Genomic DNA, 140,940 nt, shown 5'->3' on the forward strand with positions numbered 1-140,940 from the left:
GGGGGAAATCTATTTGGCCTACTTCCTGTGTGTAAAGGCCATTGCAGGTACTGGTTGATCTGAGGGGTGCATGGTGAGTACATTCTTTCTTATTAATTTTCTTAAAGTTAGCTAAATTCCTGACAATTTCATGTGTCGCACTTTATTAGTGTCTGTGGTGTTATGTTGATAACTTGCAGATTTTACAAATTTTAATCAAAATTTTGATAATTGCATGTTTATTCATATCTCCAAAATATGCTCTGATCTTTCAATCATCATGATGGCAGCCTCCATTTTAGAAAAGTCTGGATTTAGGCTAATTTGTCTGTGGTGTTACTGTCTGTGGTGTTATCCTATCCTGGTAACACCACAGACACCACAGACTCTGTAGTAACTCCACAGACAATATACAACCAGCAATGTTGTATTTTTAATAAAACACATAGAACAGCCATAATCACATAATTGTATCTCTCTTGTCAGGTATGTGGATACATGATTTATTCACTGAAGATGTTCTGCATTTTTTGTGTTTTGTGTTAAATGAGTTTGTGGATACATGATTTATTCACTGAAGATGTTCAGATTTTTTTTATTATTATTTTTTTTTTTTTGAATGTTTTGTGTCAAGTCTGTGGACAGTTTTTTTGTATTCTCTATTGAAACATATCACGCATTGTGATTGCAGCACAATCCATTGTGCAGACAATTTTTTGAGAGAGTGAGAAACACTCACTGTGAGAAACAGTGTTTATGTAGTGTTTTAATAATTTTTTTATTCAGTTTTTCTCTAAATGTTCTTTTATCAGAGAAGATAGTTCTTGTAATCTTACTCATGAATTTCAGTATTTTGCTCAATAAACTTTAAATTGTTAAACCTTTTATGCAATATTATGTCTGTGGTGTTACTTCAAAAAGTATCTGAAATTTCTTTCCTTCAGAGCCATTTGATCATATAATTTAATGTTTTTAGACTGTAAAGTGGTTTTAATATTTTAGAATAAAGACTATAAAAGTAGCACAGACCATTTTTCCTGCCTTTTTTTATGTATATACACATTTAAAAAAAACTAAATTCTTCTTTGGCAAAAATAGGGGCCAAGATGAACAATTAAACATTTCTTTTGAAAAATTAAATTTAAATATCAATGCAACCGAGTCCTTACAGTAATTTATGTATTTATTAATTATTACCTAAAGTTGCATATCCCTGCTCATTTTAGAACAAACCAAAACTTTACTTCAAATATTGGTAACACCATAGACATAAGTGGTTGTTTCACCAGTGTTTGATTCAAATTATTTAAAAATCTAAATTTTATTAAGCTTCAATTTTAATGGATATATAATATTAAACTAATTTTAAATGCATAGCAATACATTTTATTAAAAGAAAACAAACAAGCATTTTTAAAATTTCTGCCTCTCATTTGCCACCCCAATTGAAGAATGACCCAGACAGCGTACCATAGAGCCATGATAAATATGACTTTAAAAAAGGAGTTACATAAGAAATACATTAATAGTTTCTTAATAAAGTTATTAACATATTATATCCTATAATGGACTACAGAAACAAAGGCATTGTTATACATTCCAATGATTAAGGACGCAGGGGAAAATATATGCAACTTCCTCCTTCTGGTATCCACAAACATGAGGACATTTACCAAACTGAGAGATTGATATCTTACTATTTTGTTGAAAAAATCATTGTTTTCTTTTAATGTTTATTTTTTTTCTTTCTCGTTAAATATTTTAAAGGAGACGAGTGGCTTCAAAGACCAAGGTCCTTCCTTGACCAAGATCATCTAAAATAGGGATAGGTATAAATTACATATTCAGTTCAGTTACATATTCAAAATAAGTTTAAAATATATTTTTGGACCTGGATAACTTGCTTTGACAAAATACATTTTTACTCGTCATGTAGAAAATTGTCAAAGAACAAATAGCATTAAAACAGTTTGGTCTAAAACATCTTCTATGCTTATCAGATTATATAAATATATACAGGCTCGGATGGAAAATTTTGGGGTGATTTATCCCTTTAACATGACAATTTAACTCTCATCAAGGTTTTAGCTCTCCGTTTTGTGTACAGAAATACAGCTTTCCCATGATCAGTCACGACTATAACCACATTCACTTTGTCATAGTACTCAGTTACAACCTTTCACAATATACAGAATAGAAACACAGGCTTGTTTTCTGCCTCACAACCTCAAGAGGTTTATTAAAAGGTTTCACTCTGAAGTACTGAGATATCACTTCCCTCACACTATCATGCAATTAACTAATTAACACTAATTAACACTATAAGCTAATCAGGGTTACAGCAAAAGGTTTATTTTGCGATTCTGCAGTTCATTGTCAAACACAGCATGAACAGGTTAGGTCATCCATTTCGAGCAAACGTAGCGGTCATAGGGTGGATGTCACCACTGTGATGCCTTTGCTTTTATATGGCTACAATATTCAAGAGTTTATAACAGTTGTGGAAACTAAACCATGTGGGTCTGCATTACCACTAAGCTATTTGTTATGCAGCGTTTTATTACATTGTCATTTAGCTGACGCTTTTATCCAAAGCAACTTATAAATGACGACAACAAAAGAGCAATAATATGCAAGTGCTATGACAAGTCTCGATTCAATCAATTAAATGATTTCATGTATTAGTTGCATTACAGTTGTTAATCTTGTTCACAGATATTTTACGTGATGCAACACTCTAAATGATGACAATGTGAACAGTTACTTCAAACAAGACAGAAGACCCTGATGACAATAATGAGAAATTATAAACACAAAGCAATATATGCAATACATTGAAAGACTAATATCATGAGTAATACAAGATAAGAATCTAAAACCAACAGAAATAAGGCAAGGACCACTTTGTGAGATTTTTACAGATTTATTTGTGAAACCAATGGAAACTTAGAATCGGAGCTTCTGGAAGAACCATTTGTTCTTGCCTGTCTTGTATCTGTAGAAGAGAACATTCACTATTATCAACGCATGCCCACATGCAGGACAATACATGCTTATCATTCTGAGAGTATCAAAGCAAATAGAATGTCCAGTGCCCAAGAAGATCAAACTGTTCCTACAGTCATCTCTCTGAACACAAGCAAAGTCTGTGGGTTATGTTATTATGTGGGTTTCAACTAGGGGTGCAACTGATCATAGATGACTCGTACGGTTCGGCACGCTTGCCATTTGTGGAATAACGGTTACATTTAACCATCATATAAAGTTTTTCATTTGCATGTGTTTTTTTTTTCTTGCCAATTTACCAATTCAAACAATTTTAAACCATTAAAGCAAAAGAGTATGCACACTGTTTTCTTCCACAGCCGCACACATCCGAATCAAGCACACGCTGAGAAACAGAGAGGAACGATTCACACAGATTGATTCCTCATTCACTCTCTTTGAGCGAAAACATACACAGTTATATTAAATTACCCATTTTGGCAAGCATTCTGGTAAACACAGTAATGTCTTAAGTGAACTGAAACAGCTGAGAAAGAAAGCAGATGTGACGGTGTGACACTTGTCAGGCAGTGGTCAAAACTTACTGATAAAGGTAATTTATTGACAACATAATGTAATAATGTAAAAATATGTAATGAAATTAAGTGTATTAATTGATGACAAAAATAAAACCGAACGCTGTCATTACTAGCGGTGTTGCTAATATGTTCACAAGCTTCAAATAACTATTAGGCCATCCTTAAAAATATTATTGTTATATATTTATAATATACGTTATATAATTTATAATATCTGACCGACCCAATTAATATTTTTTTTCCCCCTTTTAGTCCGACCGACTTTCCGATTGTAATTGTGTTAAGACCCAGATTTTTTTTTACTCCTCAAACAACTAATACAAATGCAATAAAATGTGAGACACACGCAATCGACGCTTTTCACACTCTCTCACACCACACATCCATTTTCTCACGCACAGAAAAATCACGAAGCAAAGAGGACACGGAGACCGACAGACTAGACAAAGCAGGTTACTTATGATAGAAAAAAAAGTCTCAGCTCTCAGATTCTGTCAATTTTATTATGAAATTCAAACAATAAATACTCCTCCGCTCAACCAGGAACTCTGTGTAATCCGTATGGCCGTAAACATGGGCAGTCAATGTGCAACAAAGGTTCGTAAATTTCACAAACGGTTTTATTCCAGGCCTGTAATTTTGTGCTGTTGTTAAAACAGCCAACCACACAACACGCTCTTCCCAGCATCACTGGACAGCATACGTACTAAAAAAACTAAATAAAAATAACTTTTCGTACAGCTAACATCTGCTACAGCCGCCTACGGGACCAACATGCTACTTCTGCTACTTCCTTAGCAGCAAGGCACGCAGTAATGGCGGCGCTGCTTTACTTCCACGTTTCGCCGGATTAGTCTATAAATACCTGCTTCTGTCTGCTATATTTTAACTTATGCAGTGAAGAACACTATTGTGTTATTTTACAATCATTACATTTCCGCACCTAAATACTAGTGTCACTGACTTTATTAGTAACTAAGGTGTATTCATCCATGCATGTACCGTATTTTCCGGACTATAAGTCACACTTTTTTTCATAGTTTGGCTGGTCCTGCAACTTATAGTCAGGTGTGACTTATTTATCTAAATTAATTTGACATGAACCAAGAGAAATGAACTAACAGAAAACAGAGGCCGCGAGAGGGCGCTCTATGCTGCCAGAGATGCTGCTCAGTTCTCCTGTAGTCTACACTAAGCAGCATATAGCGCCCTCTCGTGGCTGTAGACGGTTATGTTTTCTCCTGGTTCTTGGGTCTAAATAAATGCGACTTATAGTCCGGTGCGACTTATATATGTTTTTTTCCTCGTCATGACGTATTTTTGGACTGATGCGACTTCTACTCAGGTGCGACTTATAGTCCGAAAAATACGGTAATTTGTGTAATTGTTCTTGATTACTGACTTCGTTAGTTCAGCTAGTAGTTTTTGCTGTGGTGTAGAAGCACTTGAAACATTCAGTAATTAAAAGCAAACTTTTTTTTTTTTCGCTGATCAGAAAATTATCCGATCCGTTGCACCACTAGTTTCAACCCACAAGACTGAGTAAACTTGACAACACTTTTTCTGCATCAAACATATGTCTACACACTACACTGCAATGAGAATTTTTTATGAACTTTTAATTAGTCCTTAACGTAACATGTAAGCATTAACAATCAAACATTTTCAATTTAATTGTAAAATTGAGTAGTCAAGATCCGATGATAAAAACATACCTCTCCTCAAACTTAACCTTGGCCTCTCTCCTGGCTTTGCGCTTCAGGGCAGGATCCCTGAAAACATCCTTGTTGACAACAGTTTTGTCCAGAGGAATGTCAACAGAGTATCTGGGGAAAGAGGATACATTACTAGACAAATATACATAATTTAATCAGTAGACATTGATAACTCAGCTTTTGTGATTAGTTAAGATATTTAGTTATTTTTATTCTAACAAATAAAGGTAATCACTTTAGCTTTTGAAAATCACAATATATAAATCACAATTATTATACAAAGTACATTTGGCACACAGAAGGAGATGACAGACAGGGAAACTCATTCACCATTTCATTGGTGACAGCACATCATTTCGCCAAACATCTACTTTTGTAAGTTATGTGGATAAGAAACAAAAGGTACGTGATACAATGTTTTATTGTTGGATAATTTTTTTCACAACAGTCTCTCTTAAAATATGTTTATGATAATCAAAACCGTCCTGAGCTAGATCAAGCTTTGATCTCTGCAAACCAAACAATCACATTAATGATTTTTTTCCCCCACTAATAAAAAGATTTTATCACTAGCTAGCTTCACACTGGAGAGCTGATTTATCACAGAAAATCAAGTTGTAATTCTAACTGAAAGTGACAGACTCCGGTTCTTCATGCTTAATACTGTAGAAGTGCTTGGTTTTAAGTTATCTATTGCATAAAGGTACTATATAAATAACAGTGATGTGACAGGACTTTACTGGAGTACCAAGCAGAGCTCATACAAACATCCACATTGCTGTAATCTAGGGCTGGGATAAACGGTTATTTTTTAAATGATTAATCTAGCGATTATTTTTCCGATGCATCGATTAATCTAACGATTAATTTTTTCAGACCGATTCGATTTCGATTATCTCCCTATTAATTGACTACTAACAATTTATACATGTTGATTTACATATCTGAATGAAAAAAACATCAATTCCTTAACATTGCAATATATGTTTATTGCTCTTAAAATTACAAAATAAAAGACTGACTAAGAATGCATTACTTGGCATTAGTATAGAGATAGCATTCAATAAAACCTTGAAGCCTTGAAAACACATAGCTTACTGAAACAAGCTTACTGAACACATAGGGCCTAGCTTACTGAAAAAAGAAGTTCTTCTTTCAGATGAAAAACAACTTGATGTCTAGCATTCAATAAAAAAGTTCACCCAAAATACGTGTTTAGAGCAATTGAAAGAATACAGTAACCAAAGTAAACTTTAGGGCTTTAAGCTAATACAGAGAGTGCTTTTCCAAAAAAGAAAAAAGAAAAATTAACAGTTGGAGCCAGCAGCCTGTTATGTAGAAAAAAAAAATCTCCGAATGCTCCACGTGAAACTTTGGCGTTCCGCCCTTTTTCTATCGTGTCTAATGATTTTGGTTAATATGCACGAGTGAGAGAGAGAACAAGAAGCGCTCGTGTTGTTTGAAGACTGAGTGCGCGTGCACAGCCGGGGCTCTCTCTCGTACGCGCCCTGTCATGTGCAACACAGTCATTCTATTCTACATCAAGGGTTTTCAACCTGTGGGGCCCGCCCCCCTAGGGGGGCGCCAACACCTGTTAAGGTGGGGCGCGAGAAACTGTGAATTCAGAGGCTTAATTGAAACGTGAATTTAAGATAGCAAATCTTTAGTCATCCACTAGAGGGGGCAATCTGATTAGTCCCACAGCTAATCATGCGGGCGACCTCAGTCTCTGTGACGTTGCCATGGTGATATATTAGTTGGCTACAGAGCAGAGGAGCAGAGTTGACGCGATCGAGTTCAAGCTAAATATTAAAACAAAACAAAAATGGACCGGTGGCTTAAACGTAATAATTCCAGTGATAAAACGGGTGAACCGTCAGGCAAAAAAGAAGAAGAGTGTCCGACTGAACCCGTACAACTTCCGCAAATTGATGTCGAACCCTCCACGTCAACGGGGCTTTCCACGCAGAGAGGATTAATAGCAAAAACCAAAGGCCTGGGTGCATCAAAACGACGAAAGTATGACGAACAGTACATAAAATACGGATTCACGTGCATCACACTTAATCACGAACCACGTCCACAGTGTGTTGTATGTTCTGAAGTGCTTGCAAATGACAGTTTGAAACCTGTGAAACTAATACGTCACTTACAAACCAAACACCCAACGTTAAAAGATAAACCGGTTGACTTTTTTCGCCGTAAAGAATCAGGATTAAGACTTTTGTTTGTTGATTTGAGTTTTGTAAATAAAACGTGCGAGTCCCAGTCACGCCGACCCTGTCTTCCTTCCCAACACTGAACCTCTTCACAAAACTGAACCATTTTTCAAAAATAAGTTTGTTCTTAATGAAAATTTTGAAAATTGCAAAGTGGAAATGGCACCCGTTTCATAGAATGACTCTTGTATAGCAATGATGTTCGTTTGCACGCACTTTGGGAGGGTGGGGGGCGCGAATGTAATTAGACAAACTTGGGGGGGGCGCATATCCTAAAAGGTTGAAAACCCCTGTTCTACATCACTCACCGATCAAACAAGGCTTTGACAGCCGCCAAAAAAAAAGATCAATGCAGAAAAACCCCTGGATTGGTTATATAACGTTGGACAGAATGTTAATCCAGCCATCGCGTATATTCAGCGCACATAAGGTAAACGTTTTGCAAACTTTTTAGAGAAATAAAAACAGGTCGACGAATTGATGCGTTGTTTTACAAGCAAACTGGCCGATTCCGATACCCGATTTTTTTTTTTTTATCTTTTAAGCAACAAACAAGAAAGAAGGGAAGTATGCATAAACAAGATGTTTATTTGGTATTTAATAGGCCAAACTGGCTTTTGGCTATTGAAAACAATAACTGTAACTATCTGAAATTAACAGCAGTAACTGCACAGTAAGTAGCTTACATTCAATACAAACATAGATGGTACAGACATCAGCATTTAGCTTTTGTTTTTGAATTGGGTTGAAACTACATAGAAACTACATAACTGTAACCGTGTGAAATTAAAGGCAACAACTGCATAGTTCTACAAACCAAACAACACAATCAACACACATTCAAGAAGAGGTTTCTTAATCAGCATTCAGTGTTTGTTTTAGTTTTTAAATTTGGTTTTAAATAAAAAAAAACTGGTCTTTACCAGTGAGACTAAAAATTACGCTATATAAATACATTATTCCAAAATGTTAAAATCAAATAATGTTGGTGCGAATAAAACAAAGATGCAAAGTGTTTCATTCATCCAATAAAAAAAAAAAAAAAAAATTTGGGTAATGATCTTTTTTTAATTAAGCCAATGAAAAATAACTTATTGTCTCAAGTAAAAAAATATAGATGTGAATCATTACCCTAAAATTTTTTAATTGGATGAATGAAAGTTTTTTTCAGTGTGCTACAGCAGGTGATTTTTAAATCAAATTAAGTCTATGTAATTTTAAGGTAAAATAAAAATAATCATCCTAATGCAGAACTGACGTTTACTTCTGGCTTTTCAAACTTGTATGCAAGTTCTAATTTACAAAAAAAAAAAAAAAATTCAGTTTTGTTTAGTCCGTTTCGTTTCTCATCCAACACGTGAGAAGTTGAACATCTCTGAACATCTCTTCACGGTCTACTCATGTTCAGGGCGCAGACCGGTACAGTATACGCTCACGCAGCTTTAGTGCGCAGGAAAGGGACTCTTATTTGTGCGCCAGTACAACAACGGCTGATCGCTTCCTGCTATCTGTGCCTCAGACATGAAGCTCTGCATTTCCAGTACTGATCGGCTGCCCGTGTCCTGCGCACAGATTTCGAAATACTTTTCCACACATATGACATAGTGAACGATTAAAATGTAGTCTGTGCACGCGAGCGCACTTCCGGAAAAATCGGCCGAAAAAAAGAACAACAACCAGCCAATTGCCAATCGCATATTTTAAGCAAAAACCGTCCGGTTTCGATTTATGGCCGGTCAACCGGTCCATCCCTATAAATATATATATATATATACACACGCTACTGTTCAAAAGTTTAGGGTCAGCAGGGCTTTCTTTGGAAAACAGTGCTTTTATTCTTCACTTTCTCATTCAAGTGATGTCTACACTAGGTGGCGCTTTTAAGGGCAGCCGCGTGACTTTTGAGCTGCTCAGAACATGCCTTTTTTTAGCTTTTTAAACAGTACTAACTTAACAGTCTAGAAATGCACAAACGGATCACCTAATGGTGTGATTTTATTCCTAAATTGGGCATCAGGACATCTGGATGGAATTACTCTGAGGAGATACTTGATGGATTCTAGGAAAATTGCGGCCTACTCGACTACAGCTGGATGGATGAAAATTCTCCACTGCAACCTTTTAAGTAACTGTCTTTGTCTTTCCCCAAGTTAATAATGACACAACTCGGTTTTAAGAACAATTTAAACTTTATAATAAGTCTGAAAAGATATGCATTCCCTTTGGCCCCTGAAGTTAAAACCATCTTGCAGCAAATTGGGATTCTACGACTTAGATCTCGCCCAAGGGGTAAGAAAGCTGGGAAAAATTACATTCGCACAATATGTACAATTGTTGGAAATCGTCCTTCTTTCTATGGGACTACAGTGGATGTTAAGAGCAAGCTGACTGAGTTAAGTCTTTTTTCTGCTGACTGTTGCCACCATCCTAAGAACTTAATTTACATTAAGACAAACCAACATAAATCAAGACCAATCATGCCTGGTTTTCTACTTTCCAATGTGCGCTCCTTACGCTACAAGTGCGATGAGCTGTACAGTATAGCTGTGAATAATAACTCAGCAGTTATTGCTGTATCCGATACCTGGCTAAATGCTGATATCCCAGACTCAACTGTAACTCTGCCTAGATATACAATACATTGGCGGGATCGTGAGGGCTGTGGGGGAGGAGTCGCTGCTTTGTATGTCGATGAAAACATCACTCAGATTCGACTGACTCACATAGAAGACAAACATGAAGCATTGTGGGTCTGGTTGCGTCCCAGTCGTCTTCCTCGAGGGTTAAGTTGTATTATTGCTGCTGTGCTCTATTTTCCTCCGCAATCTTCAACAACAGCACAACCTGACACACTAATCACTCAGTACCTGGATCGTTGCCTTAGGAATATTGAATGCAACTACCAACAGGCCACAATTGTCATACTCTGTGATACAAATAAGTACAAGTCTGAAACCATCTGCAGCAGACATGGTCTGAAACAAATAGTGGCTGGAGCAACAAGAAAGACCAGTCAATTAGAATCAATCTTTACTAACATTTCTTTCATGTTTGAGTCACCAGAGCATTTGCCTCCTGTTGGCTCCTCTGACCATGAGACTATCCTACTAAACGCTGGAAACTGGCCCATCAAGCCTGTCAAGCACATTTTTTGTAGAAAACGTACTTCTGAAACATGAATACCTCTGATTTTTCTCACATTCATGAGGCTACGGACCCTGAGGCTAAGGTTAGTGCCTTCACTTCCACGATCAAGTCTATCTTAGATAAAACAATTCCATTTAAGAAAGTTTCTATCACAAATAATGATAAACCTTGGATGACCATACAAATCAAAGATCTGCTAAAAGAAAGACAGCGTGCCTTTTGTTCTGGCAATAAAACATCCTACAGTAAACTAAAAATTACTTTTCGATTACTTTTCGATTAATTGTCCAGCCCTACTAAAAACAATTATTGCCAAAAAAATTAAGAACGCAAAGAAACTATTATAAACATGAGGTCGAGAAACTGCAAAACACCAAGTCTAAGCAATGGTTTAAGTCTGTGAAGGCTTTAACGGGGATGGAAGGAGATAAGAGTGATGTGGTGTCTCAGGATCATAACATCATGCAATATGAGTGTGGCAACTTGGCAAAGCACTTTGCTTCTGTGTGGGATTATGCAAGTCATATTTTTCCATCTGAGGAAGAGGTTGCCTGCAAGTTATCCAGTTGTAGTATACCTCTTTTGAGTATTGGACAAGTTAAGGTCAAAGTGGACTTAAGGACTCCGCAAAGTGAAGGCAGCAAAAGCTACTGGTCCTGACGATATTACTCCTTGGATATTAAAGACCTTTCACGAGGAACTGGCACTTGTACTATGTGATCGTTTTAACACGTGCATGCAAAATAACATTTTCCCAAAACAATGGAAGGAGGCTGTGGTCAAGCCTGTTCCCAAAAAAACAAAGCCCAGTTTTCCAGTAGACTATCGGCAGATTTCATTACTCAGCTGTGTTGGAAAAGTGTATGAAAGAATCCTCAGAGACGCAATTCTGGAGGATACAGTTGCTAAAATTCAACCATCACAACACGGCTTCATGGCGAACAGATAAACTAACACTGCTCTGATTCAAATTTTGCTATCCTGGCATGACGCACTTAACACCAATCCTAAATTTGACATTCATGCTGTTTTTGTTGATTTTACTCGAGCTTTTGACACAATTGATCATTGTCAACTGCTCTATGCTTTAGCTGACATGAATGTCAGACGACCGCTCTGGCTCAGTGTAAGGAGCTATCTGAGTAACAGAGAGCAAAAGGTGAAGTGGGGCTCCTGTGTGTCTAACTCCTATCCAATTGCAGCTGGTGTCCCTCAGGGGGGTCTTCTATCCCCTCTGCTTTTTGTCATCGCCATAAACAGCTTGGATTCCTTTCTGCCTCCCTCAGTAATTCCGGTCAAATATGCTGATGATTTAACAATTACTGAATTTTTAATGGGATCCCTACCAGGATTAACTCAGAAGGCCTTGGACTCAGTGGCAGATTGGGGAAAAGAATTTTCATTGGCAATGAACAAAAGACAGACAGTGGACATGATCATTAGCGCCAGGAAAAAAATTCCCTGCCCTCCCTCTCCGGTAATATCAGGATATGCAATTGGCAGAGTTTCCATCTTTAAACTGCTTGGAGTCCAAATTTTTTCAGATCTTTCATGGGATGCTCACGTTAAGTACATGATTTGGAAGGTGCGTCCTAGAATACACTATCTCTGTGTTGCTAAAAACGCTGGTCTCCCTAGTGATGTTTTAATGAAAGTATATCTGACATTTATACAGCCAGTCCTTGAGTACGCTAGCCCGGTATGGGGTGGACTACCTAAAGGTCTCTCTGATGAGCTAGAGAGGGTCCAAAAACGTTGCTGCCGGATAATAGGTGTTCCAACTTCTACTGTCCCATTACTGAGTGAGAGGCGCGACATGGCCACTATACATACTTTTACAAAACTACTCAAGGACAGTTCATCACCACTGCATTGTTTCCTGTCTATGGCTCCAAAACCTACTTACCTACTACGGTAGCATAGGGAGTTTGTTGTGCCCAGGAGTAAATCAAAAAGACATGAACTTTCTTTTATTCCACGTGCTCTTAAACTGATTTATAAATAATTTAAAGGTTGTTTTGTTTTTCGTATGAAGCCTGATGTATTCCATTGTTTTTTTCCCTTTTTTTGTGTATCTGTTTTACTCTACCTGGTTGGTTGGTTTATTATATGTTTTTTTTGTTTTGTTTTTTTAAATTTATTTCAATTCGGTATATAAGGTTGTTTTGAGTATGTGTTCTGTTTGATACATTTCAGGGATTTGTAATTCAATATCCTGCCTTGTCAAACTCTAAATAAAACTAAACTCAAGTGATCAAATCACAAAGACATTTATAATTTCAAATAAATGCAGTTTACTTTCCATTCATTGAAAGAATTCCAAAACAAAATGTCAACAACTATTTCCAAAACTGACAATAAGTAGTACTTCTTGAGCAGCGAATGATTTCTGAAAGATCATGTGACACTGCAGACTGGAGGTAATGATGCTGAAAACTCATTCCCCACTGTGAATGGGTAACAAATATCTTTCTGGATACTTTAGATCGGTCGTGTGGGCCCGGTGTCTCACCTGGCTACCCGTTGCCAGCAATACTGCTCAGAAAGTTGCCCTGTGTATCATCTGCCTTACTCTGAAAACATCTGTCAATTCTAATACAGAAGCTGTATGAAGATGTGCACAGACTCCTCTGACTGTTCAGGCTCTAAATACCTGGTTGGCATCAGGTGGTTGTAGTTGAACACCTTCACGAAGGCCTTGATCTTGGACCTCTTGGCAATCTTCTTCTTGCCCATGGTTGTGGTGACTTTCCGAGGGTAGCGGTCGATGCCTGCGACCAGAGCGTGGCTGTAAGGACGGTCCGAGGTGCCATCATCAATGTTCTGAAGAGAGAGAGGAAGAGAGCACAACAATGTCAGCACACACACACACCCGACTCACATTACACCGTGAAATACTGAAGATACCTTGACGATCACAGCTTTGCGTCCGGCGTAGCGTCCAGCCAGGACCATCACCACCTTACCAGGCTTCATAAACTTGCCCATGTCTGAAAAACATTAATTATTTTATGACATGTGGACTGCACATCTCCAGCACAGATCTGAAATGTAAGCTGCATCTTCTGGGCAACACGTTTATAAAACAAAATCGGTCTTTACATAGCATTGTGCTAAATGATGAATACACGGCTGTATGGAGACGATCACGGAGTAACAAATAAACTTTATTTGATCTGGTTCACATATCGTTTCTTGCACAGGTGTAATATTAATAATAATACACGTAGTCGCTCGTGGACAGGGACAGGAAGACGATCCTGTCTGAAACAGGGAGAGACGCAGGGAACTCTAAACCTATCATCTTCTCATGCACACGGAGTATTCACACGATAAACACTTTCAGAGCTCGACAGGGATACTCGCTCTATAAGCAGCGTGAAAGGAAGCCCACAGGTTTTATTTCTTTATCGATGTTCACGGATTGTTTTCTCGTGTCTGACACTTACTGATGGTGTTCTATGGCCGACGAGATCGGGAAAGGAAGTAGAACGGGCGAGCGTGACCCTTGACACTGACGGCGAGTGACGTACTTCCGTCGATTTGTTCTACGGAGTGTACGCCGACACTGGCTTCTTTCCTTGGCCTATGTTTTTATACAGTCTATGGTTTTTTCACATTTTTTATTTCCTAAGCAAGTGTTCAATATCTATAAATATCTCTCTCTCTCTCTCTCTCTCTCTCTCTCTCTCTATATATATATAAAATGTCTCTTCATCTCCCTGCTCTTGTACATTTTATACAAAAAAGTAAGCAACAGTAACGTTACGTGTAAATAAGGTGTTGATTTAATATGTTCAAAGAAAAAAACTTAATAAAGCGTAAATGTCATCATTATTTTCAGGAAACTTTAATTATTGTTTGAATGTAAATGTGTTTCTGTACCCATTTGATTCTAAAAAAAAAAAAAACTCGCGTTTATGATAGTGTATTGGCTATTTAAAATAATAATAATAAAAAAATACGCTTAGTGTACTTTTATTAATTTCTTGTCATTTTATTCTATTTTAATTATATATTTCTTCATTTATTTAGTGTTCTGCATCTTGCTTACTCAATTCAAATTCAGAAATTCAATTAGAATTCTTGTGATTATAATTCTAAATCCTTAATTTCACATTCAATTTACAGTTCTAGTTTTCAGAAATTCAAAAATTGAAATTAAATTGAATAGAAGACAAATCTCAGTTAAATTCTGACTAACATGAGATTGAATAAAAACTTACAACTATATCCACAATTACTACTATTAATATAAACTCAAATGTCATTGTCTATAAAAGAGAGCTGAAGAGAACAGAGAAAAAAAAAGTAAATGTGACTGCATCAGATTCATAGAGCATTCAAAATATTTAATCCATGAAATCACTGAAAAGAGACCACAACATCCAAAAATGATGGCACAAATTTTATAAAAGGGAATGTAATTGAAACAGATTTGAAATCACTAGTGAAATAATTGATAGTCTATTTCTTTCTAAGAAGAGGTACAAAGACAATAATACATTTCTTAAATAGATTTGATGGAACACAACAAACAAACAGACAACAAAATAAGCCCAAGCATGTATTCAAACTGATATATTACTATAAAAAAAAGGAAAAAAAGGAAAGCATGCGGTGGGGGAGACTACATTAAATAAGGGGTAGCTGAGCAGCCATAAGAAATGCATCACAACCATTCCTCCATATTCTAATGGTGCAGAGAAATACACTGATTACAGAATCCATTTCCATGATGTGGGGTAACAAACAGTCTCTTCTTACTTGATGAACGTATCAGTGAATCAGTATTCAGAGTGGTTTAAGGAACCTGGAATCAGATCAGCTACAGTAGCACGATACAATCCCAAGGATTGTACATTCAATATTTCAGAACAATAAACAAGGATTGACAAAGCACAGAAACAGCAGGTTTTCAAGCAGAGCCTCTAAACGCTGGCATCTCAAAACAGGCCATAAATAATTCAGTTAGATCCAATGCACAGCATATCTGACGCATATTCAGCAAATGACCTCATTTCATTCAGTTCACATGCTGTTCATGTCCTCCGGTAATGGCGAGCAGGCAGCACCACCACAAGATGCAGTTTTCTACAATCATTTTTAAGGTGTCACCTGGCTGGAATGGCCAGGCTGTGGAAAGGAGTTAAGGAGAGAGAAGTGGTTTTCCAGTGATTTACAAACACCAATGAACATCTCTTTGTTTGTTCAGAATGACCTGAGTGTGTTGCTTGACCTAAGAAAGCATTACGAACACAGAGCTGCAATAAAGCAGTGATATGCGCTATGCCACTGTTTGAAATGCAATGACCCTTAATAATGCAACTGTAATCCAATATTTAATTAAAACATCCTATGATTTGTCTGTGAACCACTGTAAAATAATGTAGTACAAGCTCAGAAAATGAGGGCATTTGGCTACATAAATTTAGAACCCAAAAAAAAATTAGTCACTATTTTGTCACGGTGTGTGTGTGTGTGTATGGAAAATGTTATATAGATACTGTAGTGCATCTCAAACATTTGCAATGGCCCTTGAAAAGACTTCAAGTAATAACTCATTCTTCTACATTGTGGCTGATTTTGGTAAAAGCTTAGCATAACAAATCCATTCAAAGGTAATGTAGAGGTGTTTACACGCTCAGGGTCACTAAACGGAGCACATTTCCTTTGTGTTGTGACCCATGCAGCATATTAAAACCTGCCTTCATCATCATCCTCTTCAGTTTAGAGACAAGAGGGATTAGACCCAACAGCAACATACCAAACGAAGTCTCAAGAAAGTGCACGAGTTGCTTCATTTCCAATTTTTAATTCCAGTGTACTTGTTGATCTGGGAGCATCTTTTAAATTGATTGAAATTCATTTTATATATAATGTTGTTAGTGTTATTTCTATTAGTGTAAATAGTGTTATTTTTAATATTTTTTTTTAAGATTATGAGGGTTGGGATGGTTATCCCTTTTTCCTCAACCCAACAAAATTCCCATTTATTTATTTTGCTTAGAATGCATCTTTGATATTTTTAAGCTGCCTGACAGCCAGATCTACAGGAAGGATGAATTTGAGATGGCTGAGGCGGCCCAAGATACGCAGGGCACCTTCGAAGCCCGTCTGGGCCATGTAGCTCCAGGGCTGGTAGTGTGAGTGGATGAGTGTCCCAGACTTGCACAGCAGGTTAAGCCAGGACACAAGCCTCTGTTCATTGAGCGCCATGCACACCAAGGCCTTAAACTCAGAGTCTGCGCTGCGCTTGAATCGCCCATGCTCTTTAAGAACCATATGGATGGCCCATAACAGAGACTGCTTGGGTGTGACCGTCACAGGACCGCCCCCTACAGGTAAACTGAAGGACTGAGAGAGCTGGCGGGCGGGCGATTCCACAAACGCCTGGCCATTTTTGGAATGATAGTACTTGACGAAAAGTTCCCAGGGATGCAGGCTCTCGGGAGAAGAGCTGAAGGGCAACAGGCAGGAAATGGGGGCGAGGACCAGACTCATGCCTTGAGAAGGAGCGTACAGTCCGTGGGCCAGTAGGTCCCGGAGCGCCAAGGCCAGTTCTTTACGCACAGAAGCGGTGAGTTCGTCCCGAGGTCCTCCAGGCGTCAGACAGGCAGAGTAGCTGACCACGTGTTCGTCCTGAGAGCTGGGCTGCTGGCGGGAGGCTTGCAGGCGTACACGCTCCACGGCTCCTTCGAGTTTCTGCAGCAGGGGGCCGTAATCTTGAGCCTCGCCACCCTGAGACCACATGTTCTGGGGTACGTGACCCGCGGCACATCCGAACTGACTCAGAGCAAAGATCTGCAGCACCGCTAAGGCTCTCTGGATCAGCTGAAGCCCGGTTTCCCGCATCCTCTGGGCCTGTTCGGGATCCACTTTGGACAGAGAGAAGGGAGTTAAAGTTACACATCCGAGCTGTAAAATCAAATGTAAAAGTATTATGAAGTGAAGTATAATTACCTCGCTTCATCCCTCCAGTGGCTCCAGTGTTTGGTCCGGCAGCACGGGCCTGTTGGCTCTTCACACCATCATTTAACAGAGGGTTCCCCACTTCATCTGAGAGGAGCAAGATCAGGATGGTAATCTAGTTGTATTTATATTGCTCGTTTCCAGAGCACCAAATCAGCATTTAAGAATGTTTTCTGAGCCAAAAAGGATTAATATTCAGAAAATATTCTTGAACACAAACTTGAACTGAACTGGCTCAACAATTGAGTCGTTTCATATTAGATGAACTTTGCAACACTGACACTGTTATTAAACTGAACTGATTCAACACTGAAGCTGAATTAAGTTAGATAATGACACTATTGTCTGCAGCAGAGCCACTTCATAGCTGAAACTTCATTTGGTTCATAATTGATGAACATAAACAGTTATTTTTCTGTTTATTGCTGTGAAACTGCTTCGAAACATTCTGTATTACAAGACTTGCTTAAAAAGTAGTGCTGCAATTCAGCTTTGACATTTTAAGATTTTTTTTAGTAATTGTAATTGTAATTACTGTAATTGAGATTGACCTCCTCACCCTGTATGAAGTTAATGAACATCTCCAGGTCTCTGATCTGGGTCTTGAGCTGCTCCACCAGCTGCTCTTTGACTCGAGCCGGGTTGACTATCTGAGCTATAGCCGCGTCCACTCTCTGTCGCAGCTCCTCTGGAGTGAGGTTCCCAATGTCTTCATTCAGATTCACATCCAGTTTCTTAATCAGCTCATCAATGATCACCTACAGCATTGAGGTGGACAGACACTAAATCAAATGCCCAAACAATGGTTTTAAGGGGAATTACTTCGACCGATTCATCTTCAAATGTCTTTCAGAATGATGTCAACAGCATGAAAGTGTATTATCAGATGTACCTTCTGTCTCTCCATGACCACAGACTGAGGCAGGGAGTCATAGCTGCCCTCCTGGTAGGCAAAGCGCTCCAGGTCGTCAAGCTGAGTCTTCAGCTGGAGAATCAGCTCCTTCTGCTTCTTTCTCTGAGCTTCCAAGCGTTCCCTCTTCTCTCTTTCACTCTGCATATTATAAAAACACAAACACAGAGTCAAAGAAGCTTTAAAAACCTTAAGCCAAGCTTAAAAAATCCACAGTGTTTACATTGCAGCTAGCTGAACATTTTTGCATATGCTCTGGTGAAGGATAATGAGATTTTAATTAGTTTGCTCCATTTGGTTTAGCTTTGCTTATCCAGAAATGCAAAGCCATTCAGAATGGCTATACACACACAACACAGTTATAGTTTAACTACAGTCCTGTTAAGCTTGTACGTTTGAGCCTCTGGGGAACAAAAATGTAACTGATTAATATAAAAAAGAAAAAGAGACTGAACAAAAGCCAACCAAGTTTGAACTCTTATCATATCAGGAATACTTAAAGTAAACACTGAAGTTTAAAGAAAGACTGCACAAGGGTCATGTTCATGGTACTCACCAATTTATCCTGCAAGCAAAGAGTGCAGAGGAGGAAATAAGAAGAAAGGAATGCATTTTAACGGCAGTAACAAGATGCTGCAGCAGGAAGAAATACAGGGGGAAAGTGATGGGAGCGTATTGTTACAGGAACTATTGAAGAATTCAAGGCTTACTGAAAATAAAAACAACACTGATGACACTGTGGATCAGAGGTTTTCTCAAATAGGGGTCCACTGAAAAGTTTAGAAAAACAGTATTAATATATATATATATATATATATATATATATATATATAAGATTATTATAACTAAAATTTTTGACCAAAATAATCAAATAAATAATACATCTAATAGTACAGTGATATAATGAGTAGAAAAAGTAATAATGTATCTTAACAGAGAGTAAACAGAGGGTAAATATTTTCCAAATAACTATTTGTCCACAGTGTAATTTGGGTATTTTTATTTTACTATGTTTTGTCTTCTAAATTATAGGATGGGGTCCCTCACATGAAGATGATCATATTTGGGGCCTGTGGTGTCTAAAATATTGAAAAGCCCTGATGTATAATATCACATGTATTTGAGACCGTTTCATGCCATTCTCCTTACAAAGCACTTGTTTTGAGTCATATTTGAGATTTGGTGAATAAATTGCATCACTTCAGGTGTTACAATCCCCGCTGGGGGGAAAACCCCTAAGTCTGTTTGCTGGTCTAAGCTAACTTGAACCGGTCTAGCTGGACCCCCAGCCTGGCCAAGCTGGTATTTATCTGGATTGCCAGCTGGTTTCACAGCGCTCAACCGCCTTCAAAAGACTAGTAAGACTCTGACCAGACTGAGATACCAGGTCTTGGGTTTTGGGAGATCTTGGGTGTTTTACTATGTTTTGTGTTTGTTTGTTTGTTTCTGCAGAGTAGAGATCATTACGACAGAAATCAACGGAACTCACAGTGTTTTCCAGCATCTGAGCATCCTGTGCCCTGCAGCCTATGACATGAGGGCATCCTTTGAAGGCAAACTCCTCGAGCTCCAGCAGCATCCTCTCTTTCTCGTCGCTCTGCGCGTGGACGATCTGTTTCAGCCGAAACTGCACTTGAGCGAAATGAGACGTTAACGCGAGGAGCGACGAGTTCAGCTGCTCCTGCTCATTCTCCAGCTTCCTCAGCCTGGACACCAGGTCTGCATCGCTGGACGACACAGAGCCAGCCCGCGTGCCCCTCTTCCACTGCTCATCCTCCGGGCTGGCCACGGCCCCCACCGGCGCCCAGCGCTCCCCGGCTCCCGCGAAGGCAGCCTCGCTGTCGGAAGTGGACAGATCCTCCGTCGACATGTGATTGATAGTTGAGGCAGACAGCCTGGCTGTCCTTTAACCGAAAACAACCTCGACCAACTTAATCGACGCGCAACTGTTTAACGTGAATTCAGAATATACGCAGCCGTCGCTTTAGCAGGTGCAGCGCAGTGTAACACTCACGTCTTCAGAAAACATTGCAACGTAATCGAAACGACTGAGATCTTGAGGTAATGTGGAACCAACTCACCAGAGTTCCAACGAAAGCGTCGTTCTATCAATATGTTCTATGTATCAACGAATGCATGGGCAGGATGTTTACGTCAGTGCGTCATGACGTCAGATAAACGCACACAGTTAAACCGAGGGCTTTGCACTTTGTTGAGCGTTTCTGTCCATATTTACTCTTCCTTCCATATTTAATTGTCTGTGTGTTTGTTTTAACGCAACGCCCTAAGTGTCAGTGGGTTGGACTGCGTGCCAAACACACCTTTGACTGTTCTGACCTGACCCAGCACAGATTTCCATCATGGCACGATCGACCAGGGGTGCGTTTTCCAAAAGCATTGTTTGCCAACTATGGTCGCAAGTTCTGTTGAACTCTATTTGGTAACAAATGAACTTGCGACAATAGTTGACCTCTGGGAAACTCACCTCAGGTTGATTTGGTAGATCCCAACTGCAGCAAGTAACAGTTGAAGGATTCTTGGTCAGTTATATGGGATTTCTGATGCCCTCTGCCTGCTATGAGTTAGTTACTGTTGTGCCAGTTTTTTTTTTTTTTTTAATTTTCCTTATTTTCCGGGTTCTTTCTTATTAATCTGCAAAATAATCAACTTAAAACCTGGTTTACTGTTCTTAGCTTGTCTCTAAATTCTGGTTAACTTGTCTTAATTTGTCCCTAACCAAGTAAGACAAACAAATAAGCTTAGGCTGGTCTGTTCTTTCTTTCTTTCTTTCTTTCCAATTACCCAGAAAATTACAGCCTACAAGCTGTTTATACAGACAAATTTCATGAAAGATTACATGCCTTTATGGATTTGTTTTTACTTTTAAAAATTACATTCCCCACAAAAGGAGTGGTGTGAAACAGGAAATAAATAGTGAACTGGTTGATCCGTCACAGCACATGACATTTTTACCTTAATTCTAACTTACAACCTTGATTTTGAGATAAAACTGGACATTTTTCCTTTGTCTTTTTTTTTTTTTTTTTTACAAAACACAGAATAAATATCATCTTTTTTAAATATTGTAATTAATGCAAATTAGAAATAAATTGAATACATTTGTATTTGGATACATTTGAAAGAGAAAAGAAGGAACACAATACAATTTCCTTTTATCTCTCTTTTATTTCTCTTTTAGAGCTGACAAGGTTTCAGATTGGCCACATTTTTACTTCAGAAAACTTTTTGTCATCTGTCACAGTTCTCAATCAATATAACCAGTATTTAAACCAATAACAAAAAAGGACAATTATACAAATCATGGTAAAGATCAAGATCCTGAAATAAGGAAGTTACACAGAAAAGGTGATGTTTGCTATCTGAAGAGATTCATTTAATATGTTTCCTTATCCTGGGCAAATCTGTCATAATCACAAGACTGCATGATGTCAAGTCTGAATAAATGTAACCTATAAATCTTTGAGGCCTGTGGTATTTATTTGTACATGCCAAGTTATAATGAATTAAATCCAACCACTAGAGGTCATCTATGCTTCAATATGTGTTACATCTTTCCATCCTTCCATAGTCAAATTATTCTTTAGATAAAACTGAGCAGGGAACTATGAACAATGTACACTTTACAATAATGACACCTTCTTAAAATGTACAAATGGCTTAGTGGATAAAATGTAGTTTTACTGATAGACAATGGAAACATATTAACCATCATAGTCAGCTCTAATGAAACTGCACAAAATCAACCTTTGCAGTAAACTGTCTGATTAGCTTTAATTAGTACTTTGATAAATGTAACATTTTTATAAATCCCTTTTTTTTTTTTACAGAGTAATAGCCCGTTTATTTTTGGAGAAGAACACCCTCCAGTTGTCCCAGTTGTTCCAGTCAAAGCCTAGAGCTGAAGTACAAGTTCCCCCAGCGCCACATTTGTATCCAGCAGGGCAGCAGTGTTTCATATCATCACAGCACACGGCCTTTAGAGACAGCGACAACAAAGGAAAGAAATGAGTAAGAGAAAGTACAAGGACAAGAATAGATTAACATTACTCTTTGACCAGCATTTAAATTTACAGAAAAGTCAACAGAACTGAAATCACAAGACAGTGTGCTCATTTCCATGAATATATTCGTTCATTCTTCCATCCAACTATTATGCACTGGAACTCTAAACTGACATCTTTAACCCATTAACTTCTTCAAATGAATTTTGTACTATTGGACCTATACTATTAAAAAAGTTTCAACTGTTTGTGTGTGTATAATGAAGCTCATTGGTGTTCAAAACAACATCAGAGCCCAATGGTTTTTATTGTAAGGACAAAAAAATATAGAACCAAAATATCTCCTTTTGTTTTCCCCCGCTGAAAGAAACCTTGGAACAACGTGGGGGTGAGTAAATGATGGTTTAATACTTTACCTTTGAAGATAGGCAACTAGTTTCACGTAGGTATGTGCTTGCAAAAACATTTGAATGTGTTTTTCTTCTGGTTTTATGCTTAAAATAACACACAAATAACTTTGCTAATGGGAAAAATGAATTTCTGGGTGAAGGTTTTATGGTTTAATTCATTACCTTTGGAGATGGGCAACAGCCCCAGGTGGTCTTGGAGGTTGGACAACAGGTCTCACTATCTTTGCAACTATGTCCACCTCCACATTGAATGTCATTTTCTGTGACGCTCGACTGTGACTTTTGGTCATCAATGTGGGCAAGTGGGACTTTTTCCACATGCAGCCAGCTGGTTTTTATGCAGGAGCGTCTACGCAGGTCACACCTGTAGCCTTTGGGACAGCAGTGCTCCTGGTCTGGGCAGCAAACAGCCTATGGAATAGAAGAGGTGCATTAAATCTATTGAACATGAGTAGATTTCTGTAGCCAGTCCATACGCACATATTCTTACCTCAGGAAGAGGGCAGCAGCCCCATTCTCCCGTGGACAGATGGCAGCAGGTCGAGTCTGCAGAGCAACTCATCTGCTCATCGCACTCAACAGCACCGAGATCCAAGCTTGGTGCCGGTGTGCTTTGAGCAGACATTTTATTGTACCAGGGGATCACCACATCTCCCCTGATGCAAGACACCCTGGTCACATCACACTTATAGTTAGCCGGACAACAGTGTTCCCCATCTGTGCAACATACAGCCTGAGGAAAAAAAAGAGAAAAACATATGGGCAATCTGACCTTCACAACATGCTCTGTGTGTTTCAAAATTTGCCAAACAAATTACATACAGCCTATTTCCATATAAAAGTGTTTGTGGGCAGTAAGACTATTTTAATCTTTGTGAAAGTCTTTTATTCTCACCAAAAAGTGTTTATTTCATTATAAATGCAGTAAATGTAATTTAGTTTATTTCTGTGATGGCAAATTTTTTTTTTCATTTTCAGCCATTACTCAGTGTCACATGATCCTTTAGAAATCATTCTGATATGCCGAGTTAATGTTTGAGAAACATTTCTTCTTATTATCAGTTGAAAATGTTGTGCTGATTAATATTTTGATATTCATTCATTCATTTTTTTTTTTAGGATTCTTAGACCTCCACAGAACAGCATTTATTTGATATAGAAACCTTTATGTAACATTTTAAATTTCTTTACTGTGTTAAATGTCTTTTGATAAAAATAAAGTATCCTTGTTGAATAAAAGTATTAATTTCTTTAAAAAAAACAGATTTTTAAACAGTATTGTACTTGGTGTCTGTTTTCGAGTCAGGACTGTGCTGCACGCACACGGAAGTAACTGGAACTATAAACACACTTAAAACAAAGGGCCTTCTCAGTAGATAAACTTGAATAGATGCAATATCATGATGATACAACTGGAAAAACAGGTAGTTTAGTAAAACAACAACCTGCAGAACATGGCTTTGTGTGAGAATTTAGAAGATGTTTAGCACAAATAAACATCCTTGTGTTGTATGTAACTGAATCACACTCACATTAGGCAGAGGGCAACAGCCCCATTTGTTGGTTTTTGCAATAAGACAGCAAGTAGTGTAATCTGGACAGGAAGTTTGTGAATCACACGGGACCCTGCTATTGTACTTCCCCACTCTGTCTTTCACTTCCCTGTGCTGTTTCTGTTCCTCCTTAGTTGAGGGTTGGTTAATGTCAGTCATAGCTACAGATGTGGTGTTGCTAGTGCAGGTGAGTGTTACAAAGTCACAAGTGGTGCCGTGTGGACAGCAGTGGAAATGATCCTTACAACACACAGCCTGCAGAAAGAGCAACCTGACGTTTAGTTATTTTCTTATGATTAATTCTTTATAATAATATATACATTATTAATATGTGATAAAACTTGTCTAAAGTAGCTTAGTGACTTTGGGTAGCAAAATAAAATTTTAATGGGTATTCATTTTTTTATTTCCATCATTAAACAAGATAGAAAAAATACTTGTACCAACATAAATATATAAAAGCTTCTTTTTCTTTTTTTTAATTTACTTATTTTTATTTATTTTTATAGTTTTTAATAAATCCAATATAAATGTACTGAGGTTTATGCTTTAAAAATAAATAAATAAATGTATTTGCACTACCATTCAATTGTTTGGGGTCAATAAGAATTTTTTCAAAGAAATTAAATTTTATTTAGCAAAGATGCATCAAATTGAACAAAAGGTGCAATAAATACATTATACTGTTACAAAAAAATAGTTTTAAATAAATGCTGTTCTTTTGGACTTTCAACTCATCAAAGAATACTTTAAAAATGTATCATGTATTCCACACAAAAAAAAATTAAAGGTACAGTTCATCCAAAAATGAAAATTTGGGGCCCTATTTTAACGATTTAAATGCAAAGTGTAAAGCGCATGGGGCAGGTGCACTCAGGGCGTGTCCAAATCCAGGTTTGAGTTGGTCTATGGCGCAGTCTATTTTCAGCTCCTTAAAATAGCATTGTGTCAGCAATGCGCCTGAACACATCTCTTTTTTTAGACCAGCACGCCCATGGGCGCACAAATGAGCACAAATGCATTTGCTAATTAAACGACGTGGCGCTGGATGGGAAAATGAGAATGGCGCCAGACTGAAACTAGCAAACACACTTGCGCTGCACCTTGTGTCGCATTGCGCCGGGTATATTATAGGGCCCTAGATGTTTATCTGCTTACCCCCAGGGCATCGAGATGAAGGTCACTTAAGGGCCTTTCGCACCGCTGTAGATCCAGAACTAAATGTACTGTATTAAAGTACTGGAACGATTTTGTGTGAACTATTTCCCAGTACCATTTAAAGGGTTGCATTCCCACCGACTGTGTGTACTAGGAAGAGACGTTAGCCGGTTGACAGCGACATAATGTGTGCACAACTTTCAACAATTGTTAACAAAGTAGAATAATGTTAACAACAGGAGGAAGGAGGATGCAATGATCAGTTTTTGTTTTTGTTGTGTCTCGCGGGTTTCACAATACTGGACATGGAATATCGACGTATACATAAAGCGATTGAAAGAACGGAATGGACGACTAAGAATCTCCAACGACAACTTGCAGTGCTACATTTGCTACAAGTGCTAAAACATACAATAAAACAGAAAAAAACATACACAAACAAAACCAAATTAAAACCTGCAGCTTGAGACAATACACTGATGTGTAAAGACACGAAATGATCTGTCTGTGCAAGAAACTGAACAGAATTTATATTGTTTTTTTACCTCTGATTCACACAATGTCCGAACTGTTAAAACTCTCCTGAGCACGTCCTGTTGTGCACAATCTCAAGAAGGCACAAGGCGTCTTCTTATTCTTCTTGCTTTATGGTGGATTGCAGACTCATAAGTGCATTACCAGCACCTATCTCTCAAATGGACCATTGACACTCTATCTACATAATTTCAATTAGGAGTGTCACAATGGCCATTTGAGTCATAGGTGGCAGTAATGCACTTATAAGTCTGCGATCCACCATAAACCATGAAGAAGATGCCTCACAAGCCTGCTGTTGAGATTGCGCACAACAGGACATGCTCAGGAGAGTTAGAACAGTTCGGACATTGCGTGAATCATAGGTAAAAACAACAATATAAATACTGTTCAGTTTCTTGCACAGACAGATCATTTCGTGTCTTTACACATCAGTGTATTGTCTCAAGCTGCAGGTTTTAATTTGGTTTTGTTTGTGTATGTTTTTTTCTGTTTTATTGTATGTTTTAGCACTTGTAGCAAATGTAGCACTGCAAGTTGTCGTTGGAGATTCTTAGTCGTCCATTCCGTTCTTTCAATCGCTTTATGTATACGTCGATATTCCATGTCCAGTATTGTGAAACCCGCGAGACACAACAAAAACAAAAACTGATCATTGCATCCTCCTTCCTCCTGTTGTTAACATTATTCTACTTTGTTAACAATTGTTGAAAGTTGTGCACACATTATGTCGCTGTCAACCGGCTAACGTCTCTTCCTAGTACACACAGTGATTGTTTCATGTCACAAGCCACAGAGGTTTTTTTTATTTTGTTTTGTGTATGAGTTTTTGTTTTGTTTTATTGTATGTTTTAGTTGTGATTCTCATCCACTTACATTATAAGAGTGACAGACTGCAACGGTTTGAGCTAAAAATCTTGGTTTGTGTTCAACTGAAGAAACAAAGTCACCTATATCTTGGAAGCCTTGGGGTTAAGCAGATAAACATTTTCATTTTTGGGTGAACTATCTCTTTAAGAACCACAACTGTTTCCATATTTGAAAATAATAAGAAAGTACTAAACCACAAACCACAGCATATTTGCATGATTTCTGAAGAATCATGTGACACCGACTTTGCCATCACATGAATAAACTACCTTTTAAAGCAATTCAAAATAAAAACAACAACCATTTAATTTGTATTAGTATTTCATTATAGTATATATTTTTTTTCTATAAACAGAAGCATTGTTGGTGAGTGTAAGAGACATTTTTAAAGGCAATAAAACATCGAACCGACCCCAAACTTTCAAGCTATAGGGTAATTCTATGAAAATAGGTCTGCGTCAGCTTGGTTTCTCAAATAAATGTTGCTGAGCACTTAAAGTATATAATTGTGAAAGAGGGACTGAGGGATATTACCAAGAGTAATAAAATTCAAAGTTGAAAACGGAGTGTGTATTTTCTCATTTGGTTACTCATGTAAGATAAGATTTCTCCTCTGAGTTATACTATACCTCAGGCAAAGGACAGCAGCCCCAGTCTCCATCAATGTTCTTACAGCAAGTGTTGGAATCTGGACAAACGTGACTAGAGTCGCAGTTCACGTTCCCATGTGACCTCTGACCTGCTCTAGGTAGAGCAGGCAGCTTCTCGGACCAAGGCTGAGATCCTGAAGGTTCATCACAAGACCCAGCAGCAACGTTACATGTCGTACCATGAGGACAGCAGTGAATGAAGTCTTCACAACACACAGCCTATAGAGAAAATGGAGTTATTGTATCCAAATTGTTTCTTTTGTGTTCCACAGAAGAAAAGAAAGGTTAAAATAATAATTATTCAGTGAATTATTTCTTTAATGGATCAGTAGATTTACCTCAGGAAGAGGACAGCAGGCCCATTCTCCTTCTTTTGTCTTACAGCATGTGTTTCCATCTGGACAAGATTTGGAGCTATCACAGGTAACATCTGAATGCATTGAAGACACAAGAAAAGATAAAGACAGTTCAAGAACAAATAAAATGGTAGTTGTTTACCGTGTCTGTGTGTGCTGTATTCAGGGCTTTGATCTACCTTGTGTTACAGCCACATTCTGACTGCTGATCAGTTTGACAGGCAGCTTCTCAAACCAAGGCTGAGATCCTGAAGAGTCCTCACACGTCCCAGCAGCTGTGTTACATTTCTGACCATGAGGACAGCAGTGGGTGAAGTCGTCACAACACACAGCCTATAGAGAAAATGGAGTTATTGTATCAAAATGTCTTATTCTGTAACACTTTATTGTAAGGTGTCCTTATTAGTGAGTGAAGTGACATACAGCCAAGTATGGTGACCCATACTCAGAATTCGTGCTCTGCATTTAACCCATCCAAAGTGCACACACACAGCAGTGAACACACACACACATGAACACACACCCGGAGCAGTGGGCAGCCATTTATGCTGCAGTGCCGGGAGCAGTTGGGGGTTGGGTGCCTTGCTCAAGGGCACCTCAGTCGTGGTATAACCGGCCCAAGACTCAAACCCACAACATTAGGGTTAGGAGTCATACTCTCTAACCACTAGGCCACAACTTCCCCTACACATCTTTACTTGTACTTACTATTATAATAACAATAAATTATGCATAATTAGATGCAATTCACCCTAAACCAAACCCTTATCCTAACCCCTACCACACAGTATATGTATATGTAGTTAATTAAGATTACTCAATACTTAAATGTATAATAACACTGTAACAGGGACACATTAAAGGGGTCATATAAATTATATTTTTCCTTTCTCTTTGGAGTGTTACAAGCTCTTGGTGCATAAAGAAGATCTGTTAATTTGCAAAGACTAAAGTCTTAAATCCAAAGAGATATTCTTACAGTTAAGAGTCAACCATGTCTACCTAAAATGGATCATTGTAACACGCCCCCACATGTCCACGTCATGATGTGGGAAGATTTGCATAACACCACCCAAATGTTTAAGTAAAGAAATAAGGCGTAACTTTTATTCCCGCTGTTGCCACCGACGCCATGTAGTGGAGATGCTGTGTATTTCGTTGTGAAAGCGTAGCTTCTTTGATTGGCCCTCCAAAAGAGGACACAAATCGAGTGCAGCGTTAGTTCAGTCAGGCCAAGGAGGCATAGGCTGTGACCAGCTGATGTGGTCAGCTGTCAAATCACTCCAATCACTACCACTCTCCTATTAGACACGGGACATACAGTATATACGTGGCACCACTGCTTGGTAAGTATGCTCAACAGCTCTCAACCCTCCCTCCCTCCCCATTATAAGCATGAGTACACATCGCGAGGCTCAGCGTCTCTCCAGTTTTTGCAATTTTGCAGTATTATTCCTGCTCATCTCGGGTCTGTTCGTACTGAACAGTTTTGCTTTAACATCCTACACCCGACAGGAGCTTTTGGATATCGGTGAGGACTTTTCCAACAGTTTTATCACCAATTTTCGACTCATCCCTGAGATCGTCAGAACACCCGAGGCTAAGCACACTACCCAGCCGGGCGGAAGTGCTCGCAGGCGGCGTCGAGATCGTAAACAAAGGCGGGGGAAGCGCAGAGGTCTGAGAGCTAAGCTAAAGCTAACACCGCTCCGGCTCTCTTTACCCAGCATTTTCCTTGCTAATGTGCGGTCTCTGGTGAACAAAATGGATGAGTTATGACTTCGCATCACCAACAGTAAGAGACTTTTGGACTGCAATGTCATGGTTTTCACAGAAACATGGCTACACAGCGACGTACCCAATAATGCTATTGAGCTAGCCGGGCGCTACACGCTCCGGGCAGATAGAACGTCAGATGACTCCGGTAAGACAAGAGGTGGTGGATTGTGCATTTATGTCAACAAAGCTTGGTGTACGAACACTGTCATTGTTGGGAGACACTGCTCAGCTAACCTAGATTTGTCAAGGTTAAATGTAGACCTTTTTATCTGCCGCGGGAGTTCACTTCCACCATAATAACCGCAGTCTATTTTCCACCGGATGCTAATGCCAAGCTTGCTTTGAACGAACTTCATGCAGCCATTAGTAAACAACAGACTGCTCACCCGGAGGCTGCTTTTATTGTTGCGGGTGATTTTAATCACTGCAAATTAAAGACCCAAATTCCACCAGCATGTTTCCTGCCACACCAGAGGAGACAAAACTTTGGATCATGTTTACACAAACATTGATGGAGCTTACAATGCGACCCCCCTCCCCCACCTCGGACAGTCTGATCACCTTTCTTTGTTTCTCACCCCTAAGTATTTACCCCTAATCAACCGTGTACAACCATCAGTGATGATCCATCAAAGTGTGGCCAACTGGAGCAGACTCTTCAGAATCAGAATCAGAATGAGCTTTATTGCCAGGTATGTTTACACATACGAGGAATTTGTTTGCGTGACAGAAGCTCCGCAGTACAACAGAATGACAGCGACAGAACATAAAACACATAATAAAAGGATATAAAAATACAAAAAATACAAATAAGTAGATAAGGAATGACAATATACAAATTGACAATTGTAGGCAGGTATATTACAAAAATGCAGTTATGTATGTACATGTATATTATGTGCAAAATTTAAGTGTATACTAAGTATGTGTGTTAGATAAATTAAGTGTATGTGTATATAAATATAAAGTGTAGTGTGTTCAGTGTGTATCAGCTGTTCATAAGATGGATTGCCTGAGGGAAGAAACTATTCCTGTGTCTGGTCGTTCTGGTGCTCAGTGCTCTGTAGCGTCGACCAGATGGCAACAGTTCAAAGAGGGAGTGTGCTGGATGTGAGGGGTCCAGAGTGATTTTAACAGCCCTTTTGCTCACTCTGGATAAGTACAGTTCTTGAATAGAAGGGAGAGTTAAACCGATGATTCACTCAGCAGTCCGGACTACCCTCTGTAGTCTTCTGAGGTCAGATTTAGAAGCTGAGCTGAGCCAGACAGTTACTGAAGTGCAGAGGATGGATTCGATGATGGTGGAGTAGAACTGTTTCAGCAGATCCTGTGGCAGGTTAAACTTCCTCAGCTGGCGAAGGAAGTACAACCTCTGCTGGGCCTTTTTCACAATGGAGTCAATGTGAATGTCCCACTTCATGTCCTGAGAGATAGTGGTGCCCAGGAACCTGAATGACTCCACTGCAGTCACAGTGCTGTTCATGATGGTGAGTGGGGGGAGTGCAGGGGGGTTTTTCCTGAAGTCCACAGTCATCTCCACTGTTTTGAGCGTGTTAAGCTCCAGGTTATTGAGAGTGCACCAGACAGCCAGCTCTTTAACCTCCTGTCTGTAAGCAGACTCGTCAATGTCCTGAATGAGGCCGATGAGTGTGGTGTCATCTGCAAACTTCAGGAGCTTGACAGAGGGTTCCTTAGATGTGCAATCATTAGTGTACAGGGAGAAGAGCAGTGGGGAGAGAACGCAGCCCTGGGGAGCTCCGGTGCTGATTGTACGGGTGCTGGATGTGTAGCATCCTCTTTACTTCAGGACAGGTTTCAACACACTGACTGGAGTATGTTTGCTTCTCAGGCTGCAGTGGCTCTCACACGGACATTGATATCTACACCTCCTCTGTACTGGATCACATCAACACCACCATTGACAGTGTTACAACAGAAAAACAGATAACAACATACCCTAATCAGAAGCCATGGATGAACAAGGAGGTGCGACTTCTGCTGAAAGCCCGCAACACTGCCTTCAGGTCAGATGACGCTCAGGCCTACAGTAAATCCAGGGCTAACCTGAAAAGGGGCATCAAAAAGGCCAAGTACTGCTACAAGCTGAAGGTAGAGGAAAATTTTTCTAACTCTGACCCCCGATGCATGTGGCAGGGCATCCAGGTCATCAGTGACTACAAGTCAAGCAACTCCACTCCAACGGTCACGGACGTCTCCTTCCTGAACGAGCTAAATTACTTTTATGCTCGCTTCAACAGCGACAGCAAGGAGACGGCCACCAAAATCTCACCCTCAGCAGACCACCAACCCCTTATACTCACCTCGACAGATTTCCACACTGCACTGAGCCGGATCAACGCACACAAGGCTGCTGGCCCGGATGGCATTCCTGGACTTGTGCTTAGGGCATGTGCTGAGCAGCTTGCAGGGGTCTTCACAGACATTTTCAACCTGTCCCTCACCCAAGCAACTGTGCCAACATGTTTTAAGTCCACATCCATTGTGCCAGTACCAAAAAACTCCTCCCCAATGTGCCTGAATGACTATCGCCCCGTAGCACTCACACCCATCATCATGAAGTGCTTTGAGCGGCTGGTCCTAGCACACCTCAAAGACTGCCTCCCACCCACACTGGAACCATAATACCAATAGAACCACACCAATTTGCCTACCGCAGAAATAGGAGCACAGAGGATGCAGTATGCACAGTGCTGCACTCTGCACTCACACACTTGGACAATAACAACACATATGTACGGATGTTGTTTGTTGACTTCAGTTCAGCATTTAACACCATCATTCCCTCCAAGCTGACCACAAAACTTGGAGACCTGGACATTAACACCTCCCTCTGCAACTAGATTATGGACTTTCTGACCAACAGACCTCTGCATGTTAGGTCAGGCCACAACCACTCCACCACCATCACACTCAACACCGGCGTACCACAGGGCTGTGTGCTGAGCCCATTCCTTTACTCCCTCTACACCCACGACTGCAAGCCTGTGCATGGATCCAACTCTATCATTAAGTTTGCAGACGACACCATGGTGATTGGCCTCATCAGTAACAACGATGAGACTGCCTACAGGGAAGATGTACAGCACCTGGCCACATGGTGCGCTGACAATAACCTGCTCCTTAACACCACCAAGACAAAGGAGCTCATTGTGGACTTCAGGAAGAAAAAAGGAGGCACACATGACCCCATCCACATTAACGGTATGGTTGTTGAACGTGTCTCCAGCTTCAAGTTCCTGGGAACCACCATCTCGGAGGAACTGTCCTGGACTACACACACCTCCAGCCTGGTCAAGAAGGCTCACCAGTGCCTCTTCTTCCTCAGGACACTGAAGAAGAACCAGCTGTCTTCAGCCATCCTGGTGAACTTCTACCGGTGTGCGATCGAGAGCATCCTGACCAGTTGCATCACAGTCTGGTATGGTAACTGCTCAGTGGCTGACCGCAAAGCACTGCAGAGGGTAGTGAAAACTGCCCAGCGCATCACAGGGACACCACTTCCTGCTATTGAGGACATCCAGAGGAAACGCTGTCTACGTCGAGCTCGCAGCATTCTTAAGGACTCCTCTCACCCGGACCATAGACTGTTTAACCTCCTGCCCTCCGGGAGGCACTTCAGGAGCCTCCGGACAAGGACCACAAGATTCAGGAAAAGCTTTTTCCCTACAGCTGTCTCCTTATTGAACTCTGCCCTCTGACACCACCCCACACCACACACACAGACTCCTCCCCCACATCCCCACTGCATCTGACTGATTTATTTATTTATTTACAACAAGCAAAAAACAGTAAACTTGTTATTACTTGCACTACTGTCTGTTCATCCAGAAACACTGAGTAATCCATTTGCACACTGAAATATTTTCTATGCACTGTACTGTCCATTGCACTAGTGTAAATTATGTTCATATGTTCATAGTTCTGCCTATAGTGTACATACACTTTTACATAATCCATCTGTATAGTATGTTCATAGTACACCTACCTGTATATCATGCTTATAGTATTTAAAATCTGTAAAATATGTCCATAATACTTTAAGTGCTTATTGCACTTCTGGTTAGATGCTAACTGCATTTCGTTGCCTTGTACCTTACATGTGCAGTGACAATAAAGTTGAATCTAATCTAATCTAATCATCTTAATGTTAAAGCTATTGTATGTTTAATTGTTCTGGGAGCAAGAACTCCCATAAGGAACCATACTGCCAAAGATAAATTGTGTTCAATAAACTCAAGTAAACTTGCCAAAATGGTTCCTGTCTGAACTACAAATCAGTGGTTAAGTTGTATCTACAACACTGTTCCAGAACAGTTCAACCCAAATATTCAGATGTGTGCAGCGCATTTTACAGAGAACGCGGATTGTTTCCTGAGAAAGTAGCCTAGAATGCCAGCTGTTTCTATAAAGTGGGGCAATTCCAACTTAGCAAAGACGGTCTGGGGGTTCTGACTCAGTCTGTAAGTACGTTTTCATATGTAAAGGATTTGCCACTGATGATTCAAACAGAGTTTTGAGCAGTGTAGAGTAGCGCTCATTGTTTGTTGTTTCTCCAATCACAACTGCAGACATGGTTTTATGTTTATGTGGCACAATACGCAACGCAACACAATGCGTGAAAAGACAGTATAAGTCATTATAATCTGTTATTATGTATCTACTGGATGCAACAAATGCCTTTATTTTATTTGTTTTATCGCATCAGTCTTCTGACCGGGACACCCATCACAGTACGGTAAGGGGTATTCAGCCAATCACAGCAAACTGGATTAGCTGGTCAATCAGTGTACACCAGATTCAATCAGAACGATGAGCTTTGTATAAACCTACGCATTTCAGAAAGGTGTGGCATAGAGGAGAAACAATAATGTACAGTATGTGGAAAATAATGTGTTTTTTGAACCATAAACTGCATAAACACATTGCAATACACCAAATAATGTTCTTTTTATCAACGTCATATGACCCCTTTAAAATAAAGTGTAACCTATTATTCCTTTAATAGATCAGGTGATTTACCTCAGGCAGTGGACAGCAGGCCCATTCTCCTTCTTGAGTCTTGCAGCATGTGTTTCCATCAGGACAGGCCGCAGTGTCATTGCAGGGAACATCTGAATGCCCCGAAAAGACCAGAAATTGTATAAATGCTTCAAGAACAAATAAAATGGTAGTTGTTTACCGTGTCTGTGTGTGCTGTATTCAGGGCTTTGATCTACCTTGTGTTACAGCCACATTCTGACTGCTGATCAGTTTGACAGGCAGCTTCTCAAACCAAGGCTGAGATCCTGAAGAGTCCTCACACGTCCCAGCAGCTGTGTTACATTTCTGACCATGAGGACAGCAGTGGGTGAAGTCGTCACAACACACAGCCTATAGAGAAAATGGAGTTATTGTATCAAAATTTCTTATTCTGTAACACTTTATTTAAGGTGTCCTTATCACACACCTTACTTGTACTTACTATTATAATAACAATAAATTATGCATAATTAGATGCAAGTCACCCTAATCCAAACCCTTATCCCAACCCCTACCACACAGTATATGTATATGTAGTTAATTAAGATTACTCAGTACTTAAATGTATAATAACACTGTAACAGGGACACTTTAAAGGGGTCATATAAATTATATTTTAACTTTCTCTTTGGAGTGTTACAAGCTCTTGGTGCATAAAGAAGATCTGTTAATTTGCAAAGACTAAAGTCTTAAATCCAAAGAGGAATTCTTACAGTTAAGAGTCAACCACGTCTACCTAAAATGGATCATTGTAACACGCCCCCACATGTCTACGTCATGATGTGGGAAGATTTGCATAACACTGCCCAAATGTTCAAGTAAAGAAATAAGGCGTAACTTTAATTCTCACTTTTTCCGTCGACGCCATGTAGTGGAGATGCAGTGTATTTCATTGTGAAAGCATAACTTCTTTGATTTGTCCTCCGAAAGAGGACACAACAACAAATCAGTGGTTAAGTTGTATCTACAAAACTGTTCCAGAACAGTTCAACCCAAATATTCAGATGTGTGCAGCGCATTTTACAGAGGACGAGGATTGTTTCCTGAGAAAGTAGCCTACAATGCCGGCTGTTTCTATAAAGTGGGGCAATTCCAACTCTGCAAAGACAGTCTGGGGCTTCTGACTCAGTCTGTAAGTACGTTTTCATATGTAAAGGATTTGCCATTGATGATTTAAACTGAGTTTTGAGCAGTGTAGAGTAGCGCTTGTTGTTTGTTGTTCCTCCAATCACAACTGCAGACATGGTTTTATGTTTATGTGGCGCAATACGCAACACAACACAATGCGTGAAGAGACAGTATAAGTCATTATAATCTGTTATTATTTCCCTACTGGATGCAACAAATGCCTTTATTTGTTTTGTCGCGCCAGTCTTCTGACCGGGACACGAATCACAGTACGGTAAGGGGCATAATATTTCCATCACATTCTTGAGGTATTCAGCCAGTCACAACAAACTGGATTAGCTGGTCAATCAGTGTACACCAGATTCAATCAGAACGATGAGCTTTGTATAAACCTATGCATTTCAGAAAGGTGTGGCATAGAGGAGAAACAATAATGTACAGTATGTGGAAAATAATGTGTTTTTTTAACCTTAAACTGCATAAACACATTGCAATACACCAAATAATGTTCTTTTTATCAACATCATATGACACCTTTAAAATAAAGTGTAACCTATTATTCCTTTAATAGATCAGGTGATTTACCTCAGGCAGTGGACAGCAGGCCCATTCTCCTTCTTGAGTCTTGCAGCATGTGTTTCCATCAGGACAGGCCGCAGTGTCATTGCAGGGAACATCTGAATGCACCGAAAAGACCAGAAATTGTATAAATGCTTCAAGAACAAATAAAATGGTAGTTGTTTACCGTGTCTGTGTGTGCTCTATTCAGGGCTTTGATCTACCTTGTGTTACAGCCACATTCTGACTGCTGATTAGTTTGACAGGCAGCTTCTCAAACCAAGGCTGAGATCCTGAAGAGTCCTCACACGTCCCAGCAGCTGTGTTACATTTCTGACCATGAGGACAGCAGTGGGTGAAGTCGTCACAACACACAGCCTATAGAGAAAATGGAGTTATTGTATCAAAATTTCTTATTCTGTAAAAATTTATTTAAGGTGTCCTTATCACACACCTTACTTGTACTTACTATTATAATAACAATAAATTATGCATAATTAGATGCAAGTCACCCTAAACCAAACCCTTATCCCAACCCCTACCACACAGTAAGTATATGTATTTAATTAAGATTAGTCAGTACTTAAATGTATAATAACACTGTAACAGGGACACTTTAAAGGGGTCATATAATTTATATTTTTTCTTTCTCTTTGGAGTGTTACAAGCTCTTGGTGCATAAAGAAGATCTGTTAATTTACAAAGACTAAACTCTTAAATCCAAAGAGAAATTCTTACAGTTAAGAGTCAACCACGTCTACCTAAAATAGATCATTGTAACACGGCCCCACATGTCTACGTCACGATGTGGGAAGATTTGCATAACATTGCCCAAATGTTAAAGTAAAGAAATAAGGCGTAACTTTCATTCTCACTTTTTCCGTCGACGCCATGTAGTGGAGATGCTGTGTATTTCATTGTGAAAGCGTAACTTCTTTGATTTGTCCTCCGAAAGAGGACACAACAACAAATCAGTGGTTAAGTTGTATCTACAAAACTGTTCCAGAACAGTTCAACCCAAATATTCAGATGTGTGCAGCGCATTTTACAGAGGACGAGGATTGTTTCCTGAGAAAGTAGCCTACAATGCCGGCTGTTTCTATAAAGTGGGGCAATTCCAACTTAGCAAAGACAGTCTGGGGCTTCTGACTCAGTCTGTAAGTACGTTTTCATATGTAAAGGATTTGCCATTGATGATTTAAACTGAGTTTTGAGCATTGTAGAGTAGCGCTTGTTGTTTGTTGTTCCTCCAATCACAACTGCAGACATGGTTTTATGTTTATATGGCACAATACGCAACACAACACAACGCGTGAAAAGACAGTATAAGTCATTATAATCTGTTATTATGTCCCTACTGGATGCAACAAATGCCTTGTTTGTAATGGGATTTTATTTTTTTGTTTTGTCGCGCCAGTCTTCTGACCGGGACACGCATTACAGTACGGTAAGGGGCGTAACATTTCCATCACATGCTTGAGGTATTCAGCCAATCACAGCAAACTGGATTAGCTGGTCAATCAGTGTACACCAGATTCAATCAGAAGGATGAGCTTTGTATAAACCTACGCATTTCAGAAAGGTGTGGCATAGAGGAGAAACAATAATGTACAGTATGTGGAAAATAATGTGTTTTTTAACCTTAAACCACATAAAGACTTTGCAATACACCAAATAATGTTCTTTTTATCAACATCATATGACACCTTTAAAATAAAGTGTAACCTATTATTCCTTTAATAGATCAGGTGATTTACCTCAGGCAGTGGACAGCAGGCCCATTCTCCTTCTTGAGTCTTGCAGCATGTGTTTCCATCAGGACAGGCCGCAGTGTCATTGCAGGGAACATCTGAATGCACCGAAAAGACCAGAAATTGTATAAATGCTTCAAGAACAAATAAAATGGTAGTTGTTTACCGTGTCTGTGTGTGCTCTATTCAGGGCTTTGATCTACCTTGTGTTACAGCCACATTCTGACTGCTGATCAGTTTGACAGGCAGCTTCTCAAACCAAGGCTGAGATCCTGAAGAGTCCTCACACGTCCCAGCAGCTGTGTTACATTTCTGACCATGAGGACAGCAGTGGGTGAAGTCGTCACAACACACAGCCTATAGAGAAAATGGAGTTATTGTATCAAAATTTCTTATTCTGTAACTGTCACAGTGTCTGGGTTGTGTTCCCTGGGTTTCCACTAGGTGTCCTCAGTTCCCACGGTGTTTATCATATTATCACTTCCTGTCTCCTTATTTGGTCACCTTCCTCCTTGTTTAGTTAATTGATTGTTCCCCACCTGTCTCCTGTTTCCCCATTATCCTTTTGTGTATTTATACCTGGTCTGTCTGAGTCTTAGTCACGGAGTCCTTGTTTAATGTGATGTTAATTCATGTCCGTCATCTAGTCGTGCCCTTGCCTTGTCTTCTTGTCTTGTTTTTATGTTTTGGATTCTCTGGTTTTGACCCTGCCTGGACTGTTTACCCTTTGGATTTGCCCTTTAATAAAGTCACATACCTGCACTTGGATCTCTCCCGTGGTTCTTTGTAACACCGAACGTGACAGAAGGACTCCGTCAAGCGAAGATCCAGCGGTATGTCTGTTTATGTCTCCTCCCCAACCACAGAGCGGGAGAGGAACGGATTTGAGGGAACTCGCCTGGTGGTTTTCCGGGGGACCAGGGGAGGTCGCCGAGGAGGGAGTGGTCGAGAGGAGATTCAGCACCGCTCTCAACCATGGCCTCCCTTCGACCCGGGGCTCGTGTGGGATGGATCAGAGCCACCGTCTCACCATGGCGGACGGAGAGGGGAGAGGAAGCGCACGTCCGCCACGGTGGCGCCACTGCCCGTGATTGCCGCGAGTCCAGCGCCACGGTGCAAGATGGCCGCCAGCTCAGCGCCAACACCCAAGAAGGCCGCTGACTCATTCTTGGATTATTTCGCTACGCTGTCCAAGATTCTAGAGATTCCCAAGACGGTTAACGTCATGGCTGATGAGCCAGCGCCTCAGCACAAGATGGCCGCCAGCCCAGCGCCACAGCACAAAATGGCTGCCAGCCCAGCGCCACAGCACAAGATGGCTGCCAGCCCAGAGCCACAGCACAAGATGGCCGCCAGCCCAGCGCCACAGTACAAGATGGCCGCCAGCTTGGAGCCACAGCACAACATGGCCGACTCAATGCCTGAGTCTCCAGACAAGGTGTCACCGACTCGCCATCATAGAGGGCGGAGGAGGAGGAGACAGGCGTCTACCGTTCCTCAAAGCCCGGAGGACGTTCCCGAGGCGGTGCCCGATGCTGTTCCGGAGGCCGAGGCGGTGCCCGATGCTGTTCCGGAGGCCCAGGCGGTGCCCGATTCCGAGGCGGTGCCCGATGCTGTTCCGAAGGCCGAGGCGGTGCCTGATTCCGAGGCGGTGCCCGATGCTGTTCCGAAGGCCGAGGCGGTGCCCGATGCCGAGGTGGTGCCCGATGCTGTTCCAGAGGCCGATGCGGTGCCCGATGCCGAGGCGGTGCCCGATGCTGTTCCGGAGGCCGAAGCGGTGCCCGATGACGAGGCGGTGCCCGATGCTGTTCCGGAGGCCCAGGTGGTGCCCGTTGCGGTTCCGGAGGCCGAGGCGGTGCCCGATGCCGAGGCGGTGCCCGATGCTGTTCCCAAGGCCGAGGCGGTGCCCGATGCCGTTACGGAGGCCGAGGTGGTGCCCGATGCCGAGGCGGTGCCCGATGCTGTTCCCAAGGCCGAGGCGGTGCCCGAGGCCGTACCCGATGCGGTGCTCGATGCTGTTCCGGAGGCCGAGGCGGTGCCCGATGCCGAGGCGGTGCCCGATGCTGTTCCCAAGGCCAAGGCGGTGCCCGATGCTGTTCCGGAGGCCGAGGTGGTACCCGATGCCGAGGCGGTGCCCGATGCTGTTCCAGAGGCCGAGGCGGTGCCCGATGCCGTTCCGGAGGCCGATGTGGTACCCGATGCCATTCCGGAGGCCGAGGCGGTGCCCGATGCCGTTCCGGAGGTCGAGGCGGTGCCCGATGCCGTTCCGGAGGCCGAGGCGGTGCCCGATGCCGTTCCGGAGGCCGAGGCGGTGCCCGATGCCGTTCCGGAGGCCGAGGCGGTGCCCGATGCCGTTCCGGAGGCCGAGGCGGTGCCCGATGCCGTTCCGGAGGCCGAGGCGGTGCCCGATGCCGCTCCCGATGCGGTGCCCGAGGCCGCTCCCGAGGCCGTTACCGAGGCAGTGCCCGAGGCCGTTCCAGAGGCGGTGCTTGAAGCCGAGGCGTCTCACGTCTCCACAGGCAGTCCTAAGTCAAGTCAGGTGCCCATTGACTTTCCAGAGTTGAGTCAGTTCCCGGTTGACCCTCCAGAGTCGAGTCAGTTCCCGGTTGACCCTCCAGAGTCGAGTCAGGTGTTCATGGACTTTCCTGAGTCAGGGTTAGTCACCGTCGACCATCTAGAGTCAGGGCTAGTTCCAGTTGACCCTCCAGAGTCGAGTCAGGGCCTTCCAGAGTCAGGGCCAGTCACTGCTGACCTTCCAGAGACAAGTCTAGTCACTGGGTGGTCTGCTGCTCCGCCCTGTTGGACTCCGGCATCGACCACAGGGGCGTGGTGGTCATCTGCTCCACCCTGGGGGACTCTGGCGTCGACCACGAGGATGTGGTGGTCTTCTGCTCCGCCCTGGGGGACTCTGGCGGTGACCACGAGGATGTGGTGGTCTTCTGCTCCGCCCTGGGGGGCTTCCGTTCTGACCACACGGACGTGGTGGTCTTCTGCTCCGCCCTGGGGGGCTTCTGCTCTGACCACACGGACGTGGTGGTCTTCTGCTCCACCCTGGGGGGCTTCCGCTCTGACCACACGGACATGGTGGTCTTCTGTTACGCCCTGGGGGGCGTTTGCCCTGACTACAAGGTTGTGGTGGTCTTCCGCTCCGCCCTGGAGGACTCTGGCCTTGACCACAAGGGTGTGGTGGTCTTCTGCTCCGCCCCTGGGGGGCTTCATGTTGTTTTTTTTCCTTTTGTTTTTGTGTTAATGTCGGTCCTTGTTCCTTTCTGTTAGTCTGGCCCTCCGTCCCTCCCCCTGTACCTCCTCCGTTCCTCCTCCCTCCTGGTCTTTCTGTGTTGTGTTTACATTCTGGTGCCTGTTCCCCATGTTTTTCTTTTCTGGCCCTCCGTCCCTCCCCCTGAGCCTCCACCTGTCCGCCTCCCTCCTGGTCTCTGTTTTGTGTCTGTCTTGGAGCGTCTGGGAGCCGCTCCGTAGAAGGGGGGTACTGTCACAGTGTCTGGGTTGTGTTCCCTGGGTTTCCACTAGGTTTCCTCAGTTCCCACGGTGTTTATCATATTATCACTTCCTGTCTCCTTATTTGGTCACCTTCCTCCTTGTTTAGTTAATTGATTGTTCCCCACCTGTCTCCTGTTTCCCCATTATCCTTTTGTGTATTTATACCTGGTCTGTCTGAGTCTTAGTCACGGAGTCCTTGTTTAATGTGATGTTAATTCATGTCCGTCATCTAGTCGTGCCCTTGCCTTGTCTTCTTGTCTTGTTTTTATGTTTTGGATTCTCTGGTTTTGACCCTGCCTGGACTGTTTACCCTTTGGATTTGCCCTTTAATAAAGTCACATACCTGCACTTGGATCTCTCCCGTGGTTCTTTGTAACACCGAACGTGACAGAAACACTTTATTTAAGGTGTCCTTATCACACACCTTACTTGTACTTACTATTATAATAACAATAAAATATGCATAATTAGATGCAAGTCACCCTAAACCAAACCCTTATCCCAACCCCTACCACACAGTAAGTATATGTAGTTAATTAAGATTAGTCAGTACTTAAATGTATAATAACACTGTAACAGGGACACTTTAAAGGGATCATATCATTTATATTTTTTCTTTCTCTTTGGAGTGTTACAAGCTCTTGGTGCATAAAGAAGATCTGTTAATTTGCAAAGACTAAAGTCTTAAATCCAAAGAGATATTCTTACAGTTAAGAGTCAACCATGTCTACCTAAAATGGATCATTTTAACACGGCCCCACATGTCTACGTCACGATGTGGGAAGAATTGCATAACACTGCCCAAATGTTCAAGTAAAGAAATAAGGCGTAACTTTCATTCTCACTTTTTCCGTCGACGCCATGTAGTGGAGATGCAGTGTATTTCATTGTGAAAGCGTAACTTCTTTGATTTGTCCTCCGAAAGAGGACACAACAACAAATCAGTGGTTAAGTTGTATCTACAAAACTGTTCCAGAACAGTTCAACCCAAATATTCAGATGTGTGCAGCGCATTTTACAGAGGACGAGGATTGTTTCCTGAGAAAGTAGCCTACAATGCCGGCTGTTTCTATAAAGTGGGGCAATTCCAACTTAGCAAAGACAGTCTGGGGCTTCTGACTCAGTCTGTAAGTACGTTTTCATATGTAAAGGATTTGCCATTGATGATTTAAACTGAGTTTTGAGCAGTGTAGAGTAGCGGTTGTTGTTTGTTGTTCCTCCAATCACAACTGCAGACATGGTTTTATGTTTATGTGGCGCAATACGCAACACAACACAATGCGTGAAGAGACAGTATAAGTCATTATAATCTGTTATTATTTCCCTACTGGATGCAACAAATGCCTTTATTTGTTTTGTCACACCAGTCTTCTGACCGGGACACGCATCACAGTACGGTAAGGGGCATAACATTTCCATCACATGCTTGAGGTATTCAGCCAGTCACAACAAACTGGATTAGCTGGTCAATCAGTGTACACCAGATTCAATCAAAAGGATGAGCTTTGTATAAACCTATGCATTTCAGAAAGGTGTGGCATAGAGGAGAAACAATAATGTACAGTATGTGGAAAATAATGTGTTTTTTTAACCTTAAACTGCAAAAACACATTGCAATACACCAAATAATGTTCTTTTTATCAACATCATATGACACCTTTAAAATAAAGTGTAACCTATTATTCCTTTAATAGATCAGGTGATTTACCTCAGGCAGTGGACAGCAGGCCCATTCTCCTTCTTGAGTCTTGCAGCATGTGTTTCCATCAGGACAGGCCGCAGTGTCATTGCAGGGAACATCTGAATGCACCGAAAAGACCAGAAATTGTATAAATTCTTCAAGAACAAATAAAATGGTAGTTGTTTACCGTGTCTATGTGTGCTGTATTCAGGGCTTTGATCTACCTTGTGTTACAGCCACATTCTGACTGCTGATCAGTTTGACAGGCAGCTTCTCAAACCAAGGCTGATATCCTGAAGAGTCCTCACACGTCCCAGCAGCTGTGTTACATTTCTGACCATGAGGACAGCAGTGGGTGAAGTCGTCACAACACACAGCCTATAGAGAAAATGGAGTTATTGTATCAAAATGTCTTATTCTGTAACACTTTATTGTAAGGTGTCCTTATTAGTGAGTGAAGTGACATACAGCCAAGTATGGTGACCCATACTCAGAATTCGTGCTCTGCATTTAACCCATCCAAAGTGCACACACACAGCAGTGACAACACACACGTGAACACACACCCGGAGCAGTGGGCAGCCATTTATGCTGCAGTGCCGGGAGCAGTTGGGGGTTGGGTGCCTTGCTCAAGGGCACCTCAGTCGTGGTATAACCGGCCCAAGACTCAAACCCACAACATTAGGGTTAGGAGTCATACTCTCTAAGCACTAGGCCACAACTTCCCCTACACATCTTTACTTGTACTTACTATTATAATAACAATAAATTATGCATAATTAGATGCAAGTCACCCTAATCCAAACCCTTATCCCAACCCCTACCACACAGTATATGTATATGTAGTTAATTAAGATTACTCAGTACTTAAATGTATAATAACACTGTAACAGGGACACTTTAAAGGGGTCATATAAATTATATTTTTACTTTCTCTTTGGAGTGTTACAAGCTCTTGGTGCATAAAGAAGATCTGTTAATTTACAAAGACTAAACTCTTAAATCCAAAGAGAAATTCTTACAGTTAAGAGTCAACCACGCCTACCTAAAATGGATCATTGTAACACGGCCCCACATGTCTACGTCATGATGTGGGAAGATTTGCATAACACTGCCCAAATGTTAAAGTAAAGAAATAAGGCATAACTTTCATTCTCACTTTTTCCGTCGACGCAATGTAGTGGAGATGCAGTGTATTTCATTGTGAAAGCAACACTTCTTTGATTTGTCCTCCGAAAGAGGACACAACAACAAACCAGTGGTTAAGTTGTATCTACAAAACTGTTCCAGAACAGTTCAACCCAAATATTCAGATGTGTGCAGCGCATTTTACAGAGGACGAGGATTGCTTCCTGAGAAAGTAGCCTACAATGCCGGCTGTTTCTATAAAGTGGGGCAATTCCAACTCTGCAAAGACAGTCTGGGGCTTCTGACTCAGTCTGTAAGTACGTTTTCATATGTAAAGGATTTGCCATTGATGATTTAAACTGAGTTTTGAGCATTGTAGAGTAGCGCTTGTTGTTTGTTGTTCCTCCAATCACAACTGCAGACATGGTTTTATGTTTATATGGCACAATACGCAACACAACACAACGCGTGAAAAGACAGTATAAGTCATTATAATCTGTTATTATGTCCCTACTGGATGCAACAAATGCCTTGTTTGTAATGGGATTTTATTTTTTTGCTTTGTCACACCAGTCTTCTGACCAGGACACCCATCACAGTACGGTAAGGGGCGTAACATTTCCATCACATGCTTGAGGTATTCAGCCAGTCACAACAAACTGGATTAGCTGGTCAATCAGTGTACACCAGATTCAATCAGAACGATGAGCTTTGTATAAACCTACGCATTTCAGAAAGGTGTGGCATAGAGGAGAAACAATAATGTACAGTATGTGGAAAATAATGTGTTTTTTAACCTTAAACCACATAAAGACTTTGCAATACACCAAATAATGTTCTTTTTATCAACATCATATGACACCTTTAAAATAAAGTGTAACCTATTATTCCTTTAATAGATCAGGTGATTTACCTCAGGCAGTGGACAGCAGGCCCATTCTCCTTCTTGAGTCTTGCAGCATGTGTTTCCATCAGGACAGGCCGCAGTGTCATTGCAGGGAACATCTGAATGCACCGAAAAGACCAGAAATTGTATAAATGCTTCAAGAACAAATAAAATGGTAGTTGTTTACCGTGTCTGTGTGTGCTCTATTCAGGGCTTTGATCTACCTTGTGTTACAGCCACATTCTGACTGCTGATCAGTTTGACAGGCAGCTTCTCAAACCAAGGCTGAGATCCTGAAGAGTCCTCACACGTCCCAGCAGCTGTGTTACATTTCTGACCATGAGGACAGCAGTGGGTGAAGTCGTCACAACACACAGCCTATAGAGAAAATGGAGTTATTGTATCAAAGTATCTTCTTTTGCTTTCCACAGAAGAAAAAAGTTAAAGGGGATGTCTAATGTTATGTCATGCAAATAAGTTATTTATAATGATAAAGAGTTGGATACTGTGCTAAACATGGCCAAAGATTTGGATTTATAACAGAGCATTCCCGTGTCAAATATACTCCCTCTGGGTTCGTATATGAATTTCAGAGAGTTAATTTTTTTTCCATCATTGCTCTTCATGATCTCATGAAGGGTGGATTTCCTTGTATGGGCACTTCTCCCGGAAAAGCGCACTTGCGCACACATTGACTAGAGCCAAAGGGCATCTATCATCATGCTTTATTTTGTCAGCGCTACACAGGACTTTCTCAGTGTGTTTTTGGATGTGAGGGAAAGACAACCATCTTCAGCTTCCCAAAGTACCCAGTGTTACGTGAAACAGTGGATGCAGTTTGTTTTTCCGGGGCAGCAACAGAGCTTCGCAAGTGTGTTTGATTGTTTCTGTTATTTCGGTGACTAATATTTTATAAACAAGGCCCAGTTCGACGCTGGATTTGCACATCGTTTGATATGGAAAAATGGAGCCTTCCCAGCAATAAAAGATCTCGGTCACGATTCGGAATTACAGATGGTACGTGAAACTGCATCAAATTTTTGTGTTTTGTTGGCAATCGCACTCAAGTGCTCGTCACTCTTTAGCTCCACCTATGGCATGCTTCCAGGAGCTCTGCTGTTTTCAGAGAGCATTGTTAAGCTGTATTTTTCTTTTAAAAATATGATAAAACTACAGACTTTTTGGAGATATGATGGATGCAATACTTCTCTATAGGTACTCAAGATTAACATGAGATTGGGTGAAACTGTGTGTATTATGTCCCCTTTAACAGAATTATTATTCAGTTAATTATTCCTTTAATAGATCAGGTGATTTACCTCAGGCAGTGGACAGCAGGCCCATTCTCCTTCTTGAGTCTTGCAGCATGTGTTTCCATCAGGACAGGCCGCAGTGTCATTGCAGGGAACATCTGAATGCCCCGAAAAGACCAGAAATTGTATAAATGCTTCAAGAACAAATAAAATGGTAGTTGTTTACCGTGTCTGTGTGTGCTGTATTCAGGGCTTTGATCTACCTTGTGTTACAGCCACATTCTGACTGCTGATCAGTTTGACAGGCAGCTTCTCAAACCAAGGCTGAGATCCTGAAGTGTCCTCACACGTCCCAGCAGCTGTATTACATTTCTGACCATGAGGACAGCAGTGGGTGAAGTCGTCACAACACACAGCCTATAGAGAAAATGGAGTTATTGTATCAAAATTTCTTATTCTGTAACACTTTATTTAAGGTGTCCTTATCACACACCTTACTTGTACTTACTATTATAATAACAATAAAATATGCATAATTAGATGCAAGTCACCCTAAACCAAACCCTTATCCTAACCCCTACCACACAGTAAGTATATGTAGTTAATTAAGATTAGTCAGTACTTAAATGTATAATAACACTGTAACAGGAACACTTTAAAGGGATCATATCATTTATATTTTTTCTTTCTCTTTGGAGTGTTACAAGCTCTTGGTGCATAAAGAAGATCTGTTAATTTGCAAAGACTAAACTCTTAAATCCAAAAAGAAATTCTTACAGTTAAGAGTCAACCACGTCTACCTAAAATAGATCATTGTAACACGGCTCCACATGTCTACGTCATGATGTGGGAAGAATTGCATAACACTGCCCAAATGTTCAAGTAAAGAAATAAGGCGTAACTTTCATTCTCACTTTTTCCGTCGACGCCATGTAGTGGAGATGCTGTGTATTTCATTGTGAAAGCGTAACTTCTTTGATTTGTCCTCCGAAAGAGGACACAACAACAAATCAGTGGTTAAGTTGTATCTACAAAACTGTTCCAGAACAGTTCAACCCAAATATTCAGATGTGTGCAGCGCATTTTACAGAGGACGAGGATTGTTTCCTGAGAAAGTAGCCTACAATGCCGGCTGTTTCTATAAAGTGGGGCAATTCCAACTTAGCAAAGACAGTCTGGGGCTTCTGACTCAGTCTGTAAGTACGTTTTCATATGTAAAGGATTTGCCATTGATGATTTAAACTGAGTTTTGAGCATTGTAGAGTAGCGCTTGTTGTTTGTTGTTCCTCCAATCACAACTGCAGACATGGTTTTATGTTTATATGGCACAATACGCAACACAACACAACGCGTGAAAAGACAGTATAAGTCATTATAATCTGTTATTATGTCCCTACTGGATGCAACAAATGCCTTGTTTGTAATGGGATTTTATTTTTTTGTTTTGTCACACCAGTCTTCTGACCGGGACACGCATTACGCACTTTGCAATACACCAAATAATGTTCTTTTTATCAACATCATATGACCCCTTTAAAATAAAGTGTAACCTATTATTCCTTTAATAGATCAGGTGATTTACCTCAGGCAGTGGACAGCAGGCCCATTCTCCTTCTTGAGTCTTGCAGCATGTGTTTCCATCAGGACAGGCCGCAGTGTCATTGCAGGGAACATCTGAATGCACCGAAAAGACCAGAAATTGTATAAATGCTTCAAGAACAAATAAAATGGTAGTTGTTTACCGTGTCTGTGTGTGCTGTATTCAGGGCTTTGATCTACCTTGTGTTACAGCCACATTCTGACTGCTGATCAGTTTGACAGGCAGCTTCTCAAACCAAGGCTGAGATCCTGAAGAGTCCTCACACGTCCCAGCAGCTGTGTTACATTTCTGACCATGAGGACAGCAGTGGGTGAAGTCGTCACAACACACAGCCTATAGAGAAAATGGAGTTATTGTATCAAAGTATCTTCTTTTGCTTTCCACAGAAGAAAAAAGTTAAAGGGGATGTCTAATGCTATGTCATGCAAATAAGTTATTTATAATGATAAAGAGTTGGATTCTGTGCTAAACATGGCCAAAGATTTGGATTTATAACAGAGCATTTCCATGTCAAATACACTCCCTCTGGGTTCGTATATGAATTTCAGAGAGTTAATTTTTTTTGATCATTGCTCTTCATGATCTCATGAAGGGTGGTTCTCTTACGAGAGCTCTCTCGTACTGCGTCTTAGCTAAGACGCTACGGGAAAAGTCTCTTTTCACGAAATACTGAAGCAAAAAATTATCCTTAATTTTGTATTTTTGTAAAGCGCATTTGCAGCAGTACACAGCCATAGGCGAGACGGCTCGTTCGCTCATTGGCTTGTTCTGCGGCAACTGCACAGCCTATCGAGTGCGGGCTGATGCAACATCTTGCCACTTCCCGCCGAAACGGGTGTGGCCCAACCTATAAAAGGAGCTCGAAAAGGCTGACTCACCTGATTTTTCATCTCTTCAGCGAAGCTCACGCATCGCTGGATCACGGAGGAAGCAAGCGCCGTCTGAGAAAGCACATCAGCAGGACGAGCCATTCTGAAGCTGCTGGCATCGCCGCCTTCCACTGCCGTTCCTGCTGCGCTATCCGGCGCCTATATCCTTTCAATCCTGTTATATCCAAGCTGTTCTTTATGGGCTCGTCAGAGCCCCACTCAGCGAGGGAGACCGGTACGTCATCTGTGTCTCCTGCCTGGGTGAAGATCATGCAGCGCTCGCTCGCTGACGGCGGATGCCCCCACTGCGAGCTGTTGCCATGGTGACTCTGAGGACTCGCCTGGCCTTTTTCTCTGAGCCTGCATTCTCCGCTGCGCTGAGGCGCCGTAAAAGCATCGCTTCCAGCGGATTCCGGAACCGTCTTCAGCTCAACCGAGCTCGCCGGTTCGCCCTGCTTCACCGCCCCCCCCTGCATCGCTTCCCGGTGGGCAGCGCCCGCTGTTTGCCGGCGCGTCGTCCGAGGAAGTCGATCTCAGGGCCGCGTCGGGGGAAGAGGACACGCGCTCTCTGCTAGCTTCGGGCAGTGAGGGCTGGGCGAGCTCCGGGGATCTCGCGCCTTCTGCTCAGAAGCCCAGCAGACGAGCTGACATCGAGAAGGAGCCGGGGCGAATGCTCGTGTTGGCCGCGATGAGTCTCGGCTGCGAGTGTCTCGTTCGTCTGTCTCACTAGCATTCTCCACACTGATGATGCTAAAAACAGGAACTACCACTCACTTCCGCCGGTGGAACAGGCGATAGCGACGCACCTTTGTCCGCCCTCTGCTGGACGGCGGCAAAAGCGGTGTTGCCATCTAAAGCCTGCTGTGTGACGCTGCGTCGGCACTACTAACGATGGCTGCTTCATCGAAGCGCAGGTGTACGAGTTCTGCTGTGGCCGAGCTCTCACCCAAGCGCGCCGCTGTTTCAGTTCCAGGAATTGTGACTGTCTCAGCGTTTTATGCAATGCGCAAGCCTGCACAGTTGCCCGCTTGCCTGCACACAAAAGCCGTTATCACAACAGCTTCAGCAACGCAGCTCGAGACCCCCGTTCTCGCTCTACTGGCCGTCGCCCCGCGCCGCGGGGACCGCGGCAGAGGATTACGGTGAGGCCGGGAGCCCCGAAGCCATCCTAGGAAAGCCATCTACGCATGCTGCATGACGCTGCGTCGGCACTACACACGATGGCTGCTTCATCGAAGCGCCGGTGTACGAGTTCCGCTGTGGCCGGGCTCTCACCTAAGCGCGCCGCTGTTTCAGTTTCCAGAGATTGTGACTGTTTCAGCGTTTTTTGCAATGCGCAAGCCTGTACGGTTGCCCGCTTGCCTGCACACGAAAACCGTTATCACGGCTACCCAGATATTTCCCGAAAAATTTGTAATTTCTGGTGTCCCGGCCACGGCCGATGGTGCTATAAATGTAGTGATGATGCCCACTGCTCAGTGCCCATCTCCACATATAAGCACAGCCCTTCACACAGGGCTCGCGCCCATAAAAGTGACTCAAGTCGATCACGCGCACTACATAGTAGACGTGCCCACTCCTCAGTGCCCACAATCACTATGTCACACGCGTCATGTGGTTTCTGTAAAAACGAAACCCGTGCACGTTCGTCCGGCCACGGCCGATGGTGCTATAAATGTAGTGACGATGCCCACTCCTCAGTGCCCATCTCCACATGTAAGCACAGCCCTGCACACAGGGCCTGCGCCCATAATGTCGACTCAAGTCGGTCGCGCACACTGCATAGTAAACGTGCCCACCCCTCAGTGCCCACAATTACTATGTCACACGCATCATGTGGTTTCTGTAAAAACGAAACCCATGCATGCTCGTCCGGCCACGGCCGATGGTGCTATAAATGCAGTGACGATGCCCACTACCCAGTGCCCATCTCCACATGTAAGCACAGCCCTGCACACAGGGCTAGCGCACATAAGATCGACACAGATCGGTCGAGCGCGCCACATAGTAAACGTGCCCACTTCCCAGTGCCCACATACACTATGTCACATACGGCGCGGGGCTTCTGTAAAAACGAGGCCCGTGCACGTACATTCTGCACAGGCAGACAGCGAGTTGAAAGTGGTAAAAGTGCACACATGCAGCCCACGGTTACTCGCAGATATATCGAGTCCCACGGGACCCGCTCAGCCTCCCTCCAGTCGGTTAAGCGCCGGAACGGGGTCGAGGAAGAGCGATCTGCCCGCTGTGATCAGCGCGCTCCCCACCTCAGATGCGCAGCACACTCGAGCGCCGCCGTTGCCCAGTCAACAGAGCGCGTTTCGCATCCAGCCCTTAGCCATTCATGCAGATGCATGGTCAGTGCTTCCAGGGGTTTCGGATTGGGTGCTAGGCATTATGAAGAGAGGCTACTCGCTACAGTTTTCTCGACGCCCACCGCGCTTTTCAGCGCGCGTCGAAACTACGGTCAAAACAGAAGTAGCACACATACTTCGGGCCGAAATATCAAAACTGTTGAGCAAAGGGGCTGTAGAACCTGTGTCGAGGGGGGGCTGTACAGCAGATACTTTCTGGTGCCCAAGAGAGACGGGGGTCTCAGGCCCATACTGGATCTAAGACAGCTGAACAAGGCATTGATGAAACGCAGTTTCAAAATGCTCACGACCAGGAAGCTCCTCGCGCAGATTCGCAGAGGGGACTGGTTCATGTCAATAGATCTGAAGGACGCGTATTTTCAAATACAGATAGCGTCAGACCACAGGCGATATTTGAGATTCGCCTTCGAGGGCCAGGCATACCAGTTTGCAGTCCTGCCATTCGGCTTGTCCGTAGCTCCTCGTACGTTTACGAGGTGCATGGATGCAGCGCTCGCTCCTCTCAGACTCAGAGGCATACGAGTGCTGAATTATTTGGACGACTGGCTGGTTCTGGCCCGATCATGAGCGGAGCTCGTGGACCACAGAGCCGTTTACTCGATCACCTCGAGAAGCTCGGCCTCAGTGTCAATTGGGTGAAGAGTTCGCTGAACCCCAGTCAGACGATCCTGTTTCTGGGTATAGTTCTGAATTCGTGTTCCATGATTCCGTGTCCGGCTGTCACCACAGCGCGCGATGGGCATTCAGCGTGCAGCGAGTTCTTTCCGCTGTGGCGCGACTGTGTCGCTCAAACACTGTCAAAAGATGCTGGGTCTCATGGCCTCAGCATCTCCGGTTCTGCGGCTGGGCCTGCTCCGCATGCACCCCCTGCAGTTCTGGCTGAAGGCTCAGGTGCCGCACAGAGCGTGGGCGTCTGGCCGGCTGCATTTCAAGGTCGATCAGAGCTGTGTTGCGGCTCTAGCACCTTGGACAGCGAACGGCTGGTACCGATCAGGTGTAAGCCTGGGGACTTCCCCGAGTGTGAAAGTGGTGTCGAAGGACGCCTCCACTTCGGGATGGGGAGCGCTGCTCGAAGGCAGACCGTGCTTTGGCCTATGGTCAGAACGGGAAAAGCTCCATCATGTCAACTGCCTGGAAATGCTGGCAGTGGAGAACGCGCTGACGCGCTTTTGTCCCCATATCAAGGATCACCACGTCGTAGTCCGTTCGGACAACATGTCCGTGGTGTCCTACATAAATCGCCAGGGCGGTCTCGGGTCCCGAAACCTGTGCAGGCTGACAGAACGCCTCCTGATTTGGGCTCAGCGCAACGTGCGCTCGCTGAGAGCAGTGCATGTGCCTGGACTGCAGAATCTGGGTCCAGACAGGCTGTCCAGAGGCAATGTTCCTACGGGCGAATGGTCTCTACACCCGCAAACAGTCCGGCTGTTGTGGGAGAGATCTGGCATGGCGGAGGTGGACCTCTTTGCGTCCCACGAAAACGCTCACTGCCCCGCGTTCTTTCCAAGAACGAAAGCGCGCTGTCACGGAGATGGCCGTGCTGCCTGCTTTATGCGTTCCCTCCCGTCTCCCTCCTTCCGTGGGTGATAGAACGGGGGTGAGAGAAACGAGATGTTCAATACTGCTTGTAGCACCTCTTTGGAAGAACCAACCATGGTTCCCAGATCTGATGCAGTTAGCAGATGTCGCCCCGTGGCTGGTACCGTTGAGGAGAGACCTCCTCTCGCAGGCCAGGGGCTCGATTTGGCACCCTCAACCGTAGTTGTGGTCCCTCTATGTATGGGCACTCAACGGTTACCCGCTGATCTCGCAGTGGGAGTGCTAAATACCATCACTCAGGCTAGAGCTCCGTCGACACGACGTCTGTATGCCTCGAAGTGGTCGGTGTTCTCCAGCTGGTGCACAGCTCGAGGTTATTCACCCCTTAGTTGTGAGGTGACGGAGGTCCTCTCCTTCCTTCAGGAGCTGTTGGATAAGGGCAGAGCCCCATCCACGCTCAAAGTTTATGTGGCTGCCATCGCGGCGTTTTCTGAAACGGCGTCCGGTCAGTCAATAGGAAGGAATGATTTAGTCATCCGGTTCCTCAGAGGAGCTAGGAGGCTGAATCCTCCCAGACCTCCGTCAGTCCCTATGTGGGAACTCGCGGCGGTTTTGGAGGCCTTGAAGGGTCCCCCTTTCAAGCCTATCCAATCGATTAGCCTTCAGCATCTGTCGTTCAAGACAGTATTCTTGTTGGCTCTCGCTTCTGTGAAGCGTGTGGGTGATTTGCACGCGCTCTCGGTGAGCCAGTCGTGCTTGGAGTTTGGGCCCAATGACTCAAGAGTCATACTCAAACCTAGGCACGATTATGTGCCGAAATCCCTCAACACACCGTTTCGGGCTCAGGTTATTGCCCTGTCTGCCCTGCCGGTGTCAGGGGAGGATGGAGACTCGAGTCTTCTTTGCCCTGTCAGGGTTTTAAGAGCTTATGTGTCTCGCTCTGCTGCCTTTCGGCAGACGGAGCAGCTATTTGTCTCGTTCGGTGGGCGTTCCAAGGGAATGGCTGTTTCGAGACAGACGCTATCCAGATGGATAGTTGACGCCATAGCGTTAGCTTACGCTTCCAGGGGCCTTCAGTGCCCGTTGGGCGTCAGAGCACACTCCACAAGAGGCGTCGCCTCGTCGTGGGCGTGGTCTACTGGGATCTCCTTGCAGGATATATGTATGGCAGCAGGTTAGGCCTCGCCGTCTACATTTATCAGGTTCTATAACCTGGAGGTTCCCGCCTTGCAAGCAAGGCTGCTGTCGGTATAGGCGAATCAGGGCCCTGAGGGCAACAAAATTAAGGATAATTTTTTGCTTCAGTATTTCGTGAAAAGAGCCTTTTCCCGTAGCGTCTTAGCTAAGACGCAGTAGTCGTTCGCTCTTCTAGAGAGAACCGAGGTTACGTTTAGTAACCGAGTTTGATTTCCTTGTATGGGCACTTCTCCCAGAAAAGCGCACTTGCGCACACATTGACCAGAGCCAAAGTGCATCTATCATCATGCTTTATTTTGTCAGCGCTACACAGGACTTTCTCAGTGTGTTTTTGGATGTGAGGGAAAGACAACAATCTTCAGCTTCCCAAGGAACCCAGTGTTACGTGAAACAGTGGATGCAGTTTGTTTTTCCGGGGCAGCAACAGAGCTTCGCAAGTGTGTTTGATTGTTTCTGTTATTTCGGTGACTAATATTTTATAAACAAGGCCTAGTTCGACGCTGGATTTGCACATCGTTTGATATGGAAAAATGGAGCCTTCCCAGCAATAAAAGATCTCGGTCACGATTCGGAATTACAGATGGTACGTGAAACTGCATCAAATTTTTGTGTTTTGTTGGCAATCGGCACTCAAGTGCTCGTCACTCTTTAGCTCCACCTATGGCATGCTTCCAGGAGCTCTGCTGTTTTCAGAGAGCATTGTTAAGCTGTATTTTTCTTTTAAAAATATGATAAAACTACAGACTTTTTGGAGATATGATGGATGCAATACTTCTCTATAGGTACTCAAGATTAACATGAGATTGGGTGAAACTGTGTGTATTATGTCCCCTTTAACAGAATTATTATTCAGTTAATTATCCCTTTAATAGATCAGGGCCTGGTTCCCCGATAACTTTCACTCTTAGCGCGCTAAGAAGACATCGAAAGATATATCTTACCAAAGTTGTTGATGTTTCTAAGTGTGTTCCCCGAAGTGTCCCTTAGGAAGCTTCTTAGCACGCTGCCTCTTACGTCCGACGTTACAAGAGCGCTGTCCAAAGTCAGGGTGCTGAATTAGTTGGCATCGATTGCTCATGAATCGATTTTCCACTTTACGCGAAGGTGCAATACAGCGTTAAGAAAGACAACACGTTCTATGCAAATGAAACATTCCTCAAATTATTACAGTAACATTTATTTTAACATAGTTTAAGTTATCAGTAAAATATAGACTATAAATTAAATTATCAAAGGGTCAGTAATGTTCACACGATATGTTGTGACGGTAAGACAAACCGGGTATCCCTCGCTAATCATCCATCCCGTTGTGCCACTTGTGCCGCTTCTTGACATGGGTTTAACGACTTATAAAAATTATATAATACACTTTAATATTAATGGCAAGGTACTTTACAATTAGAATTGATTGGCAAGCAGCTGCAGTTACTTCTGTTTAATGTGGTATTGATTGCAATTGGTTTGTGTTTTTAATAAAAAGCAACCTATCTACAATGAACAGAGAGAGAGAGAGAGAGAGAGTTAGATACAAAATATGCTGGGGAAGCAACGTAAAAAAGGGCACCAAGCCTCTCGTCAGAGGAACTTGAAGTGTTGCTGGACCTTGCCACCAGGTAAGATATCACACCCCTATGGTCCACTATAACCTGCACATTTATGGCCGCGTCTTCCTTTCGCGATAAGTAGCCTACGCCTGATCATTCACTGATGGATTGGCGATAGGGATGAGTGCCATCCACCAGGATGCAATCCCCGGCATGGCGCAGAATGGCGTTGGTGACAGTGTGGACGCACTTCCACACAGAGGTCTTGATTAGGCTGTAGCCCTGTCCCAAAAAAAAAGTAGCGCTGGGCTTCAGGGCTTAAAGCAGAATTCCGCCGCGTTAGCCTGGCCAGCGCAGGTCTGGGAAGGTCCAGCTGCTCCACAATGAGTTGTTTTGGGAGGGGATTTTTTTTAATATAGCCACGTCAGGCAAAATGTCAAAAGGGCTTAAGTTTTGCCGAATAAAAAAACTGACATGGACTAAACGGCTCCGAGTCCGACTCCGTCTTTGATTCAATACAAGAACACGTTGGATCGATAGTTGGTCGCTTACTGGACACCACCGTGCTTAGCCATTTAAAGATCTTAGCCATTTAGAGCCAAATTGTTTGCCAGATTTTAATTATCAAAAAAATGATTGCCAATTCATTTTAATTACATTACGAAAAAGCCTAGGCTAATTACCACCTTATTAGTTCTGTAACCACATAAAGTCAACTTCATAAATAGGCCTGTATCCATTGCGAACATAATTTATTATGAGTCTTAAAAAATAACAGAACATCATTGTTGAGCCACAAAATTGTCAACATACCATAGTTTGACTTGTACTTCGCTGCGCTGGTTTCTAAAGACTGCTGTACAGTAGCGTCATGAGCTCAAATAACGCTAAGAGAGAGCTACGAATGGTCCAGACCAACCTTACGAAAGTGTGACTTACAGAAGATATACTTAGCGTACGAACGTTTTGGGAACTGTGCCATAAGGTTAAGAGAGAGGTTAAGGAATAGGTTAAGAACTACTTAGCGAAAAGAACGTTTTGGGGAACCGGGCCCAGGTGATTTACCTCAGGCAGTGGACAGCAGGCCCATTCTCCTTCTTGAGTCTTGCAGCATGTGTTTCCATCAGGACAGGCCGCAGTGTCATTGCAGGGAACATCTGAATGCACCGAAAAGACCAGAAATTGTATAAATGCATCAAGAACAAATAAAATGGTAGTTGTTTACCGTGTCTGTGTGTGCTGTATTCAGGGCTTTGATCTACCTTGTGTTACAGCCACATTCTGACTGCTGATCAGTTTGACAGGCAGCTTCTCAAACCAAGGCTGAGATCCTGAAGAGTCCTCACACGTCCCAGCAGCTGTGTTACATTTCTGACCATGAGGACAGCAGTGGATGAAGTCGTCACAACACACAGCCTAATGAGAATATTATCATACACCATTAACTTAAAGGGGTAGTTCTCCCAGTAATCAAAATTTTGTCATTAATAACTCACCCTCATGTTGTTTCAAACCTGTAAGACCTCCGTTTATCTTTGGAACACAGTTTAAGATATTTTAGATTTAATCCGAGAGCTCTCAGTCCCTCCATTGAAGCTGTGTGTACGGTATACTGTCCATGTCCAGAAAGGTAAGAAAAACATCATCAAAGTAGTCCATGTGACATCAGAGGGTCAGTTAGAATATTTTGAAGCATCGAAAATACATTTTGGTCCAAAACCAAAATTTGCAAAAACTACGACTTTATTCATCATTGTCTCTTCTGTGTCTGTCGTGAGAGAGAGTTCAAAACAAAGCAGTTTGTCATATCCGGTTCGTGAACAAATCATTCGATGTAACCGGATCTTTTTGAAACAGTTCACCAAATTGAACTGAATCGTTTTAAACGGTTCGCGTCTCCAATACGCATTAATCCACAAATGACTTAAGCTGTTAACTTTTTTAATGTGGCTGACACTCCCTCTGAGTTAAAACAAGCCAATATCCCGGAGTAATGCATGCACTCAAACAGTACACTGACTGAACTGCTGTGAAGAGAGAACTGAAGATGAACACCGAGCCGAGCCAGATAACGAACAAAAGATTGACTCGTTCTCACAACAGACCCGGAAGAGAAGACAATGCTGAATAAAGTCGTAGTTTTTGCTATTTTTGGACCAAAATGTATTTTCGATGCTTCAAAATTTTCTAACTGACCCTCTGATGTCACATGGACTACTTTGATGATGTTTTTCTTACCTTCCTGGACATGGACAGTATACCGTACACACAGCTTCAATGGAGGGACTGAGAGCTCTCGGACTAAATCTAAAATATTTTAAACTGTGTTCTGAAGATGAACAGAGGTCTTACGGGTTTGGAACGACATGAGGGTGAGTTATTAATGACAAAATTTCGTTTTGCTGGGTGAACTAACCCTTTAATGCAAAACACAACTCTACATCAGGATTGGTTATATAAGACAGAGATATAACGGTCAAGCGACTTGTCATTGGGTGAATTACTTCAGGCAGTGGACAGCAGGCCCATCCTCCTTCTTGAGACTTGCAGCATGTGTTTCCATCAGGACAGGCCGCAGTGTCATCGCAGGGAACATCAGAGGCTGAATATAAAGAAGGCAATGACAGAAACCATTTGAGAAGTGTTATCATTTATGCACACATATAAAACATGTATGTATTGCAATCTATAAATTTGCACATACTTTTTGGTAGTGCACCAGGCAATGTAGTAATTTGCTTGCCAGCAGTAGTGATTCGTCTGGCAGTAGTGAGTTCAGCTTCAGTCCTCCTTTCTGCAGCTTTTGAAGAATTAGGGCAAAGATATGAAAATGCTGAACTGCATTAATGGAAGTTATCAGAAAATTTATAAATCTCTGGGATAATAGCCTACATTTGTGATCTTCCCATTCAGCTCTAAGACGAGCAGGGAATTTGGCCCACATAGGCAGCTCCTGATTGGTGGAGGACATGCATTTGGAGCCTTCAACATCACAGACACTGTCCTCTGGACAACAGTGGATTTTATCGTCACAACATACAGCCTACAGAAACCACAAACGACAGAGGAAAGAATGCAAGAGAAAAAACATTCATGAACAAATTAAGAAAACTTTATTCAGCAAGGATCCTTGAATTAGATAAAAAGTGTCTTTAGCAGCTGTCTAACAGTAATTAAATTAGCATATTATAATGATTTCTCAAAGATCAAAGATCATGTTACACTTTGCCATCACAAGAATAAAGTACAGTACATCTTAAAATATATCACAGAAGTACACTAGTTTTGATGAATAAATATTAAAAAAGGGTTTTTATTTTAAAATAAAGAAAAAAAAGAGGTTCAAAATCTATATTCATTTAAAGACTGTGAAAAAACAGCTTAACTTTCTGAACTGAGAACTCTATGTCAACATGTCTCTGCACATATTACTGTATTTCAGCTGGGCCGATACCTTTGGCAGGGGACAGCATGCCCACTGACCATCTTCTGTCCCACAACATGTGGTGTCCACGGGGCACTCTGAGGTCCCATTTCCACAAAGAACAGCTTCAGCTGGTTCTACAAACAATCACAGGACAACACCATGAGATGCAAGTACATCCTATCCAAATTAATACAGCGAATCTCTCCATTAACCTGTTATAAATGTATATGGGTCTTCTTTAAATAAAGCATCTTTCAATTGTGAAACGCTCTAGTCCACATCTTCCATACCTTTTAGTTTGACACAGGAATTGCTGTCTACACTGCATTCATGGTCTTTTGCGCAGCAGTGTTTCCCGTCTGAGCACACAAGGCCCTGAAAAAGAGAAACATTATATATGTATATTCTTACATATATTATATAGTATATATTCTTATAAAACAAATAAAGAATAGAAAGGAGTATATATCTAAGGGGTCAATGTTTTAGTAACACTACGATTCTTTTGTGATGAGGTGAGAGGCCTTTCAATACACCATGTCTTGGACAAGGAGATAGTGGTTTTGGGCCCATGTTCCTGTAATAATGTAACTTACCTGTGCTACAGGACAGCACCCATATGAAGAAGCCATCAGCAGACAGGAGAACTCAGCAGGACAGAAGGAGCCATCGGGACAGGTGATGTCATCTTCACTTGCAGGTAATGAGGGAATCATTCTGAATGACTGAGGAATGAGGATTGTTAAAGGCACAGTCCACCCAAAAATGAAAATTAGGTCATCATTTACTCAACCTCCAAACCTGTATCTGTTTGTTTCTTCTGTTGAACACAAAAGAGAATATTTTGAAGTAGGTTGGTCACCAAGCAGTGGACGGTAGCCATTGACTGAAAAATGGCAACCATCTGTTTGGTTACCTACATTCTTCAAAATATCTATTTTTTTATTAGGTTGAGTAAATGATGACAGAATTTTCCATTTTTGAGTAAACTATCCATTTATGACATAAGAAGCAGCTTTGAGTACTCTTTTATTGGACTCCTCATACTATATAATTTCTCACTTTGGGAAGGTCTGTCCATTTAGCCGGTGTCCTCTCCACAAACAGCAGTGTATGTGTGGCGTTTATACACATGGAGTCCATAACACTGCACAACATGTCTTCAGGACAGCAGTGCAGGTGGTCCTCACAACACTCTCCCTACACACACACACACACACACACACACACACACAATTTTACCCATGCATTAGCTGATTGAGCAATACAGCACTGAAGCTGGACATTTGACAGACAACCTCCTGATTACAGCTTCATTTCTTTGCGCTCTTTGAATAGCAAAGTCATCAAAGAGTGATTTGCATGTTGATACTATATGGGTGCCTTATCATATCCCATATTACAAGAGCTAACAGTGTGAATGTGCGTCAAAAAGGGTGCTATTGAGGAATATCTGAGTGAGTATAAAAATACGAGCACTAAGTTACAGTAAGTTCCCTATCATTGTGCAGTTTATCTTCCCTTGTCTGATCTCAACTGATTTCTACAACCTTTATTGTATTTATAGAAGAGTACCTGACACTATTCTAAAATGAAACTTTCTTTATGTATCTGTCACAAGTTCGGTCTCTCACATGATGGAAAGGGCAGCAGCTGAACTCTCCGGTGGGATCCTGGCAGCATGTCTGGCCTGCCTCACACACTTCATTGTTGGGGCACTGCAAGCACGCAACCAGAGTCACCAGAGCGAGGCCTAATGTCACTTTCAACATCTGGATGGAAAAAGATAGAGTTAACACGTTAAAAGTAACAGATTTTTAAATGAAATGTGTCTGATGTGTTTAAGCAGAAAATGATACATGCTTTCACTGTAACCCATCAGACCTTTATATCTCAGATGCAGGGTTGCAATTTAACAAACATTTTCTGATGTATAATTCACCATCTCCTCTTTTGTTGAGCTATAAAAATCCAAGTATATCATTTTAATTCTTGTATCACTTCCTCTTTCACATCTAGAAATTTGAAGCAAAAGCTTACCAGAGAAACTATGCTGACCTCAGAAACAACAACTGAAACTCAGGATTACAGGCAAAATGTCTCAGACAAAGTGGTTCAAAGTCAGCAAAATGATTTTTGTTAGACAGTTGGTCAGTGTCTTATTCTCGTATTTCTAACTGAGGGCAAACCAGGGCATCAGTCAAATTAAAATTGTTCAGTTTTATTTCCTTGTTTTGACAAAGGATATTCCCCCTTATGAATGCCAACCCACACTGAGACAGAGACTGGTTTTAGCACTAGGCAGCAAAAAGGGGAAACTGTGAATGTGGTTTTTTCCCTTTTTTTTCAGTTGCTATTTCTCACTGAGCATAATGGTTTAAAAAAAATCAGTTTCATAAAGAAAATTGTAATTTTTTTCTTAAGTTAAAGAAAGAGAGAGGATGCACTTTAGTTCATCTTACCATTAATTGTTGAATGAATAGGTGGATTTGTAAACGGCTGAAGGTGAATGACCAGTCCGTGGATCCGTGGACTCCAAGTTACCGGTCTGTGAGCAGACATAAATAGATAAAATAAAATAATAGAAATCCATCATGCATTTAATTATATTTTACCCTTTACTACATCAATATGCCACATAAACGTGAGTAAGTTCCCTGTAGGAAAAAAATCTGCCATAGCAACGAGTGACGTCTAATTCTGCACAATAAATCTCAATGAGCAAAGCAATTTTGCATACAACTTTTACCATGCTGTACAAAAAAAGCACAAGGTCGTCTGAGACGGACGACGGAAATAGCTACAAGACCTACCTTGTCCCCTCACAACGATTCCACACTGTGCTTGAATTAATAAATGTTTGCCCCTTAAATGTAGAGCTCTGTCAAGCTCCGCCTATATAAGAGGACAGCCTTTGGATAATGTAACTGTGTCTATCAGTAACAGAGGTGTGTCACCCGTGGTTTTATTTCTTTGGAAATGTTCATGGAAAGATGACTAGTTTATAATAAACAACTATAACTAGAAAATAAAAAATAAAATAAAATAAAATAAAATAAAATAAAATAAAATAAAATAAAATAAAATAAAATAAAATTAAATTAAATTAAATTAAATTAAATTAAATTAAATTAAATTAAATTAAATTAAAAGGCTGCATGTTGTTCATACAGCCCTAGAGTAATTACTTTTTACTTTGTATAGCTCTCATTTGTAGGGCACCTTGAATAAAGTAAGTCTGTTTAATTAACCTAATGTAAATATTCTATTCTAGAATATAATACAGCGTTTCATTTATGACATCATCAGCACAACCAAACTGATACCCAGTTAAATATAATTATACATTTATAAATTAATAAAGTATAAGCGACCCACATGATAAAATACTATAGTAATTTATAGTAAATAATATAGTGTTTTTGAACCATATAGTAAAGTGAATTATACTGTATAGCTATAGTGCTTATAACACTTTGCCAATGAATGCTACAGCATAGCTATAGTATTAAATATAGTTAACTGATAAACTGTAATAAATACTGTAGTATACTTTATTTTTCTCTACATTAAACTGCAGTGTATTGTAGTATCATATACCCAATAGTTATAGAAAACTTAGTACAGCATTGGGTAAAGTAAACTGTTTATATTACTATAGTTGTTATAATACCACAGCAACTATAGAAATACCACAACAAATTAATTCAAGTAGCCTACTTTGCTATAGTATGGTTCAAAAACACTATAGTATTTACTATTGTCACAGGTCGTCGAGGAATGAGAACAGCAAATGAAGATACATCACTCAAAGCAGACTTTACTGAGACTTCAGACTGGGTACAGGCAGCACATGTCATAAGCTAATAACCTACCAAGACTAGAACAGAACCAGGACTATATTACACACATGGTGAATGAGAGAAGTAAGCAGGAACAGCTGGACAAGGATTAACTAATCAGAAACCATTGAAACCAATGAGAGCTCACAACAGACATGACAGGAACTGAACTAAACGTAATCGTGACAACTATGTGGGTACTGTTATAGGCTACTGTTAAAGAATGATATTATTGTTTAACACCACCCCCTGGTGACAAAAGCTCGTTGATATATATTTCAATGATTATAATGCCTGAAACGAAAGCGAAACTGCTCTCTCTAACGGTTTGCTACATCACGGTAAGTTTTTCATCTGTTTATTTATTTATTTTTAGGCCTATGCACAAAACAAATAATCGTGAAACAACACAAAAGTTATACAATTGTTTAAAAGACTGCCGTTACAAAAAGTTACTATGTTAACTGTGCTGTTTTTTGTTTGTTAAAAATGCAGTGGTGTCTAAGACAAAGCGTAGGCTAGGCCTAACTTTATGACAAGCGAAAGAATGTAAAGTCAGCATTTACGAGCAATAATAAATGTAAATGTGTGCTTGCGCCTAATTAAGTGTCAAATAGGTTTCATTTAAATTGTTTTTTAGCGCTTTTGGTGACGTCAAAAACACATGCTGTTGAACTTCATGTAGTTCAGACTAAAGCTTAAGTTTAGTAGCCAAACACAACCAGCAATATTCAGACGTTAAAATATTCCGTTCGCTGGAAAAACAAGGTGCTAGTATAGATTATAAACTCTTCTGTCCTAGTAATAATACTTCCTGTGTGTTTACAGGTTCTTGCATAGGTAGAAATGTCTGCTGAGGTAAAGGAAGTTCTTCTGGCAAAGACTTTAATTTTATTTTTGACATTCGACTCTCTCTATTCAGTACCATGCCTCTTTTTCTTTGTCCACTTAGGATTTCAGCATTGTTACAGACTGTGAGTCTCTGAGATGTCAGGACAGTGTACTGGAGATCAACAAATACAAGGTGTGTCAATTAGGGTGACCATATGAGCCATTTTCCCAGGACGCGTCCTTGCTAGGATTTCTATATTGCCTAAAACATCCAAAAGTAGTTTGACCAATAACATGCAGGTATGGTACATAATCGACCAAGTGTGGCACGTGAGAAGGTGAGATCTACAGAGAACGATCAAAGCAATGCAAATACACATATGTTAGGTGTTTGTTCTTTCATTCAACTTGGAGCGTCGCTGTGCACCGATCATTGTATGACACCAAAATACCAAGAGAGTGATTTTAATGCACAAGGAGCAGTCTGCTCTGCTCTCTATAGCTCTTATGAATGTCATACAATGATTGATCTGCACAGCACAAACAGCCAAAATCTGGATATTTTAGGCAATATAAAAATCCTGGTAAGGACGCGTCCTGGAAAAATGGCTCATATGATCACCAGGGGCGCCGGACTGGGGGTAAAACCAGTACTGATTGATTACTAGGGCCCCAAAGGAAGAGAGGGCCCTTGAAAAGTCTGGAATATATATTTTCAAGGGGGGGGGGGGGGGGGCATTAGGACTGCCTATGCATAGGGCCTGGGATCTTGTGCAGCGCCCCTGATGATCACTTGTTTTCTGGTTGAACCCATCATAATAGGCCTATTATAACCATTGTCATCTCATCTGTCCACAGGCACAATATGAAGCATTAGTGAAGGAACAACAAATACTGAGAGATGGCATCGATACCAACAAATACTATGCCAAGGAATTTAAACAACGAGCTAATGAAAAGAAAGCATTATCTGAAGAAGAAAACAAGAAACATATTAAGGCAACTCAGAAAGAGAAGGTCCGTTAAAAAAAAAAAAAAAAAATGACCAGACACTCATTGTATCCCATAATTTAAATACATTTAAAAACTGTGGTAATGGGTTCCTCTGTGCAGGAGCGATGCAGAGCTGTACAGGAGGAGAACGCCAAGCTGCAGAAGGAGATCCTGAAACTAAAGGAGGAGATGCAAAGCCTGGACTGTAAAAACAGCACTCTGAAAAAGCAAACTGAGGTTTAAAAGTGTCAAGATAAATATATTCACGCTTGTTTTTGTTGCAACCATTGCACTGAATTGGCTGTGAGGCTCTACAGTATATCAGTACAATATATTGAAATACTTTTTTAGTAATCTATACATTTAATTTCCCTTATTTAAAAACAAACAAAAAAAACATGGACAATTTAACAACTGTGAGAATTTTAACAAGGTTCTACGTTGACTGCAGATCTCTACAGCAGTGCCTGAGAGGAAGGTTGTGTTTCGGGGAAATACAAAAGAGGGAGCCCATGCTGTGAGTTTTGATGTGAATCCCCAAATGGTTTATCCGATGGAGGGTGGAACCGCACTGATCACCTTTGAGGAAAAGGATGGTATGTAATTGTCCAAACTAGAATCATAACAATAAAAAAACTATGTCAAAAGTGCCTAAAAGTTCACCTGTAATAAAGAACAATTCGTCATAATTGTGACCCTGGAGCACAAAACCAGTCTAGAGTTGCTGGCCAATAGCCAAAAAAAAACATTGTATGGGTCAAAATAATCTTATTTATTTTTATTAGGTTATTAAATGTAGAACATGTTCCATGAATACATTTTCTAAATTCCCTACTGTAAATATAAAAACTTAATTTTTGCTTAGTAATATGCACTGTTAAGAACTTAATTTGGACAACTTTAAAGGCAATATTTCTCTTTGTTATTTTGTTAGGGTTTTTTTGCACCCTCCAGATTTTCAAATAGTTGTATCTCGGCCAAATATTGTCCATAACAAACCTTACATCAATGGAAAGCTTATTTATTCTGCTTTCAGATAATGTATAAGTCTCAGTTAAAAAAAAAAAAAAAAACCTTATGACTGGTTTTGTGGTCCATGGTCACATAATGTTTGAAGTCATTTTAATTAATCTCAAGGCACCCTTGGAAGTTTGTCGAGGACCCCTAGTGGGTCAGGGCTGTCTGGTTATGAATCACTGCCATAGATTTTCCTCTTGTGGCTTATTGCTTTAACCTCTATTCAAATCTCTGCTAATATTTCATCTTAGTGGCTCAGAAAATACTGAACCTAAAGAATCATTCGGTGGAACTTGGAGACTGTACCATCAATGTGCAGGCAAAACCCATTCAGTTCCTGGTACCCAGCTATGTTGAGGTAATGGAGACAAGCTGACTTCCATTTACCAACATGGATTGTTTGTTTTGGATTGCATTGTGTTCATATGGACTAACATGATAAAACAACTCTCTCTCTCTCCATCTGTTAGATGGAAACACAAGTGTGCCCACGCAGAATCCTAGTCTCCAACCTGCCAAAGGAAGAACCAGAGGAGAGAGTACTAGACAAACTGGACATCCATTTCTCTAAGAAGAAGAATGGAGGCGGCGAGGTGGAGGACAAGGACATGCTACATGACTCTGGCACTGTGGTCATTACCTTTGTAGATGATAACAGTAAGTTAACTAAATTCATTCAGTCTGACACATCTCGGTGCACGATGCTTGTTTTTTTTTTCCAATTGTTTTCTATTTGTCTTCAGTTGCTAAACGTCTTTCTGACAAACAAGATCATGAGGTAGACTTTGGTAGAAAGAAGTACAAGGTGAAGGTCACTCCATTCCTCAATGGCGAGATTTCCCAAATGAAGGTATGAAGTATAGAGTATAGAGTATGTCACAATTTCAACTGTTAATGCTGCATAGTTTCTGATGTAAGCTGACTGTTGCTCCCTATCAGATCTGTGACTCCGAGTGCATGCGCACAGTGCTGCTGACGGGCATCCCTGACATCATGGAAAAAGATAACCTGCAGGACCACCTGGAGATCCACTTCCAGAAGACGGCCAATGGTGGCGGAGAGGTGGAAGGCATCGTCTACAACCCTCTAGGCCACACCACCCTGGCTCTGTTTGATGAGGACTATCCTCAAGACAGCCAGAGCGAAAGTTAGAAACCTCTACAGCCCAGAGGTCCAATGCTGCCTTTAGACGACAAAATAGATCATTCATTCATTATAGACTTGATCAAGCAAACTCCTAATTTGTATGCATCTCGCAAAAAGTTATATAGTATGTATCTCTTTCCCTCTTATTTACTGTAATATTTACTGTGATGTTTGCAATACACAAATGGGAAAACCAAAAAAAAAAAAAAGAAAATAGACACACACTTTTTTTTTTTTTTTTTTTTACATTTAAGCTTATTTGTTTAGCTGTTTTGATTTTTAGTCAGTCGTTCTATTTTTGTTATTACAGTAGTGAGGAATGTTGGCAGATATGAGCTTAATAGTTATAAAAAAAATTAACTATGCAAAATTAAAAATGGTACTTTTTCTTATACTTTCTGATTTATTTTATAATATATGAGCCAGACATGTTTTGGGTTTTTGAAATTCAGCAAATAATGTGCACAAGAAGTTTCTACACATATTACATCCACCAAATATTAATGTTGATCAAAATCTATGCTTAATAACCAAGCAACTAGACTTTCAGAAACCAATATTTATAGGCGGTTGAAGCCAAAGGCATTCCGTATTACGCATTTGGATGAAAATGGAATTTATTTGTAAAAATACAGTAACAGAAAAAGTAAAAACATCTACTCTGAAAAACCCTTCAAACAAAACAAACCAATCATGAGTGCAGCAGCAGCCCCCTCAGCACAGTAAAAATGTGAAAGACACAGCCCACTCCATCAGGCACTTAGACAGAAAAGATGTGGAGTAGTGCATAGATTAAAATAAAATGAAAAAAAGTTTAAAATGAAGGGAAAAAAGGGGGAGGGGGTCACAATAAGCCGATAGGTATTCTAAACGTTAAAACAACACCAGAAATAAGTTAAAACTGATACATTATACATGTTCAGTGAATGCTATATATTTCACAAACACATGTACATACTGGTCACATTGTTGTTCTGGATATACACACAGAGTCTAGTAATGATCACCTATGATTAGAGCTGAAACAACGAATCGATTTAATCGATAAAAATCGATTATTAAAATAGTTGTCAACTAATTTAGTCATCGATTCGTTGCTAAATAACTTTTATTTGCCGTAAGCGGCTCATTTCGTGCATATTTCAAATCTGCGGTGACCAAAGTGTGGCAGTAATGAGCCACCGGAGGTTTTACTCAGCCAGTACAACAGGAGAAGTAGCGAATAGCCAATAGCTGGCCTCGTTTTATGTCACGTGCTTCCCGAACAGCGTCTCTGCAGCATTTAGCGTGATGTGGGAGTACTTTACTTTGAGCCTTCAAAAAAGAAGATTAACCTGTAAACTCTGCACTACTGAACTGTTTAAGGGGACGTTCACATATCGCGTCTTTTGCGCGCTCAAGTTGGTTATTTCCAACACCGCACCGCATCGAGTTAAAAACATCTCAACTTTTCAGAATGCTGCAAGCGCATCGCGGGTCATGTGACAAGAACTAACCAATCAGCTTCATCCTTTCCCGTAACAACGTTAAAAGCTCAGTCAAGATGAAAGGAACAGCTGATCATAGTTGTATATGGATTTCCATTTTGAAATAAATTTAGTAGCAGAGCTACTGCAAGCGATTTTTTTTGAGCTGCAAATCCATTTATCCTTTGCTGAAATTTCCGCGTCTTCAAGGAGAGAGCACGTCATGGTTGCTTAGCAAAGGCAGACGCCTCAGGGGCGCTTCTGTCCGAACGCTTTGGAAAGGAGGAGAAAGCGGTGCACCTAGCGTTTTCCACGCGTTTTTAGGCACGATATGTGAACGGCCCCTAAGACTTTTATTTGTGCAGATTCTCCAGTACAATGTTGTTTGCAAATGTTTAGTCGTAAAAGCTGATAACATTGCTTTTTAACAGTTAACATTTAAAGCTTTAAAAACATGTTCTGTGATCAGTTTGTCGTTTACCAGTTCATAATTCAGTCGTGCAGCCTAATTATGACTGAATGAGAGAGGTAAATGTTTAAAGATATTTGAAATGCTCTTTTTTTCTAAGTATTCACTGCTCTTTTTCACACAGCAGGTTTTTTTGTGTGTGACTGTCCAATTTTTTCTTCTGGACAACCTTCTGATGGATTTTACTTTAAATTGTGAGTTCCATTCAGGTTTCATGCCACTGGCACTTTATTCGAAGGATTGTTTACAATTTCTCAGCAAAAGCTATAAAGCTGTTTCCCAGTAAATAATACAATACAATGCACTGCAATTTTATTCTGTTTTATCCTTATTCTTCGTGAAAATATGTTCTGAAAGATTCCTTAATAAGCTAATAAGCAGCTCTAAGGACTGCCATGGTGAAAACATTATTTGAAATCTCCTTGTGAAATTTGCTAGAGTATGGGTCAGTGTTCTGATTGCAGAAGAGTTCGACAAAGGATTACTAACACAATAAAACAACTCCAGGTATATTTTTGATTAGATCAGAATCAGAATCAGAAAGAGCTTTATTGCCAAGTATGCTTGCGCATACAAGGAATTTGTTTTAGTGACATAAGCTTCCAGTAAACAGAGACAACAACACACAGACAAAAAAAAAAAAAAAAAAAAAATTTACAGGAGAATTACAAATTGGCAAATAAATAAGTGTATAAACAATTGTGCTATAAATGATAATGGAATAGGATTGAGTGAGATGCAGGAATGTTCTAGGATGGAGGGGTAACAAATAAATATAAGGATATTGCACATTTTTGCATAAGCATACGTTTAAGTGGGAAACATTTAACTGTTCATGAGGTAGATTGCCTGGGGGAAGAAACTATTCTTGTGCCTTGCTGTTCTTGTATTTGCGGCTCTGAGGCGCCGGCCAGATGGCAAAAGTTCAAAGATGGGGTGACTTGGATGTGAGGGATCCAGAGTGATTTTCTGAGTCCTTTTCCTCACTCTGGATGTGTACAGTTCTTGGAGGGTGGGCAGGGGAGCACCAATAATCCTTTCAGCAGTCCGAACAGTTCTCTGTAGTCTTCTGATATCTGATTTTGTAGCTGAACCATACCAGACAGTAATTGAAGTACACAGGACTGACTCAATGACGGCTGAGTAGAACTGTTTCAGCAGCTCCTGTGGCAGGTTAAACTTCCTCAGCTGGCGAAGGAAGTACAACCTTTGTTGGGCTTTTTTCACAATGGAGCCAATGTGATTGTCCCACTTCAGGTCCTGAGAGATGGTGGTTCCCAAGAATCTGAATGACTCCACTGCAGCCACAGTGCTGTTCATGATGGTGAGTGGGGAAAGTGCAGGGGGGTTTCTCCTAAAGTCCACAGTCATCTCCACTGTTTTGAGCGTGTTCAGCTCCAGGTTGTTAAGACTGCACCAGACAGCCAGCTGCTCAACCTCCTGTCTGTAAGCAGACTCGTCACCGTCCTGGATGAGGCCGATGACTGTAGTATCGTCTGCAAACTTCAGGAGCTTGACAGAGGGGTCTTTAGAGGTGCAGTCGTTGGTGTACAGGGAGAAGAGCAGAGGGGAGAGAACACATCCCTGAGGGGCACCAGTGTTGGTGGAGCAGCTGTTTGACATGAATTTCCCCAGTCTCACTAACTGTTGCCTATCTGTCAGAAAGCTGGTGATCCACTGACAGATAGAGCTAGGAACAGAGAGCTGGGTCAGTTTGGTTTGGAGGGTTGTTGGGATGATGGTGTTGAAAGCCGAACTAAAGTCCACAAACAGGATCCTCACATAAGTCCCTGTTTTGTCCAGATGTTGCAGGATGAAGTGCAATGCCATGTTGATTGCATCATCCACGGACCTGTTTGCTCGGTACGCAAACTGCAGGGGGTCTACAGGGATTAGGATATGACAGTGCAAAATGGTTAAAATCTCTTAAAAATCTATGCTGAAGGATAAAGACCATTTATTAATAATTTACTTGGGGAAAAAATGGAAAAAACTAAAATATAAGTACATAAACCGATTAATCGTAAAAATAATCGACAGATTAATCGATTATCAAAATAATCGTTAGTTGCAGCCCTACCTATGATTATCACATCAAGACTTTTCTAGGGGTCTCAAGAGCTGCTATGTCTGGGCCGTCCTGAAGCCCTTTGTGCGTGCATAAGTTCAGCTCATGGTTTTAAATCATCTAAATCTGGGAATAGATAACACATTGTCCTGTCCTTCTGTAAACAGAACAATCATTCATTATACAATCATTTAAACTTTATTTACAAATATGGACTTAAAAAGAGCAATTTAGTGTCTTTAAAAAGAAACAGAACTGTTTAAATTGATGCAAAATGAATAGCTGTCTGTCCTCTTGCTAGTAATATAGAAAATCATGATGACTGCTCTCCTGTTACAGAAACAAACAAGCAGCTCAGTGAATGAACATTTACATTAAAATGATTACATGCTGAAGTCTGAACCTTCTCAAATGCCTGATTTCTTAGCACCAGTCCTGCAATATAAAAGTTGAAGTGTTAATAAAAGTAAACGTTTTATAAAAAATAATATTTTAGAAGACAGCTAAAGATGATGGGTTGATGAAAAAAACAAAACATATTGGATCAGTAACTATTGCAAGGAGAAAATATTAGTTTGTTGCCTATAGTTGCTTATAATGCTTGAGCTTAGGTTTAAGGATGATTTCTATACAATCATCCAAACTATGCCATATTGATTTCCAAGCAAGCATGTTAGGACATTAGGAAAGACTGCATATATTTAATAGGTTTAATAACACCCCTGTCTGTTTAGTCCACACACAAACACTTGAGATGAGAGGTTTTAGACCAATCAGATCAGTTAGATGATCACCGGTGCCCAGTCCCGCTGAGTGTGTCCATACTGTACATAGAGATACGGGGCAGAGGTTAAGACAGTGTAACAATGGAACGAAAGAAAGCATTTATTAATTCAAGGGCTATTTGAAAAACGTCTCTACCTGGATGTCAGTGAGCTCCTTATGGAATCTCTTAGCAAGGTCCGGTCCATTCTTCATTGTGGGAATTTGGTAATTCTAAAAGATTTAAATATCAAGAACTGTGTTTGCTATAAAATGTTTATACTGGCAAGATACTGTCAGAGTACATTTGCATTAGAGAAGTGTTACCTGTCCTCTATAGAGCAGACTGCCAACTGGACACACCACGCATGCAGTGCCCGAACCGAACACCTCCAGAATCAGTCCATCATCTAAAGCGTCTATCAGCTCCTTCATTAAAACTCGGTGCTCTGTCACTTTAAAGTCCCCCTGAAAAAGACACGCAACCCTTAAAAACAGTACTATGGCAGAGCTGATACAGGTAGGGCAACAGACGTCTTGGTTCTTGATATGCAACATGTCACTGAACAATTTTCCTATTCATATACCATAGTATTTTCATTGTATTACATGGTATTAAAAAGAATGCCATGCCATGTCCTTAATGTGTTACTTACTTGAATACTTCATACAAATATGGTTTTGCAATCTAGATAGGTATTAATGTTTTAGAGAACACATGAAGGTGAGAGTTGAAAAACTTCTCCCTTTCCATTCTTGTTTCTCACCCATTCTCTGGCAAGGTCCAGCAGAGACTGCCTGGTGACTCCTGGAAGAATGATGCCATCTAGAGGAGGGGTGACCAGCTCTTTCTCTGTAAAGATGCAGCAAATACATTCAAATTTACCACCAGCATGGGGAGACGATCATTATTCAAGGAAAACCAAATGACTAAATGTCAACATATGCAGTGCACACTGCACTTGTTTTGAGAGTGAGAAATAGACCAGAAGCAATATACGCTGTCTTGTCAGGGATTCCATACCATTTGAATAATTCGTTTTTTTATTCCTTCATGATTATCGAATAAGGATTTTTTTTTTTAAATCACTTGATAGACACTACACACACATAAAAAACAATTTCTAGCCAATTAAATATTGTAGAGAAGAGTACAACTTAAATTTGAACAAATGTTCATTATAGAGATTTTCTTAACTTTAAATTGTATTTATTTTCAAGACATTTCTAGGCTTGCAAATCATGATTTTTTTTTCATATTTCCAAGTGTTTCATGACTGCAGAAGCCTATTAGGTATTTTAACACACACACAAAAAAAGAGTAAGGGTAGTATTTTTGTTCCTAAAACGATATAACATACTGTCTACATTTACAGCTGGCACTTAAAGGAATAGTTCACAGAAAAATGAAAATTCTGTCATTAGTTACTCACCCTCATGTCGTTCCAAACCTGTAAGAACTTCATCTTCAGAACACAATTTTTGATGAAATCCGAGAGGATTCTGATCCCTGATAGAAAACAACACAACTACCACGTGTCCTTAAACACTGAATCTGAACTAATCATCCAAAAATTTCCCACAAAAAAAATAAAAAAATATTAACCTTGTTAGGGAAGGATGACAAATATGAAAAAACTCAGTGTGCAAGGACCTTTACTCTCGTGAACGCACATCAAAGACTGACACGGAAGAGAAGACATTTTTGAATAAAGTCGTTATTTTAGTTTTCTTTGTGCACTAAAAGTATTCTCGTAGCTTCATAAAACTACAGTTGAACCACTGCTGTCACATGGACTATTTTAATGATGTCCTTGCTACGTTTCAGGGCCTTGAAGGTGGTAGTTGCATTGCTGTCTATTAATTAAAAACATCTTAATATGTGTGATGAAGATGGACAAAGATCTTACGGGTTTAGAACGACATGAGATTACATGAGTAATTAATGTCAAAACTTACATGAGACAACCCCTGTGGAGTACCCAGTACCTGCTTGACCTGTGTTATCCATAAACAGAGAAGTAGCTCTGGCTACAATATTTTTCCACAAGACACATGTAGTTTTGTTTATTAACCACTAAATTGCCAACAGTAACAATGTGTATATTTAGATAAGCACACTCTGGGTACTAAAGCACACGTTTGCATCTACAAACACATATTAGGACTGCACCCCTCTCCCTCTCACCTCTTTTCTCTGTGGTCCAGTAGATGAAGAGATTCATGGTTCTGACCTCAGTGATCTCCTCATTCTCTCCGTACAGCCAAAGGACCTGCTGGCATTCCTGCTTGGCCGCCACGCTCTGAACAGCAATCGTTGGCCCGTAGTTACTAAGAAACATAAAACCATAGTCACAGAGATGCATCCAGGCCACAAAACATTATTACACTGAAACTAAAGATTTTAAAGGAAGAGGTTTATAACAAACAAATCATAATATAAACAGACATCAGATAATCTGAACACTTGCAGAATTGGACCTTCCATGCATAATGGGACAGTAAGATACGGACCGATAACAGAGGTGAGCGGGGACAGATACAGCACATAAACAGAAACCAGAGCTGCATTAGTTGCAAAGGGTCAGCAGACTGCAAAGAATTTACAACGATGCCAAGTTGCAACTTGTCCATGTCCATCCTACTGCAGCCTGTGCAAGCTAATGAATTCCTCTGAATAACCTGAACGTGAAAAGCTACTTCAAAACTCCCAAGTGTCAGGAAAATGGTGGGATAAACTGCACAATTAGGTCCATATACATTTGGAAACTGACACAATTTTCATGATTCCATCTTTTTTATGCCACCAGAATAGAATTAAACGAGATGAAATTGATTGGCATGTCACCATATTCTAATTTTTTGAAATGGTGAATTGGTGGGTTTTTGTTAAATGTGAGCCCAAATCGTCACAATTAAAAGAACCAAAGACTTAAACTACTTCAGTCTTGTGCAATGAATTTATTTAATACACGAGTTTCACGATTTGAGTTGAATTACTGAAATAAATGAACTTTTCCACGACATTCTGATTTATGGAGATCCACCTGTATATGCCTCAAGTCATTCAAATGGCAATGGAGTGTGAAAAAAAAAGCTCTAGCAGAAGTATAATTGCTCTTCTGCCATTCATGATCTCACCATTAAAACAAATAAGAAGATGTATCAGTATGCTGCAACAAGGAGGAATTGAAAATTTCTGCTGTCTTACCAACAGTAAGAAAACACTTTCTGATGCAACACTACAGAACGGGTTGACATTTGAAATACTTTCGCTTATACATTTAGGGAAAATGGTTTCTGAAAAGAGTTCTGTGAATTATTTCTGCTTTAATTTAGCAGGGTAAACCTGACAAAGTGAATTGCGGTGCTAATAGAGTCTCGTGAAGACCATCTGCCAAGGCCAGGATTTTCACTAAATAAAAAATTTAATTTCAGGGTTTTTTTTTGTTTGTTTTTTAACCAAACCCTGTTGTACATCCCCAGAACACTGTATATGTGTCATATGACCATTCTGACACATTTGCGCCTTTTATTTTTAAAGTTTGATGTTGGTTGCTATTCACTGCCATTGTGTGAGCAGGACATTTTTCTTAATTCTCCTTTTGTGCTTCATAAAACAAAGAAGGCCATATGGCATCAGAACAACACCAGGAGAAGTAAAGCAATTATTTCAAATATTTCAATTATTTCACCCTCCCATCTTGTATTCTCCAACGCCGCCCCTCCTAGCCCGGACATATCGAGGATCTGCCAGCAATGACACCGGACTAAAGCCTCCAGTTGCAAAATAAGGTCCAACAGGCCCAATGATGACAAAGAGCAAAGCATGACCTGCTCGAGACACACCTAGAGAGGGCTGCAAGGAGAAGGAGGGTCACCACTGAAGATAAAAAAGACCAAAATCATTCAGTAAATTATATTTTAATACCAAAAGTTTTTTACTTCAGTTCCTATAAACGTTGGTCTGATGTACAGGCTGGCGTCTATGGAGTAAGGAACCCATTCTTGGTCGATCTCAATCAGCTTATTGATACACTTTATCAGTTCGTCTTTATCAAACAACTAAGAAAGATACAGAGAGAGAATATGATGATGGAGATGGGAGAGGATACTGCACACAGATTGGCTAAGTGGAAATGTGATCAAATCACAGGGAATTAATCAATAAGCTGAAGTAATGCCTTAAGGCATAAGATAAAGACTAACAGGCAGGCAGCTCCTCTCCGTGCTCCGGTACATGCGCTCCATATTCAGCAGAGGCCGGAAGAGACGGATGCGGTTATCTACTCCCCGGAAAGCCTTCATGCCCTCAAATAGCTGAGAATGAAAACAGAATATCAAAAATAATTAAAATTAATGAAAGACTTATAAAAAATAAATAGGACATTTTTGAGGAAATTAGTCTTAAAAGATTAGTAAGGCCTACAGTTCACTCCAGTTCAAAATGGATCATATTAAATAAACCTATATTAAGACCAGGTCAAATAACTGTGCAGAACATACTAGCTGAAGCAATACAAATACTCAGTCTTAACAAGCTCACCAAGGGAGTTACAGCTAAATTATTATATTTTTACAATTCAAAATAGCCGTTTTCTATTTTAATATATATAATATAGAGGAGTTCTTATGAAGGCAGCCATCATATATTATATATATATATCTCATACTGACCCCAATCTTCAGAGAGTTATTGCGTATAACATCATTGTCGAGCTGCATAATTAACTATATACTCATCAAGATTATTTAATGTAATATAAATTTAACTTATTTGATAAGATGTATAATATTTAGGATTATAAACAACCTATACATACATAAAATAATAATTATTATTATTAAAGGCAATGTTTCAAAAATAAATGATTGCAATGATTGCAATTACAATATCAAGGAAAACACTGCAGATATTTCATTTCTATATTTTCAATTCAGGTAAAAACACCAGACTTGAGAAATAAAGTCAATTTTATTTTGAATAAATGGCAAAAAGGTACTAAGAGCCATGTGGCTCAAACACTGCCTCACCTCTATGGAGTAATGCAGGGCTGAGGAAGCGGGGTGAAGGGACAGATTCTGGAAGGGTGCCTCCCATCCTCCTGCTGCAGACCAGCTGACTGTCAGCATGTGGTCTGAAAACTGCTTGCCAAACACAAGGGTTGAGGGGTCTGGCTTTGGCTTCAGTACAGGGTTCCTCTCTATGGTAAGATCTGCAGCCTGGCACAAATAACTGGGGAGAGAGCGAGAGAGAGAAAACGAATAGACAGAGAGGTGCAGGGAGTAAAGCGGGCACGTGTAGAGATGTTTATTCATTATCACTGATTGGACATGCATTTGAAAAATGAATCTGGATTCATCATGCCAGTCAAGCTCTTATAGAAACTGAATTAAATTAAATTGTGGTGAGAATGGAAGAGAGGAGAGGGAAAGGGGGGAAAGTGTGCAAGAAAGCAAAGGCACAAAGAAAAGAGACGTCAGATCCCACAAGGCGACACCGAGGCCTGCTTAACAAGTCCGAAAATGCAACTCAGGATGAGCCGTAAAACTTGTGATCGTAAACTCTGAGCCAACTAAAACAAACGCACAATCACCAGACCTGGGAGGCTCAGACTGACTTGTGGTGGCATGGAAATAAAAGTAGTGCACAAACCTGACACAACAGGTTTGTTTTAGTACCTTGAAGGAGGAGCTGATGAACCGCAATGACCCACATGACAGGGAGAGAGGCTGAAGAAAGCATCCATTCAGGGCCTTAAAACACAGAAACAGAGTGTGACTTCGACCGTTTCCTTTAATAACCCAATCAGACACAGAGCATGTTGTTCTTGACAGCTGTTTTTTTAGCCCTCGTGAAATGTGAAGGTCTTTATGTGCCAGCTGTATATACCTGCATAACAGTGCTTTTAATAGCTAAAAAAAACCCTGAGTGAAAAAGCAAAGCAAAGAATGCGAATGTGTGTTTACCTATTTTACTGTAAAACACACATTAATACAACTTCTATTACTGTTTTCTCTTCTTTTTATTAGACATTTGTTTAGATCATAAATAATGTAGTAGGGTTACATGATAGCTCTGATGGGTGACCTCACTAAACTCTGTGCATAATCTGGCAGGTAAAAGGATCTTATGGCAAGATGTTTTACCATTAGTTCCTTAAAAACTAACTAGCATATTTTACTGCAACTAGTATTATTTGAATTATTAATAAGTAATCCAATAGGTGCTAGTATTGTTTTCAACTTCACTATAGTAACTATTCATTCAATTCTCTTTGCTACTAGTCCCTACGGTCCTACCAAAATATGGTCAAGTAAATGTTAGGTAAACAAATGTTAGCCTGAATGCACTGTAAGCCACTTTGGATAAAAGCACCTGCTAAATGCATAAATTTAATTTAACTTGATTTAATTAAAGTAAATATAACACCAACGCTACTGGCATTAAATTTGTAAAGAATTCAAAGGCAAAAGTTGCAACTATTCAACTAATATTGGTTAGTATTAGGATTCTACTATGTAACTCAGCTGTAAGATTTAAAAAAAAATCTTACTATTTACGTAATGGCTTTTTACTTGTGTACATGTAATGACTGGTCAGAATTGTATTGTTCAAAATTTCAAATTAAATTTCATTATCAAAATCTAGTAAGATTAAACATTAAGTTACATGTAACTAAAATATAGGTACTAGCCCCTCGTGACAAGATACAGGTAGAACAGCAATATCAGCAACAAGTGGATGGTCAGAAGTAGGTCTAGGTAGTTAATACAGACACCTATTGATTACTTTTGCAAACTGTAACCAGTAAAAGTGGAATAGTTCCTTGTTGGATAGTGACTAATAGCAAAGGAATACTAGTGACACAACTGAAAAGGCATTGGTTACTATTACTGGAATTAATTATAGCATTCGTATCTAATAAATAGTTACAAGTAAATTTAAAATTGTAAATCCTACTAATCGTTTTAGAAATATTAATAGTGATTTCTTAGAAAAGTGCTGGCAACGTAAAAAAAAATGTTATTATATTTTTATGAACGATTGTAAACACGGCTTGCCATAGGCGCGTGCGTTCATACGGAAATACGTGGAAAGCTGCTCTCTTATGGAGTCAATTTAACGACTTATAGGCCTATATACGCAAAAAATGTACGTTTTGCAAAAGAAAATAAAGTTTTGCAAATGAAAATTAAAGTATTGAGGAAAATAAATTTGCTTTTTGCAAACAAAAATAAAAAATTGCAAAACATAAATGAAAGAGCACGAAAGCAATGATTTTGCAATAAATATTTTCCATGGTCATATCTATTAATTTATTTGCAACACTGCTTTTATTTTGCGTGTCAATCTAGTTTGAGCTTGCGATACCATTTTTCCTTTGCGCTTCATTTTTCTGCACGTCTCTCTTTGTGGCACTGTTTTGACGTTGGGGGCGGAGCCAAAAAACGGGGGCGTGTACAACATGCATCCCTGGAAGTGACGTCATCGGCCCGAGATGCAGCTCACTGATCCAGGTCCTGTCATGAGCAGAGACTTTCGAATGGATCGTTTCTTTTTATTCAATTAAAAAGAATTGAAGCATTAAAAAAAATCATGTTTTCGTTTTATTAACTTTATTAACAAATGTATGTGTATTAGCAGCGTTTTCTCAAGTTAAAGAAGTTGTTACCGTGAACATCTGCTGTTTATTTCTCTCGATGTGCACACTTTTATAGCATTAAAATGTGTATTGTTTCATTTGGTTAACTGCAAGTGTTTGTTTAAAATCTCTTAACTTGTGGAGGAAGCGTTCTTTGTCTAAATTAGTTCAGAGGAAAAGGCAGCCCTGAAGAGTTTTGTAAATAATCGCCTATAAAAGCCCGACATTACAATAAAGCCTTGATTATGCAATGTGACAGGAATTTTTACTGGAAGTGCACTTTAGAGGATGAATTTAACAATAACTACCTAATCCTATAATAATAAATAGTAGAATTATAAATGAATAATTCGCTAGTTTCATTTGTAAATGAAAACACTAATTTATTACAGAACGTTAATTAGGTAAGCAATACACGAATTGAAAGGGGAAATAAGCATAAATATAAAAATATAGCCCTAATTAATATTATTATCAGTTATATATGGTTAGCCTATATGAATGAATAAATAAATGAATGATTTATAGTCAGGTGCGACTTAATTATCAAAATGAATTTGACATGAACCAAGAGGAAACATTACCGTCTCCAGCCGCGAGAGGGCGCTCTATGCTGCTCATTGCTCCTGTAGTCTACACTGAGCAGCATAGAGCGCCCTCTCGCGGCTGTAGACGGTATTGTTTTCTCTTGATTTTAGGTTCTAAATAAATGTGACTTATAGTCCAGTGCGACTTCTGTTTTTTTCCTCGTCACAGGGCCGTCGCAAGTGGGGTGAAAGGTGGGGACGATTATAGGGGCCCACGGATGAGTGGGGGGATCTCAACCGTCTCGCTGAGGCTAGCCTAAAAAGACGATCAGGACAGTTGACAGGCCACTGCTGCGTGTCGTCACGAAAGATTATCATTTTCATGTGTTTTTAAACCTGGCCACTCTCCAGTTTAAACATTAAAAAGAGTTTAAATCATTCAAACACAAGACGCGGAAAATCTCAACTCGCGCGCTGTGTTCGGTGTGCACGCATCTCACAGTCTCCAGCCGTGTCTGACAGACAGCAACACTGAACCGAGCTCTCCTTTGCGAAGTTCTCCTCGAACTTCCTCCTGCACCCGAACGAACAAACACAAATCGCAGTTTAAACAAACAGAAAAAGATGTGAAAGAGCCCAAATCAGCACCCGCGGTGTTCTGGTGTTTAGGGATCATGGAGAGAAAGGCGTTTCAAAACACTTGAACACTGAATTTGCCTTTTTTTGCTCTTGTACTGACAAAAACCTACCAAATATGTCAAAATACCCGTCTTGGAAAGTATGTTCGAAAAAACTGTTGGTTATGTCTTAAGTGAAAGTGAACAGTTGAGGAAAAAAATCGGATGTTTATTATATTGGATGCATTCTTTTAAAGTGACCGCACCTTATTTAGCTACTGGCTGCTGTAATGTTAATCCAATGAAAGAAAGAAAAAAAGTTTTCATAGTAGGTGCAGGACACTATAATTAATTTAGGTAAGTGAGTATAGCAAAATAAAATGAGCTGTGACATATTATAACCAAAAATTCTTCGTACAGTGGACTACAAGTGAAATTGAAAAAAAAAAAAAGGGGCCAAAAATTATTCAGACATTTTGACCTCACCATGTTTTGCTTACGTGTTTTTTTTCCTGAATTGCTAATGCAACCTTTTCACAACACAGACTGAACAAAATTAAGCATTGCTTGGTAATTGTTCAACAAAGTATTGATAGTTGTGTAAATATTACCATACAACAGTTGTCTGAAGTTTTGGTTGATTGTAAATCCATTACATATCTTTCTATCAAAGTAATCTGACATTATCAAGATTAATTTTATAATTCATTTTATAAACCATTTTATAAACTAGAGCAAATAAACTGTGATAATGTAAAAAATGTTGAAGGTGTCTGAATACATTAATTAAATTTTTACAGTGAAGAGACTATGCAGTTTTATATTTAATTATTTGTTTTCTGTACCTGGACACCTACAAACAAGAAAAACTTAAACATTGTGGAATTAGCACAAATAAATAAATAGAATGAACATATAAATTAAACAATTTCAAACAGGGCCCACCGGTACAGCCTGCACCGGGGCCCCGCTTACCCCAGCTACGGCCCTGCCTCATCATGACATATTTTGGACTGATGCGACTTATACTTAGGTGCGACTTATAGTCCGAAAAATAATGTAATTATAAAAATAATAATAGCCTTATATGAACATATATTACATAAAAAGACACGATCAAGGGACTGTGGGATGGACAAAAATTATTTGATCTATCTCTGATAATCTCAGGTTGCTCTGGCCACCCTGGTTTGTTTATTTATTAAATTCGTGGCCATGACATTATCACGTTCCCAAGAATTAATATCTCGTGGCCACGACAAAACTAAACCAAAAAGACTCGAGTTAAAAAAAAAAGTATCTTTCAATGAATATCATTTATTAATTTATGCCAGTAGTTATGTAAATGAAAAACGAATTCGCGATCAATATGAAACTTGAGTCATAGACCTCTTTAATGATGTAAGTTATAGTTTATGAAGTGAATTGCATTATTTTACATTAAAAATAGCAGTAACTAATGTAAGCAAAGAACGCTTCTGTGCGCGGGCATCCTCCACAAGTTAAGAGATTTTAAACAAACTCTTGCAGTTAACCAAACGAAACAACACATTTTAATGCTATAAAAGTGTGCACATCGAGAGAAATAAACAGCAGATGTTCATGGTAACAACTTCTTTAACTTGAGCCAATGCTGCTAATAAACATACATTTGTTAATAAAGCAAATAAAACTAAAACATGAATGTTTTAATGCTATTGAATAAAAAGAAACGATCCATTCGAAAGTCTCTGCTCATGACAGGACCTGGATCAGTGAGCTGCATCTCGGGCCGATGACGTCACTTCCAGGGATGCATGTTGTACACGCCCCCGTCCTTTGGCTCCGCCCCCAACGTCAAAACAGTGCCACAAAGAGAGACGTGCAGAAAAATCAAGCGCAAAGGAAAAATCATAGACAGTAAAAGAAATATACACAACGACCCCATTGGAACCCAATTGAGACAAGTGAAGCCCATTTTTAGCGATTTTTAGCACTTCTGTTTCTGAGGCGCAGACTCAAACTAAGCTTGATGACGTCAGCAACCTGTCCAATAGATGTAAATCTTCTAGTAGCTGTGCGTGCAAACTGCCATCGTTAATCTTGCAGAGACAGCGAGCTTGAGCGGGGAGTTCTTTGGCGTGAGTGAGCAGGAGTAAGTATTCTGATTAATTATTTTGTATAGTATTTTAAAATGTAACGCCAGGGCTTGTATCTATGGGCTTCTCTCTTGACGTCTCCCTGATTGCCTGCGAGCTTCTCCTCCTGTCTGTACAGTAATTTCTCTACTGTGCGACAGAGAGTCGAGTGGTTATGACGCAATCGTTAGCCTATTTTTACAAAAACTGTTTCTACGGGGCCATAATGTAACATAGAAGGTAATGGAGCCCTTTATACATTGTCGTGTATCTTTAGAAATAAATAATGGACAAATGGAGTCTTTAAACGCCTCAGATGTAAAGTTTTTCGCCGGCACGCAGCCGACTTCAACTTCCGGTCGACTTCCTTCCCGCCTGGCTCAAACACAGAGAAAGTTGTGGCCAAAATAAGACTCAACTTTACCCCCTAGTGGACAAAAACGTCCCCAACAACGCATAAGGGCTAGGAGACTGCCACCCCATCACCCTTGTCATTTACCAGAAATAAATGCATCCATTACAGGCTGTTTCAGCAAGTTAGAACTGTGAATTGGCAAGATGAAAAGAATGCACCATGAGCCTAAGTGTTGTGTTAAAGTAGATGTGACTGCTCAGTGGTACGCTAGTTGTCTCTTTCTGAAGAAATGAATCGAATGAGAAATGTTACCTGTGTAACAGAAAAAAATAACAGCAAAAAAATAAAAAAAAATTCAAAACCTCTTTTGTGTGTGTGTGTGTGTGCTGCTTCACAAACTATTCGTCAACGATATATTTAGTTTATGACTTTTCCAGACATTTTCCAGTGTGTTTTAATGTGTATTGTTCTTAATGTCCATTACTGGGTTTCTTTCACTCATACTTGTTCATATTTGGAATTCAAATGCTTTATAGTCATCTGTTCAGGTTATATTTCTGTGCTGCCCAGCATGCAGTAGTTCAAGCTGAAGGAAGGAAGTCTACCGTAAATCCACACACACTGATCAACCTAGTCATAAAATAATGGGAAGGAGGAGAAAACATATTAGTGAATCTACAATAAAATCTATGTACTATACTATGATCTTGCATTCCCTCGCTCCATTTCCATCTCTTGTGAAGATTGATGTGCTGATGTGAGGCAATTGTGTCACAATCCAAACCTGACTGTGTAGAAACACGATAATCTTTATTATTTTGAATACTCTAGTGTACAATTCGGTCTGTGATCATGTTTCTGAATTAATAAGAAGAGGACACAAAAAGGCTTAGATGTTGGTTGTGTTTCAGATAATTTATATCATTTTTATATTTAAAATAAACAATTATTTGGTATAAATTCTAATACAACATGTCCTTTAATGGGGCATAGTTTATTTTGAGTTAAGAGAAATGAATGGTTTTCACCTGTGACAAATTGATTGAGTAAATTAGCTGGTATAGAGGAAAATGATGCTTGTCATGAGAGAGGTGGAGCCATCCTGATTTTCAGCTGTATAAATTTGGATGGTAGAGCACTAATGCATTATTGAACTGCCAGCTTAACAACAATGGGGTTTGGGCAAGTTGGATTTGGATTGGTGTTCCTTTTTGTGCTGGGATTTTCTGAAGCACAATGGAGTCCCAGCGAAAGAAATGATTGGATCCCAGGTGTCTTTATGCCCAGGGCAAAAGCTCAGAAGATCGACTCTAGGATGCCTCCAATTCCCAAGAAATATGGCCCCAGTAAACCTGCATCTGCCCCACAAAGATTTCCCGTCCAAACACCAGCCAAGAGTGACTTTAGGAGGCCCTCTCAAGATGTTTTTGGTGTTCAGTCAAAAGAACAGATGCTGGGTCCAGTGGCAAAACTGACATGGCAGTTTCCAAGCCTGCCAGAAGAACCACTGCAGCCAGTCATCCCTTTTGATCCGCGTCACTTTGTCCCTCCCAACAGTGTAGCGGCTCAGTGTAGAGAGGGTTCCATATATGTGGAAGTCAAGAAAGACTTCTTTGGGATTGGGAAGCTAGTGAGCTCCTCTTCTCTTACACTGGGAAGCTGTAGTGCAACTGGAGAAGACCCTTCTGCTCAAGTGCTTGTCTTTGAGTCTGGATTGCATGGATGTGGCAGTGTAGTGATGGTGAGGTTTCAAATGTTCCATTTCAGTGGCTTGGAGTGTTTTGTGACTAACAGGATTCCTCTATCTCCAGGTGACTAACGATGAGCTTGTCTACACCTTCAAACTTCTCCACACCCCACAAGAGGCTTCATATGGTGTTCCTATTGTTCGGAGCATTAGTGCAGTGGTTGGAATCGAGTGTCACTATTCAAGGTGAGGTCAGGGTTCAAGGTTGCTGATGTACTGAAGGCAGGGTAAGGTGATAGTTTGACTCCCTTGCAGAAAGCATAATGTGAGCAGCGATTCCTTAGTGCCCAGTTGGGTCCCATATACCTCTACTGAAGCTGCAGAGGAGGTCTTCGACTTCTCCCTCAAGCTCATGACCGGTTGGTGTACCAAATGCTCTTGTAACTATCCAGTGCTCGTGAACCTGTCCTAAAAGTTGTCTTCGTAGATGACTGGAGATTTGAGAGGCCTTCTAACCAATACTTCCTGGGTGATCTCATAAATCTTGAAGCATCTGTGCTTCCATACAGCCATGTTCCCATCCGTGTGTTTGTGGACAGCTGTGTGGCTACAATAGTCCCTGATGTCACCTCTGTCCCCAGATACTCCTTTATTGAGAACAATGGGTAAGTGGTGCCCCTCATGTGTCCCACACTAGGTGTACTGAAGTTTAACTTGGTTCCTTTCCCAGGTGCCTGGTTGATGCCAAGCTCACAGGCTCCAGGTCTCAATTTATGCCTCGAACTCGAGGTGACAAGTTGCAGCTTCAGCTAGAGGCTTTCAGGTTCCAGCAACCAGACAGTGGACTGGTATGTGACTTGTGCAATGCTTTTATATGGTGTGCTTTCATGATCTACAAACGATAGTCTCTGCAGGTTTACATCACATGCATGGTGAAGGTGGCTGTAGCAACAACGACTCCAAATCCTGAACAGAAAGCTTGTTCCTTCTCTGCTAATGGGTATGATCCCCACCTCCTAAAGTGTACAGGTGACTGAGGAATTGCTTTTAACTTAAGGGTGTCTTGTCAGTTGGATGTCTGCAGATGGTTCTGACCAGGTGTGTGGCTGCTGTGACTCCACATGTAGTACCAGAAGAGGAAGTGACAAGCCCCATAAAGGTCTGAATAGTTTAGGTTGACCTTATTTTTATGCACCGCTTTTTCTAACTGCTTGTTTGTTCCTCAGATCTGTGGTGGGATAAAACCTCTGTTGGGCCCATCAGTGTTAAGGAACATGGATATGGCCAAAAATAACAGTGCTGTGACTTCATTAAAAAAGAAAATCTTAATGGGTTGTGAGTTGTCTTTTTGAAAATCTACAATTTGTATCCTGTTGTGGCTTTGCTGGCACTCCCATACAAGCCAAACTGCTTGTGACCACTACTGTTTTTCAACTTGAGTGTCTTAAGGGGTCCTCTTACGCTCTCTTACATAGTCTTTTGTTTACAGGGGTAAACCTTGCTCTGATCTCAAGTGGTGCACTAGTAGCTAACTTACACTAGAGGCTGCAGTCTTTAGCATCCTTTAGTGCCTTTCCACTGCATGGTTTTTAGTACCACTTCGGTTAAGGTTCCAAGTGAACCGTAGCATTAAAAAAAAACGGGAGGTGTCTCTGCTGATCACGGATTGGCCTGAGAGAATCTTCACCTGTGTCACTGAACTTAACAAACGCAAAAGAAATGAATGATTCAAAATCAGTACAGCCAGTGTAGAATTGAACGCAACTGTTCTGAATGAGCAAAGCTGTTTAACAACCAAAACATTTCATCATGACATATTTTGGACTGATGCGACTTATACTTAGGTGCGACTTATAGTCCGAAAAATAATGTAATTATAAAAATAATAATAGCCTTATATGAACATATTACATAAAAAGACACGATCAAGGGACTGTGGGATGGACAAAAATTATTTGATCTATCTCTGATAATCTCAGGTTGCTCTGGCCACCCTGGTTTGTTTATTTATTAAATTCGTGGCCATGACATTATCACGTTCCCAAGAATTAATATCTCGTGGCCACGACAAAACTAAACCAAAAAGACTCGAGTTAAAAAAAAAAGTATCTTTCAATGAATATCATTTATTAATTTATGCCAGTAGTTATGTAAATGAAAAACGAATTCGTGATCAATATGAAACTTGAGTCATAGACCTCTTTAATGATGTAAGTTATAGTTTATGAAGTGAATTGCATTATTTTACATTAAAAATAGCAGTAACTAATGTAAGCAAAGAACGCTTCTGTGTGCGGGCATCCTCCACAAGTTAAGAGATTTTAAACAAACTCTTGCAGTTAACCAAACGAAACAACACATTTTAATGCTATAAAAGTGTGCACATCGAGAGAAATAAACAGCAGATGTTCATGGTAACAACTTCTTTAACTTGAGCCAATGCTGCTAATAAACATACATTTGTTAATAAAGCAAATAAAACTAAAACATGAATGTTTTAATGCTATTGAATAAAAAGAAACGATCCATTCGAAAGTCTCTGCTCATGACAGGACCTGGATCAGTGAGCTGCATCTCGGGCCGATGACGTCACTTCCAGGGATGCATGTTGTACACGCCCCCGTCCTTTGGCTCCGCCCCCAACGTCAAAACAGTGCCACAAAGAGAGACGTGCAGAAAAATCAAGCGCAAAGGAAAAATCATAGACAGTAAAAGAAATATACACAACGACCCCATTGGAACCCAATTGAGACAAGTGAAGCCCATTTTTAGCGATTTTTAGCACTTCTGTTTCTGAGGCGCAGACTCAAACTAAGCTTGATGACGTCAGCAACCTGTCCAATAGATGTAAATCTTCTAGTAGTTGTGCGTGCAAACTGCCATCGTTAATCTTGCAGAGACAGCGAGCTTGAGCGGGGAGTTCTTTGGCGTGAGTGAGCAGGAGTAAGTATTCTGATTAATTATTTTGTATAGTATTTTAAAATGTAACGCCAGGGCTTGTATCTATGGGCTTCTCTCTTGACGTCTCCCTGATTGCCTGCGAGCTTCTCCTCCTGTCTGTACAGTAATTTCTCTACTGTGCGACAGAGAGTCGAGTGGTTATGACGCAATCGTTAGCCTATTTTTACAAAAACTGTTTCTACGGGGCCATAATGTAACATAGAAGGTAATGGAGCCCTTTATACATTGTCGTGTATCTTTAGAAATAAATAATGGACAAATGGAGTCTTTAAACGCCTCAGATGTAAAGTTTTTCGCCGGCACGCAGCCGACTTCAACTTCCGGTCGACTTCCTTCCCGCCTGGCTCAAACACAGAGAAAGTTGTGGCCAAAATAAGACTCAACTTTACCCCCTAGTGGACAAAAACGTCCCCAACAACGCATAAGGGCTAGGAGACTGCCACCCCATCACCCTTGTCATTTACCAGAAATAAATGCATCCATTACAGGCTGTTTCAGCAAGTTAGAACTGTGAATTGGCAAGATGAAAAGAATGCACCATGAGCCTAAGTGTTGTGTTAAAGTAGATGTGACTGCTCAGTGGTACGCTAGTTGTCTCTTTCTGAAGAAATGAATCGAATGAGAAATGTTACCTGTGTAACAGAAAAAAATAACAGCAAAAAAATAAAAAAAAATTCAAAACCTCTTTTGTGTGTGTGTGTGTGTGCTGCTTCACAAACTATTCGTCAACGATATATTTAGTTTATGACTTTTCCAGACATTTTCCAGTGTGTTTTAATGTGTATTGTTCTTAATGTCCATTACTGGGTTTCTTTCACTCATACTTGTTCATATTTGGAATTCAAATGCTTTATAGTCATCTGTTCAGGTTATATTTCTGTGCTGCCCAGCATGCAGTAGTTCAAGCTGAAGGAAGGAAGTCTACCGTAAATCCACACACACTGATCAACCTAGTCATAAAATAATGGGAAGGAGGAGAAAACATATTAGTGAATCTACAATAAAATCTATGTACTATACTATGATCTTGCATTCCCTCGCTCCATTTCCATCTCTTGTGAAGATTGATGTGCTGATGTGAGGCAATTGTGTCACAATCCAAACCTGACTGTGTAGAAACACGATAATCTTTATTATTTTGAATACTCTAGTGTACAATTCGGTCTGTGATCATGTTTCTGAATTAATAAGAAGAGGACACAAAAAGGCTTAGATGTTGGTTGTGTTTCAGATAATTTATATCATTTTTATATTTAAAATAAACAATTATTTGGTATAAATTCTAATACAACATGTCCTTTAATGGGGCATAGTTTATTTTGAGTTAAGAGAAATGAATGGTTTTCACCTGTGACAAATTGATTGAGTAAATTAGCTGGTATAGAGGAAAATGATGCTTGTCATGAGAGAGGTGGAGCCATCCTGATTTTCAGCTGTATAAATTTGGATGGTAGAGCACTAATGCATTATTGAACTGCCAGCTTAACAACAATGGGGTTTGGGCAAGTTGGATTTGGATTGGTGTTCCTTTTTGTGCTGGGATTTTCTGAAGCACAATGGAGTCCCAGCGAAAGAAATGATTGGATCCCAGGTGTCTTTATGCCCAGGGCAAAAGCTCAGAAGATCGACTCTAGGATGCCTCCAATTCCCAAGAAATATGGCCCCAGTAAACCTGCATCTGCCCCACAAAGATTTCCCGTCCAAACACCAGCCAAGAGTGACTTTAGGAGGCCCTCTCAAGATGTTTTTGGTGTTCAGTCAAAAGAACAGATGCTGGGTCCAGTGGCAAAACTGACATGGCAGTTTCCAAGCCTGCCAGAAGAACCACTGCAGCCAGTCATCCCTTTTGATCCGCGTCACTTTGTCCCTCCCAACAGTGTAGCGGCTCAGTGTAGAGAGGGTTCCATATATGTGGAAGTCAAGAAAGACTTCTTTGGGATTGGGAAGCTAGTGAGCTCCTCTTCTCTTACACTGGGAAGCTGTAGTGCAACTGGAGAAGACCCTTCTGCTCAAGTGCTTGTCTTTGAGTCTGGATTGCATGGATGTGGCAGTGTAGTGATGGTGAGGTTTCAAATGTTCCATTTCAGTGGCTTGGAGTGTTTTGTGACTAACAGGATTCCTCTATCTCCAGGTGACTAACGATGAGCTTGTCTACACCTTCAAACTTCTCCACACCCCACAAGAGGCTTCATATGGTGTTCCTATTGTTCGGAGCATTAGTGCAGTGGTTGGAATCGAGTGTCACTATTCAAGGTGAGGTCAGGGTTCAAGGTTGCTGATGTACTGAAGGCAGGGTAAGGTGATAGTTTGACTCCCTTGCAGAAAGCATAATGTGAGCAGCGATTCCTTAGTGCCCAGTTGGGTCCCATATACCTCTACTGAAGCTGCAGAGGAGGTCTTCGACTTCTCCCTCAAGCTCATGACCGGTTGGTGTACCAAATGCTCTTGTAACTATCCAGTGCTCGTGAACCTGTCCTAAAAGTTGTCTTCGTAGATGACTGGAGATTTGAGAGGCCTTCTAACCAATACTTCCTGGGTGATCTCATAAATCTTGAAGCATCTGTGCTTCCATACAGCCATGTTCCCATCCGTGTGTTTGTGGACAGCTGTGTGGCTACAATAGTCCCTGATGTCACCTCTGTCCCCAGATACTCCTTTATTGAGAACAATGGGTAAGTGGTGCCCCTCATGTGTCCCACACTAGGTGTACTGAAGTTTAACTTGGTTCCTTTCCCAGGTGCCTGGTTGATGCCAAGCTCACAGGCTCCAGGTCTCAATTTATGCCTCGAACTCGAGGTGACAAGTTGCAGCTTCAGCTAGAGGCTTTCAGGTTCCAGCAACCAGACAGTGGACTGGTATGTGACTTGTGCAATGCTTTTATATGGTGTGCTTTCATGATCTACAAACGATAGTCTCTGCAGGTTTACATCACATGCATGGTGAAGGTGGCTGTAGCAACAACGACTCCAAATCCTGAACAGAAAGCTTGTTCCTTCTCTGCTAATGGGTATGATCCCCACCTCCTAAAGTGTACAGGTGACTGAGGAATTGCTTTTAACTTAAGGGTGTCTTGTCAGTTGGATGTCTGCAGATGGTTCTGACCAGGTGTGTGGCTGCTGTGACTCCACATGTAGTACCAGAAGAGGAAGTGACAAGCCCCATAAAGGTCTGAATAGTTTAGGTTGACCTTATTTTTATGCACCGCTTTTTCTAACTGCTTGTTTGTTCCTCAGATCTGTGGTGGGATAAAACCTCTGTTGGGCCCATCAGTGTTAAGGAACATGGATATGGCCAAAAATAACAGTGCTGTGACTTCATTAAAAAAGAAAATCTTAATGGGTTGTGAGTTGTCTTTTTGAAAATCTACAATTTGTATCCTGTTGTGGCTTTGCTGGCACTCCCATACAAGCCAAACTGCTTGTGACCACTACTGTTTTTCAACTTGAGTGTCTTAAGGGGTCCTCTTACGCTCTCTTACATAGTCTTTTGTTTACAGGGGTAAACCTTGCTCTGATCTCAAGTGGTGCACTAGTAGCTAACTTACACTAGAGGCTGCAGTCTTTAGCATCCTTTAGTGCCTTTCCACTGCATGGTTTTTAGTACCACTTCGGTTAAGGTTCCAAGTGAACCGTAGCATTAAAAAAAAACGGGAGGTGTCTCTGCTGATCACGGATTGGCCTGAGAGAATCTTCACCTGTGTCACTGAACTTAACAAACGCAAAAGAAATGAATGATTCAAAATCAGTACAGCCAGTGTAGAATTGAACGCAACTGTTCTGAATGAGCAAAGCTGTTTAACAACCAAAACATTTCATCATGACATATTTTGGACTGATGCGACTTATACTTAGGTGCGACTTATAGTCCGAAAAATAATGTAATTATAAAAATAATAATAGCCTTATATGAACATATTACATAAAAAGACACGATCAAGGGACTGTGGGATGGACAAAAATTATTTGATCTATCTCTGATAATCTCAGGTTGCTCTGGCCACCCTGGTTTGTTTATTAAATTCGTGGCCATGACATTATCATGTTCCCAAGAATTAATATCTCGTGGCCACGACAAAACTAAACCAAAAAGACTCGAGTTAAAAAAAAAAAGTATCTTTCAATGAATATCATTTATTAATTTATGCCAGTAGTTATGTAAATGAAAAACGAATTCGCGATCAATATGAAACTTGAGTCATAGACCTCTTTAATGATGTAAGTTATAGTTTATGAAGTGAATTGCATTATTTTACATTAAAAATAGCAGTAACTAATGTAAGCAAAGAACGCTTCTGTGCGCGGGCATCCTCCACAAGTTAAGAGATTTTAAACAAACTCTTGCAGTTAACCAAACGAAACAACACATTTTAATGCTATAAAAGTGTGCACATCGAGAGAAATAAACAGCAGATGTTCATGGTAACAACTTCTTTAACTTGAGCCAATGCTGCTAATAAACATACATTTGTTAATAAAGCAAATAAAACTAAAACATGAATGTTTTAATGCTATTGAATAAAAAGAAACGATCCATTCGAAAGTCTCTGCTCATGACAGGACCTGGATCAGTGAGCTGCATCTCGGGCCGATGACGTCACTTCCAGGGATGCATGTTGTACACGCCCCCGTCCTTTGGCTCCGCCCCCAACGTCAAAACAGTGCCACAAAGAGAGACGTGCAGAAAAATCAAGCGCAAAGGAAAAATCATAGACAGTAAAAGAAATATACACAACGACCCCATTGGAACCCAATTGAGACAAGTGAAGCCCATTTTTAGCGATTTTTAGCACTTCTGTTTCTGAGGCGCAGACTCAAACTAAGCTTGATGACGTCAGCAACCTGTCCAATAGATGTAAATCTTCTAGTAGTTGTGCGTGCAAACTGCCATCGTTAATCTTGCAGAGACAGCGAGCTTGAGCGGGGAGTTCTTTGGCGTGAGTGAGCAGGAGTAAGTATTCTGATTAATTATTTTGTATAGTATTTTAAAATGTAACGCCAGGGCTTGTATCTATGGGCTTCTCTCTTGACGTCTCCCTGATTGCCTGCGAGCTTCTCCTCCTGTCTGTACAGTAATTTCTCTACTGTGCGACAGAGAGTCGAGTGGTTATGACGCAATCGTTAGCCTATTTTTACAAAAACTGTTTCTACGGGGCCATAATGTAACATAGAAGGTAATGGAGCCCTTTATACATTGTCGTGTATCTTTAGAAATAAATAATGGACAAATGGAGTCTTTAAACGCCTCAGATGTAAAGTTTTTCGCCGGCACGCAGCCGACTTCAACTTCCGGTCGACTTCCTTCCCGCCTGGCTCAAACACAGAGAAAGTTGTGGCCAAAATAAGACTCAACTTTACCCCCTAGTGGACAAAAACGTCCCCAACAACGCATAAGGGCTAGGAGACTGCCACCCCATCACCCTTGTCATTTACCAGAAATAAATGCATCCATTACAGGCTGTTTCAGCAAGTTAGAACTGTGAATTGGCAAGATGAAAAGAATGCACCATGAGCCTAAGTGTTGTGTTAAAGTAGATGTGACTGCTCAGTGGTACGCTAGTTGTCTCTTTCTGAAGAAATGAATCGAATGAGAAATGTTACCTGTGTAACAGAAAAAAATAACAGCAAAAAAATAAAAAAAAATTCAAAACCTCTTTTGTGTGTGTGTGTGTGTGCTGCTTCACAAACTATTCGTCAACGATATATTTAGTTTATGACTTTTCCAGACATTTTCCAGTGTGTTTTAATGTGTATTGTTCTTAATGTCCATTACTGGGTTTCTTTCACTCATACTTGTTCATATTTGGAATTCAAATGCTTTATAGTCATCTGTTCAGGTTATATTTCTGTGCTGCCCAGCATGCAGTAGTTCAAGCTGAAGGAAGGAAGTCTACCGTAAATCCACACACACTGATCAACCTAGTCATAAAATAATGGGAAGGAGGAGAAAACATATTAGTGAATCTACAATAAAATCTATGTACTATACTATGATCTTGCATTCCCTCGCTCCATTTCCATCTCTTGTGAAGATTGATGTGCTGATGTGAGGCAATTGTGTCACAATCCAAACCTGACTGTGTAGAAACACGATAATCTTTATTATTTTGAATACTCTAGTGTACAATTCGGTCTGTGATCATGTTTCTGAATTAATAAGAAGAGGACACAAAAAGGCTTAGATGTTGGTTGTGTTTCAGATAATTTATATCATTTTTATATTTAAAATAAACAATTATTTGGTATAAATTCTAATACAACATGTCCTTTAATGGGGCATAGTTTATTTTGAGTTAAGAGAAATGAATGGTTTTCACCTGTGACAAATTGATTGAGTAAATTAGCTGGTATAGAGGAAAATGATGCTTGTCATGAGAGAGGTGGAGCCATCCTGATTTTCAGCTGTATAAATTTGGATGGTAGAGCACTAATGCATTATTGAACTGCCAGCTTAACAACAATGGGGTTTGGGCAAGTTGGATTTGGATTGGTGTTCCTTTTTGTGCTGGGATTTTCTGAAGCACAATGGAGTCCCAGCGAAAGAAATGATTGGATCCCAGGTGTCTTTATGCCCAGGGCAAAAGCTCAGAAGATCGACTCTAGGATGCCTCCAATTCCCAAGAAATATGGCCCCAGTAAACCTGCATCTGCCCCACAAAGATTTCCCGTCCAAACACCAGCCAAGAGTGACTTTAGGAGGCCCTCTCAAGATGTTTTTGGTGTTCAGTCAAAAGAACAGATGCTGGGTCCAGTGGCAAAACTGACATGGCAGTTTCCAAGCCTGCCAGAAGAACCACTGCAGCCAGTCATCCCTTTTGATCCGCGTCACTTTGTCCCTCCCAACAGTGTAGCGGCTCAGTGTAGAGAGGGTTCCATATATGTGGAAGTCAAGAAAGACTTCTTTGGGATTGGGAAGCTAGTGAGCTCCTCTTCTCTTACACTGGGAAGCTGTAGTGCAACTGGAGAAGACCCTTCTGCTCAAGTGCTTGTCTTTGAGTCTGGATTGCATGGATGTGGCAGTGTAGTGATGGTGAGGTTTCAAATGTTCCATTTCAGTGGCTTGGAGTGTTTTGTGACTAACAGGATTCCTCTATCTCCAGGTGACTAACGATGAGCTTGTCTACACCTTCAAACTTCTCCACACCCCACAAGAGGCTTCATATGGTGTTCCTATTGTTCGGAGCATTAGTGCAGTGGTTGGAATCGAGTGTCACTATTCAAGGTGAGGTCAGGGTTCAAGGTTGCTGATGTACTGAAGGCAGGGTAAGGTGATAGTTTGACTCCCTTGCAGAAAGCATAATGTGAGCAGCGATTCCTTAGTGCCCAGTTGGGTCCCATATACCTCTACTGAAGCTGCAGAGGAGGTCTTCGACTTCTCCCTCAAGCTCATGACCGGTTGGTGTACCAAATGCTCTTGTAACTATCCAGTGCTCGTGAACCTGTCCTAAAAGTTGTCTTCGTAGATGACTGGAGATTTGAGAGGCCTTCTAACCAATACTTCCTGGGTGATCTCATAAATCTTGAAGCATCTGTGCTTCCATACAGCCATGTTCCCATCCGTGTGTTTGTGGACAGCTGTGTGGCTACAATAGTCCCTGATGTCACCTCTGTCCCCAGATACTCCTTTATTGAGAACAATGGGTAAGTGGTGCCCCTCATGTGTCCCACACTAGGTGTACTGAAGTTTAACTTGGTTCCTTTCCCAGGTGCCTGGTTGATGCCAAGCTCACAGGCTCCAGGTCTCAATTTATGCCTCGAACTCGAGGTGACAAGTTGCAGCTTCAGCTAGAGGCTTTCAGGTTCCAGCAACCAGACAGTGGACTGGTATGTGACTTGTGCAATGCTTTTATATGGTGTGCTTTCATGATCTACAAACGATAGTCTCTGCAGGTTTACATCACATGCATGGTGAAGGTGGCTGTAGCAACAACGACTCCAAATCCTGAACAGAAAGCTTGTTCCTTCTCTGCTAATGGGTATGATCCCCACCTCCTAAAGTGTACAGGTGACTGAGGAATTGCTTTTAACTTAAGGGTGTCTTGTCAGTTGGATGTCTGCAGATGGTTCTGACCAGGTGTGTGGCTGCTGTGACTCCACATGTAGTACCAGAAGAGGAAGTGACAAGCCCCATAAAGGTCTGAATAGTTTAGGTTGACCTTATTTTTATGCACCGCTTTTTCTAACTGCTTGTTTGTTCCTCAGATCTGTGGTGGGATAAAACCTCTGTTGGGCCCATCAGTGTTAAGGAACATGGATATGGCCAAAAATAACAGTGCTGTGACTTCATTAAAAAAGAAAATCTTAATGGGTTGTGAGTTGTCTTTTTGAAAATCTACAATTTGTATCCTGTTGTGGCTTTGCTGGCACTCCCATACAAGCCAAACTGCTTGTGACCACTACTGTTTTTCAACTTGAGTGTCTTAAGGGGTCCTCTTACGCTCTCTTACATAGTCTTTTGTTTACAGGGGTAAACCTTGCTCTGATCTCAAGTGGTGCACTAGTAGCTAACTTACACTAGAGGCTGCAGTCTTTAGCATCCTTTAGTGCCTTTCCACTGCATGGTTTTTAGTACCACTTCGGTTAAGGTTCCAAGTGAACCGTAGCATTAAAAAAAAACGGGAGGTGTCTCTGCTGATCACGGATTGGCCTGAGAGAATCTTCACCTGTGTCACTGAACTTAACAAACGCAAAAGAAATGAATGATTCAAAATCAGTACAGCCAGTGTAGAATTGAACGCAACTGTTCTGAATGAGCAAAGCTGTTTAACAACCAAAACATTTCATTGTCTGCTGCGACAGTACAGACATTCCGCTCGTTGATAGCAGAGGAGCGGATTCAGTGATCCCACCCACTCTAAAGTGAGACTAAACTGCAGTGGAAATGCAAACCGAGCTGTACCATAATGAGACTTTTTCAACAAAGCTAAAACTTCCAATAAGATATTTGGTTTAACATTTTTAAATGTGATTAAGAATTAACAGAAGAAAACAATGGGCTGCTTGAGTACAAAAGTTTTTCAAACTGTTCCTGGAGCCTCCCCAGTGGTATAGTTCTTTTATTAGAGACACACACACACACAGATTAAGTTATTGAGTACTCCAATAATCACCTGATGAGTAAATTCAGCAAAATGAGAGAGACTCCAAAAATTATACACTATAATTTGCTGTTATACTCCCTATACAAGCCAGAAACTAAGCCTTTTCTTGCACAGGCCTATCTAAAGGGTTAATGGTCCCACCTAGTGATCATTTGTAAAAAATAAATTTTACTTCTTCCCAAAAGGGAAAACCACAAACAATCAAAAATGCATGGTTATGTGGTGTCATGGCTTTGTAATCAAAATTTTGTTATAATGGAAGTCAATGGGGCAAAAACAGCCACCAACAACAATTCAATTCAAGTTTATTTGTATAGCGCTTTTTACATTACAAATCGTTACAAAGCAACTTTACAGAAAATTATGTTTCTACAATATTTAGTAGTAGCTAGTAGTTTGTGCACGTTTGACAGGATTTTAGAAAAATAAAAAAAATAATACAAGACGTAGTCAGCTAGATGATGAACTATCAATATTATCAATTAATAGTAATTATATGATGCAGTCACACATGTAGCAATAATTGTTAGTTCTGTTTGTTGATTCAAGGTTAGGATCATCTGGGGTCCTCTGAGGGTCAGCATCATCTCTTCTCAGGTGTTCTGGATCCAGACTGGAGCTTGTGTAAATCCTAGTTACCACGGGATGTAAATCCCGTGGCAAAACAGAAACAAAATAGAGACATCATTAGCATAGCTGCTGATCCAACAAAGTAAAATTAGTTTAACCCAAGCTAAAGAATAAAAATGCAGATGCAACTACACTCACAATTTAAGAGATACATTATTCGAATGCTTGGCGAAAGAGATGCGTTTTTAATCTAGATTTAAACAGAGAGAGTGTGTCTGAACCCCGAACATTATCAGGAAGGCTATTCCAGAGTTTGGGAGCCAAATGTGAAAAAGCTCTACCTCCTTTAGTGGACTTTGCTATCCTAGGAACTACCAAAAGTCCAGCGTTTTGTGACCTTAGGGTGCGTGATGGATTGTAGCGTCGTAGAAGGCTAGTTAGGTACACAGGAGCTAAACCATTTAGGGCCTTATAGGTAAGTAATGATAATTTGTAACTGATACGGAACTTAATAGGTAGCCAGTGCAGAGACTGTAAAATTGGGGTAATATGATCATATTTTCTTGACCTGGTAAGGACTCTAGCTGCTGCATTTTGGACTACCTGTAGCTTGTTTATTGACGAAGCAGGACAACCACCTAGAAGTGCATTACAATAGTCCAGTCTAGAGGTCATGAATGCATGAACTAGCTTTTCTGCATCAGAAACAGATAACATGTTTCGTAGCTTGGCAATGTTTCTAAGATGGAAGAATGCAGTTTTTGTAACATTGGAAATATGATTTTCAAAAGACAAATTGCTGTCTAATATAACACCCAGATTTCTGACTGTAGAGGAAGTAACAGTACATCCGTCTAGTTGCAGATTGTAATCTACAAGATTCTGTGTGGGGTTTTTTGGTCCAATAATTAATATCTCTGTCTTATCCGAATTTAATTGGAGAAAATTATTTGTCATCCAATCTTTTACATTTTTAACACACTCTGTTAGCTTAGATAATTGGGAAGTTTCATCTGGTCTCGTTGAGATATATAGCTGAGTATCATCAGCATAACAGTGGAAGCTAATTCCGTATTTTCTAATATTATTACCAAGGGGCAACATGTATATTGAAAATAGAAGGGGACCTAGGACGTATCCTTGTGGCACTCCATATTTTACTGATGATAAATGAGATGACACCCCATTTAAGTAAATAAAATGGTAGCGATCGGACAGGGAGGATCTAAACCATCTTAGAGCCTGCCCTTGAATACCTGTATAGTTTTGTAATCGATCTATGAGTATGTCATGATCTATGGTGTCGAACGCAGCACTAAGATCAAGTAAGACTAGAAATGAGATGCAGCCTTGATCTGACGCAAGAAGCAGGTCATTTGTAATTTTAACAAGTGCAGTTTCTGTGCTATGGTGGGGCCTGAAACCTGACTGAAATTCTTCATACAGATCATTTTTTTGCAGGAAGGTGCTCAATTGAGCAGACACAACTTTTTCTAAAATGTTAGACATAAATGGAAGATTTGAAATAGGCCTATAATTTGCCAGTACACTAGGATCTAGTTTTGGTTTCTTAATAAGAGGCTTGATAACCGCCAGCTTGAATGGTTTTGGGACGTGACCTAAAGATAACGACGAGTTAATGATATTGAGAAGCGGTTCTTCGGCTACAGGTAACAGCTCTTTTAGTAATTTAGTGGGTACAGGATCTAATAAACATGTTGTTGGTCTAGATACAGTGATAAGTTTATTTAGCTCTTCCTGTCCTATATTTGTAAAGCACTGCAGTTTATCTTTGGGTGCGATGGATGAAACTGAAGTATTAGACGCTGTAGAATCTACATTCGCTATTGTATTTCTAATGTTATCTATTTTATCAGTGAAGAAATTCATAAAGTCATTACTATTTAACATTGGTGGAATATTTGAATCAGGTGGCGTCTGGTAATTTGTTAATTTAGCCACTGTGCTAAATAAAAACCTTGGATTGTTTTGGTTATTTTCAATGAGTTTGTGGATATGCTCTGCCATAGCAGTTTTTAGAGCCTGTCTATAGCTGGACATACTGTTTTTCCATGCAATTTTAAAAACTTCCCAGTTAGTTTTTCTCCATTTGCGTTCAAGACTACGAGTTACTTTCTTGAGAGAGTGAGTATTACTGTTATACCATGGCACAGTATGAGGGAGAAAAAAATAAAATCTAATGCTGTACAAAAACTAACAATGCATCAATCCAATCTTGTTACTAATCTTTGACATGCCCAAGACTTTGATAAAAGGTAAAAAAATATCCAGTCCACAAAAATTTTTTATATTGAAAATATGTAATTTTGTGTTTTTTTCCCAAATCAGTGACATAATTTATGAACTTGGTAATTAAAGAGTTAAAATCTTGGATTTTTTTTAAACAGTTGGTAGTTTTGATCAGGACTGAGGTAGATTAATAGATTTATGCAAAAAAATTATAATTTTTTTTTTTATCTGATACATTTTTACAGCAGTTTAATTTAGTGGATGTTTTCATCCACAAACATAACGAAAGGGTAGTGAATTTGCCCAGAGTGTACCGTTGAGTTTTTGAAAAATATCAAAGTATTTTCCCAAAATATGGGTCAAAATAAGATTTGTCACCAAAAATCATTCCATTAGCTCAAACCATAGACAGTAAAAGAAATGGACACAGCGACCCCATTGGAACTCAATTGAGACAAGTGAAGCCCATTTTTAGCGATTTTTAGCACATCTGTTTCTGAGGCGCAGACTCAAACTAAGCTTGATGACGTCAGCAACCTGTCTGACAGATGTAAATCTTCTAGTAGCTGTGCGTGCAAACTGCCATCGTTAATCTTGCAGAGACGGCGAGCTTGAGCGGGGAGTTCTTTGGCGTGAGTGAGCAGGAGTAAGTATTCTGATGAATTATTTTGTATAGTATTTTAAAATGTAACGCCAGTACGCCATATTAAGTTAATTGCCTGCGAGCTTCTCCTCCTGTCTGTACGGTAATGCGACAGTGAGTCGAGTGGTTATGACGCAATCGTTAGCCTATTTTTACAAAAACTGTTTCTACGGGGCCATAATGTAACATAGAAGGTAATGGAGCCCTTTATACATTGTCGTGTATCTTTAGAAATAAATAATGGACAAACGGGGTCTTTAAATGCCTCAGATGTAAAGTTATTCGCTGTCAAAGTGACGCCAAAATGAATGGGAGTCAATGGGAATGCTAACGCAAGTGAAGTTCTGCTACAAGATGGCGGCACGCAGCCGCCTTCAACTTCTGGTTGACTTCCTTGCCGCCTGGGAAAAATGGTATGGCAAGCTCAAACTAGATTGACATGCAAAATAAAAGCATTGTTGCAAATAAATTAATAGATATGACCATGGAAAATATGTATTGCAAAATCATTGCTTTCATGCGCTTTCATTTATGTTTTGCTATTCTTTATTTTTGTTTGCAAAAAGCAAATTTATTTTCCTCAGTACTTTAATTTTCGTTTGCAAAACTTTATTTTCTTTTGCAAAACATAATTTTTTTGCGTATATATAAGTCGTTAAATTGACTCCATACTCTCGCTCTCTCTCATCAAGCTTTCATCCGCGTCTGGAGATTTACAGACAGATTTGAGTATGAGCAGCAATTCAAAGAGAGACACAATAGATGACCCTCCGATGTTTTATATAAATATAAAATCAAACACTTAAAAACATGCAATTATGTGATAAATTAAACATCCGTGTTGTCGATTCGCAACGACTATGATCTGCAGTTTAACGGTGCTAAATTCGGTTCTGTTAAATATACTCCAGATAGGGAGTTTAGACAGAGCTGTTAATTATTGACAGCAGGATGTGGTGTAAGGGGGGGGGGGATAAGTGAAATGATCTTTGAACTCACTGGTACCTCAAAGGTAAGAATCTACAATTTTCATAGTCATGAAAATAAAGAAAACTCTTTGAATGACAAGGTGTGTCCAAACTTTTGGTCTGTACTGTATATATATATATATATATATATATATATGAAGGCCTGGTGGGGGCGGTTGTATGGGGAAACATTCCGGTCATTGGCCAGTAGTTCATTCTGGTCATGAGGTGTTAGTACGATCCCGTTAAAACGATTGGCTTTTGGACATTTGAAGAAATATGTTCTATGTCAATATGTTCTATGCCTTCAGCTGACGATGTGATGAAAATAAAAATAGCCTGCCACTTGTGTTGGTCACTACTGTAAACCAGGCTGTTTGGCTTTAGATTACAAAGAAACCTAGTTTCCATTTGCATATTCAATTGAATTGGGTTTTCTTTCTTTGAATTTAATTTTAATTAGGCATTGCTACCAAATTTACACCAATCTGATTATTATTTACTGTCTTGTAACTTACAAATAATGCGATGCATTTCCAGCTGTTTAATATCGTTAAGGACGAACCACAACATTTTGATATCAAAAGACTAACAACAGTATCAACTTGTTTTATATCATTATATCAGAATAATCCACATTAGTGGCATTGGCCATGCTTCTGACATATATATATTAATGAATACAAATAATTTTGTGTTTGAAGCAATTCACAACCTGTCAAAAGTAATTAAAGATTTTTTAAAAATCACTACAACACAATTGAAAATTGGATTATTGTTATTGTGTAACAAACAGTCCAGGGAATGTTAACATGTAAACATCAGTAAGGCTTTGCACATTCATGGCACTGTAATTCATAGTGCAGGTCCCTTACATATACTATTTAACTAACATTTGTATTTAAAAAAGGAAAAACTCAGCATTTAGATTAATTAATTAAGATTTCACCGATACCCCAAAAATTTAGACATACAAATAAATGTAGTTGGCTTTAAATTGAACAATTGTTGTACCATTTACCTGATCATAAGGCGGCATTGAAAGTGCGAAATGGCAAGTGAATGAAAAACAATTTTCAATTGCTTGGAAATTCAGTAAACCTTCAATAATCTGATTGTTTAATATGAAACTTAACTGCATTCTGCAGTGATTAAAAAAAAAATTGGTTACACTGAGAACTAGTTACACTGAGAACACAAATAGTGGCACTGAAAAGCAGCATGAAACAAGCTGTCTGAAATGAAAAATTATGCCCTGTTATCATTTCATGGGCCTTTCCATCACTGTCCGGTTATGGAATTTGGCTTTTGAAGCCGTAGTTCAGTTCAGCCCCTCCACTCAGAAACAAATCTATCCCAGTACAGAAAGTGGCATCAGCTGCCAAAAAGAGGGCCGCTAATCCGCTCTCATTCTCCGTTCCCATTCGACCAATCAGCTGTTGAGTAGAAATATGTTACTAGAATATATTCAGCAGAACAGCATTGCATAATCAACCTTATGAACACCTACCTGAGCATTTTCTCCCCCCTTAACAGTGGCAGCAGCATCTTCTGTGCGGCCGGCAAGCTCCTCCCACAGAGGCGTCATTATATTGCTTGGAGAGATGCTATAAAAGAGTTTGAATGTTAATAAACAGCATGTTCACAGATGGAAATTAAATTGGATCTGAACAAGAGAAAATCCTATATACTTTAGATATAAATAAAGAAGTAAGGGACAGCTTAGATGTTAGCAGGATCACTCACCAGTTCACTCTCACTTGATAGCGACTCTCATCCACAGCCATTGCTTTAGTCATGGCGGTGATCGCCCCCTTGTGTATATATGTGAGCATTACTGTTACTTCCAACTTCAAGATGATCAAGGAAAGCACCCAGGACAAGCAGAGAAACTCACCTTGGTTGCCACATAAGGAGCAGCATCTTTCTGACCTATTGAGGCCACAAGGCTGGACAAATTGATGATGTTTCCTTGTGTTTTACGCAGATAAGGCAGTGCATACTGCCCCGGGGTAATGGAAAGAGGTTAAAAAAAAAGTTGTTTTGCACAAGAGACTCAAGTTTTTTTTACATCACTTCCTTACCTTTGAAGTAAGGAAGTAACTGATGAGGTTCAGATCAAGCAGGTCTCTAAACTCTTCTGCTGTGGTTTCATCTGTGGTCTTGTGAGGGGGGTCTGACGGGATTTTATATACAGAAAACTGTTTATTTATTAATTTATTAGACAATTTATTTATTATTATAAATACTTTTTCTCCAAATAAGTCCAAAAGTCCCTTGTTAAAATAAAGAGTGTAGAACAAATAAAGAAGTTTAAATTACAAAAAAAAAAAAAAAACATAACAAAGGGTGAATAAAACTTTGACTTACGCCAGCCAGCGTTGTTCACCAAACAGTCTATTTGTCCAAACCTCTCGACTGTCACATTGATTAATCGCTTCAAGATGATATATGACAATCAAATTAGTGAAACAATACATTTTGAACTATACGACACACATTAGTTTTGAAAAAGTCCTTATGCATCATGTAAATGTAACCTACATTGTAATTATACTTATTTTTAAAAGCTTAACCCACAAAAAAAGCACAAAAATCGTTATATTTTATATTACTGATATCAAGTTTTACATGCAACCCTTTTAAAAAAAGAAAAAAACATAAAAGTTGAACTTCTAGTTAATTATTAGCTAAGTGTTACTATTATTTTATACATTTCATCTGCATTATGTATTTGCTCTTATGTAAATACAAGTTTAAGAAGCAAAAATAAAGGAGTAAGACGGTGTGTTACCTTGATGTCGTCCTCTTTTGTCACATCACATGACACAAACGTGCATGATCCCAGTCCTTCCTTGTTCAGCACAGACTCGAGAGACTGGCCTGCTGACCACTCAGCTGACAATCGTAAAAAAGAAAGAAAGAAAGAAGGAAACGTTATTGCATTTATTGGCGAATGAGCTGTACAGTCGAAAGGCTATTTAAATCAATCACATACTCTCTTGTGCGCAGAACACAACTTTGGCTCCGTTTTGCACTGCAAAGCAAACACGAAATTAATTTGACTTACTCCCTTTACTTCCGATAACTGAGTGGAAAGATAAATATGATAGACCCTTACCAAACACTTTAACGATGCCCCTTCCAATGCCTCTAGTGCCTCCAGTAACGATGACAACTTTGTTGACATAACGCTGCGCACAAGCCATATGTTACAAGCTACGATAAACGTTCACTTGTGCAGCAAAAGTAAATAATGTAAACTTTCTGCAAAGGCTGACAGAGTCTGCTCGAGTAAGAGGTTTCTAGTGTAATCAAATCATCTGATAGAGAAGTGGTAGTAACCGATCGTGTGTGTGTGTGTCAACTAGAGATGATAGCTTCCTGGACGAATCGATATTTTGAAGTTATTTTAGTAACTTGATGAACCGGTTCGCTGAGTCCGACTGGATCGTCTGAAATATGATCCTATCCCGGTCTCCCAGCTGTTCCTGAGTCAACAGCGCTGCTCCTGCAGGTGCTCCAGCGGACTGAACTGAGAACAGATGTCTCTGTAACATATCTGACGTGCAGAACCGCTGGAGAAAACTGAGCATGCGTGATGGAGTGTGTGACGTTTGCAAAGCAGCTGTATTTTGTAACACACTTTTTAAATTATTATTATTATTATTTTATAATTTATATACTTTGTCCCAACAGATATTACTTAGTAAAAAAAAAAAAAACCTTAAACACAACCAATATAAATATTTCCACAGAAATCATCCGTGCATATCCTTCTGACTGAACTAGAGTTGCACAAACGAGTCAAGAGTCACTCTATGAACTACAGACATGCGTGGATCGAGGACTTGAATGAGAAACGAAATGCAATTTTCTTTTGGGTTCTCATGAATTTTGCAATAAGGTTAGTTTTTATATGCGTTAGACTTGTAAAAAATGATATGCGTTTACATATCATTCATGTATTTGGGGCTTTGAAAAACTTGAATGAGTTACTATTAGGCCAAAAGCGAAGAACACGTGGACTTACGCCACCCAGCGTTGTTTACAAAACAGTCTGTTTGTCCAAAGTTGTCAATAATTTACACTGATGATAATACATTTAAAACTATGTGACATACATATCATGAAATTAAAAGTACTACATCACCATTCAAATTATTTTAAACTTAAAGCAATAATTTTTTTTATTCACAAAATAGCAAAAAAAAAAAAAAAACCTTAGATGTTATTAGTGATCTCAGTTTTAATATGAAAATGGTTTTAATATTCAAACCTATATTTAATATTCAAACTAAATCCTAAAACCACAAAATGATAAACTGCTATAGCTTTTTCACATCTATGTAATTGTTTTATTCTTCTAGACCTACTCTTCCTTCTCCTCCTACTACTACTAATTATAATAATAATAAGGATTATTGTAATAATTATAACAATTATTATTTTATATTTGTATTATTATTTGATGGATTAACATGTAAATCAGCTATGAACTTACACATTTTACACTATTTTTTAATTATTATTTTTATTTTATGTATTAGTCAGGTTCATTGAAACAAACAGTCCAAGAGAACTAGTTTGCAGGGGATGGGGGAATCAGATTCCCCAGAGTGTCAACAGAAACGTCACAGGTTATGGTTCTTGTAGTTTTGGGTGTTGCTAAGAAGGTAAGAACTGAACTGGAAAAAAAGAAAATAAAAAACCTATATAATAATATAGTAACCTTTGTTCTATAAAGAAATAATTTCTGTAAGGAATGATTAAACATTATTTGTTATATTAACTGAGATTGGAATATCTGTAGAATACTGGAATTTTTTGATTCATATAGACTATTTTAATGAACTACAAAAGAAATACACAAGTGACTTGGAAACCTTTATTTATTTATTTATTTATTTATTTATTTTTTTTTTTTGTGAAAAATCATTATACACTTTTCAATATAAAAAGAACCCCAGTTTATGTCATTAGTCTGAAAAAAAAAAATTAGGAATTTTTGTTTTATGTATAATTAATTATTTGTTGGCAGAAATGCTGGGTTGGGATGAAACACAAAAATAGCAAAAACCTGTTATGCATACATGAAAAAAAAGCAAAATGATATAAAAAAGAGATAAATGAAATAGACAGGCATTTTAAGGTGCTGGTGCTGGTGTGACGATGTTTGGGACAGTGCGCTGATGAGGGGACGAGGGGCTCTGGATTGAATTTCAGCATGACAGCATTCCCCAGCGCTGCGGTGAGTGTGAGAGGGAGTGAAGACAGTGACCTACAAACAGCCTCAAGAATCTGTAGGCTACTGCACTGACCAAGGCCAGGACAGAGTTTGTGGTTCAGGGTACAGGAGAAAACACCTCCTGTTGGACTCGTAGGCTGTAGACCGTCTGGCAGTAGATACACAGCTCATGGTGTGGTGCAGGTAGGGAAGAAACACGAATAGCGTGGGGTAACTATTCTGGATTTACGGACACTAGTGGCAGAGGGTAAGTGGAGGGACAAACAAGGCGCCTTCTCAGAAACTTTTCAGAGACTCAGACCTTTATATTTCTTATACTACATTTCAGAATTTTGGGAGATATTTCCTCGCAAGGGATTGTGAAGTTTTTGTTGAACATTTTTCACCCCTTAACTTTACTTAAGTCTTGTTTTATACTTGAGTTCAGTTTGTTGCTGTCTTCATATAAACTGTCTCTCTTAACTTTTTATTTTATTTTATTTGTCTGAAAGTCTTGTAGTCTTATTCTCGTGGTGAGGGTCAAAGTGGTAATGGATCTGTCTGCAGGAGTCAACACAGGGTTCGGACAGAGTACATGAAATGTTTGTATATGATTTCATGGAACAGCAGGAGAAGTTTCTGCAGAGGAATTTAAGTATGGATACTATCTTTAGTTACATAACTGGAACATGACTGTATACATTTACCAAATTCTTGTTGTGGAGCAGTTTATTTATCTGTTACACATTTCAATTAAACATTTTATTACTTGGAAAATAGATAAAAGTACTTTGTATTATACACTTGCTTTTATTTTAATATATTAAATACAATTGCATTACATATACTCTGTTAAAATGATTTTGATGTACAGTAAATGAAAAAAAATACTGGAGCATACAAGAAAGTACTATTTCAGTCTTTCTACTTAAAAAAATTCAACATGTTATTTGTTGTTTGTATTTCTAATTATTTGCATTTTTTTGCAATTTCTGAGTGTAATGTAATTAACAAAGTGTAATTAAGTTTAAATTTTTAAATTACATTTAATTTGAAGATGCATCACATATATTTTAGATTTTTTTGTTATTCTATAATAATTGCATTATAAAAAAAAATGTCCACACCTTGAATTGACATAGTTGTACACAATTATTATGGAATGATATAATGCTGAAATATATACATAATATTGGCTTATTTGAATAATAAATAATTAGACAGAATAGCAAATAAGTGTAAAATAATTTAACAATTGAAAATCTTTACTTAATATTTAATTAAAATAAACCAAATATATCTGTAATCAGAAAATGTATTTACAAGACTTTCAGGGACACTCGAAGAAATGTCCACTTCTGTTAGTGTTACAGTGGTCTAGTACCATTTATAGGTTTCTACAAACCTTTAACTCCTGGGTTCATGCTTGGCTGAAATGACTGTGTTTCTATCCAATATAACAGACTGAGTGAACAAGAAAAAAGAAGAAGAGATGGACAAAGGAGGAGGAGGAGGATCGGATGGGGAAATGGAGGTCAAAAAAGAAGCAGAGGAAGAGATCAGTGAAAGTGACAAGAAGCTCAAGGACCAGCTCAACAAGGCAGAAAAGGGAGACAATGAGAAGGGTGAGAGTAAGAGAGAGAGTCAACGATCTGGTTCAATGTGGAGAGGAGGCTGGGCGCTGTCTGAACGTCTGGCCATCAATGTGTCAGGCATGCGCTACGAGACACAGATTCGAACCCTGGCCCAGTTTCCCGACTCTCTGCTTGGAGACCCTCAGCGCCGCCTGCGCTACTTTGACCCACTCCGCAACGAGATCTTCCTGGACCGCAATCGATTCTGCTTTGATGCCATCCTTTACTTCTATCAGTCTGGAGGTCGGTTACGGCGGCCTGCCAATGTGCCTCTGGACGTCTTCATGGATGAACTGCGCTTTTATGAGCTGGGAGAGGATATCATGGCTCGCTTCAAAGAGGATGAGGGCTTCCCCAAGGAGGAGCCTCGACCCCTGCCAGACAATGAGATCCAGCGCAAGCTGTGGATGCTCTTTGAGCACCCCGAGTCCTCTGGAGGCGCCCGCATCATCGCCATCATCAGCGTGATGGTGATCGTGGTCTCTATCCTCATCTTCTGTTTGGAGACGCTGCCTGACTTCAGAGTAGAGAAGGAGCTGAGAGAGGTGAGAGGTCAACGTTACAGTGTCTGACTCAACATGATTTACAGTACTGTGTGACACACATAGTTGAATGATACTAAACACTAGCAAGTTGTTGTCAGTTGATATTACCATACAGAAAATGCAGGATTTTTTTTTTTTCATTAGAGTAGACATAATGCACAAAACACGAAATTTTAGCAACAACCTCAAGCAAAGCCAGAGCAATAAGAAAGAATGTTAGAAGGGCTCTTAGCATGAAGCAGATGGATTCCTGAGCATATAAAGATGAATGAGCATAAATTAAAAAGTATTGTATTACTCAGCATGAAATGGAAATTCTCTTTGCTAAGTATGTTATTAACAATGCATGTTGTTGATCTTATTATGTACGATTTATCCATCTTTCTTGTTTTTCTTTTTTTCTGACTTCATAAATTTTAATCAAATTTAATAACTTGATCTTCTGTTGAAACTAAATCTGATGTACTTCCCCAATAATTAAAGGGATAGTTCACCTAAAAAACAAACTTATCCCTTTAATGATTTACCCTCAAGCCATCCTAGGTCTGTATGACTTTCAGAGTAATACAATTGGAGTTATGTTAAAAAATATATATATATCCTGGCTCTTCCAAGCATTATATTGGCTGTGAATGGGTGAAAATAAAGCAAAATAAAGTGCATGAATCCATCATAAAAAGTGCTCCACATGGCTCTGGGGGTATTTAATAAAGGCCTCCTGAAGTGAATTGATGCATTTTTGTAAGAAAAATATCCATAATTAAAACTTTATAAACCATAATCTCTAACGTCAGCTTACTGTCGTATGTGTGTTTACCAAAGAGTGGCGTTCATTTTTTAAGACATTTTCATCAGGACATTTTTTAATATAATTCTGATTGTCATACACCTTGGATGGCTTGAGGGCAAGTAATTCATGGGGTAATTTTCATTTTTGGGTGAACATAGATCCCGTCTCTTTTTATAACCATCCTCTTTAAGACCCACCTTCATCCAATCAACAACCGATGGACAAAACTAAGTCCCCACCCCACATTTTTTTTTTTTTTTTCATTTCAATATTCTGTTTAAATAGATGTATATCATAATACTGTATATAAGTAAGGGTCTGTTGCTACTTCCATGCTACAACTTTAATACATTACATTATTTATTATATTTTTGTTTTAAGTTTAAATAGCTATCAATAACCATTTTAAATATCAATTTAAAGTGTATACGTGTGATGTCACATTTGCTGTTTTAAATGTAATCCACATGATTGGGAAGTTGACAGATATCGCAGCAGTTTTAAGTTTTAAGTTGCTCATGCAGATTTGATCTGTTTTGACCAGCAGAAAGCTGCTTCATTTGAAAGTGACTTCTATTTGATCCGTGCTTATTTCTATTGATAATAAAGACTTTTTTGCCAGTCAAATTTTGTAAATGTGCCTGCACCCTATAAAATATTCTCTATGTATTTGCCATCCAAAATATTATGAAAAACAATGTACAAATGTCTCCGGTAAGACAAACTTATCCAAGTAGTGTGCTGTGTAAATGTACATTGCATACTGAATTTCTGTCTAAGGTAAAAACAATGTTTAATTCTAAATGATAACTATTATGAGCACAGAGGCATTCTTACTGACTATGCGCCTATACAGATTCACATGCAAATATAAAAATGCGTACACATTTCAAATCACACATAATAATAGGATAAGTTTAAAAGTTTGAGAAGTTGCATTAAAAAAAAGAAAACACACATGAAAAGTTCAGAAGCAGTGTAGGGTTATTGATGGGATTATTTTAGACGTGTCGTTAAATCTGATACACAGATTGGAAGCAGAGACTCTGGGGGGGTTGGTAAACAGTCAAGTGACGTGTCCGTGGAGAGATCGGCTCACACAGATAGAAAAAATGGAAAAGAGATGAGAGATGACAGGTGATAGTATGAAAGAGTGCCTGTGCTTGATTGAGAGAGAGAAAATAGAGAGACGCAGGGCGGGTTAGGAGCAATGAGGGAAAGTTAGTAAAGAGTATCAAATTAGTTTCCCAGCAGCGCCCCAACTGCTTCGGCACAAGACCGCAACCTCCACATGCTGCCAAATCAGCTCAGTAATTCTGCATGGATCAGACAGTCAACGAGCAGTAAAGCTTGTGAGAGAGAGATTGTACATTCTCAAGTTTAACCTTAGAGATCTGAGGTGTTATTTTTAGAGTAAGGACAACCCTTCAGAGCATATCAACGCAGATACAGGATCTTGTATTAATAAAAAGACCTTGAACGCTGAAATAGGAATGGAAACACACTTTCACAACATCCTATGATGACTTTAGCAAAATCTAAATGAGCACTACGATAGGGAACACTTAATAATAGCCCGACATGAGATCACACACACCAAACGTGCATACAAACTCACATCTCACATGTCATTTTTGAATCTTCTATCTTGCGATTCATAAATCTGTTTTCCATGCAAACACGTGCTTAGCTTTGAGTTATGACTGGAAATTCAAGTAAGGCTATACGTGTTTATGGATATGTATTTGAAAATACCCCTACTCTGGTTACCTCTTACATACTGATGTGGTTTGTGCTCGTGTACACATTAGAGTAAGTCATTTTTTAATGGAGTCAGTGTGATAAAGAGCAAAAATGACTGACATTTGAGTGAAAAGTCATGTTCTGTGACCCTAAAAGCAGAATGGGACATTCAACCTCACTCAAGAAGTGGGTGTCAAATGGGCAACCAAATAGTTTCAGTCAGGCTCTTGTTAGGCAAAACATGTTTGGTCTCAAGAGAAGTTTCAGAAATGATCTTTCTATATTGAACAGTTATCTTAACTTAAAGGGTTAGTTCACCCAAAAATGAAAATTTGTCCATGTTTTACACACCTTCGAAGCATCCTAGGTGTATGTGACTTTCTTCTTTTAGATGTATCCATTTGGAGTTATATAAAAAATTTTCCTTGCTCTTCCAAGCCTTTCAATAGGGGTAAATGGATGTTCGTTATCAACAGTTCCAAAGACGTGAAATAAAGTGCGCGAATCTGTAATAAAACGTCCCTCACATGGCTCCGGGGGGTGAATAAAGTCCCCCTGTAGCGAATCCATGTGTTTTTGTAAGATAAATATCCAGATTTCAAATGTAATAAAAAGACTTCTCACTTCTGCTGACTTTTGGGACATAGAACGTTTCGAGCTATTTTAATCTTCCGGGTTTAAAATCTATATCGTGTTGACGTCACAATTTTTTACGTGCCAATGGTCTATACTAGTATCAATGACGCTTCGGTGTCTATTAAATTATTCATGAGACTGTGTGTTCTTATCCTATGAGAAGATGCTTCACTTAATTATTCACAACAGCCTGCACTGATTTGCTATGACAGACAGTGAGATCACGTACATTAACTGAGAGAAACATTCATGCATCGAAGGAGAGTGTGTGTTTCTGTTTTGTAATAAGAGTTCGACACAAACATAATTCATTTAGTAGTGTAACCATTATTACAGCTCCATGACCCAACCCATCGAAAGGCTTATATAAACACCACAGAATAAGCTTTAAAAGTTATTAGAGGTTCAAAATGTTTTTGATGCAGAGTGCAAATGGCTGTGCTTTTATTTGTGTTTTTAACTCAAAGGGAGCGAGGTGAAACTGTCTTCTTTTATTTTTCTGGCGGTTACAGGTCAGCGTTGAGGTGTATACCGCCACCTATATTGGAGTGTGCAACATCATGACTTCATGGTGATCTTAAATTATTCTAATTAAACCACTTTCTTGCAAAAAAAAAATAAAAAATCAATAATAATGTAACCCAGTGGCAATACAGGGTTAAAATTACTTTAAAATTGTATTAAAATAGTGTAATATCACTTTAAAAAAAATCTGCCAAAATAGCTTAATATCCCTTTAAAAGAAAAAAAACAGCCAAAATAGTGTAATATCCCTTAAGAAGAAATCAGCCAATCAGGAGTGATAGTTCCTCCCCTAGCTGAACATGATTGACAGGACACGAGGAAAATTGTGTGATTCAACCATGCGCGCGAGTATGTGAGAGAAAGAGAGAAGACGAACACGATTGATGGCGACGGGAAACGAGAGGATATTTACAGATATAAAGTTAACAGAGTGATAAAAGTGAGTGTATTAGCAAGCTAAAGAACCAACACAGAAGACAAAATAAGGGGGAGCAACCGAGAGTTGGGAAAACTCAGTTCCCTATCAAGGGAACGAGACACTGCGTCCTCTGAGGGGACACTATGGGGAACACCTCGTCGTGACCCGTGTCTGAATCATACTTTGAAAAATGCCAACGTGTTGGCCGGCGACAGCCTCTGACGTCGCTACCGGCGCGACTATAAATACGCGCCTGTAGGACCCGTCACTTTATCTTCTTCGTCTTCATTGACTGTTTTGTTTGAAGCGTGCATCTGAGAAACGGTAAGAGCAATCTATTGTTGTTATCATCATGGCTTCCACTAGCAAGGCGTTTAGACAGTGTGTGCATCCGTGTCAGCGTTATCTGACACCCGATGACACACACACTCTTTGCGTCTCTTGTTTGGGCGAAGAGCACGCGCGCGATGTCCTTGAGGGGGCGATCTGCGTGCACTGCGAGCGTTTTTCTGTAAGAAAGCTCCGCTCTCGTTTGTCTCTCTTTTTGAGGAAAGAGGGACAGCCATCTGTATCCCACGGCTCAGGACCCGCCGTTGCCGAGGCACAGAGCAAAATGAGCTCGTGGGGATCAAAGATGGATCTCGCTGAGGAGTGTAGAGAGGGACTTTCCCTTTCACATTCTCCGGCGGCGAACGAGAGTGAACTTCGGGAGGAAGCTGCGTTATCATTAACCCATTCTGACACTGAAGTTAGTACTCTGCTGGGTTCTACCCAGAAAGAGCAGGAGATGTTTGAGAGTGGCGAAGAAGCTGAGGCTGAGCCTTCTCAATCCTCCTGCCCTGCGTATGAAGAGCTGTTAGAGGTTATGGATCGCGCCACGGCAAAATTAGATTTGCCATGGAAGCGTGCCAGAAAGGTAATGTCACGAGGTCTCCTCGATGAGCGTTATTTGTCTGGCCATTTTTAATGGCCATGGGGTTTCTTCTCGATGCTCCGGTCTCGCCTTCTGAGCTTTTCGGTACCTCCGTCGAGATGGTGGTCGAAAAGTTCAGGGAGGCAAGGGCGCGCTCAGCTGCTTTTAAATCCTTCTTTCCACGAAGGTCCAGGTCCGAGCCCGAACAACAAAGGGGTCCTGGCCCATCTCGATCTGAGGATCGTAGACGGGCGCAGAAGGCTAGTGTCGCGGCTCGCGCTCCTCCCCCGCCTAAGGGCAGGGGCAAGAGGAACCACGGGTCACGGAGAGGTAAGCAGGGTCTGAGGGACGTGATTCAGACGAGGCAGCGTCCTCGCCTGGGTCAGAGCGGTAGAAAGACCTAGTAGCTCCGGATGTTTTTAACCTCTGTTTTAACCTCTGTTTTGTCCTCCCCTGCCTAATTCCCCTGTAGCCACCAGCTCTCCACCTGATCAAGGTTAGGTGGACAGTCTCTCACATAACAGTCTCCTTCCTGGACCTATGATGTTTTGGTTGGTTCTATGTTCATAGTAACCGCCTTACTGACGGTCCGGACCAGAAGGGGGCGCCCCGCGAGCAGGACTCCAGTACAGGAGGGTGGGTGAGTACGTTTACCTGTTTATGGATGTTATGTTGCTGGTGGTTATATGTCTACTAACAATCTCTGTGAGTTTCCTTTACAGTGCTCTGGAAATAGCTAGGTGGCCAAGATCACAGGCTTTTGGTAGGCGGCCGCACCGCGTGGGTTCCGCCCCCCCGGGGTGCGACACCCACCGCGGAGTGAGACCCACGCGTGGGAGGCAAACGCTCTGCGGTTGTCCATCCCACACCCCCTCCCGAGGAGCCTGGCTGATCATCAGAATTGGCACAGCACTGCAGGGAATTCCATAGATGTCCGGCCAGGTCACCCTGAGGGGCCGCCTGGCCGCTTGGCGCATCCGGGGAGGTGGTGGTTATGGAGTCCTCTGTATGTACTGCCTCAGGTGATGCTCCCCTCGCTTGAGGGTTGGAGCTCACCTCTCCCGTGTGATCCAGCGCCTCTGCGATGCTTGGGAACCTTTCTGTACACACGCTAAGCCTGTGTACTTTCTCAAAACCACATGGTGGTCAGTGTGCACGTGAACACTTTGCACACTGTCTGAAATCCACGTAAGTGGTAAGTGTGCACGCATGACTTTGCGCACTTTCTAAAATCCTTTACGGTAGGGGTTACGTGCTCCGCTTCATTCCCTTTCTTAAGATGATTAGCCCTGGGTTCCATGGGCTTCATTCAGCCAGTGTGTATTTGCTATACACCTCAAGCATCGGTTCCCTCAACATGAGGGGCTGGGTGGACTCCCACATATTGTGGTTATCAGGTAGTAGGCTTCATCAGGCCTCTCTGATGGTGAGCTCCCACATACTGTGGTTGCCAGGTAGTAGGCCTCACCAGGCCTCCCTGGAGATTTAGCTCCCACATACTGTGCGTCTCCACTAAATAGCATATTGTGGTTTTCATATAGTAGTCTTCACCAGGTCTCTCTGAAGGCGAGCTCCCACATTCTGTGGTTGCCAGGTAGTAGGCCTCACCAGGCCTCCCTGGAGATTTAGCTCCCACATACTGTGCGTTTCCACTAAATAGCATATTGTGGTTTTCAGATAGTAGGCTTCACCAGGTCTCTCTGAAGGCGAGCTCCCACATACTGTGGTTGCCAGGTAGTAGGCCTCACCAGGCCTCCCTGGAGATTTAGCTCCCACATACTGTGGGTTCCACTAAATAGCATATTGTGGTTTTCAGATAGTAGGCTTCACCAGGTCTCTCTGAAGGCGAGCTCCCACATACTGTGGTTGCCAGGTAGTAGGCCTCACCAGGCCTCCCTGGAGATTTAGCTCCCACATACTGTGCGTTTCCACTAAATAGCATATTGTGGTTTTCAGATAGTAGGCTTCACCAGGTCTCTCTGAAGGCAAGATCCCACATACTGTGGTTGCCAGGTAGTAGGCCTCACCAGGCTTCCCTGGAGATTTAGCTCCCACATACTGTGCGTTTCCACTAAAAAGCGAGCTCCCACAGTTTGTGGTTGTCAGGTAGTAGGCCTCACCAGGCCTCCCTGGAGTCGAGTTCCATATTACTCTCAGTTTCCACTTGAGGTGGTTATCTGGTAACAGGTAGTAGGCCTCTCTAGGCCTCTCTGTAGGTGAACTCCCACATATTGTGGTTATCAGGTAGCAGGATTCACAGGTCTCACTGAATATGAGCTCCCACATACTGTGGTTGTCAGGTAACCTTTCAGTACACACGCTAAGCCTGTGTACTTTCTCAAAACCACATGGTGGTCAGTGTGCACGTTAACGCTTTGCGCACTGTCTGAAATCCACGTAAAGTGGTAAGTCTGCACGCAAGACTCTGCGCACTTTCTGAAATCCACGTAAAGTGGTAAGTGTGCACGCAAGATTCTGCACACTTTCTAAAATCCTGTACGGTAAGGGTTACGCGCTCCGCTTCGTTCCCTTTCTTGAGATGATTAGCCCCGGTGTTCCTTGGGCTTCATCCAACTGGTGTGTACTTATTGTACACCTCAAGCCCCCTCAACATGGGGGGCTGTGTGGGCAATTCTCGCGGTAGTTTAGCAGTGCTCCCCTTTTCTGAAAGGGTCACCTATAAGCATGCTGCTCGGAGCTCGGAGTCCTCCTCTCTTGGGGGACTGATTCTCGGTTCTATCAGAGCGCTCCAGTACTACATACTGTTTTGAGACGCACTGTGAGAGCAGACATCCTGCTGAGGCAGGGGCTGAGGCTCGGGGAATGGCGCCTTCACACCAAGGTGTTGAGGCAGAGTTAGAGAGGTTGGCCAGACTTGAGTGGATCGGTTTTGCGGCCCGAGAGAGCATCGCACTATCCCCTCTGGCTTCCTCTGACTCATCCAGCTCCATTGGGGGCTGGACGCCATGGTACAGGTGTGGCCGAGGCTTCATCTGTACGTTCCGTCCTCCAATTGCTCTGTTCCCGGGCCATTCCATCTACGAGCTGCTCTATCAGAGTTCCACGAGAGCCCCTCCTTAGAACAGAATTTGTAAATCCATGTTATGGTAAGTGTGCACGTGAAGTCTTTGCACACTTTCTGAAATCCACACTGTGGTAAGTTCGCACGCTAGTACTCTGCGTTCTTTCTAAAACCCTATATGGTAAGGGCTTCACGCTGCTGCTTCGTGCCCTTTCTTGAGTCGGTTTAAGCCCCGTTCATCTTGGGCACCACTCCACCTAGGTATCCTCTGATACCTATCTAGAACAGGGCGCCGCTACTAGAGTACTGTTGGGACAGCTCTTTCGGCAAGTTTTTGCGAAAGCTAGCAGTAGCCCCTGTGTGACAGGCAAAGACTTGGTAGAGGAAAGTGCCAGGCTCTTAGCCGTATACCTTTAAAGGAGTCTTTTGTGATTCCAAGCCTTCAGCTCTCCCCCCGGGCCAGGGCCCTACAGGTAAGTTGGGTATGTAGCTTAGGCCTTTGGCCGTAAGGGATAATGTCATAGACAGCCGTCGAACCGTCCCAGGGGCGACTCCCGGTGAAGCGGTAGAGTTGGTACTTAGTGTTTGCCATGATTCTGGTCTGCACTCCCCTCAGCATGGCGGCGTGGGTATACTGTTCCCCATAGTGTCCCCTCAGGACGCAGTTCGAAGTTCCCTTGATAGGGAACGTCTCGGGTTACAAATGTAACCATGGTTCCCTGAGAGGGAATGAGACACTGCGTCCTCTAGCTCCCTGCCATGCTTCGGACGCAAGCTTCACGAAGAAGATAAAGTGACGGGTCCTACTGGGTCCTACCGTATTTATAGTCGCGCCGGTAGCGACGTCAGAGGCTGTCGCCGGCCAACACATTGGCGTTTTTTCAAGGTATGCATCAGACACGGGTCACGACGAGGTGTTCCCCATAGTGTCCCCTCAGAGGACGCAGTGTCTCGTTCCCTCTCAGGGAACCATGGTTACATTTGTAACCTGAGACGTTTTCCACCTGTATTTGTCTCGGTAAGCTAGTGAACTGCATGATGTTAATATTGCTTGCTAACTGTGATACAAAGTTTACAAAGAGTACAGAAATAGTAAGCTGATATTTAAGTTACCTGAACACAGCTGTTTTTATGTTCATTTGTTTTGTTTTAAGGAATAGCTGAGTGAATTACACAGCATTTCTATTGAAGGGAATGTTATAAAAAATACTATATGGTTTCTATGATGATTTTATTTTAATGTTGTGAGTGGAAATGTTAAATTTGAATGTTTAAATTCTGCTTTGAGTAGATAAAACATTTTGTTTTAAAAAGGGTACTCAAATTAGAGTATTAAAGGCAGGGTAGGTAATACATGTATAAACAACTTTCTTCCAAATTTGTTTAAACTTTCTATATATATCAATGCATAATTAAAATGTAAGTACTCTGATAAAAAGAGTATAAAAATCGAGTGAATCTAGACCGTTTAATCTGTATTAAACACAGCTCATTATTTCCATTTCGGGACGAAACATAGGATTGGCTTAGGCGACTGTCACTCTCTCGCAACCATGGCAACCACCCTTTTGCCACACATGACCTGCCCACTTGCGCGTGCACGTTTGATTTGAGGAATTCAACAGGCACGGATCCTAGGAATACCAAAACAATGACAGAGAAACAGCAAGCAAAATTCACAGTACCAGCCTATGCAGTTAGTGAAGGCAAACCAGGCAAAAAAAGGAAGACCGTAACAGTACAAGAAAAGGCAATGAACAAAAAGTATTTGGATAAACAAAGAAATAAAACGCGAGTTAATATCGGCGTGGCTTTCCAGCGATGGCGAGAACTGAGGGAACTCAAGGGGCTTAAAAGTGACTCCTTGATGGCTTTATTTCTGCTGGACAGGTAAATCTTTTTTTTTGTATTTTGATCATACATATTTTTTTCATGAAGCATGTGTCATTAGCACACATAGCTGCGTAATATAGCTAACATAACATTACTTAGCGAGCCGTAGTAGAGGCTTTGGAAGGAGCCCAGAAGGGAGGGGGTGGAGTGAATGGAAATAATGAGCTGTCTTTAAAACAGTCGTGAGAGGTCTACAGTCAATCGATTTTTATACTTTCTTTTTCAGAGTACTTACATTTTAATTATGTATTGATATATAAATAAAGTTTAAACAAATTTGGAAAAAAAGTTTTTTATACATTTTTTACCTACCCTGCCTTTAATATTGCAACTACAGCTATGTGTTGCAACCTAACTTATGTAGAGCCTGATTGTTTACAGTTTTTCTCTAATCCAGGGATATAAGAGTATGCCATTTTTGTTGATTTATTATCAGCTGTTATTAATTAAGTATAAGGTTGTGTATGTCATATTCTAGAAATTGAGTTGAGATTTGAAGTTGAACTAAAGTGTGATAAATAGGCCTGAACATGTGATCATTTAGTATTATGCAGCATATGATTCTTAATGCTACATGGTTGTTATGCTTTATTATGACTGTTGTACAACATATATAGAACATTATTTTAAATTTCCTGTTTGAAATAAACAGGTCAGGTCTTATGAACAGAGTGAAAACTACTTGGAAGATCCTTCTCTATCGATGGGGAGCCTCCCAGTGTGATCGTGAAGAGACACAGACCAACTCATCGAACGTTTCCCCTGGTGGTAGGAAAGTATCAGTCGCCTGAGCTGGTACCCACTTTCATCCAAGTGCAAACTTCCTTTTAAAAGGAGGAACTGTCACAGAACTGGTGACACACACTTTTGACACCGAACTATTGACAGGATTGATTAATACAGAAAGTGATCACAAAACAGACTTTAACGACTACAAAAGGACAGAATCAGAGACTCATTTATTTTAAAGGGCCCATTTTTTTTTTTCATATGCATGTTATGCAATTGTGTTTCAACTGTTATTTGCAACTTAATGTGAGTAAAGGTTACTGGTTACTACTTACCCGGTCTGATATTTCCTTTTATGGGTACAGTTTATATCACTTAGCTCCTTTCGAACCTAGCACAGTGTAAGCTTACGTTTAGTGTGCATCACGGTTACAATAACTTCAGTCTGATCATTTTTTATTCCTAAAACACTTATAATGTTCCATTTCCTTCCAAATGCATTGTTTGAGTTTTTCCTATTTCTTCTCTGAATTTCCTGCATTTGTTTGCGTGAACCAGATGTTGCTGCAGACTTTATTTCAGTATGGTGATGTATTTCCTTCTTAAACTGAATATTGAGTAGAGGGCGGGCTTTTATATTTGCGTTTCTCCTCTCATCTTTCACTCGCAGCAAACTAACGATTGAAGGTTGTGGTTAAGCAAATTCTTCCCAAAGCCATGGCTCATGCGTCATCAGAGCAGGGGTGCCATTCTGGAGAACAAGCAAATTATCAGATTTTGATTAAAGATTACCAAGACAAATCATTTTTTTTCATAGGATTAACTTGCACGGATTAATTGTTCACCTTAAAACTAACCATGTGAACTAACAAAATAAATATTGTACATTTTGATTTCATGCAGACTTTAATGCTGGGTTCTTTGGGAAGCTGAACAAGGTTATCTTTCCCTCACAACCAAAAATACATGTGTTTGATTTTGTGGTCAAAAACAAAATATCAAATTCTTCTCAAGCAATTCTTGTGCCGACGACTTCTGTAACCCGAACGAAGCACATGCAGTTACTCTCGCTCTTCTTTTATGATGGCATAGAGGGCCATGCTCGTAAAAAAAATTCTGAAACTTATACAAAGCCTGAAGAAGTATATTTAGCACAAAAATACTCCATCATATGTCCAACTTGTTTTTTGAGACTTGGGTCATGTGCGCTGTCACGTATGGGAATTCAACTCTTTAGTAGTGTAAATAAGTCAAAATTCATGAAATAGCATTAGAAATCCCCTTTATATATGAATAACAAGATAGGTTTAAAATTAGTTCTAAATTTAAAAGAATACATACTTCATTAAAAATTTTAAATGTATACATTCAATATATACAGGTTTTACAAATGAGGATGTCCACAAAATGTTATCAGATTTAGCTCACTTCTGGTTACAAATTTATTTCCAAAATTCTAAAATACACACACACATATAGTTGCACAGTAAATTAAAAGTATAAGGTTGTAGCCACAAAGAAAATATTTCAATTACAATATATTGAAAGCACACAAAATAATCTCAATGTAGGCCTTCCTTGAACATGCAAAGTGCACTTCACACTCTAGCTGTGTTTAATATGTTTTTGAATGTCATATGTTTTGATTCCATTTGTGCATCTAATTTCTTATCTTTTTTCTTTACTCTGTATCTTTTGCAGCAAATGGCATACCAGGCTTTCCTTGCCGGAAACAATACCTCGCACATCCCAATGTCCTCTCCCTTCCAAGATCCATTCTTCCTGGTGGAAACCATTTGCATCTGCTGGTTCTCGTTTGAGCTAGTGATGCGTTTCTCCTGCTCTCCCAGTAAGATGTCCTTCTTCAAGGATGTGATGAACATCATAGACTTCTTTGCCATTATTCCCTATTTCGTCACGCTCGGCACGGAGCTGGCCAAGTCTAAGGGAGCGACGCCGTCCATGTCCCTGGCGATCATTAGGGTCATCCGTCTGGTTCGAGTCTTCCGGATCTTCAAGCTTTCTCGCCACTCCAAAGGCCTTCAGATCCTGGGCCAGACGCTGAAGGCCAGCTTGAGGGAGCTGGCGCTGCTTATCTTCTTCCTCTTCATCGGAGTCATCCTGTTCTCCTCGGCAGTGTACTTTGCTGAGGTGGACAACCCGGGAACGGCCTTCACCAGCATCCCAGAAGCCTTCTGGTGGGCCGTGGTCTCAATGACGACAGTGGGGTACGGCGACATGTACCCGATGACGGTGGGCGGAAAGCTGGTGGGCTCCATGTGCGCCATCGCCGGAGTGCTCACCATCTCACTTCCCGTTCCCGTCATCGTTTCCAACTTCAGCTACTTCTACCACCGCGAAACGGAGTGTGTGGACAACCAGGAATATACACATGTCAGCACCTCCCTTTGGGAGGAAGAAGAAGGTGGGGAAGAAGAAGATGCTGAGGAAGGGCCTGGGGAACAGGGAGACTGCGTTCCTCTTGAAGGAGGCACGACCTATAGGGGGATCTGCGCCCCTCTTAATGGGACTCTCCTCGCTGGGCTTTGCACAGGACAGTCCGGAGTGCAAAGTGTAGGGAGCGTTTACCCACTAGTCACCCAAGTCTGAGAGACTGGAGATCAAAGAGGAGGATTGAGAGATGGAGGTGGTCCTGTGCCATGTTTTATGGTACACTGCCTCACTGTCATTCACTGAATATACGTGGATGATGGGAAGGAATAAATGCAAGAAACAAAAAAAGGTTGATGCAGATGTATTATCTTAAGGAAAGGTATGAAGATGTTAAAAAAACAGTGACTTTATATTTATAACACGTCTTTAAACCACCTTCCTAACGTTCCCGGTAACCAAACTTTTTTTGACATCACACCCTCTACACTGAACTTTAAATCAATGAATGAGAATCTATTTTTATCTATTCAGAGAGTGGCATCTCAATGTGTTCAGAAAAATAGTTAAGGATAAGCTGAGCTGTGTTGTGCAATAAAAGCGCTTGCACCTTTGCTTTAAAGATCTTACTGGAACTGTTGACATATTTATTGTCTGACTTATTCGTAGGAAGAAGCGCCATGCGGTGTCATTTAAATGTCATGTATTTTGTCACCCGTGTTGCAGCCATGAATGTGCCAGGGATTTGTGTGTCCCGATGAATGGATAAAGTCTTAAGTATCATTCATCTGGAACAGTTTTGTGTTACTGCTGTTTTGACATTGGTGAAATGCTTGTGTATTCAAAGGCTTTTTAGGAAAATATGTACAGTGATTTACGATGTGTGTGTGCTCCATGAATTGTGTAACGCTGAGTCATGTTTATATACTATTTATAAAAAATTTTAATGACACAAAAATCATAATGAAGTGACTCGGTGTATTACAAAAAGAACAAACACACTGCAGGTGGAATCGTCTCCAGCTGAATTTAAATATTTAAATGCACAGTTGTATAACTTTATATATAACAATATTTAAGTTAATTTAAATTAATTTAAATAATTTTAGACCATAGCAAATAAATAAATAAGTTCTAATAAATACAGTTTTGGGCAAAGAAAAAACACAGTAACAAAACATTTTAAACATTGCAGTCCAGAGATAATGTAAAGCATGCCTCCATAACCGATTTTCTCCCGTCTTCATTTCCTAGTGTGCAGACTGGGACTGAAGACAGTCTCAATATGTGAGTGATGTCCTATTCCTAGCGGGTCGTCAGAGTCCAGGTTTATGTCCTTAATGTATTGTTTGACCCCCTGTATCTGGCTGTCCTCTCCTTTCTCTGCCATTGCCAACTGAGTATTCATAACAGGGAGGAACCGAGATAGTGGGGCGCTGTGTTTCTGCCCAGACTTCTTTGAGAGGAGCGACACGGGATTCTTAGTGTGTGGAGAAAGGAAATAAGAATATCCATCTGGCAGCAGCAACTCCTGAAAGGTGCAGTCTCCTTCAGTGTAATGTGACTGAAAAACAGAACAAAACTCAGAACCAGTGAAGTTCATCTACCTTAAATAAATCTAACAGCGTACTCCGTGTTTACTACAGGTGTTAGCAAACCATGTCAAATCAATTCCACATTGAATAAATAATGAAATACAGGATTCAAAAACATAAATATAAAAATTAAGATTTCAACATTTCTACAAATCTAGAATTCGAGTATTGAAGAGAAAACTAATTATTAATTGTAAAAACATTATTTATATATCAATGACTTTTAAATGTTGTGCAAATTATAAAAAATACACAAATAGTTTTGTTTTTGAAGTCTCTTATGCTCACTAAGGCTGCATTCGTTTGGTTGAAATGTAATTTATTTTATATATATTATACGTAAATATATAAAAAAAAGTAGTTTATTCCTTTGATGCAAAGCTTAATTTTTAGCATCATTACAGCTTTCAGTGTCACATGATCCTTCAGAATTCATTTGAATATGCTGATTTGCAGCTCAAAAACCTTCTCAAAATCTTTTTTGAAAACAGCATTTTTTTTGTTGTTGTGAAAATCAAGGTTGTCTTTCTTTTTCAGGATTCTTTCATGAATAGAAAAAAAAATTATTTGAAATATATTCTCTGTAAAATTATAAATATCGTTTAACTATCTAAAGTTTAAATAAAATATCATATTATAATATTGTATATTTTGCTTGTACAAATGGCAAAACAGTAAATGCTATAGTATCCATTTTATCTAGACACTGCTAGGCTAGAATGGTGTCTTTTTATCAGTTGTCATTTTTCAGTTTTATAATATCTTAATTTATTTGTTTTTGAATAACCATGCTCTTTTGGATGTTTCATATTTGTGAAGATGTTCGAATGTTCAGACCTGTCCTTTCAAGTTGTCTTCATCATCCACGCAGAGGAAGAGCGATGTAGCCGCGCTCTGGATGACCGTCTCCCCGGCTTTCACCGAACGCAGGTTCAGCACACCTGCAGCGCAGTAAACACACACATCACCTTCAGACCTCTAATACTGCCACTAGAAGATATTTTCATATCATCAGCCAAAATGACGACAATTTTTTATTATTTGCATAACCCTTGTTATCACAGATATTATGAATTATTATCTTTTCTGATAAGGTATTTGTCCTTGAAGGACATTCGGAGAAGTAAGGGTTACTTAATTATTACAATAGTACTCCGACAGTAAACTGTGCTCTTCAACTCATGTTTGCAGCAGTTGCTTACAGTTGGGCTTCTCTACTTGAGACCCTCGAACGGAGCCGTCAGGTTTCATTTCGAGGAACAGCCCATATTTTCTGTTATCTAAAATGGATAAAAACATACAGAGACACATGAACACAGTTATTGCCATTACCTCAAGCCAGTCTTTGCTCTTTAGGAACAAAACACAGTACAATTGTAGCGCAAAACGAATGCCCTTAAATAAAAGGCAGAGGACGGAATGATTCCAGATAGCCATGTTGACAGAAGAAAGCAGCACACATCACAGTTACCCACATTAAGCAGATCCTAACATCTATACATTTACACGCTGCAGCTCAAAAAGAAGCAGAAACCCATTTGCAACAATTGCAATAGGTTAAAGGTTAAGGTTACCTGTGTAGAGAAGACGTTCCCTGACTTGTGTGCTAAATGGCAGAAGCACGTTCTGTACAGGAACATACATACACCAATGAAGAGGAGGACACAGAGCAAAAAAAATGAAAAAACAGGCAAAAAGCATGATTGGCGGAGTCGAACAGGTGCTCATCAATACAAATGGATGGTATTCAAAAGTAGAAATATTCTCAAAAAGAAAATATCTGTAATAATAATCCTCAGAACTGACTTAAAATGTAAATGATATATAAAAACGAAGAGGCTAACTCCAATTAGTGTAGCTGAATTGCGATGTCCCCAAGACCTCCAGATGTGAAGATGGTCTACACAGAAGACATGTCTCTGTAAACTTGTATTTATACGGTGCGCATGAGAGAGCGACAGAGAATCCATGAGTCACTCGAGTACGAAAAGGAAAAATGATAACAAACTTGTTTTCAGGAAATGAAGGAGGAAAAACTGATGGTAAATCTCACATGGCTACGCCGGATATGCCACTGATCTCTGAGGACAGGGGACCCCCCCCGACTTTTGTACTAAGAGGAGAACATATAGAATTTAAAATTGCATATCGCAGATAAATCATTGTTTATTTAATATAAAGTGTTTCAATTATTTCCCAGTATTAAGAGCAAATGGGAGTGGAGGTGGCAGTTTAAACAAGAACAGATAAGGGGCCATAAAAAGCACTCAAAGGGGGTTTCATGCTCATCTGTGCATGCATGACAGGACGAGAGGACATTACACTACCGTCCCATCAGCTAGAGAGGGCAGTGTGGCATCAAGTGAAACTTTTGAATGAAAAAGTTCAAGTGTGCATGTCTTATCTTAACAAAAGTTAGCACAAACATGCAAACCCGGTCTGTCAATAATTGTTGGATCCCTGTAAATGATTAAAGACTGTAAATACGGAGGTGTAATTGAACAGCTGGACTCCATCAAGTGTTGACTGATGTCTTTTATAATACAATCCCTAAAGAATCACATCCTTTTCTCCAATTGCCATTTTGCCCGTTCATCTTAATGCAACTACTTTAAGCTTTCGCATTCCGTCTCGGTGACGTCCAGGGTCCTCACAATAACGTCAGTGTCCCCTGTTGTCCTGGGACGAATGAGGAGGATTGACGTCTTTCTGGCCATCTGCTGCTCTCTCCCATCCTTTGCTTTCTTTGAGCGGATTAAGTGTTTTGATGTCTTTGTCTCATCATTGTGCAAGGAAATGTTGAGCTTGAAGGGATTTCGTTCGCCCAGACGGGATTTAAACATGCCTCGTGCTCACAGCGACTCTTACACAAGAGGCATTAAAGGACAAAGCACTCAATAAGTTAAATAAATCGTTTTGATTTTATTACGCACACCATAGACAGCAGCTGATTTCATAGGAAAATGAATTGAAGTCTATCAGACATGATAAATACATGAGTCAGACAAAATACATTATGAAGAGCAAGCTAAATTTTACTAATTCGAGTGCAACGCTAGACAATAAACATAATCCATAACAGCAAATGACAACAATATTAACATCAAAGTAATTCTTGAACTGTAAAGGGGAAAGAAAAATATTGCTTTAGATCTTTCGTAGATTAAAAGAAATCAGTCTCAGAAATACTAATGCAAACAAATGAGACGACTGTAGATGTACAGTAAGATTATTGAGCTACAGTGTCGATTGCTTATGATTTAGGAAGGTTTTGATGAGGATTACTGAAATCTGAGACGCTTGACTGCAGACTTTGGTTTAATGGCAAATCTGTTTTAACAAAACCATTCACAAGTTTGGGGTCGATTTGGAATGTTTTTCTAATATAGAGCAAGGCTGTATTTATTTGATCAAAAGTACAGTAAAAACAGTAATATTGGGAAATATTATTAGATTTTTACATCTGAATTTTCAGCAGTCATTACTCCAGTCTTCAGTGTCACGTGAGCCTTCAGAAATCATTATAATATGCTGATTTGCTGCGCAAGAAACATGTATTATTATTATTATTGTTATTATTATTATTCATGTTTAAAACAGTTGCGCTGCTTAATATTTTTTGTGAAAAAGTAATACATAAAATATGCAACATGTCATTTCAGGATTCTTCATTGAATGGAAAGATCAAAAGAACATCACAGAATCTGTCACAGAAATCTTTTGTAACATGATGAATGACTTTACAGTCACCTTCGATCAATTGAATGCATCGTTTCCGAATAAATTATTCATTTCTTTAAAAAATGACTGACCTTCAACTATTTTACTATTATAATTTAATATTATTATAATTTAATTTAATATATTATAATTTTACAAACTATTGTAATTTGACAATGAAACATTTTTTGTGCAATGTGTTGTTAAGTATGAAAAGTAAAAAAAAAAAAAAATCTAATTTGTGTGTTTTTATATTTATTTTATTTTTATAATGGACTGGATGTGAGTGAAAACTGCACTGGCGTTCATACAGCATGACCGTGGATGACTTATGCAAGAACAATAAAGTTGGATGTCAGATTTGTGTAACTGCACTTGTTCTGGTAATGCTGAGGTGTGTAAGCCTGATGTCATAGTCACACCCACTAATATAAACAGTGTATTGGTAAATCTGTACATGCAAATGATGTTTTAGTGTATGATTCACATTTTAAAGACACACGGAAATGGAAAAGAACATGAGGGGTACGTTGAGAAAATGGATCATGTTACTCAGAGCTGCTTGTGACGTCCTCACCACCGTCAAAAGAAAAACCCAACAAATCATAAAACGGGAGATTTGGAATAACTTTGGACTGTTTATAGGACCCAACTGCTTCGACTCATTTGAACGGCCTGTAGTCATTTTGTTTATGTTGCACTGGCAACTGAACAGAGGACATCTAAACTATAAAAGTAAACTAAGGCAGCTCAAGTGAGTCAAGGCTATCTTTTCCCTAAACCATTGAGTAAGTCTGGGATTTACAGAGCAGTGCAGTGACATACAGTCTTATAACCAGTATCCCAGTAGTCTAGATAAATTATATGATAGGGAAGTCAATTAATAAATAAAGTCAAGATTGGCAGAGCACGTGCAATAAACTCGCGGAGCCACTCATCCGGTTTACAGTTACAAACAGTTGCAGTTGCTAGACTATAAAGCTGAAACACAGTGAACCCTCCATTGACTTATATTCTCAATGCAAAACAAACACACAACGAACCTAGGTACTCAAAGTCTTTGCCAAAACAACAAAAATGCCAGCGTTCACCCAGAAAGGTGGGTTCTGAGATACGGAAGAAGTATTGTGGAAATGTGCTGCAGCTTTGTCTGTTTCGTTCAGGGCAGGTCACAAAGTGGGATGTTGTGGCGCCTGTCGTACGCCGTGTCGTCGCTTTCTTCTCCGTCACTCGCCACATCCATCATTCTTCCTTTCTCCTCGTCCTCCTCAGTCTCGCTCCCTTTATCCCGCTCCCGCTCGCGCAGTCTCACTCTTTCTCTGTCTCTTTCCCGGTCTCTGCCTCTCTCTCGGAAACCTCTGGGAAGAGTGGTAATCTGCGGGATGCAAAGTGACGAGTGACTTTTAACAGCATATTCACATCATAAACACCTCAGTATAAGAACATCGGAATTACCTGATCAGACATAAAACGAATAGTTTACTCACCCTCATGTCAATACAATGTCATTTTTACAGAAAAAGATGTTGCAGTAAACACACTAAAGTAAAACCTGTTTATTGATTAACTGTAAGTTGACATTTACAGTGGAAAACTGTGAATGGTTCACCATTGTGGTGAAATTACTTTCAGATTTATGGTTGCAAGTAAACCTATGAATTTCTGGATAATTTCCAGTAAAAGGGCATTCCCACCAGAGCCACATCACACATCATATATAAGTCATTTGCATATTCCTATTTTTGTTTTTTATTACTCTGATGGCATTTTGTATTTGAAACCATTTTATTATGAACAATATGTAATTTTATTAAATATACAAGTATAATTAGTAAAATATACAGACACCAAAATCTTGTAATACCTGAAACACTTTTCTGGAAACCGCAGCAGATCAAATTTAAAAACATATTTTTTGTGTACTTTCTCTATGTTGTGTTGTGTTGTGTTGTGTAGTGTATTTGTTCTTCCGCAGAACTTGGTCACTCTTTTTCATGCAATTACAAAGAACAAGGATAGAAGTTTTCAAAGGATGGTTAAAAAGGGTGCAAAAACAAACTCCACAGATCAGTCTAAATTGCAAACAAATTATTCAGATTGGTGAACTGGAAATAACACATCACTGTCAAGATCAGACTCAAAAGAAAGACTTGTTTACAGATCATGAACTCTTCTAAACACGTCAAGAAGCTTAACAGTGAATAATGACTTAATGGCTGTCTGTTTCTTGCAAAAAAAACCCTAAAAACACTGTATTTGTCTCATAATTAAGAATTGGGAATACAGCACACCAGACTAGTCACTTTTGTAGTATATGGAAAAGAAAAAGAGTGACTTTTGCGTTCCACAGAAGAAAGATAGTCATCCAGGTTTGGAACGACATGAAGGTGAGTACATTTTATGTGACCTATTTCTGTAAGATCAATCTGTGCACTCGTAACTTAAAAATCGAAAATCTAACCATAATATTGCTATTTTCTGAACGAAGCCTCACCTGGTTGTCATGAGTGGGCAGGGCGCAGTATCCAGGCTCCGTCCTGCATAAAAGGCGAGGGGAATGTGTTCGGAAAGGCCTCGGGGAGTGAGAGCACACGGAGCGAGGGGAGGGCGAGCGGATGGAGTGAGGTGATGGTGAGCGGACGGAGCGGGGCGAGTGCGGGATAGAGTGCGACTGAGACTGTGAAGGGGTCAGAGACGGGGCGTGATGGTTGAGCTTTGGGGGGCGCGGGGAGCGAGGGGGCAGTTCGGGTGGTTTGAGAGGGTCTATGAGGTCTATTTCAGTGAGGAGAGGTGGAGGGGGGACAAACTCCTCGTCTGATAGAGGGATCTCCCCGTCGATCAAGGCAAGCTCTGCCCGTGATAGGTGGTCCACAATGCCCGCCCCGAAAGAGTCGCCCACTACGTTAATGGAGGTACGCATTCTGTCACTGAAGACACACAAAAGACAGCTCTAAACGCTGACACAGAACAGCTCAGGACAGCTGTTTATGTTCAGAACATCAGTTGATCATTAAAGCAGGGCCGTCGTCAGGGCCCACACATAACACAAACAGCTGTTTGAACTCACAGAATCCAGTCGACAGCGACGAGCAGGCTAATGTCTTGAGTTGGAAGGCCCACGGCGGTCAGGATTAGCAACATGGTGACCAGACCCGCACTGGGAATACTGGCCGCTCCCACACTGGCTAAAGTCGCTGTCATACTGCAGAGAAAGAGAGAGAGGGATTATACCACCACGACTGAGACAATATGGGGTGGCACTGACAGATATGATCTACTGAGGGGTTGAAACAAAAGAAATTCAATGGTGGAAAGATGAAAAATAACAAGAATTGGAAGAAGATGCTAGCGCAGTTCAAGGAGGAACATCTGTGATGTAGCTGCAGGTTTAAGTTTTGTTTTGTAACTGTATTACAATTATAGAGCCATAGTAATAAAAGGCAATTCTAATAACTGGAATGATAACCAGATTGTTATAGCACAACACAAAAGATCACAAAACCAAACATTTGACTCATAAATCAGGACTGCATTCAGACTGCGTGTGAGAACTAGCGGGCAGATGTTTAAAAGAGACAACAAATGACATTTTATACAGAATTAAATATTACCTGAATATATAAAATAAAATAAAATAAAATAAAATAAAATAAAATAAAATAAAATAAAATAAAATAAAATAAAATAAAATAAAATAAAATAAAATAAAATAAAATAAAATAAAATAAAATAAAATAAAATAAAATAAAATAAAATAAAATAAAATAAAATAAAATAAAATAAAATAAAATAAAATATTTGACTACAAATTTGCAGTCATTAAAATGTGATGGTACAACCTAAGAATGGTATTTTATATAATTGTATATTAATATTATATTATATATAAGATCTGTGTTTGTATTTTAAAAATTCAACCCATTTAAATGTGAATTATAAGGAATCAAGTCTTACCTGAATAAAAAAATGAATAAAATTAAAAAGGTTAACTGAAAAGGTTCTCTGAATAACCTAAAAGCTGAATCCCTCCGTAGATAAGGGGTTTTTGTTGTGTGCATGTGTTGTAATGCAAGGATTTCTTTATTGCAGCCACTGCATAAGCCACAATTTGCCTTGTTTCAGTTCCACATCTCCTTACCTAACAGTGACAATCTGTCCTCCATCTAGGGAAATGTCATTCATCTGGGCGATGAAAATGGCTGCTACGGCCTCATAGAGTGCAGTGCCATCCATGTTTATGGTGGCTCCAATGGGCAGCACAAAGCGGGTCACACGCTTGTCAATATTTAGATTCTCCTCCAGACACCGAAAAGTCACTGGCAATGTCCCAGCACTGAAAAAGAGAACATTAAATCTATTATAATTGTCTAACTAATGCTAATTTGTTGTTTGAAAAATTGCCCTGAATAAACATTATTTCCAAAATAACCCACAAAACCAGTAATAAAAATAAATAAATAAAAAGAACCGGTTGATAGGATTGCATGCATATTCTGTGCCAAACTGACAGTTGGTTTGACATTCAGAAAATAGTTTGGTGCAACAGATGTAAACCCAGATTTATTCATAAACAACTCTCTAAAATATGTTTCCATAATTTCCCATCCATTTAGACTGATTAATCCTTCTAGACTTGCATTCTGGAGAACATCAGACAACGTGTTTGGCCAGATTACATAGTGTGGATGATTTATGTGGTGCCTAAAATATAAGTCATCCATTTGATGTTTTTTTTTTTTAAGTTGTTATGTTGGAGTTTATATTAAAACATCTGAGACCACATTACCAGTATAATTTTTTTTTTTTTAAACATGAGAATGTGTTTTGGCTGTGCTATATGTAAAAGAGAGAAAAACAGAGATAGATCTTGGTTCTCAAGATAACTTTTTTAAACAAAAGTAACCTTTAACTCTTTAAGGCAGAACAGCCAGAACTCTTCACCATGAAACACATGAGGAGTGGTCTGCTGTCTGTACCTGCTGGCCGTTCCCAGAGCAGTGATCCACGCCTGGAAGATACCAGAGTAAAACGTGAAGGGGTTTTTCCGAGTCACGACGAAGAATATGACTGGCAGGATGAGGCCGCCATGAATGATGAGACCGACTATGACTGTGACCATGTACATGCCCAGCTGCCTCGCCATCACTTCCAGGTCACCGATAGCAGCAATTTTCCCACAGATGAGGGAGGCAATGCCTACTGGTGAGTACCTGAAGACAGATCAGTTGAGTTAATAGTCTGGTCAGTTTAGCTGTTTACAGTTGATGTCAAGTGTTTTTTGTTGTTGTTGTTTATGTTGCTAAGCGATAATACTTCTCTAATTTCTTTAACAAGCAGTATAAAATAAAAAACATATTTGAATGCATTTTTTAACAATCAATCAATTTGGTTTGTATCAAGTTTGTATGTATGGAAAAATTATATATACTGTATATATATAAAATAAAAAGATATGTATAAGTAAATAAAATTTTATCAAGATAAATAATATGTTCAAATAATAATAACACACATATATATATATATATATATATATATATATATTATTATTATTATTAAAAATAAAATACTCTCAATATTCTCAGGAAAACTATACTTATTTTATCTTTAGAACAAACATTCCATTACAAATTGATCTCTATTCATATATAGCTGCCTTTACATTTTTAGAAGGGAGTCCCTTGCAAGAGGATTATCATATTGGCCCAGTTTCACAACCTGAACACCATGTGAGATGATGTCACTTCTTATGTGGTCTGAATTTAATTAATCTGAAATGCTGTTCATAAATATTTCACAGTGTGTTATAGTAAGCAACAGATGATCTTTATTGGACCCTTTGGAAAACACAGAACACAGTTAGTTACAGATGGGACGGTCTCAGGGCTGAGCGGGTACTGTCTTTGTTGTCATACGCTTTTATTTTGGGCTGTTAACTTATTCCATGCTTTTTCTTTTTATTGTTAAAGATGTATTAGAATATGAAACGGACATGTTCGTTCCCACTGTCTCACTTCTCTTGTGCTGTAAAATGGCCTGTTAACATTTCGGATCAAGCATTTCATTTCTGCAGACATGAATCATAAGTTCAGTGCTCTGTTTTCTGCCAGCGTGTGGGTATCTGTCTGCGTTTTATGTGTCGGAGGATATATTACATCCAGAATAATACTCCCACATTTACTCATGGGAACACAAATACGATGTTGCACTCTCTCAGATTCCTGTACTGTTTTCTCCCCCTCTTTCCCTCTTCCTTACATGCTATACTGTTCCCTCACTCTGCTGAACTCCTCTGAACATGTTTGACAGATTCAAACACAATAATTCCTTAGTAAAAAAAAGAAAAGAAAACTTCTACACTTCAGTAGCCTGTTTTATCCCATGCTTCAGCAATCAAAACATGGAGAGATTAATGGATGTTATTTATGAGTGAATGACACCCATAAAATGGCTAAAATAAATTCATTTGTTTCATTTGCAACAAATATATAATCATAATAAAGACATAATACTGACCACATGATCATGGACACCATCTTCATGATGATCTCATTAAGGATGTTGAAGAAATCACTCATGAGTTTCCCCCTCTCGCCCATTTTCCCCATGTAGATACCAAATGTGATGAAGAACCCAATCAAACCTTACAACACAGAGAGGTGAGAAAAATTACCATTAAAAACAGTGACAAACAGAAATTCATCTATTGATAAATCATAACATTGTTTGGTTTTTCTAATAATGCATCACAAACTGAAATGACTCTTTTGCTGTTACTTAAAATTTCATCTATGCTGTATTTTGTGTTTTAAGTACAGAAAAACCCCAGAATATACTCTGACCTAAAACATTCATTCCCCACTTCATTTCCAGTTTTTTCCTGTTGACAAGGATCGGTTCTGTTTGGTTCTGGACTGGGACAGCTACTTTTTTGAGCACCGTTTGAACCTGAAAAGGGAAGAAAGAAATGTTGATAACGTGTATATTTTTATGTGTATATATATAAATACACACACACAAACAATATATATTTAAGAAAAAAATATATTTAAATTTAAATATATTTATATATAGAAATTATATATAAATTAAATAAATGATAAATTATACGAAATATCAAAATATATACTGTATGTGTGTGTATTTATATATACACAACAAATATACAAAGTACACACATACAGGTGGATCTTAATAAATCAGAATGTCGTGGAAAAGTTCATTTATTTCAGTAATTTAACTCAAATTGTGAAACTTGTGTATAAAATAAATTCAATGCACACAGACTGAAGTAGTTTAAGTCTTTGGTTCTTTTAATTGTGATGATATTGGCTCACATTTAACAACAACCAACCATTTACCAATCTCAACAAATAAGAGTACTTCATAAGACCAATAAAAAAAGTTTTAGTGTATTGTTGGCCTTCTGGAAAGTATTTTCATTTACTGTACATGTACTCAGTACTTGGTAGGGGCTCCTTTTGCTTTAATTACTGCCTCAATTCAGCGTGGTATGGAGGTGATCAGTTTGTGGCACTGCTGAGGTGGTCTGGAAGTCCAGGTTTCTTTGACAGTAGCCTTCAGCTCATTGTTTCCATTGTTTGGTCTCTTGTTTCTCATTTTTCTCTTGACAATAGCCCATAAATTCTCTATGGGGTTCAGGTCTGGTGAGTTTGATGGCCAGTCAAGCACACCAACACCATGGTCATTTAACAAACTTTTGTGTGGGCAGGTGCCAGATCCTGCTGGAAAATGAAATCAGCATGTTCAAAAAGCTGGTCAGCAGAAGGAAGCATGAAGTGCTCCAAAATGTATTGGTAAATGTGTGCAGTGACTTTGGTTTTCAAAAAACACAATGGACCGACACCAACAGATGACATTGCACCCCAAATCACCAGAGACCGTGGAAACTTAAAACTGGACTTCAATCAGCTTGGGCTATGAGCTTCTCCACCCTTCCTCCAGACTCTAGGACCTTGGTTTCCAAATGAAAAACAAGACTTTGGACCACTGAGCAACAGTCCAGTTCTTCTCCTAGCCCAGGTAAGCCTCTGACGTTGTCTGTGGTTCAGCAAATTCCTTGACACATCTGTGTGTGGTGGCTCTTGATGCCTTGACCCCAGCCTCAGTCCATTCCTTGTGAAGTTCACTCAAATTCTTGAATTGATTTTGCTTGACAATCCTCATAAGGGTGTGGTTCTCTCGGTTGGTTGTGCATCTTTTTCTTCCACACTTTATCCTTCCACTCAACTTTCTGTTAACATGCTTGGATACAGCACTCTGTGAACAGCCAGCTTCTTTGGCAATGAATGTTTGTGGCTTCCTCTCCTTGTGAAGGGTGTCAATGATTGTCTTCTGGACAACTGTCAGATCAGCAGTCTTCCCCATGATTGTGTAGCCTAGTGAACCAAACTGAGAGACCATTTTGAAGGCTCAGGAAACCTTTGCAGGTGTTTTGAGTTGATTAGCTGATTGGCATGTCATCATATTCTAATTTGTTGAGATTGTTGTTTTCGTTAAATGTGAGCCAAAATCATCACAATTAAAAGAACCAAAGACTTAAACCACTTCAGTCTCTGTGCAATGAATTTATTTAATATATGTGTTTCACAATTTGAGTTGAATTGCTGAAATAAATGAACTTTTCCACAACATTCTATTTTATTGAGATGCACCTGTATATTATGTAAACAAAAACTTTTATTTTTGATGCGATTAGCGGTGCTGTGCAGACCGATCAGCATTTAACATCTAAGTACCATGAGAACTATTAGAGAGCAGAAGCTCTGCAGGCTGACAAATCGCTCTGGTGGTACTTTGTCATTACACACAGACTGATCTGAATCAATGACACATGAGAAAATTGGATCTACAGGGAACCAATGCAAATTTTGGACTGTTTAGTTTGTTTTAATGTTTAGGCCCTTAAACAAGCGGTCTCAAAGTAGCACTAAATGCTAGTCTGCATGCGCTCTGCTAACTAAGTTGGATGCAGGAATTACAACTTACAACACAGCTGAAATTGCAATATTAAAACAATAATTGGACAATAAGTGTACTGTTTTCTGACAGCAGACAGCAGGAAAAAACTATGCTTGAATGAAAAAAAAGTAATCATCCAATGTTAGGATTGCAAAATAAATAGGCCCCTTAAAAGATAAGAGAAAATGATTCTCATATTGTTTGTAGGCAAAACTCAAAACAAATTCATCCTTCACTTGTTAGAAGCAAGACAAATTAGGCAGATGGACAGGACAGGTTGCTCAAAAACCATGAACAAACAATGTAAAAAACAACAGCTGTGAACCAATGGCTGCAGACAGCCTGAAACTATTGGTCAATTGAGATGTGACTCGAGGATCCCAATATACATCACGAGCAACCCGCTGTGCCACTGTTCTGAAAGATTCACATTTTCTAAACAACAGAAATGCAGAAAGATGACAAAAAAAACATTTCAACAGAGCACAAATATAGAGAAAAGTCCTGAAGAGAGAGACACAAGTCATCAGAGACACAGACTCTCATCCATGATGTCTCTGTTTGTGGGCAGTCCCCGGTTTCATGGTAAACCACTGACTCCAGGTGCATACTGGGTGATCTTGTGATAACATTTAAAACTTTACAAAGCTCAAGCACATTTTTTTTACCTGTTGAAAACAGGCCTGTACCAGGTTCTCAGGGAAAAGGTTTCGGATCAGATCCAGAAAGGCATCCATACTGCTGACTTCTTGGTTCTTGGGGGCGGAGCTGAACTGACTGGATCTGAGTTTTGGGTTCCCAGGGTGTATTCCAAGCACTAGGATGACCCCTAGAACAGCAGCGATTACTGTGGTGGACATGTAATACACCATTGCTCTGGAGCCCATTCTTCCACTGGAGCGAGCATCCAGACCGGCCAAGCCTGCGAGCCAGACAGAACAAGAGAGAGATCTTATATCGACAAAGATAAATAGATTCTTTTCTGGTGCTATAGACACTCTGTTCCCATTAAGCAATCTTAAAATACAACACATGTGTTTGAGCACTGACCTGTGATGAGACTGGAAATGATGAGAGGCAGGATGAGCATCTTCAGCATTCTCATTAGGATGTCTCCCGGAAACGAAACCAGCATGAGAGTGTTTGTGTCCAGATCAGGAATATAACGCAGCATCATGCCCAGCACTGTGCCCGCTATAACACCTGTGAGAGTGTTGATTAAACAGTTATGTTTGGCCTGCTTATTAAAAGTTGTATGGATCATTGTAGGACACTGGGTATTTCACATGCACCACTGCATAACTGTCCTGTATCTGCAACATATCAAACTACTGTTGTATAAACAGTGTCACTACATTGGGGCCAAAAAATTTGCTGAGAACTTGCTAGTTTGGAATTTGTCTACAGTTTGACCGATGATCACAGTTATGAAACGACAGACAAGGTTTATCTTTTATATTTCTAAGAATGTACAGTGGGAAAAATATTTATTTGATCCCCTGCTGATTTTGTAAGTTTGACCACTTACAAAAAAACAAAGGGTGTGTAATTGTTATGGTAGGTTTACTTTAATGTATAGAGACAGAATACCAAACAATCCAGAAAAAACACATTATATAAAGGTTAGGAATTGATTTGCATTTCAGTGAGTGAAATAAGTGTTTGATCCCCAAGCAAAACATGACTTAGTACTTGGTGCAAAAACCCTTATTGGCAAGCACAGAGGAAAGACATTTTTTGTAGTTGGTCACCAGGTTTGCAAACATCTGAGGAGGCATTTTGGTCTACTCCTTTTTACAGATCCTCACTAAATCCTTAAGCTTTCTTAGTTGTTGTTTGGCAACTCAATGTTTCAGCTCCCTCCACAGATATTCTACAGGATTGAGGTCTGGAGACTGGTTAGACCACTCCATGACCTTAATGTGCTTCTTCTTGAGCCACTCCTTTGTTGCCTTGACCCATGTTCTGGCTGAAGGAAGGAGGTTCTCATCCAAGATTTTACAGTACATGGCCCCGTCCATTTGCCCCTCAATGCAGTGAAGTCATCCTGTACGCTTAGCAGAAACACAGCCCCAAAGCATAATGTGCTTGACTGTAGGGATTTAATGCCAAAGAGCTCAATCTCAGCACATCTGACCACAGCACTTTCTCCCAAACCTTCTCTTAATCATTTAGATGTTTATTGGCAAACTTTAAACAGGCCTGTATATGTGCCTTGTGGGGCGCTGCAGGATTCCAGTTCATTGTGACGTAGTATGTTACCAATGTTTTGCTTGGTGACTATGCTCCCAACTGCCTTAAGACTATTTACAAGCTCCTCCCGTGTAGTTTGGGGCTGATCCCTCACCTTTCTCATTATCATCCTTACCCCATGAGGCAAGATCTTGCACAGAGCTCCAGACCGAGGCCGATTGATGGTTGTTTTGTATATCTTCCATTTCCGAATAATTGCACTAATAGTTGTATCCTTTTCACCAAGATTCTTGCTGATGGTCTTTGTAATGAATTCAAACTTCCTAATCATCGGGAAGAAGGAGGCGGGAACCGGCGGACAATCAAAATAAAACTTTAATAATTCAAATAAACACAAAACAGCGCAACAGTCCCTCACGGACGACTGATGCGCACAAAATAAAACCAAAACCTAAAATAAAGCCCAGGCCTGGTCCTCTCTTGTCCTTCACTGTCGTCGCTCCAGTTTTATATCCTTCCATCTCCTCCGTGGTCCTCGAGACCGGCGGGTCGAACAGGTGTAGCTCATCTCCAATCACTCCACCGGCCTCGCTCCCACGTCCCTCGGCCCCGCCCCACTCGTCACATACCCCCATCACCCCTCGCAGGCCGGGGGGTACTCCTGAGACTGCGCTCTACTCCCCCCCACTCCCTCCGGGGGGGACCGCTCACGGGGACCTGCGGGAAAAAAAAAAAAATTCCGGTTCCCCGACGCACTGCTTTCCCCGACGCACTGCTGCTCGGCCCTCCACCAGCTGGGTGATCTCCTCTGCGGTGCCTGGCGGTGGCACTGGACGGCCCTCGGCGGACAGTTTTGGGCAGCCGGCAGGAGTCCCCCGTTCCCTGCTCCTCCCTGTTCCAGCGGATGGCTGGCCACCTGGCGAATGGCGCCGACTCCTCCGCTCCCTCACAGACGGCAGCCGCCCCTCCATATCGTGGGCGGCCGGCAGCGATCTCGCCCGTCCCCGGCAACTCACTCCAGCCCACCGCCTCGAGCATCCATGTCTCATCTCCAATCACTCCACCGGCCTCGCTACCACGTCCCTCAGCCCCGCCCCACTCGTCACAGTCTTGTAGCCCATTCAAGCCTTATGCAGATCTACAGTCTTGTCTCTGACATCCTTTGACAGCACTTTGGTCTTGCTCATGGTGGTGGGAGAGATTGCAATGAAAGATACAGATTGTGTGGACAGGTGTCTTACACATGAGCTGACATTAGGAGTAACTTCTTAAAGTGACAGGTTTAATCTGTGTTCCACATGGACACATAACCAATCTGTGGGAGCCAGAATTCTTGCTGGCTGGTAGGGGATCAAATACTTATTTCACCCACTAAAATGCAAATCTATCTCTAAACTTTATATAATGTGCTTTTTCAGGATTTTTTGGTTGGTATTCTGTCTCTATCATTAAAATAAACCTACATAATTACAGACCCTTCATTTCTTTGGGCAAACTTACAAAATCAGCAGGGGATAAAATAAATATTTACCTCACTGTAAGTAGATGAAAGCTGATGATAAAAGCTGCCAAACTGAGATGAAATTGATGGTATCATACATTTATAAATTGTTTTTGGACCCTAGTAATATTTCAGTTTTCATGACCATTTCTTTCCTCTTTCCAACTGCTGTGCCTTAAACGCCTCTTTTTGCATACGCAATCAACTAATCTCTTCCCGTATGTTATTTTAGAGATAATACCATCTTTCCTGCTTTGTCCTTATCACCTCACTATAACTTGCTAGGCTTTATTAGTTTATGTCCACCAAACAATAAAATGGCACATTTATTTAATACCCTGAACTTCCAAGGAAGGAGACACAGACAGATCTGAAGCTGTGTACAAACACTCCCACACATGCATACATGCACGCACACACACACACACACACACACACACAGAAGCACACCTAGCACGGTGAGGGCAAGGAGCAGGTTGCGTGAAAACCAGCCACATTGTTGGTGTGTGTTGCCTTTTAATTCTGCTTCCACTCTATCTTCCATCTGCAATGCTGCACTTTTCTGGTTGCCCAAATGCTTATTCGTCATTCTGTCTGTATAAGTCAAGAGAGAGAGAGAGAGAGAGAGAGAGAGAGAGAGAGAGAGAAAGAAAGAAAGAAAGAAAGAAAGAAAGAAAGAAAGAAAGAAAGAAAGAAAGAAAGAAAGAAAAAATCCAAGGTAAATAAACAGTGATGATCACTTAAACATCCTGTGCTTCACTTTATGCCTCCAGTGAACTTGGCCTGTTTAATGGGTCAGGGGGTCAGGTTTTTGCTGGTTAGCATGGCCCAGTTAGATCCTGCTGGTTGGATGGATGGATGATGCTTCTCAACTTCTTTCTACTATAGAAAAGTGAATCTAGATCATGCCATTATAGCCGCTGTCATCTTGCGGTGGTGATGCTATTTATCAATACGCTATCAAATAATGAATTAAAAGCAAACTTAACCACCTGATTCTTCAATGCAGAAGTAAGCCTATAGGTGAGACTTATGGTTGATTAGCCACTATAGGGAAATAATAATAAGAATAGCAAAGTGCAGTAAACAGTAAAACTGTTTGCACTACAAACTGGTGTG

General features: G+C 40.4%; 12 protein-coding genes across 19 annotated transcripts in view; 5 read left to right on the plus strand and 7 right to left on the minus strand.

Moving 5' to 3' along the window:
• Positions 1-2,882: 2,882 nt before the first annotated feature.
• On the minus strand, positions 2,883-13,700 carry LOC132144957 (large ribosomal subunit protein eL27). Its single transcript, XM_059555579.1, has 4 exons — positions 13,552-13,700; positions 13,298-13,467; positions 5,279-5,389; positions 2,883-2,974 (listed from the first exon to the last, which is right to left on the minus strand). Exons 1-4 carry the CDS (start codon positions 13,630-13,632, stop codon positions 2,926-2,928), a joined length of 411 nt encoding a protein of 136 aa, XP_059411562.1. The 5' UTR covers positions 13,633-13,700; the 3' UTR covers positions 2,883-2,925.
• Positions 13,701-14,979: 1,279 nt separating this feature from the next.
• LOC132144967 (RUN domain-containing protein 1-like) lies at positions 14,980-20,694 on the minus strand. Of its 2 annotated transcripts, none has more exons than XM_059555591.1 (5): positions 20,007-20,694; positions 18,509-18,667; positions 18,176-18,374; positions 17,608-17,703; positions 14,980-17,522 (listed from the first exon to the last, which is right to left on the minus strand). In XM_059555591.1, exons 1-5 carry the CDS (start codon positions 20,394-20,396, stop codon positions 16,651-16,653), a joined length of 1,716 nt encoding a protein of 571 aa, XP_059411574.1. In that variant the 5' UTR covers positions 20,397-20,694; the 3' UTR covers positions 14,980-16,650. The 2 variants fall into 2 exon arrangements, with proteins under 2 accessions (XP_059411574.1, XP_059411583.1); XM_059555600.1 differs by having other exon boundaries at positions 20,016-20,691.
• A 998-nt stretch (positions 20,695-21,692) lies between these two features.
• Positions 21,693-62,183, minus strand: grna (granulin a). Its single transcript, XM_059555614.1, has 33 exons — positions 62,146-62,183; positions 61,795-61,880; positions 60,967-61,104; positions 60,395-60,532; positions 59,929-60,057; positions 59,623-59,707; positions 59,360-59,466; positions 58,798-58,948; positions 58,610-58,705; positions 58,410-58,507; positions 57,168-57,321; positions 56,971-57,071; positions 48,561-48,714; positions 48,364-48,464; positions 47,045-47,198; positions 46,848-46,939; positions 45,753-45,906; positions 45,556-45,656; positions 43,739-43,892; positions 43,542-43,642; positions 38,539-38,692; positions 38,342-38,442; positions 36,809-36,962; positions 36,612-36,703; positions 35,096-35,249; positions 34,899-34,990; positions 28,259-28,412; positions 28,062-28,153; positions 27,703-27,942; positions 24,491-24,766; positions 23,449-23,691; positions 23,121-23,369; positions 21,693-22,521 (listed from the first exon to the last, which is right to left on the minus strand). Exons 2-33 carry the CDS (start codon positions 61,795-61,797, stop codon positions 22,369-22,371), a joined length of 4,365 nt encoding a protein of 1,454 aa, XP_059411597.1. The 5' UTR covers positions 61,798-61,880; positions 62,146-62,183; the 3' UTR covers positions 21,693-22,368.
• A 1,118-nt stretch (positions 62,184-63,301) lies between these two features.
• On the plus strand, positions 63,302-67,772 carry LOC132144984 (interferon-induced 35 kDa protein homolog). The gene is made up of 10 exons (XM_059555629.1): positions 63,302-63,515; positions 64,003-64,032; positions 64,127-64,198; positions 64,864-65,022; positions 65,119-65,235; positions 65,450-65,594; positions 66,267-66,373; positions 66,486-66,672; positions 66,759-66,865; positions 66,955-67,772. The coding sequence occupies exons 2-10, from the start codon at positions 64,021-64,023 to the stop codon at positions 67,165-67,167; spliced, it is 1,119 nt and encodes a 372-aa protein (XP_059411612.1). The 5' UTR covers positions 63,302-63,515; positions 64,003-64,020; the 3' UTR covers positions 67,168-67,772.
• A 3,932-nt stretch (positions 67,773-71,704) lies between these two features.
• LOC132117232 (branched-chain-amino-acid aminotransferase, cytosolic-like) lies at positions 71,705-77,752 on the minus strand. Of its 4 annotated transcripts, none has more exons than XM_059526679.1 (10): positions 77,609-77,752; positions 76,961-77,149; positions 76,136-76,246; positions 75,872-75,991; positions 75,622-75,785; positions 74,115-74,257; positions 72,694-72,779; positions 72,254-72,394; positions 72,086-72,160; positions 71,705-71,988 (listed from the first exon to the last, which is right to left on the minus strand). In XM_059526679.1, the coding sequence occupies exons 2-10, from the start codon at positions 77,057-77,059 to the stop codon at positions 71,947-71,949; spliced, it is 981 nt and encodes a 326-aa protein (XP_059382662.1). In that variant the 5' UTR covers positions 77,060-77,149; positions 77,609-77,752; the 3' UTR covers positions 71,705-71,946. The 4 variants fall into 4 exon arrangements, with proteins under 4 accessions (XP_059382662.1, XP_059382583.1, XP_059382496.1 ...); XM_059526600.1 differs by having other exon boundaries at positions 72,254-72,405; positions 72,693-72,779; XM_059526513.1 differs by having other exon boundaries at positions 76,961-77,304; positions 77,609-77,748.
• A 6,577-nt stretch (positions 77,753-84,329) lies between these two features.
• Positions 84,330-86,198, plus strand: LOC132144989 (zona pellucida sperm-binding protein 3-like). Its single transcript, XM_059555642.1, has 8 exons — positions 84,330-84,929; positions 85,000-85,121; positions 85,191-85,294; positions 85,363-85,540; positions 85,606-85,723; positions 85,790-85,875; positions 85,946-86,034; positions 86,102-86,198. The coding sequence occupies exons 1-8, from the start codon at positions 84,360-84,362 to the stop codon at positions 86,167-86,169; spliced, it is 1,335 nt and encodes a 444-aa protein (XP_059411625.1). The 5' UTR covers positions 84,330-84,359; the 3' UTR covers positions 86,170-86,198.
• A 3,096-nt stretch (positions 86,199-89,294) lies between these two features.
• On the plus strand, positions 89,295-91,166 carry LOC132144997 (zona pellucida sperm-binding protein 3-like). Its single transcript, XM_059555655.1, has 8 exons — positions 89,295-89,897; positions 89,968-90,089; positions 90,159-90,262; positions 90,331-90,508; positions 90,574-90,691; positions 90,758-90,843; positions 90,914-91,002; positions 91,070-91,166. The coding sequence occupies exons 1-8, from the start codon at positions 89,328-89,330 to the stop codon at positions 91,135-91,137; spliced, it is 1,335 nt and encodes a 444-aa protein (XP_059411638.1). The 5' UTR covers positions 89,295-89,327; the 3' UTR covers positions 91,138-91,166.
• Positions 91,167-94,259: 3,093 nt separating this feature from the next.
• Positions 94,260-96,131, plus strand: LOC132145004 (zona pellucida sperm-binding protein 3-like). Its single transcript, XM_059555668.1, has 8 exons — positions 94,260-94,862; positions 94,933-95,054; positions 95,124-95,227; positions 95,296-95,473; positions 95,539-95,656; positions 95,723-95,808; positions 95,879-95,967; positions 96,035-96,131. The coding sequence occupies exons 1-8, from the start codon at positions 94,293-94,295 to the stop codon at positions 96,100-96,102; spliced, it is 1,335 nt and encodes a 444-aa protein (XP_059411651.1). The 5' UTR covers positions 94,260-94,292; the 3' UTR covers positions 96,103-96,131.
• A 6,387-nt stretch (positions 96,132-102,518) lies between these two features.
• Positions 102,519-104,926, minus strand: LOC132117461 (17-beta-hydroxysteroid dehydrogenase 14-like). The gene is made up of 9 exons (XM_059526800.1): positions 104,486-104,926; positions 104,363-104,401; positions 104,159-104,262; positions 103,735-103,801; positions 103,449-103,540; positions 103,262-103,366; positions 103,111-103,178; positions 102,875-102,971; positions 102,519-102,800 (listed from the first exon to the last, which is right to left on the minus strand). Exons 1-9 carry the CDS (start codon positions 104,571-104,573, stop codon positions 102,657-102,659), a joined length of 804 nt encoding a protein of 267 aa, XP_059382783.1. The 5' UTR covers positions 104,574-104,926; the 3' UTR covers positions 102,519-102,656.
• Positions 104,927-106,613: 1,687 nt separating this feature from the next.
• On the plus strand, positions 106,614-122,794 carry LOC132145020 (potassium voltage-gated channel subfamily A member 7-like). 3 transcript variants are annotated; one of them, XM_059555722.1, is made up of 4 exons: positions 106,614-106,859; positions 107,104-107,246; positions 108,055-108,770; positions 121,141-122,794. In XM_059555722.1, exons 3-4 carry the CDS (start codon positions 108,084-108,086, stop codon positions 122,047-122,049), a joined length of 1,596 nt encoding a protein of 531 aa, XP_059411705.1. In that variant the 5' UTR covers positions 106,614-106,859; positions 107,104-107,246; positions 108,055-108,083; the 3' UTR covers positions 122,050-122,794. The 3 variants fall into 3 exon arrangements, with proteins under 3 accessions (XP_059411705.1, XP_059411686.1, XP_059411697.1); XM_059555703.1 differs by lacking the exon at positions 107,104-107,246; XM_059555714.1 differs by lacking the exon at positions 107,104-107,246 and having other exon boundaries at positions 106,614-106,795.
• A 15-nt stretch (positions 122,795-122,809) lies between these two features.
• LOC132145030 (fibroblast growth factor 21-like) lies at positions 122,810-125,263 on the minus strand. The gene is made up of 4 exons (XM_059555737.1): positions 125,000-125,263; positions 124,628-124,705; positions 124,263-124,366; positions 122,810-123,394 (listed from the first exon to the last, which is right to left on the minus strand). Exons 1-4 carry the CDS (start codon positions 125,151-125,153, stop codon positions 123,074-123,076), a joined length of 657 nt encoding a protein of 218 aa, XP_059411720.1. The 5' UTR covers positions 125,154-125,263; the 3' UTR covers positions 122,810-123,073.
• A 2,070-nt stretch (positions 125,264-127,333) lies between these two features.
• LOC132145009 (excitatory amino acid transporter 2-like) overlaps positions 127,334-140,940 on the minus strand; it is a 26,003-nt gene continuing 12,396 nt past the window's right edge. For both annotated transcript variants that reach the window (XM_059555691.1, XM_059555682.1), the window contains exons 2-11: positions 140,272-140,415; positions 137,178-137,330; positions 136,796-137,049; positions 133,988-134,093; positions 133,662-133,788; positions 132,122-132,355; positions 131,284-131,478; positions 130,213-130,347; positions 129,640-130,072; positions 127,334-128,520 (exon numbers count right to left, since the gene is read on the minus strand). In XM_059555691.1, the coding sequence (XP_059411674.1) occupies positions 128,305-128,520; positions 129,640-130,072; positions 130,213-130,347; positions 131,284-131,478; positions 132,122-132,355; positions 133,662-133,788; positions 133,988-134,093; positions 136,796-137,049; positions 137,178-137,330; positions 140,272-140,410 (1,992 nt within the window). In that variant the 5' untranslated portion in view covers positions 140,411-140,415 and the 3' untranslated portion in view covers positions 127,334-128,304. The remainder of the gene's footprint in view (positions 128,521-129,639; positions 130,073-130,212; positions 130,348-131,283; positions 131,479-132,121; positions 132,356-133,661; positions 133,789-133,987; positions 134,094-136,795; positions 137,050-137,177; positions 137,331-140,271; positions 140,416-140,940) is intronic.

The sequence above is a fragment of the Carassius carassius genome, chromosome 1 (genome assembly GCF_963082965.1).
Source record: "Carassius carassius chromosome 1, fCarCar2.1, whole genome shotgun sequence".
NCBI classification, from domain to species: Eukaryota; Metazoa; Chordata; class Actinopteri; order Cypriniformes; family Cyprinidae; genus Carassius; species Carassius carassius.

Coding starts and splice junctions, on each gene's coding strand:
- LOC132117461 (XM_059526800.1), bottom strand. CDS start 104,573: ATGGCTTGTGCGCAGCGTTATGTCAACAAAGTTGTCATCGTTACTGGA. Junction 103,802..104,158: donor CAAAAGAGGACGACATCAAG/GTAACACACCGT, acceptor ATCATCTTGAAG/CGATTAATCAATGTGACAGT. Junction 102,801..102,874: donor AGGGGGGAGAAAATGCTCAG/GTAGGTGTTCAT, acceptor TCTACTCAACAG/CTGATTGGTCGAATGGGAAC.
- LOC132144989 (XM_059555642.1), top strand. CDS start 84,360: ATGGGGTTTGGGCAAGTTGGATTTGGATTGGTGTTCCTTTTTGTGCTG. Junction 85,122..85,190: donor ATCGAGTGTCACTATTCAAG/GTGAGGTCAGGG, acceptor ACTCCCTTGCAG/AAAGCATAATGTGAGCAGCG. Junction 86,035..86,101: donor AAGTGACAAGCCCCATAAAG/GTCTGAATAGTT, acceptor TTTGTTCCTCAG/ATCTGTGGTGGGATAAAACC.
- LOC132144997 (XM_059555655.1), top strand. CDS start 89,328: ATGGGGTTTGGGCAAGTTGGATTTGGATTGGTGTTCCTTTTTGTGCTG. Junction 90,844..90,913: donor TGTTCCTTCTCTGCTAATGG/GTATGATCCCCA, acceptor GTGTCTTGTCAG/TTGGATGTCTGCAGATGGTT. Junction 91,003..91,069: donor AAGTGACAAGCCCCATAAAG/GTCTGAATAGTT, acceptor TTTGTTCCTCAG/ATCTGTGGTGGGATAAAACC.
- LOC132145020 (XM_059555722.1), top strand. CDS start 108,084: ATGGACAAAGGAGGAGGAGGAGGATCGGATGGGGAAATGGAGGTCAAA. Junction 108,771..121,140: donor TAGAGAAGGAGCTGAGAGAG/GTGAGAGGTCAA, acceptor TATCTTTTGCAG/CAAATGGCATACCAGGCTTT.
- LOC132144957 (XM_059555579.1), bottom strand. CDS start 13,632: ATGGGCAAGTTTATGAAGCCTGGTAAGGTGGTGATGGTCCTGGCTGGA. Junction 5,390..13,297: donor AACCACCTGATGCCAACCAG/GTATTTAGAGCC, acceptor CTCTTTCCCCAG/ATACTCTGTTGACATTCCTC. Junction 2,975..5,278: donor AAGGTTAAGTTTGAGGAGAG/GTATGTTTTTAT, acceptor TCTCTTCTACAG/ATACAAGACAGGCAAGAACA.
- grna (XM_059555614.1), bottom strand. Junction 24,767..27,702: donor GCTGCTGTCCTTTGCCTGAG/GTATAGTATAAC, acceptor CTCTTTCTGCAG/GCTGTGTGTTGTAAGGATCA. Junction 23,370..23,448: donor GCTGCTGCCCTCTTCCTGAG/GTAAGAATATGT, acceptor TCTATTCCATAG/GCTGTTTGCTGCCCAGACCA.
- LOC132144984 (XM_059555629.1), top strand. Junction 65,023..65,118: donor AGGCAACTCAGAAAGAGAAG/GTCCGTTAAAAA, acceptor TCCTCTGTGCAG/GAGCGATGCAGAGCTGTACA. Junction 66,866..66,954: donor GCGAGATTTCCCAAATGAAG/GTATGAAGTATA, acceptor GCTCCCTATCAG/ATCTGTGACTCCGAGTGCAT.
- LOC132145004 (XM_059555668.1), top strand. CDS start 94,293: ATGGGGTTTGGGCAAGTTGGATTTGGATTGGTGTTCCTTTTTGTGCTG. Junction 95,228..95,295: donor CTCCCTCAAGCTCATGACCG/GTTGGTGTACCA, acceptor TTGTCTTCGTAG/ATGACTGGAGATTTGAGAGG. Junction 95,968..96,034: donor AAGTGACAAGCCCCATAAAG/GTCTGAATAGTT, acceptor TTTGTTCCTCAG/ATCTGTGGTGGGATAAAACC.
- LOC132117232 (XM_059526428.1), bottom strand. CDS start 77,672: ATGCTTTCTTCAGCCTCTCTCCCTGTCATGTGGGTCATTGCGGTTCAT. Junction 75,786..75,871: donor CAACGTTTATAGGAACTGAA/GTAAAAAACTTT, acceptor TTCTCCTTGCAG/CCCTCTCTAGGTGTGTCTCG. Junction 74,258..75,621: donor GGAGAATACAAGATGGGAGG/GTGAAATAATTG, acceptor TATGTTTCTTAG/TAACTACGGGCCAACGATTG.
- LOC132145030 (XM_059555737.1), bottom strand. CDS start 125,153: ATGAGCACCTGTTCGACTCCGCCAATCATGCTTTTTGCCTGTTTTTTC. Junction 124,706..124,999: donor GGAACGTCTTCTCTACACAG/GTAACCTTAACC, acceptor TATCCATTTTAG/ATAACAGAAAATATGGGCTG. Junction 123,395..124,262: donor AAGACAACTTGAAAGGACAG/GTCTGAACATTC, acceptor TCTGTTTTTCAG/TCACATTACACTGAAGGAGA.
- LOC132144967 (XM_059555591.1), bottom strand. CDS start 20,396: ATGTCGACGGAGGATCTGTCCACTTCCGACAGCGAGGCTGCCTTCGCG. Junction 17,704..18,175: donor GTTCATTAACTTCATACAGG/GTGAGGAGGTCA, acceptor TGCTCCTCTCAG/ATGAAGTGGGGAACCCTCTG. Junction 17,523..17,607: donor CACTGGAGGGATGAAGCGAG/GTAATTATACTT, acceptor CTCTGTCCAAAG/TGGATCCCGAACAGGCCCAG.